Source organism: Bufo bufo, chromosome 1 (genome assembly GCF_905171765.1).
Source record: "Bufo bufo chromosome 1, aBufBuf1.1, whole genome shotgun sequence".
In the NCBI taxonomy this organism is placed as follows: domain Eukaryota; kingdom Metazoa; phylum Chordata; class Amphibia; order Anura; family Bufonidae; genus Bufo; species Bufo bufo.
Genome location: NC_053389.1, coordinates 493,332,597 through 493,476,775, shown reverse-complemented (window position 1 = coordinate 493,476,775; position 144,179 = coordinate 493,332,597). Strand labels below are relative to the sequence as shown.

Here is a 144,179-nt window from a genome sequence, read left to right as displayed (position 1 = left end):
CAATGTAGTTTTAAAGTTAGGACGTACCGGTACGTCATGGGTCCTTAAGGACTTGGCAAACATGGCATACCGGTACGTCCTAAGTCCTTAAGGGGTTAATAGTTTGGACTTTTCGGACATGACGATATGTAATATGTTTATTTATTTATTGTTTATATACACTCACCTACGGAATTATTAGGAACACCTGTTCTATTTCTCATTAATGCAATTATCTAGTCAACCAATCACATGGCAGTTGCTTCAATGCATTTAGGGGGGTGGTCCTGGTCAAGACAATCTCCTGAACTCCAAACTGAATGTCAGAATGGGAAAGAAAGGTGATTTAAGCAATTTTGAGCGTGGCATGGTTGTTGGTGCCAGACGGGCCGATCTGAGTATTTCACAATCTGCTCAATTACTGGGATTTTCACGCACAACCATTTCTAGGGTTTATAAAGAATGGTGTGAAAAGGGAAAAACATCCAGTATGCGGCAGTCCTGTGGGCAAAAATGCCTTGTGGATGCTAGAGGTCAGAGGAGAATGGGCCAACTGATTCGAGCTGATAGAAGAGCAACGTTGACTGAAATAACCACTCGTTACAACCGAGGTATGCAGCAAAGCATTTGGGAAGCCACAACACGCACAACCTTGAGGCGGATGGGCTACAACAGCAGAAGACCCCACCGTGTACCACTCATCTCCATTACAAATAGGAAAAAGAGGCTACAATTTGCACGAGCTCACCAAAATTGGACTGTTGAAGACTGGAAAAATGTTGCCTGGTCTGATGAGTCTCGATTTCTGTTGAGACGTTCAAATGGTAGAATCCGAATTTGGCGTAAACAGAATAAGAACATGTATCCATCCTCTGGTGGCTACTTCCAGCAGGATAATGCACCATGTCACAAAGCTCGAATCATTTCAAATTGGTTTCTTGAACATGACAATGAGTTCACTGTACTAAAATGGCCCCCACAGTCACCAGATCTCAACCTAATAGAGCATCTTTGGGATGTGGTGGAACGGAAGCTTCGTGCCCTGGATGTGCATCCCTCAAATCTCCATCAACTGCAAGATGCTATCCTATCAATATGGGCCAACATTTCTAAAGAATGCTATCAGCACCTTGTTGAATCAATGCCACGTAGAATTAAGGCAGTTCTGAAGGCAAAAGGGGGTCCAACACCGTATTAGTATGGTGTTCCTAATAATTCTTTAGGTGAGTGTATTTTATATGTAAAATTGCAAAATGGGATGATTTATATTTAATATTTTGGGGTGGGGGGGGGTCAAACATATTTTTTTTTACTTTTTATTTAAGAAATATTAGCCCCCTTAGGGGCTAAAACCTGGGATTTTTTAATCCCTTGTCCTATTCATCCTAATAGAGCCCTATTAGGGTGAATAGGACTTTACACTGTCCCTGCTGCCCTGTGCATAGTACACACAACAGCAGGGAGCTTACCATGGCAGCCAGGGCTTCAGTAGCATTCCGGCTGCCATGTTAACCTGTAGGAGCCCCACGATTACACTGCTGGGGCTCCAATCGGAACTGTCACTGCACCACCAATTAAGAAGGAGGGAGGGTACCCTGTGGTCACTGCCACCAATGATTTAATACTGGGGGGTTTGGGGGGCGCACTGCGCCACCAATGTTTTTAATACTGGGGTTGGGGGGGGGGGGGCGCACTGCGCCACCAATGAAGATAACTAACGTTTAATACAAATACAGGAGGCGGGTGCCGGTGGCAGAATCACATAGCCGGCACCCGACCTCTATGACAGGGAGCTGCGATCAGCGGTAGTTAACGCCGCACCCGCCTCCTGTATTTGTATTAAACATTAGTTATCCTCATTGGTGGCACAGTGGCCACAGCCCCTCCTCCTCCCCTCTCTCATTGGCATTAGCGGCACAGTAGGGAGGGAGGGAGAGATTCTGTGCTGCTGAGGAGAGCATGGAGTGCGCGTCATGTTCTCCGATACTAGGCTGCGTAGTAGAGCAGCCTAGTATTGGTAAAAAGCAAATACAAAGTACAAAAGTATCGATTGGATATCGATATTTTGATACCCCGTGCAACCTAAGTTTCTACTAGTGACTTCATAACTGAACTGGTCTTTAAAAAAGGGGGTTTTGGAAATTTTCTGAAAAATTTCAAGAGTTGCTTCTACAATTCGAAGCCTTCTAACATCCCCAAAAAATATAATGGCATTCACAAAATGATCCAAACATAAAGTTTTGAATCTGAGCATGGGTAATATTTGCATGGAGTTTGTATGTTCTCCCTGAGTTTCTGTGACTTTTCTCCATGTACTCTGGCTTCCTGCCCCACCAAAAACAAACCATACTGATTAATTTGGAATTTTTATTGCAATTTCTGTACAGCGCTGTGGAATATGGTAGTACTATATAAAACGAGTAACATATAATCAATCAGTTACTAAGCTTTCCTAAGCTATAGGCCCTTTTTCAGACGAGCGAGTGTCACGCTCCGGACTCGCCGCGTGAGTATGCAGCAGCTCCTTTCCTGACCTCCCTGCACTGATGGGGTCGCATAGCATTATATTGATTTATGATGCTATGTCACCCTTAGAGGTCTGGAATGTATTGGATAAGAGCTTATGCAAACGAACTTATTTTCTTTCCGTGTCCGTACCGTTTTTTTGCGAACCATATGCGGAACCATTCCTTTCAATGAGTCTGCAAAAAAACAGAAGTTACTCCATGTGCATTCCTTTGCGTATGTCCGTATTTCTGTTCCGCAAAAAAATAGAACATTACGGACATGGATAGTACTGTTCTATTAGGGGCCAGCTGTTCCGTTCCGCAAAATACGGAATGCACACGGACATCATCAGTGTTTATTGCAGATCCGGGGTTTTTTGCGGACCGCAAAATACATACGGTCGTGTGCATGAGCCCTAACACTGACATAATGCTGTAAGGATAACATAGCATCATAAATCAATATAATGCTATGCGCTATCGTCAGTGCTGGGGGGTCAGGACGGGAGCTGCCGCATACTCACACTGTGAGTCCGATGAGTTGAACTCACTCGTCTGAAAGGTGCCAAAGACATGTCCCGACTGTATTGCAATGTGTAAGTAGAGCTCACTATAAAAACAATCGTTGCAGTACTTAACTGGTGGTCCACAGTCAGTGTTTCCCCTTATACAACTATAATAGCAGGTCTGATATCAGGTGCGGCACTGACGTTCGGACATGGCACACAAGTTCTGACAATTGTCATCACCAGGATGCTGTGTGCGGCAATGCCTGTAAGTAAAGGATCTGGTTTGGAGTCTGATTAATATTAGGAGTCTGCTCCAAATCCATTTAATGTAAGGGGACTGTTCCGATTTGGGATCTGAATGAGTTTAGGGGCCTAACTTAATTTGGGGGTCTGGTCTGTTTTTCCCTAAAAATAATAAATTTTGATGTAAATATATCTACAAAGTTTCAAAAATGTTGACGGGGTTGCCCGGCCTTAGAGCTGACATCCCCTGGGGTCCTAACCTGTGTACCTGAACATAACAAACACCAATCACCTGTCCGTGGTCTCTGCAGGACCAGGAAGTGACTTGGTACATTACAGCAGTGATGTACTATTCAAGCCATTGTGACTGCTGAGGCCTGTTACTGGCCTAAGTAGTCAAAGGACCAAGCTGCCCCCTGGTCCTGTAGGGTTTTTTTATGGTCAGGGACCCAGGTTAGGGCCCAAGGGGTTTTCAGCTGCAAGGCCGCACAACACCTTTAACAAGACATCTTTATTGTTAAATATATGCCATAATATTGGCCATGGATAAAGCTCCATGGTGGCATCTGTCAAACCAGGTGTGACTTTTTCACCTATATGTTAACATAAAGGATTGGTGGGAAGGTTTAGAAGATGTTTGAAGTACAAGTAATGTTGCTGTTTCCTGTGCCACTTTATACATTTTGTGGAAGTGGTTTATGAGCCACAGCAAAGAAGATACCACTAGTGGTTAAGGGGGCACTGAACTGTGCTGCATGCACCCATATGGATTGGCCCAGGTTGCCACAAAATTTGGTGAGAGTTGGGGGGGGGGGCAGCGGGGTGAAGAGGAACCTAGCTGGTCCTGAAAGTCGGCAATTGGGTTCAGCTGTGGACTAGCGGTGCCATCAGCTTAGAAGTGATGTGTCATGATCAGTTGGGCTAATAAACAGTGGCTGGTGGCCCAAAAGTTTCCTTATTTGACTGCTTTGTGTTTTTATTTGGGTTGTTGTCTCAGAAGATTTCCTGTGCCCCCTCCATATGGCTATAATCTCAAGATTATGGTGCGTACTTGAATGTGATACAATAACCTCCATTAACCCCTTCTACCTTTCACCTTCCTGCCCAAGCCATTTTTTGCAAATCTGACGTGTCTCTTTATGTGGTAATAACTTTGGAATGCTTTTACTTATCTAAGCCATACTTCATGACAGTCATACATTTGAGTCAATATATTTCACCTTTATTTATGAAAAATTCCAAAATGTACAAAAAAATGTCACTGCTTTTAAAACATAAAGTAATACCTCATAAATTATTTCTTACTTAACATTCCACATGTTTACTTTATGTTGGCATAATTTTGAAAATGTCTTTTTTTTTTTTTAGGACATTAGAAGGCTTAGAATTTTAGAAGCAATTCTTAAAAATGTAAGAAAATTTCCAAAATCCACTTTTTAAGGACTAGTTGAGTTATGAAGTCACTTTGTGGGGCTTACATAGTAGAAACCACTCATAAATGACCCCATTTTAGAAACTACACCCCTCACGTTATTCAATTTACTGATTTTACAAACTTTGTTAACCCTTTAGGCATTCCACAAGAATTAAGAGAAAATGGAGATAAAATTTCTAAATGTAACTTTTTTGGAAGATTTTCCATTTGAATCAATTTTTTTCTGTAACACATGAAGGGTTAACAGCCAAACAAAACTCAATGTCTATTACCCCGATTCTGCAGTTTTTCAGAAACAGCTCACATATGGTGGTAAACTGATGTAAGGTCTCACGGCAGGGCGCAGAAATAAAGGAGTGCCATATGCTGGACTGATTTTTAGACACTACGTCCCATTTGAAGCCCCCCTTATGTACCCCTATATTAGAAACTCCCAAAAAGTTACCCCATTTTGGAAACTACGGGATAAGGTGACAGTTTTATTGGTATTATTTTGGGGTACATGTGATTTTTAATCGCTCTATATTACCTTTTTTGTGAGGCAAAGTAACCAAAAAATTTTACAATGTTCATCTGACAGGTTAGAACATGTGCTATTTTTATAGAACAGGTTGTTACGGACGCGATAATATCAAATATGTCAGTTTTTTTGATTGTTTGCTTCAATTTTATATAATAAAGCATTTTTGAAAAAAATTATGTTTTTGTGTCTCCATTTTTATGCAGGGGCTCGTTTTTTGCAGGAAGAGTTGACATTTTTATTGGTGCAATTTTTAGGTACATATGATTTTTTGCTCATTCAATATTACACTTTATGGGGCAAGGTGATCCAAAAATTGGCTGCTTTGGCAATTATTTTTTACTGTGTTCACCTGTGGGGGTAGGTCATGTGATATTTTTATACAGCAGGTCATTACGGACGTGGCAATACCTAATATGTATACTGTTATATGGATTCATTTTTCCATCACTTTATATACTCCTTGTTTCCATGGTTACGACCACCCTGCAATCCATCAGTAGTGGCTGTGCGTGCATACTATAAAAAGCACCAGCCTATGTGAGCTCCCAGATTTCCGGTCAGCCGAGAAGCTGACATTTTTTTCTATAGTGTGCAAGCACGACCACCACTGATGATAAATGCCATTTGCTGAAGTGACAATACCCCTTTTTTTTTTAATAATATATTTTATTTTCCAAAAGATAAAAAATCAACAATATTCCATTTCAATGTCACATAACAATAGAATAGGAATACAATAATAAATTCATCTCATCCTATACTGAATTTCTCTTTTGTTTATGAACCCCTATCCCTCCCTCCACCCCCCCTTTTCTTTCCGCGGAGCTGTCATATCTACATCGACTGTCATTGTTTCCAGTTGCCCCAAATCCGCAACCAGACTGCCTTTTTCCCTGCTGTTTGGGCTAGAATATGTTCGTACTGCCTAACCCTATTCATCCACTCCATCCACTCCTGAAAACTGGGGTATTTCATGGTGCCCCAGTGTTTAACAATTATTATTTTGGCTAGTGCAGTGCCCCGAAACCAAAGTATCTGCTCAGTTTTATTTTGATCTGTCTCTGGGAATGTACCCAGGATGGCATAGTCAATACATGCCTGGTACTTCATAGGGGAGCAGTCCTGCAGTTTCCGGAATATTTTAATCCAGTATTCATTTATCCCTGGGCATTCCCACAACAGATGTTTATAGTCTCCTCTGTCTTTATTACATTTATAGCAGTTCTGATTCCTATCTTTATAAATGATATGCAGTAATACTGGTGTATAATAGAGACGGTGTATGATTTTCAAAAGAATCCATGCATGGGCAGGTGACACAGTCGATCTTTTAATGTTTCTGTACACAGTGTTCCACAAAATGGGTTCCCCCTTTTGTAGGTCTCTTTCCCATTTAGCCTCACCCCCAAATGTAATGATTTTCGTGTATTCATATTTTAACTTAGCGTAAATGTGCGATATAGAAGTGTTAAGTGTCATATCTTGACAAAGATCTAAAAAAGTGTTCCTTACTATCTTCAAATAATTCTTATTCTCCGTGTGATATATGGCATGACGTAGTTGTTCATATCGAAATTTATCAGTGAATCCTAGTTTGGTGTCTGGTAATATTTCATTTAAGGGCTTAATCTGTCCTTTATGAAAAACTTGTGCAATTAAATATATCCCATGTTTTTCCCAATATTCAGCGTGACCCAGTTGCATAACTTGTGGTAAGTGTGCATTCCCCCACAATGGGGTGTACTGAACTGCTTCAGATGCGCCCACCATATCTCTAATTTGTTGCCAGATATAACCAAGCATTCTACTAAACGGGTTTATTATTGTTTTCTTCTTAAAAATACCGGTTTCGAGAATGTGGAAAAGATCCGACCATGGTCTACAATGCTCCCCAAAAAGAAGCCAGATGCATTTATTCTTTCGATTCCTCACACACCATCTCAATTGGGGAGCTAGATAATATCCTTTTAAAAAAGGGATGGACATTTCGCCCTCTTCTTTATACAGATACCGTATCTTAATTCTGACTCGTTTGCGGCCCCATATCAGTTCGTTAAAGAGGATCTCTAACTTATTGAAAAATTTGTCTTCTATCGTAATTGGACTAGCGTTGAAAACATATAGTAACATTGGTAGTAATGTCATTTTGATAAGCGCTATTCGGTTGATTTGTGACAGGGGGAGTTTTAACCATGTTCTACTTTTTTCTTTAACTTTATCTATTATTGGGAGTATATTCAGTTTCGTATAATGTTCCAGCTTGGTCCCTATCTGGATACCCAGATACAATAAGGAATCTGCTGGGGTCAGTATACTAACCCGAAAATTATGGCCCAATGGAACCGGGCATCTTAATGGGAGAAATTTTGATTTTTCCCAGTTTATATCGTATCCAGATAGGCTTCCAAACTCGTCCAGACTTTCCATAACCCTGGGCAAGTTTATATACCCCTTCCCCAAAAAGAGCAGCATATCCTCCGCATATAAACTAATTTTGTCAGCTTCTCCCTCGCACCCGAAGCCAGATATTTCCACATCTGTTCTAATTTTGCATGCAATTGGCTCCAGGAACAGTGAGAAGAGCAAGGGGGAAAGGGGACAGCCCTGGCGTGTTCCTCGGGTCAGGGGGAAAGGGGAGGAGTATTCACCATTGATTCGGACCCTAGATACCGGGTTTTGGTACAGAATGCGAACCCATCTGGAGAAATATTCGCCTATCTTCACCCGAGACATTACCCTCCAAAGGAAGGACCACTCCACCCTGTCAAAGGCCTTGGCGGCGTCCAATGACAGGATGGAGCAGTCCTCACTATCCCCCATCTGGACGTTCAGGAAAGCCCGCCTTATGTTGTCCTGTATGTTCCTTTTGGGGATGAACCCGGTTTGGTCTACATGAACGACTTTGTGGATAACAGTTTTTAATCTATTGGCTAACAATTTGGCAAGAATTTTATAGTCTGTATTCAACAGAGAGATGGGGCGGTAGGAAGCAACTAACAGCGGATCTTTCCCTCTTTTGGGGATCAATGTGATGGTAGCTTCCATCCATGAGGGTGGTAGGGAACCCATTGTCCAAGATTGATTTAATACCTCCAACATTTGGGGAAGAATAATTCCCTCATGTTTCCGGTATAATTCAAATGGAAAGCCATCCACCCCTGGGGATGTATTACCCTTGATAGAATGCAACGTAGTCTGTAGCTCGGTCAGTTGGATAGGTCTATTCAACCAGTCAATATCTTGTTGGTCAAACTCAGGGATCTCAATACTATCCAAATATTGATCTATTTTTCCTCCCTGATTTTTAGACCCGGCTTGATATAACGTGACAAAACCCCTTTAAGGCCAACCATGAGGGAGGCTCTTCAATTAGGATGTGACAATAATTGGTTTTTGCAACTGTGAAATTCCGACTGTATGACATCACTTCTACATATACACTATGATATGATATCATATGATTCCATAGTCGAACATTGCATGCGATACACCAGGCACCCATGATGACTGTTTATAAGCCATCGAACCAACTAGTCTTATAACTGACCTCAATTATTCCATATACTAGCAGGTAGAAAAAATGTAACCAAAATGACTATAGCCAATAATATCAGTATGGTAGTGGTATTTAGAGAGGACAACTCCCTTTTCAAATGTAGCCCCTATTGAATGGCGACCATCAGAATCAATGGTGACAATATAAAACATGGTCACCCGGTTATCATCATCAAAATCCATAGGTGTTACATTAGGATTTTGATGCTGATTTCAAGCACATGCATTGCGAAGCCAGAACTTACATCCCTTCTACCGTCAGTGTAATGGCTGCTACATGGCAGCTGTTTTGGAACATCAGGTAAGAGGTATTCTTAGTAATGGTACTGACCCGGAGAGTAACGTCATCATTAGAGATGAGCGAATCAAAGTTGACGAAGTGGAATTCGATCCGAATTTCAGGAAAAATTTGATTCGCACCGAACAACGAACCACATTTTTTCCTAAAATGGCTGCTGCAAGGAACTATGGGAACGAGAGATCACCCACAATGCCATGCATGCAGCCAATCAGCAGCCAGCCGGCACTGTGATGTCACAGCCCTATAAATAGCCTCAGCCATCTTGGATTCAGTCATTTTCCAGTGTACGCTAGGGACAGTGATAAAAAAAACTTTATTGTGCTGAAAAAACGATTTAGAAGTTTAGGTAAAGAATAGGGAGGAATCATTCCACAGTATTGAAGTAGAACAGGGTTCAGTAGGGGAGGTTACAGCCTGGGTAATAGGAACAATCCTATTACACCTTGCTGCACTGACTGGGGATCCAAATTGCCATTATACAGCTCGGAAATTCTTGCAAACTGTTCTTGTTTTTGGGGTGCAAGTGCTGTTTGATACAGTCATTAACAGGGTTTATTACAAGGAAATATTTCTATGTCTTATTTGCCCTTGTGCGGTTCAGTTATATGTTCTATAGCATTTTTTGGCTTGTATTAAAAAAGGGCTTATTAGCCGTTGTGTAGTGAAGTGAGAAAATTACAGCCCTTTTTGGCATGTATTAGTGGCAAAAAAATATATATTTGCAGTTCAGCGGTGCAGTTATATGTTCTAAAGCCCTTTTTGGCGTGTATTAGTGGCACACAAATATATATTATTTGCCGTTCAACTGTGCAGTTATATGTTCTAAAACCCTTTTTGGCGTGTATTAGTGGCAAAAAACCATATATTATTTGCCGTTCAGTGGTGTATCTTCTATAGCCTTTTGTGGCATGTATAAGTGGAAAAAAATAAGGGTCTATTTGGTGTTCAGCAGTGCAGTTATATGTTCTAAAGCCCTTTTTGGCGTGTATTAGTGGCACAAAAAAAAGTATTTGCTGTTGTGTGGTGAAGTGAGAAAATTACAGCCCTTTTTGGCGTGTATTAGTGGCAAAAAAAAATATATTATTTGCCGTTCAGCGGTGCAGTTATATGTTCTAAAGCAGGGGTGGCCAACCTTACAGACACAAAGAGCCAGAAAAAAAACACGTATGACTGCCAGCAGCCACAAGCTATACATTTATACAAATATGCGTGCACACGACAGTATTACTGCAATTGACTTTTCAATCATTTAAAAGTGTATTTAAACCACCTTTACTAGCTGTAATGTAGACACAGCTTTAGTGAGACTTCTGGCAATCTTTGTTTTTCACAATGTGTTTTAATATTTCTCAGATGACCGCCCCATGCTCAGATGACAACCCCATGCTCAGATGACTGCCTCATGCTCAGATGACGGCCTTATGCTGAGATGACCGCCCTATGCTGAGATGACCGCCCTATGTTTATATGACCGCCCCATGCTCAGATGACCGCCCTATGCTCAGATGACCGCCCCATGTTCAGATGACCGCCCCATGTTCAGATGACCGCCCATGCTCAGATGACCGCCCATATGCTCAGATGACACCCCATGCTCAGATGACCGCCCATGCTTAGACGAGCGCCCATATGCTCAAACACACTTGGTGTGCTAGGCAGTGGCACCTGTGAAAAAAAGGCAGAGCAGTAGTGGCAGAGAGACTAAGGACAGCAGCAGCCATTTCAGTTATATTAGAGCCAAAGCTGCAGAGCGGCTGCAATCGGAGTAAAATGGCTGCTGCTGGCCTCAGTGAGTCTCTCTGCCACTGCTGCTCTGATTGAGTGCCCACTGCCCTGACCTGCTGCTCATCATTAACATTCATTAAAATTTACTATGGATGGAGCTTTGGCTGCTGCTCACTCTGGCTGCTGCTGGAGTTGGAAGCAGGTCCTCCTTGCTTGCTGCGGCACTTCTTGCCACGGGCATTAGGTCGCACACAGACACTCTCACACATGGGGGGCGTGGGGCCGTGCGTGGGCACATCGGTGGCTGGTGGCGGAGATAAGCACTGCAGCTTCGCCTTCTCTGCCGGAGGAGGAGGCGGAGCTGCAGTGAGTGACTGAGTCACATGCCTGCTCTAGGCGCTCTGAGTCCTCTCCACTCTTCCGCCTTGTTCCACCAAGGCGCTGACGGGGGCTGGACCCAGGCCGGCTGTTACTGTCTGCAGCAGCGCATAAGTGAAGCGCTGCTGCTGCAGATTATTAATTTGCTAGCTGCAGAGAGGAGTGTAAGAGCTGGCCGCACCGCTCCCCTGCGAGCCGCAAATGAAGGCGCAAGGAGCCGCAGGTTGGCCACCCCTGTTCCAAAGCCTTTTGTGTCATGTATAAGTGGAAAAAAATAAAGGCCTATTTGCCATTCAGCGGTGCACTTACATGTACTAAAGCCCTTTTTGGTGTGTATTAGTGGCACAAAAAAAAGTATTTGCCATTGTGTGGTGAATTGAGAAAATTACAGCCCTGTTAGGCATGTATTAGTAGCAAAAAAATATATATTTGCCATTCAGCGGTGCAGTTATATGTTCTAAAGCCCTTTTTGGCTTGTCTTATTACAGACTTTTTTGTTTTAATTTCCTTTTTATTTATTTATTTGTTCTAACAGTATGTCAGACAGAGAAGTGGCAGGCCCTGCACAGGGGAGTGGCAGAGGCCTAAATGTTTCTGGTGCAGGTGACGTCAACACAAACTTACTGCTGACACCCTCTCCACTGTGTTTTGCGGGGCTCTACTTATATAAGCATTTAATAGAACAGGTTCTGTAGACATATGTGACGAATACCACGCCTCGTGCCTGCTTGACGTCACCTGCGTCGAGCTCACGAGATACGGTATGGTCACGGGTTACCAAAGCGTGACGTTACGCCCTCCAGAGGAGCAGGTAAGGTCAGCTTGGTACAGTTTACACAGACACCTCCTGTCCACATGGGCACAGAGAGGCAACAAGCTGAGAGGGCCATTTCACTGCCGCAATGAAACAGCGCCTTCTCAGCCCAGGTATTCTGCCACCAGCTTCTCGTTTGATATAAGCCTGGTCCGCTAACGTGATTATATAGGGTGAGAAACCAACCCGCGGTAGCTTATAACTAGGCCGAAACATGGATGTGGGGATTCGTGATCGAAATACAAGATAGCACAAGATTAAATTATATATTTAATCGCCTTAAGGGCACACTAGATATAACACAATATACACAGAGAATATATACAGTGGTCTGAGGTTACAGATACAGGTGATATAGGTACAACAGGGTTAAGCAGAACAATAAGTCAGTTTACCAGATATATGAGTCCTTTGGGTAGTGATGAGTTCTTAGCTGTATTTACATCGGAGGCAGTGATGTCAGTCGGTTGCAGGTCCCTCTAAACACATTGCACGATGTGACCCCCTTTCAGAGAAAAGACACGCCCGCTTGCTGGCACAAGCCTTTTAACCTGTAACCGGCCCATCCCCTCCTGGCCTTTGGGAGGGGTCCACCCCCCCTCTGCTGGACTGGCTGCAAATGACCCACAAAACACTTTAGGGTTTATAGCTCCAGTCCAGAAGGTCACAGGAAGATGGTTCTGGGACCAACGGATCCGCCTGGGTTCCGGCTACAACTAGAGTCCAAACATGGTGCCACTATTGGGTTTCTGTGGGGAGATATGGATATCTCACTTCCCTGGCATCCCACCCTCAAACAAAGATCATGGGCATGTTCATCGTGGCCACCGGGACACAAATATGTATCCGGATTGCGCCTGCGATGGCCGGGCGATTCATAATTCCTTATGAAATGTAGTTTCCAACATGTCTGGGAGGTATCATTGATCCTGGCAAGGGCTGATACCTCCTGCTGGGGTTTTTTCTGCAGGATCCGTGCTGTCTGACTGGAGGTGTGAAATGTAACCAAATGAGGCCTGCTAGGAGTTTTCTGCTATCTGGCTGCGGCTTTGAAGCAGGGCCCCCTGCGGAGCTTGATTTCCTCTGCCATCTTTCAGCAAATGGTGGGTGTGAGGACATGGCTGACAGTAAATATTAATCCATATTCCTCACACATCAACATCTATGTGGAATCAGCTGACGACGGTGTAAAAGGAGTGAGCTTCTTCTTGACGCTAACATTGACCTGTAAGGCTGAGTGCACACTTGAGTTATTTGGTCAGTTTTAGTCCCGTGACTGCCCAAATAAGTGAAGTGTGCAGTGATTCTAAGAGCGACGCCTGTCATATGCATGCGATACGGACTCACAGTATTGTTTCACTACCACAGCAGACTACCTATGCATGTTACTGCAAGACAGTGCTCTACAGCACTATAAAGGCTCTCTGCAGCCAGGAAATAGCCGTTTTCTAACGCGATTCGGCGCGAATAAATTCGGATCGAAACAAATTTTTTCGAAAAATTCGGCAAATCGACCAAATCGAATTTTTTTTAAGTTCGCTCATCTCTAGTCATCATGTTATTTATGAATGCAGAAAAATTTATGATGTAAAAACTTAGTTGCTGTTTTCTCCTATCTCCCGTCCGTAAAGAGTTAATAAAAGTTAATCAGTATGTTATGTGTATCTCAAAATGGTGCATTAAAAACTGCAACTTTTTCCACAAAAACCAAACCCTCATACGGCTACATAGATAGAAAAGCTCTAATACAGCTATATAGCTCTTATAGCGACGATGAAAAAATTTCAAAAACCTCTTGGTCAATCGGGCCCAAAACAGGCTGGTGATGAAGGGGTTAATTATGTAAAATACCCTTACAACACATCAATTCAGAGGGTCAGGGTCTTGTGGTTACTATATGTTGCTCCTATTTGAAACCAGTGGCATAAGATCAGATATGTTAGCGGTGGGCCTTGGTTTGCCTCATCTTCACAGACTTTGTACATTCCCCTTCCCTTCAATATGGAGTTCATAACATCACAATCCACTGCTGACCTCTGTGCACTGAATATGCAAATATCATGATATCACAATAAAGTGCAAGCTTCCATCCACTGAATATGCAAATATGATAACATCACAAACCAGTACTTGGCAACCTCCTGTTGACTATGACATCATAATCACCAAAGACATCATAGAGTTCCTTTTTACAGTTCCGAGACTCCTGAAGCTCAGTCTTACCAGACACTTCAAACTAGCGTGACACTTCTGTGTTATTTGCAAGTTTGACTGTAAATTAACTTTTTTATTTTTAACATCTTTTGGTCCCATTGACAATGAGATCCAGAGAGAGACGTAGAGGGAGAAAGAACAAAGGAGGCTGTGGCCGAATATGAGGAAGAAAAAGATTTAGTGCGAGTTCCACATAAGAGACCCAAGGTTTAGAACCAAAAAAGAAGCACCAGATGGAATAGTGCCATCCAGTCCATTGCCATCAGAGGAAATAATCAAATGAGCAACTTGAAGTTAGAAAAACTGGAGAACCCAGAGAGGGTAAGAAAAAATGTAAAAGTGAGGAACCTGTGCTAGATCTCAGCCAGTCCTGCTCCGGCCACCAAAGAGTTTGTGCCGCGTTAAGTGCGGATAAGTTTTGCTATCATCACATATTTGGAGAAGGGAGGGTTCGGCAAAATCATCTTGGCGATGGATGTCGTCCGTAGAGAGCAGGTGGCAATTAAGATACAGCCAAAATTCAAGCCATTAAAGTCCCACCTTACCGAGAGATATTTCCTAGAGCTGTAAGACGAGAGCCCCTTCCTAGTCCACGGGTTTGGTGTCTTCCACACAACCAGCCAGAGGTGGAAGCCTTGCTAGCTATTTTAAGAAGACGCCAAAGGTGGACATTCTCACTATCAAGTTCTTGGCTGTGGAAATCGATTGTGGCATTCAGTTTCTACACTCCAAGCAGATTGTCCACCGTGACATCAAATCGGGAAATATCCCCCTCTGCCATGATGGTCATGTGAAGATTACCGATTTTGGCATTGCCTTTAACAAGATGCTTGGTGGGGTCACAGCCAGAGGAAGATGTGGCACTGCAAGATACATGGCCCCGGAAATGCTGCAGGGCAGACAGTACAGCTATGGGGTGGACTAGTTTGCTTTTGGCGTCACGTTATATCGGATGCTGACCAGAAGGTATCCCTTTTCAGGAAAAACTAAAGCAGATATTCGCAGAGCAGTAATAGACAAAGAACCGGCATATACAGGTCTTGACCAAGGCAGCATGAACCTCTTAAAGAAACTATTGTGTGAGCAGGATTCCCTTCATCTAGGTGAAAAGGAGAAAATCCTTCAGCAGCCATTTTTTGCCTCTATCAGCTGGGCGGACCTGGAGGCTGGAAGAACTGATTCCCCAGTAACAATGCCAGCAGATGATCTAAGTGACTTTCTAAACCAAGAAATTTCAGTGCCTTATAGTGAAGTCTACAAATATGACATAGAAGAAATAGACCAATGTCCCTTTAAGAACATCTGTTTTGTGGGTCCCAAATGGGCTGAAGGTTACACCAATACCACCGTCCATTCACATGTGTTACCGCCAGATATAGCACAGGATCATATATCTAATTCAATTAGCTAATCATACCTGAGAAACACCATCATGCAGAAGGACCACCATCCAGTCAGATATCCCATGATGCAAAGAACCACCATTCTGCCAGATATCCCATGATGCAGAGGACCACCATTCTGTCAGATATCCCATGATGCAGAGGCCCACCATTCTGCCAGATATCCCATGATGTAGAGGACCATCATCCTGCCAGATATCCTATGATGCAGAGGACCACCATTCTGCCAGATATACCATGATGTAGAGGACCATCATCCTGCCAGATATCCCATGATGTAGAGGACCATCATCCAGCCACATATCCCATGATGCAAAGGACCACCATTCTGCCAGATATCCCATGATGCAGAGGACCACCATTCTGTCAGATATCCCATGATGCAGAGGCCCACCATTCTGCCAGATATCCCATGATGTAGAGGACCATCATCCTGCCAGATATCCAGGGGCGGATTAAGTGCATGATAGGCCCAGGGCTGTCTACCCAACTTGGGCCCAGGGCTGGGACAAGGCCATTTGGTGCCCAGGGCGAAGATGGCAAACTGCGCCCCCCCCCCCCCCCGTTTTTAAGAAAGAATCAATGTTGTTTCAAAACAAGAATATACTTAAAGCAATAGAACAAAGGACTGTGGGACTTTGAAAGTCACAGACACTATAAAGTTCCCCCCCATCATCATGTGCCAGTATAAAGTCCCCCCCATCATCATGTGCCAGTTTTGTAATAAGCCCCCCCAATGTGCCAGTAACACTATTGTAAAAAAAAAACACTTATACTTACCTAAGTGTCAGCGATGCGATGCAGCCTCTTCCTGTGTCCCACGCTGTAATGTAAGGCTCAGGCGGCACGATGACGTCATTGCGCCGGCCTCTGATAGGCTGCCGGCCTAGTGCCTGCAGCCAGGGGCGTACATAAAAATCACTGGGCCCCATAGCAGGAATCTAAATTGGGCCCCCATTCCCCTTTTATAGCCCCTCCCTTTGTTCCATGAACTATTCTTGCTGCTGCGTTTTATAATTTATGCCATCAGGGCCGGAATGGGATTACAAAACAGCCCTGGCACACAAAAGAGGTATAATAGATGCAGATGTATATTATATACAGCAGTGTACAGTTATGTGAGGTACGCGGTATAATAGATGCAGTGTGTACAGGTATATAGTATATTCCCTAGTGTTCTGATATGTGAGGTACAGGGTATAATAGATGCAGTGTGTACAGGTATATAGTATATACAGCAGTGTACTGATATGTGAGGTACGGGGTATAATATATGCAGTGTATACAGTATATACAGTAGTGTAATATGTGAGGTACGAGGTATAATAGATGCAGTGTGTACAGGTATATAGTAAATACAGCAGTGTATTGACACCTCGTACCTCACATATCAGTACACTGCTGTATATACTATATATCTGTACACACTGCATCTATTATACCTCGTACCTCACATATATAGTATATACAGAAGTGTACTGATATCTGTACACACAGCATCTATTATACCTCATACCTCACATATCAGTGCACTGCGGTATATACTATATATCTGTACATATTGCATGTATAATACTGTGTAATATATGCAGTGTGTGTGCATGTATGTGTGTGTATATATATATATATATATATATATATATACAGAGCAGTGTATTGATGTGACACATAGAAGGTATAATACTGTAGATGCAGTGTTTATAGAAATATGTGGTCAGTTATGCATTATAGTCACTGCGAGGTACATGAGGTAGTGGTAACTGTCTGAAGTAGTATACATGAGTGAGCAATGAGTAAAAACAGGGCATGGAGGGGGGGGGGTAAATGATGAAAAGTGGAGGACCTCCTCTTACCTCTCCATTCCAGTCTGTATGGATCAATACAGAGCTGCTTGTGAACTTTTAATACTTGCTGTTAGGGGTTGAAGGACCTGTGATGATGTCATCACAGGTCCTGGCAGATGTACCTTTGAAACCTAGGAACTACACCATTTTTGGTGCAGTTCCTTTGCTAGATTCTGCAGGACCTGTGATGTTGAAGATGATGTCATCACAGGTCCTGGCAGATGCACTGTTCTAACCTGGGAACTACACTTTACACTGTGCAGTTCCCTTACAGGACCTGTGATGACATCATCAAAGGTCCTTTAGCTTTAGAAAGGTAAACAGGAGTAATTAGGGGGCGGGGCCTCTCCTCCACTTCGGTGCCTGCCTGCAGCCTATCAGAGGAAAGGGAAGGGACACGCCTCTCCCTCCCCTGCACCTCCGCTGGCACAGACAGTTTACAATGGAGATGAGCGCAATGGAAGCGCTCATCTCCCTGTGCCCGGCGGCGGCTGCTCACTTGGGGGGGGGGTCATTTTAGTTGGGGGGGGCACATGGGGGGGCACAGCATGATGTAGGGGGGGCCGTGGCCCCCTCTGGCCCCCCCTGGCGAAGCCACTGCTGCTGGCACTTCACCTGCGCCCCCCTCCTGTCCGCAAATGGTAGCGCCCAGGGCACCCGCTCCTTCGGCCCCTGCCTTGTACCGGCCCTGCTTGGGCCCCCCCCCCCCTCCATTTTAGTTTAGTTTAGTTTTTTTGTATGAAGAGGCTGCGGTGCTTCATGGGCGCCACAGTCTCTTCTTAGGCCATATGACATCTTCAGACTAAAAAAAAATACCCCAAATTGGGTCCTAAACTGAAAAATTTGGTCGTCAAATTTAAATCACATATAATTGTAATAAAAAAGACATGGAGGAGAATACAGCACCACATACCTCTTACATCCAGTGACATCTCCTGTCATGTAGACCTTCTCTTTCCTCTTCTCCTCCGTTTGACCCAGACCACCATGGCAAATTCTTTCAGCCGCATCTCGTCTCTACAGTTTGTAACACAGACACGTTAGATTTCTCAATTTTTCCATCAACCTCCTCATCCTGGTGTCCCCACAGTGTCATCCTGCCACCCCCAATACTGTGCCCGTTGTGCTCCCCAATGCCGCAGGAACTATACTGCTGAAAAAATAGTGACCCTAATAGACATAATTGGGGTAATTTATCAAACTGGTGTAAAGTAGAACTGGATTTCCAAAAGAGCTGTCAAATATGAAAGGTGGAATCTGATTGGCTGCTATGGGCAACTAAGCCAGTTCTGCGTTACACCAGTTTGATAAATTACCCCAAATGTTCCTATAGTGTCCACAGCAGCTATAATGTCCCCTAGAGTGCCCCCAGTAATAATAACACCCTATATTGTGCTCCAGGTAATAATCCCTGTATAGTGTCCCCAGAAATAATAGAATTGCCCCTACAGTGCCTCCCCAATAGCAACACCCCCATATAGTAATTTCCACCACACTGCCCCCACATAGTAATCCCCCCATAGTAATTTGCCCCCACACAGTAATTTCCACCACACTGCCCCCACATAGTAATTTGCCCCCACACTGCCCCCACATAGTAATTTGCCCCCACATAGCAATTTCCCCACACTGTTCCCACATAGAAATTTCCCCACACTGCCCCCACACAATAGTTTTCCCCACACTGCCCCCACATAGTAATTTGCCCCAACATAGCAATTTCCCCACACTGCCCCACACAATAGTTTTCCCCACACTGCCCCCACATAGTAATTTGCCCCCACACTGCCCCATATAGTAATTTGTCCCCACATAGCAATTTCCCCACACTGTCCCCACATAGAAATTACCCCACACTGTCCCCACATAGCAATTACCCCCACACAATAGTTTCCCCCACACTGCCCCCATATAGAAATTTGCCCCCACATAGTAGTCCCTCCCATAATAATTTGCTCCCACACAGCAATTTGCCCCCACACAGCAATTTGCCCCCACACTGCCCCATCTAGTAATTTGCCCCCACATAGTAGTCCCTCTCATAATAATTTGCCCCCACACAGCAATTTGCCCCCACACTGCCCCATCTAGTAATTTGCCCCCACATAGCAATTTGCCCCCACACTGCCCCAACTAGTAATTTGCCCCCACATAGTAGTCCCTCTCATAATAATTTGCCCCCACATAGTAATTTGTCCCCACATAGTATTCCCTCCCATAATAATTTGCCCCCACACAGTATTCCCTCCCATAATAATTTGGCCCCATACAGCCCCCACATTCCCCCCCCCATGTACTCGATTTATCTTCCCTAATATGTCCTCCTGTGTGTCCCCCCCCCCCCAAAGTAGGCACATGAAATAAAAAAATAAAAAATTAACAAAAAATTAAAAGATAAATACTCACCTATGTCCAGGGCCAGGCGCTTGCTCGCAGAGGAAGGCGGGATGAGTCAGGCGCGTCACAGTGCTGCGTCCCGGCACAGGCGCGCAATGACGTCATCACGCACGCCTGCGCCGGGATTTCACTACCGCATAGGCCTCAGGCCTACAAGGCCTGAAGCCTATGGCGGTGATCGGCGACGGGACAGGGAGCTATGCGCTCCCGTGCCCCGCCGCAGTATGTGGGCGTTCGGGTCAGCGTTGGGCCCCCCAGCGGTGCTGGGCCCGGGGCTGCCAATCCGAACGTCCCTATTGTAATCCGCCACTGCAGATATCCCATCTATCTATATAGAAACATAGAATGTGTCGGCAGATAAAAACCATTTGGCCCATCTAGTCTGCCCAATATACTGAATACTATGGATAGCCCCTGACCCTATCTTATATGAAGGATGGCCTTATGCCTATCCCATGCATATCATCTATCTATCTCTTTATCTATCTATCTAATTCATATCATCTATCTAATCTATCTATATCATATCATCTATCTAGCTATATCATATCATCTATCTATCTATATCATCTATCTATCTATATCATCTATCTATCTAAATCATATCTATCTATCTATATCATCTATTTATCTCATATCTATCTATCTATTTATATCATATCATCTATTTATCTCATATCTATCTATCTATATCATATCATCTATCTATCTCATATCTATCTATCTATCTATCTATCTATCTATCTATCTATCTATCTATCTATATCATATCATCTATCTATATCATATCATCTATCTATCTATTTATATCATATCATCTTTCTATATCATATCATCTATCTATATCATATCATCTATCTATCTATATCATCTATCTATCTAAATCCTATCATCTATCTCATATCATCTATCTATACCAGTCTGCCTTATTTATCTATATATCAATCTATCTATATATCTCATATCTATCTATCTATCTATCTATCTATCTATCTATCTATCTATCTATCTCATCTATCTATCTATTTATATCATATCATCTTTCTATATCATATCATCTATCTATCTATCTATCTATCTATCTATCTCATCTATCTATCTAAATCATATCATCTATCTCATATCTATATCATATCATCTATCTATACCAGTCTGCCTTATTTATCTATCTATCAGTCTGTCTTATCTATCTATCTCTACCAGTCAGTCTTAAGATAGCTAGATAAAACAGACTGGTAGAGATAGATAGATTAGACAGACTGGTAGAGATAGATAGATTAGACAGACTGATAGATAAATAAGACAGACTGGTAGAGATACATATCTATCTATCTACCAGTCTGTCTTGTTTATTTATCAGTCTGTCTAATCTATCTATCTCTACCAGTCTGTCTAATCTATCTATCTCTACCAGTCTGTCTTGTTTATTTATCAGTCTGTCTAATCTATCTATCTCTCTCATATCTATCAATCATCTACCAGTCTGTTCTATCTATCTATCTATCTATCTATCTATCTATCTATCTATCTATCTTTACCAGTCAGTCTTAGATAGATAGCTAGATAGATAAGACTGACTGGTAGAGATAGATAGATTGATAGATTAGACAGACTGATAAATGATAGATAGATAGATAGATAAATAAGACTGACTGGTAGAGATAGATAGATAGATAAGACTGACTGGTAGAGATAGATAGATAGATAGATAGATAGATAGATAGATAGATAGATAAGACTGACTGGTAGAGATAGATAGATAGATAGAACAGACTGGTATAGATGATAGATAGATAGATAGATAGATAGATAGATAAGACTGACTGGTAGAGATAGATAGATAAGACTGACTGGTAGAGATAGATAGATAAGACTGACTGGTAGAGATAGATAAATAGATAGATTAGACAGACTGATAAATGATAGATAGATAAGACTGACTGGTAGAGATAGACAGATTGATAGATTAGACAGACTGATAAATGATAGATAGATAGATAGATAAATAAGACTGACTGGTAGAGATAGATAGATAAGACTGACTGGTAGAGATAGATAGATAGATAGATAGATTAGACAGACTGATAAATGATAGATAGATAGATAGATAGATAGATAGATAAGACTGACTGGTAGAGATAGATAGATAGATAGATAGATTGATAGATTAGACAGACTGATAAATGATAGATAGATAAATAAGACTGACTGGTAGAGATAGATTGATAGATTAGACAGACTGATAAATGATAGATAGATAAATAAGACTGACTGGTAGAGATAGATAGATAAGACTGACTGGTAGAGATAGATAAATAAGACTGACTGGTAGAGATAGATAGATAAGACTGACTGGTAGAAATAGATAGATAGATAGATTAGACAGACTGATAAATGATAGATAGATAGATAAGACTGACTGGTAGAGATAGATAGATAAGACTGACTGGTAGAGATAGATAGATTAGACAGACTGATAGATAGATAAGACAGACTGGTAGAGATACATATCTATCTATCTACCAGTCTGTCTTGTTTATTTATCAGTCTGTCTAATCTATCTATCTCTACCAGTCTGTCTAATCTATCTATCTCTACCAGTCTGTCTTGTTTATTTATCAGTCTGTCTAATCTATCTATCTCTACCAGTCTGTCTAATCTATCTATCTCTACCAGTCTGTCTTGTTTATTTATCAGTCTGTCTAATCTATCTATCTCTCTCATATCTATCAATCATCTACCAGTCTGTTCTATCTATCTATCTATCTATCTATCTATCTATCTATCTATCTATCTATCTCTCTATCTATCTTTACCAGTCAGTCTTAGATAGATAGCTAGCTAGATAAGACTGACTGGTAGAGATAGATAGATTGATAGATTAGACAGACTGATAAATGATAGATAGATAGATAGATAGATAGATAAATAAGACTGACTGGTAGAGACAGATAGATAAGACTGACTGGTAGAGATAGATAGATAGATAGATAGATAGATAGATAGATAGATAGATAGATAGATAAGACTGACTGGTAGAGATAGATAGATAGATGGATAGAACAGACTGGTATAGATAATAGATAGATAGATAGATAGATAGATAGATTAGACAGACTGATAAATGATAGATAGATAGATAAGACTGACTGGTAGAGATAGATAGATAAGACTGACTGGTAGAGATAGATAGATAAGACTGACTGGTAGAGATAGATAAATAGATAGATTAGACAGACTGATAAATGATAGATAGATAAGACTGACTGGTAGAGATAGATAGATTGATAGATTAGACAGACTGATAAATGATAGATAGATAGATAGATAGATAGATAAGACTGACTGGTAGAGATAGATAGATAGATAGATAGATTAGACAGACTGATAAATGATAGATAGATAGATAGATAGATAGATAGATAGATAAATAAGACTGACTGGTAGAGATAGATAGATAAGACTGACTGGTAGAGATGGATAGATAGATAGATTAGACAGACTGATAAATGATAGATAGATAGATAGATAGATAGATAAGACTGACTGGTAGAGATAGATAGATAAATAGATAGATTAGACAGACTGATAAATGATAGATAGATAAGACTGACTGGTAGAGATAAATAGATTGATAGATTAGACAGACTGATAAATGATAGATAGATAGATAGATAGATAAATAAGACTGACTGGTAGAGATAGATAGATAAGACTGACTGGTAGAGATAGATAGATAGATAGATTAGACAGACTGATAAATGATAGATAGATAGATAGATAGATAGATAGATAGATAAGACTGACTGGTAGAGATAGATAGATAGATAGATAGATAGATTGATAGATTAGACAGACTGATAAATGATAGATAGATAAATAAGACTGACTGGTAGAGATAGATAGATTGATAGATTAGACAGACTGATAAATGATAGATAGATAAATAAGACTGACTGGTAGAGATAGATAGATAAGACTGACTGGTAGAGATAGATAAATAAGACTGACTGCTAGAGATAGATAGATAAGACTGACTGGTAGAAATAGATAGATAGATAGATTAGACAGACTGATAAATGATAGATAGATAGATAAGACTGACTGGTAGAGATAGATAGATAGATTAGACAGACTGATAAATGATAGATAGATAGATAAGACAGACTGATAGAGATAGATAGACTGGTAGAGATAGATAGATAGATAGATAAGACTGACTGGTAGAGATAGATAGATTAGACAGACTGATAGATAGATAAGACAGACTGGTAGAGATAAATATCTATCTATCTACCAGTCTGTCTTGTTTATTAATCAGTCTGTCTAATCTATCTATCTCTACCAGTCTGTCTAATCTATCTATCTCTACCAGTCTGTCTTGTTTATTTATCAGTCTGTCTAATCTATCCATCTCTCTCTCTCATATCTATCAATCATCTACCAGTCTGTTCTATCTATCTATCTATCTATCTATCTATCTATCTATCTATCTATCCATCTATCTATCTTTACCAGTCAGTCTTAGATAGATAGCTAGCTAGATAAGACTGACTGGTAGAGATAGATAGATTGATAGATTAGACAGACTGATAAATGATGGATAGATAGATAGATAGATAGATAAATAAGACTGACTGGTAGAGATAGATAGATAGATAGATAGATAGATAGATAGATAGGACAGACTGGTATAGATAATAGATAGATAGATAGATTAGACAGAATGATAAATGATAGATAGATAGATAATAGATAGATAAGACTGACTGGTAGAGATAGATAGATTGATAGATTAGACAGACTGATAAATGATAGATAGATAAATAGATAAATAAGACTGACTGGTAGAGATAGATAGATAGATAGATAGATAGATAGATTAGACAGACTGATAAATGATAGATAGATAGATAGATAGATAGATAAGACTGACTGGTAGAGATAGATAGATAAGACTGACTGGTAGAGATAGATAGATTAGACAGACTGATAGATAGATAAGACAGACTGGTAGAGATACATATCTATCTATCTACCAGTCTGTCTTGTTTATTTATCAGTCTGTCTAATCTATCTCTCTCTCTCATATCTATCAATCATCTACCAGTCTGTTCTATCTATCTATCTATCTATCTATCTATCTATCTATCTATCTTTACCAGTCAGTCTTAGATAGATAGCTAGCTAGATAAGACTGACTGGTAGAGATAGATAGATTGATAGATTAGACAGACTGATAAATGATGGATAGATAGATAGATAAATAAGACTGACTGGTAGAGATAGATAGATAGGACAGACTGGTATAGATAATAGATAGATAGATAGATTAGACAGACTGATAAATGATAGATAGATAATAGATAGATAGATAAATAAGACTGACTGGTAGAGATAGATAGATTGATAGATTAGACAGACTGATAAATGATAGATAGATAGATAAATAAGACTGACTGGTAGAGATAGATATATAGATTAGACAGACTGATAAATGATAGATAGATAGATAGATAGATAAGACTGACTGGTAGAGATAGATAGATAAGACTGACTGGTAGAAATAGATAGATAGATTAGACAGACTGATAAATGATAGATAGATAGATAGATAAGACTGACTGGTAGAGATAGATAGATAGATTAGACAGACTGATAAATGATAGATAGATAAGACTGACTGGTAGAGATAGATAGATAAGACTGACTGGTAGAGATAGATAGATTAGACAGACTGATAGATAGATAAGACAGACTGGTAGAGATACATATCTATCTATCTACCAGTCTGTCTTGTTTATTTATCAGTCTGTCTAATCTATCTATCTCTACCAGTCTGTCTAATCTATCTATCTATCTCTACCAGTCTGTCTTGTTTATTTATCAGTCTGTCTAATCTATCTATCTCTCTCATATCTATCAATCATCTACCAGTCTGTTCTATCTATCTATCTATCTATCTATCTATCTATCTATCTATCTTTACCAGTCAGTCTTAGATAGATAGCTAGCCAGATAAGACTGACTGGTAGAGATAGATAGATTGATAGATTAGACAGACTGATAAATGATAGATAGATAGATAAATAAGACTGACTGGTAGAGACAGATAGATAAGACTGACTGGTAGAGATAGATAGATAGATAGATAGATAGATAGATAAGACTGACTGGTAGAGATAGATAGATAGATAGATAGATAGAACAGACTGGTATAGATAATAGATAGATAGATAGATAGATAGATTAGACAGACTGATAAATGATAGATAGATAGATAGATTAGACAGACTGATAAATGATAGATAGATAAGACTGACTGGTAGAGATAGATAGATTGATAGATTAGACAGACTGATAAATGATAGATAGATAGATAAATAAGACTGACTCGTAGAGATAGATAGATAAGACTGACTGGTAGAGATAGATAAATAGATAGATTAGACAGACTGATAAATGATAGATAGATAAGACTGACTGGTAGAGATAGATAGATTGATAGATTAGACAGACTGATAAATGATAGATAGATAGATAAATAAGACTGACTGGTAGAGATAGATAGATAAGACTGACTGGTAGAGATAGATAAATAAGACTGACTGGTAGAGATAGATAAATAAGACTGACTGGTAGAGATAGATAAATAAGACTGACTGGTAGAGATAGATAGATAAGACTGACTGGTAGAAATAGATAGATTGATAAATAGATAGATTAGACAGACTGATAAATGATAGATAGATAAATAAGACTGACTGGTAGAGATAGATAGATAAATAGATAGATAGATAGATTGATAGATTAGACAGACTGATAAATGATAGATAGATAGATAAATAAGACTGACTGGTAGAGATAGATAGATTGATAGATTAGACAGACTGATAAATGATAGATAGATAGATAAATAAGACTGACTGGTAGAGATAGATAGATAAGACTGACTGGTAGAGATAGATAAATAAGACTGACTGGTAGAGATAGATAAATAAGACTGACTGGTAGAGATAGATAAATAAGACTGACTGGTAGAGATAGATAGATAAGACTGACTGGTAGAAATAGATAGATTGATAAATAGATAGATTAGACAGACTGATAAATGATAGATAGATAAATAAGACTGACTGGTAGAGATAGATAGATAAATAGATAGATAGATAGATTGATAGATTAGACAGACTGATAAATGATAGATAGATAGATAAATAAGACTGACTGGTAGAGATAGATAGATTGATAGATTAGACAGACTGATAAATGATAGATAGATAGATAGATAAGACTGACTGATAGATAAATAAGACAGACTGATAGATAAATAAGACAGACTGGTAGAGATACATATCTATCTATCTATCTATCTATCTATCTATCTATCTATCTGTCTAATCTATCTATCTATCTATCTATCTATCTATCTATATATACATATCTACTATTATCTATCTCTACCAGTCTTATCTATCTATCTATCTATCTATCTATCTATCTATCTATCTATCTATCTATCTATCTATCCTATCTATCCTATCTATCTCTCTATCTCTCTATCTCATCTCTCTATCTCGCCAGTGTGTGTAGGACACGTTAGCCCTCCGTGTGTACGTGGAACACAACTCCCATTGTACCCAGTAACTACTACTCTCGGCACATTCCGGGAATTGGCGATCACAATAGTCGCCTCCCTTGGCGCGCCTAGAGCTCGTCCCGCTTCGGAAAGGCTCGGGAACTTCCGACTTCTTCCGGGGACTGGGATCCAGCCAGTGAGAGGTGAGTGTACGAGGCTCGCCGCACCTTGCCCCGGAGTTTGGGAGCCCGGTGACTGATAGCCGTCAGCCAGCTCGGCCGCCCTCCCGTCACACAGGTAATGGGGCCCGGGCACCACCTGGGAGCTTTGTTACCGCATGAGGAGAGGCTGGTATGAAAGTGGCATCTGAAAGTTCTCCTGCTGGGAAGCCGGGGAGGTGGGGAGGGCAGCTGTGAGCAGGCGGACTACTTCTGTCATTAGGAGGACATGATGGGAGTCGTATGACTGGGAGACATGTTATGAGGAGAGGCTCCGGGGTCTTCTGTGCCACTTGTGCTGATGTCACTGTGACCTGTGCCAGCCTTCATGTGCTTGCCAGTTCTGTGCCCTGGGCTTTTAGTTTGTGGTAGGTGAATATGTTATGGAGACTTTGTATAGCAGAGCTGACATTGTCATTTGGTCCTATGTAAAGGACAGATGGCAGTCAGTATTATCACAGTAAGCTGGGCTCTGCTATGTCATGCGGTGTAGGGTCCCATATACACTACATCATGGCATTACTATGAAAGCTGAAGTATTGCTGCCCACCATAATGGCAGCCTTTCTGCCATCCCAGTACCTGCCCACTGACTACGCTACCACTACCTGCCACTAAATCTAGTAATGTGGGAACCACCCGACTGACCGGTCTGACACCAGGTAGGTCATGTGACACGACTAGGAGGCACTTTGTATAAAGCCGGGTACTGCATTGGTACTGAGGGCAGCTTTTGATTCTGTGCCATGTTGGCATTTGGCTGCTCCATTTTCTCTGTAGAAGAAGGAAAGGGCTGATCTCCGTCTTGTTTCCTCCCAGGGATTTAGATTTATCTGATCTTAGGAGCCAGCACTATGTTGTGGGGCAGTGGGTGCCTGTGAGATCTGGGCAGGGTGTCTGCCCAAAACTAGAGCTGCCTCTACCATCGCACTTCCTGGCACCAGGACAGCGACGTGCTGGGCGCCCAGGTGAAGGGTTTGTAGCAAAATATGGCACCGTGCATGTTTCTGTGCTATTACCAATGAGTTCTCTTTAATAATAACGTGCATACAGATGTAGCAGAGCTGGATTTGCCATTTTGGTTTGCATTGCTGTGCAGAGAGGTGTGCCAAGTCATAAACTCAGTCCTGCCGCATTGTCTCTGTTTAGACCAGGGGGCAGCAGCCTCCAGCAGTTGTAAAACTACAACTCCCATCAAGCACACTTATTCTCGAACATGGCATACTGGGAATTGTAGTTTCACAACAGCTGGAATGCCGGAGGTTTCTGCCCCCCCCTGAATGTTTTGTAGGTTTGGTACTTCCTTATAAATGCTGTATGTTTCCTTTAGGTTGGCATCGTCTTCTGTCTGCCTGTCTTTGCTTTGTCGAGTGCCCGTTTCATGTCCTTCACTTCTGGAGAGCCTTGTGCCAGGTAAACGCAGAGAACATGGCGAGCGGTGGCTTTAGGTCACACACCCCATCTTCTTCTAACACAACGGATTTCTTGGAGGAATGGAAGGCCAAGCGGGAGAAAATGAGGGCGAAGATGTATGCGGCTGAGATGGCGGGCACCTCTGGGGCGACGGACATAGTGAATAAGACAAGCAGTGAGGTGAACAATAATAACAGCAGTAGCAATGCTCCAAACAGCAATACCCAGGCGCCTGCTGCCGTCTCTGTACTAAAAGCTCCAGCCATCAGGAGGACAGAAGAAGACCAGCCTGTAGGCTCCTCGGTGGCGCAGCCAAGAAAGACCCCAGCCCCGGTACAAGATGGGGTAACGCAGGATGAATCGCCACCACCCGCTTCTCAGGACAGTCCAAGTAAGACAAAGGACAAAGGAAAAGGCTGCAGTGGTCCAAGTGCCAGGAAGGGGAAAGGGCAGATTGAGAAGAGAAAACTGCGGGAAAAAAGGAGGTCTACAGGGGTGGTCAATATTCCATCAACAGAAGTAAGTCAATGTAATATGCATCTATAGAAGGCTGTGCCAGCTATCCCTGGCACCTCTCTGTTCATCCAGGATAGGGGCAGGAGACCCCAGCTTACAGGAAGGTGTGGGTCCTAGAGTAGTGTTGAGGGAACTTCTGTTTTCAGGTTCAGGGTACAAGGTTCGGGTTATCAAAGAATTCCGTTATGGATTCCGCTACCACGGACCATAAGTTATCCATAACGGAATTCTTAGATAACCCGACCCTTGTACGCCGAACCTGAAAACAGAAGTTCGCTCCTCCCACTCCTAGCGGCTGGACTTGCCTGTATTAGACATTTCTGGAGTATTCCTGCAGAGTATTTTCCCATGTGATGTTGAGTATTGCAGGGGAAACTGACCTGCGGTACGGATTTTAAATCCGTAGTATGTCCATTTATGTTGTAGGATTTCTATTCTATGCTGTTTGGTTTCTACCACAGATTTTATCGATTGCAATGTGTGGTCATATTGAAATGCCCCGTTTGGTGGCACCGTACCCCTCGCCAGGCTACATTCTCAAAAAGCAATGGAGAAGATTTATCAAAGGCCGTTTGTCAGTTTTCTGGTGCACAAATTTTTGCAAGAATTTGTGACTTTTTTTTATTCAGTTTTACCCCGCTTTTTCCAGGGCCTGGCAAAGTTTTTAAAATTGAAGCCAGAAGTGACAGCACATATCTCCACCAGCTTATCACTTGGACCGCCATAAGATGGGCTAAATGTATTGAGTGTATGTGCGTCCTAATGAATGTGGCGTGCCTCACGTCCGTAAGGACGTCCATGACAGGATGGTCATCCGTAAAGAACCCGTGTTTTTTTTTGCTCTCTGTGTATCATCTGTATTCGACAGACACTGCTAGGCTTAAAATTAATTTCCATAGCACATCCTAGCAACGATCAGTGAAAACCACAGACGGCAGCATCCATGTTGTGTCCGTGGTTTTCATGGGCCCATAGGCTATAATGTGTGTGAAGGACAAAAAAAAGGGGGCATGTTTCTGTCCTTGGAAAACCACTGATGTGTCAATACACACATTAGGCCTCATGCACACGGCCGTTGTTTTGGTCCACATCGGCTCGGATGCGGACACATTCACTTCAATGGGGCCACAGAAGATGCGGACAGCACTCCGTGTGCCGTCCGCATCCGTTGCTTCGTTCCGTGGTCCGCAAAAAAAATATAACTTTTCCTATTCTTGTCCGTTTTGCGGACAAGAATAGGCAGTTATATCAAAGGGTGTCCGTGCCGTTCCGCAAATGGCGGAATGCACACGGACGCCTTCCGTGTTTTGCGGATCTGCAATTTGCGGACCGCAAAGCACACAATGGTCGGGTGCATGAGGCCTTAAAGTCATTTCGGGAGATTTATCAAAACTGGCTTAGTTGGCCATAGCAGCTAATCAGAATCCACTATTCTTTTTCCAAAGGAGCTCTGCAAATGAAATGTGAAATCTAATTGGTTGCTATGGGCAACTAAGCCAGTTTTCCTTTCCGCCAGTTTTGATTCATCCCGCCCCACCCCCATTAGGTACATGTGAACGAGGCCGTAGTCCTAATATATTCCCCCACCATTGTGCCCATCAGAAGTGAAAACAGAAAAGAACACATTCACATCATTGCTGTTGGAAGCAGCAGCACATAGTGGGGGTTGTAGTGAAGAAATGTGAACTGGACAATAGACACGGTAATTGTGATCCCAAAAAGGAGATGTTACATGGAAGGGGGCTTTGCTTGCCCTTTCCCTATAATCATGTGTTTCACTGTGAAATCTGCTTATAATTAGGAACAGTCTGTGCCCGGGAAAGAAATGCCGCCTAATTGCTCCATCCCAGTGGCCAACCTTTCTTCTTTTCTTACAGTATGTGGCCTATTAGTATACCGCCCCTCACCTGCTGAACACGAGCTCTAGAAAACTAAAAGGGAATTTCCTAATGTAATATACAGCGACCGCCGGCTACTCAGACAGTGGCGGGTGTTTGACTATCCCAGCAGGATAGGGCAGTCTTATATTTAATATGCCTTGGAGCGAGACTTAAAGGGGCTGTTTGAGTTTTTATTTTTTATTTTACCAAAGAGATGGAGGGGGGTAAAATAATAATAATAATAATAATAATAATACTAAAAAATTCCCCTCCGATCCAGCACCGCCAGCTCTGTCCTCTTTTTGGACTGCAGCCAGTGATGTATTGTTTGACTCCAGTCCTGTATACCGCTGCAATCAGTCACTGGTCTCAGAGCGTTCCCGCTCCATTCACCACTGAGGTCAGTGATTGGCTGCAGAGCTATACAGAACATGACCACTGCAGTCAAACAAGCCCAGGAAGATCAGAGCAGACTCAGGATGGCAAGATACTCTCTTTTTTATTATTTTACCCAACCCCTTTGGTTTCAAAAACCCCAAAAACTGCTGCATACAGTGGTATTTGTCCGACCGAAACCCGACATTTATGCCGGAAAGCAGGCAGATCACCACCAGACCTCATTACAGTCAATGGAGATCTGTCGGTGAACTAGTGAATCCGGCAATGCCGGATCTGGGAACTCCGGCAGGCTGTTCTCTTCCAGAGATGTGAACATCTATCTGGGAAAGGCTTCTCTGCTGATGAGAGTCGTTCCCGTTCCTGGCACTAACACCGACACTATGGAATTGCTGTTTATGTAGGTCCCAACGTATTTCGCGTGGAGCTAGAGTTGCAGTAGTATTATTTACTTTCTGTCTTAAGTTTTGCCAAAATCCCCCGCAGCATCTCAGTTTGTGTCCTATGGACCCCAGCAGAACGTCGCCTCTGGGGCTTGTTATGTAGAATCGTCGCATCATCATGTCTATGTAGATCAAGCTGGGACACTTCCAGTGCCCCCGGGGGTCATTCCAACATTTACTGACTATATGCAGTAGATGTGTAGTCTGGGACAGCTGACGGGATGTCATGATCTTCATCAGTGTTTGTATAGCTTTCAGATATGTACGGGGGTGACTGGCAAGGGTTACCTATGTGTTACCAAAAAGAAGACGGCTGGTCCCTACTACACTTTTAGGCCTCATGCACACCACCATATGCATTTTGCGGTCTGCAAACCACAGATCAACAAAATACGGATACCAGCCATGTGCATGCAGTCTGTTCTTGTCCGAAAGAATAGGATATGCTCTACAGTTTGCGGAACAACCACATGGATGTGGACAGAATACGGATGAGATCTGTGTGCTGTCCAAATTTTTTACAGACCCCTAGAAATGAATGCAAAAAATGCAGATCGGACACAGACCAAAATTACAGTCATGCGCATGAGCCATTACAGTATATAGGCCTTGTGTCTCTACACGGACTGTATCTCTGTGAGGAACACCACAAAATGCATCTAGTGTCTGTTTTCGTAGGCAATCATAACAGAGTTTCTTTTTTCCTTTATTGTCTACTTCTATCCCATGATTGATGTAAAAAATGGAAATCGGACATCTCTCTTTCTAACAAAGCTAGAACCAGCCCTGTACCTCCCATGGATCCAGAGATCTCCTCATTCATTGCTCTGCTAGATTTATATCAAGCTGGCAGCTCAAGGGGAGGGTCTTTTCTGCTGCAGCTAAGGGGGCGTGTCTCAGCTCTCCCTATCACAGCTCAGAAGGCAGATGAAGGATGAAACTGAGCATGTGCGACCTTCTCAGTGAGCAGGACAAAGAAATAAGAGAGAAAACAAACAGCAGGTGGCGCTATACAGATACATTTTATTCAATAACTCTGTGGCCATGATAAATTCTTAATTACATGCAATTACAAAAGTATTCAGATCAAGGTGCTAGCTTGAAAACTGTAGAATATTTTATGTTCACATGTGTCAGATTTTCCTTAGGCAGAAATTGGAGGCTAAAACCCAGATTTCTGCTGTGGAAGTTCCAGCAGATCCTCTTGTAGATTACATCCAATAGAATTATGGAATATGTGGAATCCACACAATAGTGAGCATGTTGTGGATCTTGGAATCTGTACAGATTTGCTGTACTGCATGTGCATGAGGTATAAAATACCGTAGGACAGGGATCAGCAATGTTCGGGGCCTGAGCTTTCCTCAGGTACATAACAATCCGATGTTCTCAGCATTAAGTAATGCTAGGAGCACCAGATACATATGCATATGGCTGACCACCACAGTTGCCCTCCCAAACTCAACTGTGTCATTGTCGTTGAATACTGTGGTGGGGGCGGCAGTATTTTGTGTTGCGCTGTGGCATTTGGTTCTTCTGGGGCGGTATTTTGTGCTGCATTAAGGTATTGCTGGCCCTGACTGCTTGTGTTGCCCTCCTTTGTGTCAGTTTGGATTCACCTACAACATGGGGTTACTTCTTTTTTTTTTTCAGGGCCACTTTAAGTTCTCAGCCTGCCTCTGCATTCAGTTGTCAAGGCCTTTATTGGGGAGTGCCACTTTTTTGTGGGCAATCCACAAGATTACTGCAGCACTGGCAGATGCTATTCTGTGCCCTAGAGCTGCATTTCCAGTGCTTGTGGGTCTTACTGTGGCATGAGCGGTGGGCTCCTCTGTGTGTGTACATGGCTCGTTGTCACGCTGGGACACCAAGCAAAGTGGGCAATATCTAGATCTCAGCAGCCTTCACATCATCTGGAGAAGAATGCTAGATCATTGTCAGGGCTTCCCTATGTGCAGCCTGCATCATTATACCAAACCTATTGGATAGTTGGATAAGTCTCCCCCTTATTCTTATGCTGCTGAAAGAGGAAGAGAAGATGGCAGGTGAGGAACTTGTCTTCATGCCAGTGCATTGTCTATTCTGGGAGGCTAGGGCAGCTAGAAGAACGAGCCTAGAGCTGCTGGCATACGCCATCTGTCCAATGGAATTGCATGGCAAAATGGCTGCCACAACTGGACAGAAATGTGCCTATATCTATGTGAGGTAAAAACAGCAGACAGTACGCTCACAACCGTATGTGTTTTGTGGTCCGCAAACCGAGGATCCACAAAATATGGATAGCGGCCTTAGGAATCCTGCAATTTCAGGATACCCTCAAAATGGGCGACTTTTTTGCAGGACGTGTGGATGCGAACAGCACACAGTGTGTTGTCTGCATTTTTTGTGTCCCTGTTGGAATGATTTGGTCCGTACCCAATCCACAAAAAATGCGGATCGGATGCAAAAAAAAAAAAATACGGTGTGCATGAGGCCTAAGAACTTGGCTGTGTGCAGCTTCAGTGTGCTTCCAGGTCCGTGTGTCTGCGCCCCATGTCCTATGTTTAGCCGCAACATGCGTGGGTCTGCCCCCGCAATGTGGGCTGCACACGGCCCCTGTCTGTGCTTTGTGGTCCGCAAAGTGGACACGGCCGTGTGAATGCCTCCTTACCAAGCTGGCCGCTGTTCTAACTTCTGATTTACCAGTTTAGGGTTGAAAACTGTTCACATCAGCGCTGTTTTTACTTCTTTTTTGTTCTGGGGCAACGAAAGTTATGGCACCCCGACAGATCCCAGTCATTATAATGGGTCCCATTGCTTTTTTTAAAGAGAATTTCTGATGGAGCCCCTGGCAGAGTGTCCGCCTGAGCTGGAGTGCTCCCCTTGTACTGTGACTAGAAGTGGTAGCTGCACGTTTCGTGCTGCCCCTCCTGCACTGATGCTTTAATATCTTGTCATGGCTGCAGACCTGCAGTTAGAGGGCATGTCCATTTTAATAATGATGTGTTTCTATAGAATGCCTTTATGGTGATTTCTGTTTCCAGTATGCACAGAGCAGATTTCACCCGTTCTATCCAGATGCATGACTTGCTCAGAGGTATGACGTGACTCAGTAAACATTACACCCTTCTAGTAATCCGCACGTGTATAAAACTGATAGTGTTACCACGACAAATAGTAATCACGTTCTAATTAGTCATTTTTATCCGCGATAACACCTGAACGTTCATATACAGTTGAAACCAGAAGTTTACAAAGACACACATAGATGGTTTTCTCAATATCTGACATGAAATCAGAATAAACCTTTCCTGGTTTTGGTCAATTAGGATTACCATAATTATTATTATTTGCCAAATGCCAGAATAACGAGAGAGAGAATGTTTTAAGGCATTTTTATTACTTTCTGCAATGTCAAAAGTTGACATACAGTAAGATTACTATGCCTTTAAACTATTCTGGACTGCCATATGATGATGTCATGAGTTTGGAAGTTTCTGTTAGGTTTGTTGGCAACATCTGAGTTAATTAGAGACACACCTGTGGATGTATATAAAGGCACACCTGAAGCACACTGCTTCTTTGTGTAGTATCATGGGAAGGTCTAAAGAAATCAGCCACGATATCAGGAAGAGAATTGTGGACTTGCACAAGTCTGGCTCAACCTTGGGTGCAATTTCAAGATACCTCAAGGTGCCTCGTGCATCTGTACGAACAATTATATGCAAGTACAAATAAGATGGGAATGTTCAGCCATCATACCGCTCAGGAAGGAGGCGGGTTCTGTGTCCCAGAGATGAACGTGCTTTGGTCCGACGTGCATATCAACCCTTGAACAAAAGCAAAAGACTGTGTGAAGATGATGTTACCTTGCCTCACAAAAAGTGTAATATAACGCAACCAAAAATCATATGTACCCTAAACTATTACCAACAAAACTGCCACCTTATCCTGTAGTTTCCAAAATGGGGTAATTCTTTAGGAGTTTCTACTCTAGGGGTGCATCAGGGGGATCTTCAAATGTGACATGGCAACTTAAAATGATCCCAGTGAAATCTGCCCTCCAAAAACCATATGGCGTTCCTTTCCTTCTGCACCCTGCCGTGTGCCCGTACAGAAGTTTATGACCACATGTGGGGTGTTTCTGTAAACTACAGAATCAGGGTAATAAATATTGAGTTTTGTTTGGCTGTTAACCCTTACTTTATTACTTGAAACAATGGATTAAAATGGAAAATCTGCCAAAAAAGTGAAATTGTATTTAAAGCGCATGATTACAACCCACAGGCATGCATGATTAAGGGGGCGTGACCCCCAAAACGTCGCGCACCATGGGGTAGCAATCAGTTCAGCGCTCTCAGGATTCCTATGCATTATAGTGATTTATTTATATGAATAAAAGGACTGAAAAATACAAGCAAAGTATTTATACCTCACGAATAACCTTTTAAATAAGACGAATATGACTGAGTGGATTATGTGGATATAATTGTGGAGCCTGAGTGAAGTTCTGAATCAGGTCGTGGTATACTACAGGTGGAGCAAATATTAATGAAATGTATGTAAACTTTTGACATTGCAGAAAGTAATAAAAATGCCTTAAAACATTCTCTCATTAATCTGGCATTTGTCAAATAATAATAATAATTATGGTAATCCTAATTGACCAAAAACGAAAGGTTTATTCTGATATTGAGAAAAACATGCATATGTGTCTTTTTTATATAGAGTATGTAAACTTCTGGTTTCAACTGTACGCTCGTTAAAAAATAATAATATGGTAGAGGTTGGTTTGCATTAGGCTACTTTCACACTAGCGTTCGGGTGTCCACTCGTGCGCTCCGTTTGAAGGGGCTCACGAGCGGCCCCGAACGCATCTGTCTGGCCCCAATGCATTCTCAGTGGAGGCGGATCCACTGAGAATGCATCCGCCTGCCAGCGCTCAGCCTCCGCTCCGCTCAGTGAGCGGACACCTGAACGCTGCTTGCAGCGTTCGGGTGTCCGCCTGGCCGTGCGGAGGCGAGCGGATCCGTCCAGACTTACAATGTAAGTCAATGGGGACGGATCCGCTTGAAGATGACACCATATGGCTCAATCTTCAAGCGGATCCGTTCCCCATTGACTTACAATGTAAAGTCTGAACGGATCCGCTCAGACAACTTTCACACTTAGAAAATTTTCTAAGTTTTAATGCAGACGCATCCGTTCTGAACGGATGCGAACGTCTGCATTATCGGAGCGGATCCGTCTGATGAAACATCAGACGGATCCGCTCCGATTGCTAGTGTGAAAGTAGCCTTAACATGATTTTTGCTTAATAATTAAAATGTTTAACAAAAATCCATACTTTTTCGCTTTTTCTTTCAGTCCCTTTCTACTGACAGTAGCATTATATAAAAGGGGTGGTTTAAACAAGGCGCTAACCCTCTAGCAATATGCCACCGCTGTTCGAGGTGACAAAAACCCTTTTAAAATGGGTATCCTGGAAAAAATAATGATGACTTATCCTCAGGATAGGTCATCATTATCACATGGTGGGGGTCCAAGTCATGGCACCCAACAATCTGTGAGCTCAGGTGAGTGATGTAGGCTCTTTGCAGCTTTCCAAGGATAGCGCCATACACTGTATAGTGGCGGTGCTTGGTATTGCAGCTCAGCCCCATTGACTTGAACATGGCTGAGCTGCAACTAGGTCACATTATGTCACTGGCCTAGGAAGAGGCTGCAGCGCTCAGGGCCTCCTCTAACAGCTGATCGGCAGGGTCCTGGGTGTTGCACCCCCGCAGATCTGATCCTGATGATAAGCTATGAATGTCTTCCTGCATAACCCCTTAACATGTCATAGAAGACAAGATCCTACAACGGGTAGTATGAAACAGGGCGATACAATAGCATGTCATAAACTCTTCTTTGGTGTCCTGTTGGTAACATCGACATGTATTACTAAGCCTTCCTTACATCAGGCATGGGAGGTAAATGTATAAATCGGGCACATCTCTGGCCCTCCGTGTGTTACAAACTGGCAGGGCTGGAGTAGTGCCGTTTCTGGGGTACGTTATAGTAAATCTGGCTGGTCATCCTGCCAAGCCCCACACCTTTTCTTGCCAATTAAAAAAAGCGGCAGATGCTGATAACGGCACCAATATGGCGTGCATGATGATAGGTGACTTTGTGTAGATAAATCTATTTTCTGTCGCCGTTGTAGTGCTGCTCTGACTACAGGGTACGTCTACGGCCCAGCAGAAATTGGGAAAAGAGGGCAGATGTATTCATGCCGTACATGTTTATGCATTCCTTCCACAGGTAAGAGGAATGTGAGAACCGAGTATTCATGCCCTTTGGGCTGGCAATTTGCATGTATTATGTGAAGGCTTTCAGCTCTGTCATCACCTTCTTGGTGATAGGGGAACCTTGTTTGGTCAGGCCATGGTGAGTCTTCTCACAAGATTGCACTATTGTGCTTCACACCTGAAATATGGACTACAGATATACATTCTGAGGCTGCAGTGGCATCTCCCATCTACTCTATAAAGACTTGGGGGTGGAGAGTAGAACTGGCTTAGTTACCCATAGCAACCAATCAGATCCCACCTTTCATTTTTCACAGATCCTTTAGAAAATGAAAGGTGGATTCTGATTGGTTGCTATGGGCAAGTAAGCCAGTTCTCATTCACACCTTGATCTTTACACTCACTAAAATGCAAGTTTCTTATGTATTTGGACCAATTACTGATACACATGATCTCTCAAAATACAATGGCCTCAGGATACAATATTTTCAGCATACAATGGTCTTTTCTGACCCGTCGTAAGTTGAAACTAGACTCCGCATACAATACATCATGGTGTCTAGTAGCTCCTCTTTACAGAACTCTACTGCCCACTTTCTGTACCAGGCTGGGCTCCCCCATTTGATGCCAGTACACTGTGTGTTGTACAGCAGTGTTCCTCAACTCTAGTCCTCAGGGCCTACCTACCGGTCCTGATTTGAGAATATCCCACAGTATGAATACCTGTGGTAAGTCCTGATGCACTGACACTAATTCTGTCACGTGCCTAATACTAAGGAAATCCTGAAAACAGCCCTCAGGTGGGTCCCGAGGACTGGGCTTGAGGAACACTGCTATACAAGATTAACAAGGTTTAAGAAAACCCTGTCCTCCTCCTAGAAAGTCATTTAGAGCTTCCACGATCCAATCTTGACTGTTATATGAAAGGGCGTGTGTGATCTGTCTTAGTTATCTGCTTACTTTTCTTAAATCTTTATGTTCTCTTATCTTGGATGACATTTTCTGGCTTTGTAACCGATTACCGGTTTTCCATGGAGTTATGGACTCAAGTTACAATGGTTTCACATACATTGGTCATCCCAGAACCGATTAATATCGTAACTTCAGTATTGTATCTTCACTACCTGTGATTTTTTTTATTTTTTTTCAGCTGTCCTGATTTTATATATGTATCTTAAGAAATTGTCCACTCATGAATATTCATTTAGCAACTGATTGGTCAATTATGTGACCTCACTTAATGTGATTGGTCAGAGACTTCACTGCAACGCCAGACTTTATGGCTCTTAGGGTACTTTCACACTTGCGGCAGGACGGATCCGACAGGCTGTTTACCCTGTCGGATCCGTCCTTCCGCTATTTCGCCATGCCGCCGCTCCGTCCCCATTGACTATAATGGGGACGGGGCGGAGCTCCGGTGCAGCACGGCAGTTCGCAATGAGAGGCCGCCGGACTAAAAAGTCGGACATGCAGGACTTTTAGTCCGACGGCCTTTCGCCGTGCACTGCCGCGCTGCGTCGGAGCTCCGCCCCGTCTCCATTATAGTCAATGGGGACGGAGCGGCGGTCCGGCGGCACGGCGAAATAGCGGAAGGACGGATCCGACAGGGTGAACAGCCTGTCGGATCCGTCCTGCCGCAAGTGTGAAAGTAGCCTTACACACGTGAATTTTGCACTACTATTTTTATTTATTTTTGCCAATAAAAAACACCAGGATATGCTTGTGTTTTTAAGGGCACTTTAATTTTTGATGTGGTTTTCATGATGTTTTTTTTTTAAATGGCTATGTGACCATGTTTTCTGTTGTGGAGTTTTTCCCTATAGTGAACCAAATGTAAAACAGCAAAGCACTACAGCATACTGCCTTTTTGCAAAGAAGGCAGAAAGAAAAAAAATAGCCATCTAATGAAAAAAGACAGCAAATAGCAAAAAATGTTTGTGCATCCTGTATTTCATATTTCCCATAGACCATCAGCTAAAAGTGCAGAAATACACCAGAAAAAAAACGACTGTATGGCCCCTTACAGACGAACAAGTTCCAACCATTGGACTTGCATCGTGAGTATGCGGCAGCTCCCGTCCTGACCCCCCCAGCACTGACGAGGGTGCATAGCATTATATTGATTTATGATGCTACGTTACCCTTACAGCATTATGTCGGTGTTATCCAATACATTCCAGAACTCTAAGGGTTACATAGCATCATAAATCAATGTAATGCTATGCGACCCCGTCAGTGTAGGGAGGTCAGGACGGGAGCTGCTGCATACTCACGCTGCAAGTCCGGAGTGTGGAACTTGCTCGTCTGAAAGGGGCCTATGTGTGAGAGTCGCCTTCAACTAGTTTAGAAACACTCCTCTATTTAGACTCATTCACTCAAAAATGTCTCAGAGACACTAAAAAATTGAAATGTCCACAAGGCAACCTCAAAAAATGGTGACAGATACGTTTGAAAGCCTAACTCCCCTTTATAACCACACACCTTGAGAATAAAATGCCTTGTACCCAAATGCTGTGTGTACCTCACAGAGGTTCCCCGGATTTTACTAGCTGCCAGTAATGTCAGTACTGTATATGAAAGAGAAGAAACAGGAGGCACGTGATATGCAGAAATGGCAAGAATTACCATATACCACCAAAAAAAAGTTTATAAAGGGTGCTGAACAGATGTATGTATTTTAATATAGTAATCCAAAAGGTGCAAACACCCTGATAGCTGTTGTAATCCTTCCCCTTGTGCCATGAAGCTTGAACGGACTCGATTCTAAACATCATAAATTAAAGAATAATGTACATAAGAGCGCCGGATCCAGTGATCTGTGAATGCTAGTGTGAAACTAGCCTACGTTTTCGCCTATCCCCTGAATTGTCCATCTTCCTCTTGAAACCAGACGACCCCTTTAATGTTTCGCAAAGTCCTAAGACTGTACCTGTGTAGAAAGACAGCAGGCTGGTGTCTCTGGAGGTGTAGCACGGCTTACAGGGATGATGGGTGTGCAATCCATGTGACTGCAAATTCCACAGATCACAGGTCTTCTTCATAAAAATGTAGCTCATATTTGAGATCAAAGAGTGCTGAACCACATCAGTGTCAGGAGACAGACGTCTGTAACAGCACTGACCTGGAAAGAGATGAGAGAGTTCAGTTTCATTACTGAAAGTGATTCCCCCTGTGAGTTAGCTGCTCTGCCATGAGTGCGTCTGTAAGCTGCAACATGCAGGAACTCTTCTTCATTGGCACCGATGCCTTAGGGCTCATGCACATCCGCAAAACACGGATCCTGGCCCAGTGCAAGCCTCCACGTTTTTTAACTTCTGTAAAAATTGCCTATTCTTGTCCAGAAAATGGACAAGAATAGAAAATGTTCTATTTTTTTTTTTTCCGTCTGCATCCTTTGCGGCCCCATTAAGATGAATGGGTCCACATCTGATCTGCAAAAAAACACAGATCGGATGCCGACTGAAACTCTGGCCGTGTGATGAGCCCCTACACGGATGTGTATATGTGTACTTCCCAGAAATATAGCTTTTCAGACTCTGGCGGCATTTGGTTGCCGCAGCACTGCCATGTAGTGTCTACAGTTTGGTTATTTTCCTTGAGGTAAGCTACATGGGTGCTGTCCTGTACAAAACATGATTTCTTTATCTGCTGCAAATTATGACCTATTGTGCTCTCCTTTTTTCTGGAAAGCTACATTTCTGGTGATTTTGCAGTATTTTTTTTTCTTTATAGACGTCCAACCCCAAAAGCAATTTTACTTATAGCCCTGAAAGTGCTTAGCATAAAGTAAAAAGTGCATTTACCTGTTTCCTGGCACCAGAGGTCCCATCGCCGCTGCTCCTGGTCCCCTGTGGACCAGAACTGTAAGGTCCTCTCCATCCTCACGTGCACTGCTACATGGGCAGCAGGGAGTGCCAGCAAATGGGTAAGTGCTTCTTTTTCTTTATGCTAAGCATTTTCTGAGCCATAAGCAAAATTGAAATGGGGGTCAGACGACAAGTTTAATGTGCCCGAGCTGTCTAGTAATTGTCATTCCATTCTTTTCCACATTTTATTTTGCATATAGCAGTTTTCCTTTGCCTCTCCATGGAAGCTCCTAACTTACTGACTCGTACGTCTTTCACGTATCTTGTCCCTATGAGTTATCCTTGAACTTTAGTTGTCATACAGTCATTTGACTACCACTAGTTTTTATGTGTTGTTTTCTGCGTAACTTTACTGTTTTCTGCGTAACTTTACTGTTTTCTGCGTAACTTTACCAATCAAAGTGCAGAGCTCAAACATATGGATGTGCACATACAGACCTTTAAATGCTATGATCTCTGCCCTGGGATCAAATAGGTTATGTCTAGTGCTTATACAGCCACTGCATACCCGTCAGTCAATTGGCGCTTGTTTATAAAGTACCTTTCAAATGGCCCGACGCAAAGTGAAAGGGGGGAATGATCCTTCACTTTGCATATTGTCATCAGTGCATCCCCTGCCGACAGACAATGATTCTGGGTGCAATCACCTGGCAAAAGAGCATTTTGCATGTTTGCCAGGTGATCAGCGGTTAGGCAAGTTGTTAGGAGCAAGCACTTATAGGAACGTTCACTCCCGATGGCAGGCCAGATGTTTGGCAGGTGTGAAAGGGTCCTTACTGTATATTTCCAGAGTGTCTCTGGAAGTTGTCCCTTCCCACACGCAGCCTAGTGTGGGCACAAGTTCATAATTATCAGCCCATAAAAATGAATGTTGCACATGCGGGCAGGTGGTATGTGGAGCAGGCTCATGAGCCCAGCCCAGTTCATACACCAGAGGTGTGGGCACCTTGCTGGTTTCCCCTCAGGTGCCACAGTCAATAGCAACTGCGGCATCTGAGCAGTAGAACCTTTCTATCTCCCCGATCACCTGAAGGGGTTGTTGGGGGGCCTAGTAAAGATACATTAAATAGTACCTTTAGAAATTCAACTTGTCACACAAAAGCTATGGCTTGCCAGTAGGTTAAAGGGATTGTCTAGTCATATATGTAGATAAAGGTTAAGTCGTCTGTCCATCTAGGATATCCTCCTTCCTCCACTGGTAAGTTGATGGCAGGGGGTCGGCCTGTGGTAACCCCCCATGAACTGTTGCCACCAGGTGAAGATACTGGGGCGTCCGTATTTCTCTATTACATGTCCCACATTAAAGTATAAAAATGTAATGAAGAGTTGTGCAGCTTCCATTCCTCCATGAAATCATTATGGTCAGAGGCTGAAGTGTTTCAGTTTGGATAATTGCTACCTGACATCCAGCGTGAGCCTCCACTGCACGTTTGGCGCCACACGTCACACCATGGAGGCCACTGTTAGAAATGGAAGCCGTGCTGCAGATGTGAGCAAAGCTGACACATGATTGACCTATAGATTAGAATCTGATAGACTTGATTTACGGCCATTTTCTGTAGAGATGTACGTTTTTGAAGGTTTACCGTTTCTAGCAGTTTCATACACCATTACTTATTTACCAGCCTTGTTTGTCACCATAGGTCCTCCTTTCCGTGCTAGACGCCCACACTCTGACTGGGATGGTGTACTGTATATGGTGACCTTTCATGGAATTGTGATGCCTGACATTCCAGCGCCCGCACCTGTGTTTGTCTAGCCTGTTCATAGACGTTCCATCTAGGTGTTTGGTTTCTCAGCATACATAGAAGAGAGCAGTGGTACATGACGCCGTATTGTCAGGCTACAGTAACTCCGCACATTCCACATGACCCCTACCAAGAGACGCTTTTTACATGCACTTTGCGTTACCTTTGTCATATTATCAGGGTGATTACACCTTATTATTTTGTACAGCAGCTATTCATCTAATAACCAGTTATCTGGCTACATTTAGCTTGTACAGAAGGGATGACTGTGGGATGTCTGCTTTACTTCTCTAACTTGCTATTTTTACTTGTTACTAAATGTTGTGTTGACAGATTTTTTTCTTCTTTAAAGAAGAAATGTATACTTATCTACTCTTTGCCACTCCATTCCAGCTCCTTAGCGCCCCATCTGTCTTCAGCGTTCCCTCTTTTCATCTTCCACATTGACGGGATCATGTGTGGCACTGCACCTATGACTGGCCTCAGCTTCGACACGTGACCCAGCAGTGACATGCCGCTTGGGGACAAGGCTGTAGATGCACACATGATCCTATCCATGTAGAAGTTGACACGCAGGGACAGTGAAGGCAGCACGGAATCTGAACCGGAATGGCGGGAAGCAGGTAAGTATAGATTTCTTCAGTTACCGCTCAGTGGGTTGGAGAACGAAGATCCAAAAAATCCTGTACAACCCCGTTAAGAGCCTTTAAAGATATGCACACAGAATTGCAATTTATGCAGATTTTCCGCAGCAAATCCACAACAAAATCCACCGTCCAGATTTTGTCATGGATTTTAACGCAGATTTTCCCTAGATCTCAACCTTTGCATTGCAAAGGGGGAAATATGAACTAAAAAAAAAACCGCACAAACAAATGATGTGCTGTTGATTTCCAAATCCGAACCCCAAGTCAATTTCCATGTACATCAGATCTTGAGAATCTTATTTACTAAGGCTAGTTTCACACTAGCGGTAAGGAACTCCGGCGGGTGAACAGCCTGCCGGATCCGTGCTGCCGCTAGTGCACGCGTGCCCCCGGACTACCGCTCCGGCCCCATTGACTGTAAGGGGGACGGGCCGGAGTTCTGGCGGCAGCACGGCAAACATGCTGAGAGGCGGCCGGAATAAAAGTACGACACTAGCGGCAGCACGGATCCGACAGGCTGTTCACCCGCCGGAACAGCCTGCCGGAGTTCCTTGCCGCTAGTGTGAAAGTACCCTTAGCTGGTACTCTATTAAGCTGTGGATTTTCAGGCACAAGAATCTTCACGAAACATGCACTGCGTGCGTCTACTCTTTTACAGGAGAAGAATATTCATATTAAAGGCCTGTCAGATAGGAGACAGACAAGCCGTGGCTGGTTTGTTGGCGGATTGGAATTTTATGGCGACATAAAAATGATCTTTTGTCAGCAGCACATGGCCTGATGTAGACAATGGCCACACAAATGATTCATGCGGGATAGTCCACAAGCTATATAACACATCAGAACTCTTATCAAAGGACCATTACTGTTTTAAATATTGACATTGGCCTGAAATTGGTGAAATCTGGTTCCAAGGTCGATCATCTGATGAACTGGCAAAATGCTCATTAATCGTCATTAAATCGTCATTTCTGGGCTGTGTAAAGAGTGATCTGCTGAATCTGTATGAGGAACATACAGTGGAGGTGGTTAGCAGGTAATTATCGGGAAGGTAGCGTCGGTGCAGCAATACACATTAAATAAAAGGCAGACAACACTTGTCCAATATATAAGAAAAAAAGGGATTTCAGCTCACCCACCGTCCTCCTTCGCCGTGCACGGATCCCGGACCAGGAATCAATCAAAACAGTAGAAAAAATCCAGCAGCAGGCTGAGGATAAAATCCAATGTTTTTATTTCTTCATTATAAAATTCATAGGCTGACCAGACAGGCAAGGTCTTCGCGTTTCGACTGTACGTCTTAGTCATGACCACTCTTCAGGAACACTTGTCAATCATGAACACGTGTCCAATCAATCATTCATTTATCGCATGTGCTCCGGCCTCAAGCTCACATAACACGTTCAGATAATGAGCAGATGAATGCCCCTTAGCGATGATCTGGCTAATACTGCCACCAGTTACCAAATTAACGCGCGTTCATCGGGTAATTGGAATCTTTCAGCAGGTTTACAAATCATCCCTTGCTGGTGGCAGATCGTGCTGTGGAATCCTGATCTGTTGCCGGCAATCAGTGATTCAGTATGGGGACAAGCAATGGCATTAGGGATAACTCCTCCATGACGAGCAGGCGATTGCTGGGAAGGAATGCCTCCCTCCTGATAATCGCCTGCTTCATCGGCAGGTGTAATATAAGCCTTGTTCTTACCTCCTGGACAATTTAGTAGGTGTTCAACAGTCGGGTGTCGAGCAACGCAAACAAACATTCATATAATCTGTTCATTTAACCATTCTGAAAATGTAATGTGTATGTGCCCTATAACTAGCAGTTTTCTGTGTGATGATGTTAGATGAATAATCAAATGTCCAAAGACCACAGATTCTCAGGCTTTTTCTACAGGAGCCTCACCGAAAAGACGAAGGCTTTTTTGTGGAGCTCATCACCGTTTGAGGAGCATTATATTAGATTGGATTATGCAATGTTATTGTACAAACCAAGCCTTTAGTATATATACTATCCATATGTATCTTGACATATCTTTCCATACGGTGTCCTGTTATGTTTTGGTGGTGGACACTTGTTGGCCCACATTTACTAAAGTGAGTGAACCTGGATTTTGATGTAAAGTTGTGGAACAATTTGGCACATCTAGGTTTAGAGACATTTTCTGCACCTAGCTTGACCAAGCTACTGGTCCATCATGCAACAGTTTGCACCAAAATTGGTTCATCATTTTGGCAAAAAATTCTTTCACAAAATAAGCTGACTAATTATAGCGTTACACAAAAGTGTCCATCTGGTGCAGGTCTAGACAGCCCGTCTACGTTTATGTCCTCTGTAGGATTAGTAACTGTCTCAGTGGGTTTTTCTTTTTGAAAGAAGCAACTGCCTTCCATGGCATACTGACCGAGTGTGAATTCTGGGAACATGCCATTTGAAGGCCTTATCTCTCTATATCACTTGACAGCTCAAGAAGCTTCTCCTCTGAAATCAGCAGCATTATTTTTAGCTTTGGTTTCATAAGTCTGTATGGATAGGAGAATTTGAAGTGTAATGCATAAGTTAGCAGACTAAATGGGTTTTTCAGTAACAAAAATTTAAGAATATTGGTCAGCATTAGTTAAAAATAATAAAAAGAGATGACTCGTCCTCATCAAATCCTTGATGCTGTCATTCTACATACAAATATTGTTATTGACGGATTTGCAGTTCGGGAGATTTATCAAAACTGGTGAAAAGTAGAACTGGCTTAGTTACCCGTAGCAATCAGAGTCCACCGTTCATTTTTCAGAACTCCTTTGTAAAATGAAAGGTGGAATCTGATTGGTTGCTAGGGGCAACTAAGCCAGTTCTACTTTACACCAGTTTAAACCCCCCCCCCCCCCCCCCCCCCATGAACTGGCAGACCACACACCTGCTTGACTGCATTCTGCCAACTGTAAAGTTTGGTGAAAGAGGAATTTTACTATGGGGTTGTTTTTCAGATGCTGGCTTAGACTCCTTAGTTCCAGTGAAAGGAAATCTTAAAGGGGACTTTTTTCTGGGACTTTTATACTGATGACTTATTCTCTGGATAGGTCATTAGTATCTGATAAGTGGGGGTCCAACACCCTACGCTTAGGCCATGTGACCGATGAACATGATGTCACATGGCCTAGGCTAAGCTGCGAGAAGGCCATGGCACACATGGGGTCACGGATGTCTGATTAGATACTGATCACCTATTCAGACGATAAGTCATCAGTACAAAACTCTTGGAAAACCCCTTTAATGCTTCAGACCGAGACATTTTGGACAAATATATGCTTCCAACTTTGTGGTAACAGTTTGAGGAAGACCCTTTTCTGTTCCAGCATGACTGTGCCCCAGAGCACAAAGCAAGGTCCATAACGGCATGGTTGGGTGAGTTTGGTGTAGAAGAACTTTACTGGCCTGCACAGATCTCAACCCCATCGGGAGCATTCGGATGAACTAGAATGGAGATTGTAGGCCAGGCCCTCTCGTCCAATATCAATGTCTTACCTGAAAAAATGCTCTTCTGGTTGAATGGGTAAAAATTCCCACAGACACTTCAAAATCTTGAAGAAAGTCTTCCCAGAAGAGTGGGAGCTGCAAAGCAGTTTTAGCTGCAAGGGAGCCACCAACTCCATACTAATGGCTATGGATTTAGAATGGGATGTCATAAAAGTATGTATATACAGTATATATGAATGTGTCATCTGTCTAGACACAGTGTGATGCAGCAAGGTTCCCAAGCTAAACAGGTAGGACTATTTATGCAGCCTGCAGACATTGGATGTAATCTTTTGTAAGTTGTGCTAGGGTTGGGCGATGTCAAAAATATTCCAAAGATAACGATATTAAGAAATTTATCGCGATAACGATATATATCATGATAAATACCCATCTAGAAGAAAAAAAACCTTGGGGCCACAAGGAAACGTTATACTTTATAGGGCAGCGACAAGGAGACATTATACTGTATGGGGGCAGCCGAAAGGAGACATTATACTGTATGGGGCAGCCGAAAGGAGACATTATACTGTATGGGGCAGCCGAAAGGAGACATTATACTGTATGGGGGCAGCCGAAAGGAGACATTATACTGTATGGGGGCAGCCACAAGGAGACATTATACTGTATGGGGGCAGCCGAAAGGAGACATTATACTGTATGGGGGCAGCCGAAAGGAGACATTATACTGTATGGGGGAAGCCGAAAGTAGACATTATACTGTATGGGGGCAGCCGAAAGGAGACATTATACTGTATGGGGGCACCCGAAAGGAGACATTATACTGTATGGGGGCACCCGAAAGGAGACATTATACTGTATGGGGGCACCCGAAAGGAGACACTATACTGTATGGGGGAAGCCGAAAGGAGACACTATACTGTATGGGGGAAGCCGAAAGAAGACATTATACTGGATGGGGGCAGCCGAAAGGAGACATTATACTGTATGGGGCAAGCCGAAAGTAGACATTATACTGTATGGGGGCAGCCGAAAGGAGACATTATACTGTATGGGGGCAGCCGAAAGGAGACATTATACTGTATGGGGGCAGCCGAAAGGAGACATTATACTGTATGGGGCAGCCGAAAGTAGACATTATACTGTATGGGGGCAGCCGAAAGGAGACATTATACTGTATGGGGGCAGCCGAAAGGAGACATTATACTGTATGGGGTCAGCCAAAAGGAGACATTATACTGTATGGGGGCAGCCAAAAGGAGACGTTATACTGTATGGGGGCAGCCACAAGGAGACGTTATACTGTATGGGGGCAGCCACAAGGAGACGTTATACAGTATGGGGCACTGGAGCAGCCACAAGGAGATGTTATACTGTATGCCGCTGCAGGAAGTAATATGTACGGTATGCATATGCAGGATGCAGATTTAGGAGCAGTCAGCACGCATATGACCGCTCCTATGACGTCACCAAATACCACGGTTATTTGGAAACAGCGATATCGCCATATTGCTGTTTCTTAATACCACGGTATATCGCTGACATTGGTTTACCGCTCAACCCTGGGTTGTGCTTGATCAATATGACATTGGTGATACCACTAAATTCTAGGTTTATTAGCTGCAATTTCACAAATTCTAGAAGAGCAAATGAAATGTGAGCGCTTTCTATATGTAGGCGACATAATGCTATAAATTCAGGATGCAGTTTACAGTACAAGAAATGGGAGCTATAAATGCTGTTACCTGGTGCTTGGCATATTCACATGCAGCAGATTTGTTGTAGAAATTTCTGCAAATTAAATTAATTTCTAGTCATCTGAATGGGGTCGTTTTGGCGGGAAGCACATGGGTTACTGCCGCGTGTGAATTCACCATTTTTTTGTCTTTTACTGTTCAGAATAAAGCATGTCTCCATGGGCTGTGTCTGGTATTGAAGCCACATTGCACAATCCTCTTAGAACAATCTCTACATGGCTTTTAAAATGATACTCATTAGTCAAAGATTACTAATCTGCTGGTTCTTTGTATCCTAAATGGATTACATGGCTTGTTTTGTGACTTACAGCAGAAGGTACTTACCTGCCATCTCTGTAGTTGCTATTTCTCAGTACTCTGGGAGGGGCCCCATCTATTGAATTTCCAGATAATCTTAAAAGGGTTTTCTGAGATCTTTTTTAATGATGGGTCATCAGTACCTTATTGACTCCCTGTGATCAGCTGTTTGTGAAGGCACTGGCGCTCCTGTGAAGGCCGCAGCTCACCAAGCACAGCTCTGTACATTGTATAGCGGCTATGCTTGGTATTGCAGCTCGGCCCTATTCACTTCAATGTGACTGAGCTGCGCCTCGGCCATGTGACCAATGAACGTAACGTCGCATGGCCTAGGAAAAGTTGGGAGAAGGCCATGGCGCTACTGCGAGCATCAGTGCCTCCTCAAACAGCTGACTGGTGTTGGACTCCCACTGATCAGATACTGATGACCTATCTGGAGTATAAGGCTACGTCTACACGAAGACATTTGTCGCGCGACAATTTTTATAATGGCAGTCTATGGTGTCGCACTGCAACATGCAACATGCTGCGACTGCGACGCATTCGAGTGAGCTAAGCTCCATTCAAATGAACAGAGCTTAGCCCCGCCCACGCTAGTTGATACTAGTCGTGACGTCAGTGGGCCTGCGGTAAACAGTGAGAAGGCCGCTGCGCTACTGGAGCGCCGCTGCCTTCTCAAACAGCTGATCGGCGGGGGTCCTGGGTGTCGGACCCCCGCCGATCAGAAGCTGATGATCTATCCAGAGGATAGATCATCAGTTAAAACAAAGTGCAGAACCCCTTTAAAGGATTTTTGCTGATGTTATTTTTAATTTTCCATGTCAATATCTATATTTAAACAATAGCCATAAAATCCTGCTGTTTTCGTACTGGCCACTATGTCTAATAATAGGCGCCCCTTCTTGGTTTGTACAGATAACTGCAGTAAAGTAATCTGTCATTCTAATCCTGCCTGTAATGATATCACCTCTGTGTATAGATAAGGCAGGAACCACCATTCACAGTAGGTGATTGTTATCTCTTCGTTCCCTGTACTGGTCACAGAACATGCCTAGAAGACTCTCCCATAGAAGTCAATGAGGTCCCCTCCTGACCATTGGGTCTATGGCCCATGTGGCTGCCGTAAAGCAATTTTTTTAATGCTTTGTAAATGCTGTTAAGAACAGCTCAGGCAAGATGGTCGCCTCCATAATAATATTCAGGAAATAGAAAAAAAACCTCTCAGGCTATGTGCTGAGCGCTGCGATTGGCCAGCGCTACAGCCTGGGAGAAGGAGACGCGGGCAGGCTCCACCCAGTTGAACCGAACATTTGAGGCTACAGGAGCCTATACCGGGAGAACGGAGCGGCGCCCAGGGATAATAGTAAGTGCAGGGAGATCCCTGGGCGCCGCTCTACATGTCTGTATGCTTAGTTTACATTTTTTATTCTAGTGAAAGGTCCTCTTTAAACCGAAAGTGTGAATCTGGTCCTACACATAAGACGATGACAAGGCAGAAAGTGGACGAACGATTGAACCCTGGCTCGTTCTTGTGAACACTCCTATCTTCCAAATGCCAGATGAAACTGGCAGATCAAGGATTTGCGTAAAACAAATATAAACACTTAGGGCTCATGCACTCGACCATAGCCTGTTTTGCGTCCTGCCCTCTATTGAACAGTCCTATTTTTGTCTATAAAACGGAAAAGGAATAGGACATGTTACATTTTTTTGCTGGTGCAATAGAACAGACATGCAGATGCGGACAGCACACGGTTTTGCCGCCCCATTGCGATGAAGGAGTCTGCATATGACCCACACAAAATGCAGATTGGATGCGGGGAAAAAAAGTGTTAGTGTGCATGAGCCCTTATCTTGTGAAAAGTGGAGGGTGATAATGCCATACACTTGTAGATTCAGCCATCGGTCAAACAGAATCCAGCCTGGAAGGCCGTGTTGTCATCAGCCATTGCTCATTTATGTATAATTCTGAAACCTTGGTGAGCCAATTCAAAAATCTAGACGTTATGGGGGTCATGTATCAAACTGTTGTAAAGTAGAACTGGCTTGGTTGCTATTGGCAACTAAGCCAGTTCTACTTTACACCAGTTTGGTAAATGACCCCAATAGTATTTAGTAGGAGAACTCACTATTACGGTACCCTATGTAACTCCTCTCTGGGCATGATTCAGTCACGGTGATGTTCCAGTGTTGTCTGCACAAAAAACTAAGGCCCAACACATAGTTATCATGTCCTCCATGTCCTGTGGGATCTGGATGGTTATCATGTCCTCCATGTCCTGGGGGATCTATATGGTTATCATGTCCTGGGGGATCTAGATGGTTATCATGTCCTCCATGTCCTGGGGGATCTAGATGGTCAGATAGCTACAGTATAAATCTTCTTACAGAATGTGCTTCCTCGAGTGAAACAAAACCATGGCGGATTAGTCAATACCGTGCAATAGTACAGAAACCTGAGAGCTAATTCACTTCACATGTTTAGGGCAAAGTGAAAACAATTACGTGGTAAGGATTTTACTATTCAAAATGAATAAATAATGGGAGAGATGGGCACAATTTGCACTAAAAATTTGACATACATGCTATGCACCACATTTATTACTCTCACGTCCCTGATGTAATATGTATGTTATCTTTATTAAAAAGCTGTGAATCACTCACCACAGGAAGGAATGATACTAGTAAATATAAGCAATGATCACTATATCCACAATAAGTTGTTGCTGACCCCACATTCTGTTAAAGGGGTATTCCGGTTATAACAAGTTACCCCATAGCCACGGGATAACAGATCGTTGGGGGTCCTACTGCTGGGACACCCACTGATCACAAGAACGAGGACCTGTACAACGTGGAGCCCCTTGAAATAAACGGAGGTTGGAAATGCGCACCACTGCTCCATTGATTTCTGTGGGAGCGCTGGAGATAGCCGAGTTTTGGATGTTTCCTGTGCAACCATCAAAAACTATTGTGGATATACTGATTATTGTTAGAGGTTGTTCCCCCCATTTGTTTACTGTCATTATACTAGGGTATCATTGAAAATGTATCCTACATATGTGACATTTCTAAGTTTGGATATATATTATAGGGCAGCAGTCAGCAACCCTCGGCACTCGAGCTGCTGTGAAATTACAACTCCCAGAATGCTCACTTGCCCAAATGTTCTTGTATAAGGGGATTCTGAGGCTTGTAGTTTCAGAACAGCTGGAGTGCTGGAGGTTGCTGATCCTGGTTGCAGGGGGAGGCAGTAATTACTACCTATCATTTTAAACTTTTTCTGTAAATCAGTAGTGCGTGCAAGAATTAAATATCCCTTTTGTAATACCTTGTATATCTTGTTAAAGGGGTTCTCCAGGAATTAAGTAAAAAAAAAAATACTTAAATATTACTTCATTATAAATATATTACTAAATACCTTCCATTAGTTATAATGGCTCGTTTTGTTGGGGGAGCAATCATTAGGAAAAATAAAATGGCCGCCATCCTACTAGTCCACAGAAAACCTGTCCTAATTACACAGGAAGACAAGTTAAAGAGCTGCGCCATCTTCCTCTCTTACTTGTCAGGGATTATGATCCTGAATACAATTTAATATGATCTTCAGATGAATCTCTTTAGGAATGGAGTTCATTAGGAGACATGTGTAACTGGGTGCCGAAGGCGCATTTGGTCTCCCATCAGCCGCAGACCTGCTGCTTAGCTTCAGGAGTGAGGATCTGTGTTTGACCTCGTTCTAAGGGCGGCTTTGCTCCTAGGTCTGCCTTGAGCGCCGAGCTGATCACTCAGTGCTCGACTGGTCGGTCTGTCGGTCATGTGACGCTGGCCACGTCACATGACCCTCACTCCCCACTATAAATATAGGCAGCCTGCTGGCCACAGGTTGCCTGTTAATTTAGGTTCCTGGCGTTTGTTGGATACCTGTATACTTACCTGATCCTGTTCCCTGACGATCCTTTGCCTGCTCCGCCTGTACTGCGCATCCCTCCTGGTATTTTGACCTCGGCTTCCACCTGATTATTCTTTGCGGACTTCTTTGGTACTTCTCGACTCTCCTGGTATTTATGACCCCAGCTTCTCCAGACCATTCTTTGCTTATCCCTCTGTACTGCGTTGTCCTTTTGGTTTTGACCCGGATCGTTCACTATCCGTTATTTGTCTTGTCGGTCCTTCCCGCACGTATCCTAAGTTAGGGACTGCCGTACAGTTGTCCCCTGTCATCAGGACTCGTGAGGCAAGTAGGCAGGGCCAGGGGTGAGGGTGGAGCGCAGTGGTCACTATCCTCCCCCCTGTGTGTGTGTGTGTGTACGTGACCGTTACAACATGAAGTACAGACAGGATAGTGGGGGTGAAGATAATGATCAGCAGCACTTGTATACAGTCTCCATTACCACAACCCCGCATTACCACAGTCTGTCCTGTCCATCCTCTCTGTACTTCATGTCTCCTCATGAACTCCATTTTTACAGAGATTTAGCTGAAGATCTTTTCAGCTGTATTCAGGATCATAATCCCTGAAAAGTAGGAGAGGAGGATGAGGCAGCTCTTTAGCTCAATGTTGTGAAGTAACTTCTCCTCTTGTGTGATTAGGACAGGTTTTTAGTGTGCTAATAGGACGGCGGCTATTTTATTTCTCCTAATGATTGCCCCCTAGACAAAATGAACCATTATAACTAATGAAATGTATTTGGGATTATAGTTATACTAAAGTAATATTTAAGTATTTTCATTTTCTTATTTCCCGGAGAACCCTTTTAAAGAGGACCTTTCACCGATTCTTACCCTATGAACTAACTATACAGACATGTAGAGCGGTGCCCGGGGATCTCACTGCATTTACTATTATCCCCGGGCGCCGCTCCGTTCTCCTGCTATGCCCTCCGGTATCTCCGCTCACTAAGTTATAGTAGGCGGAGATACCAGTCCCTAAGTTATGGTAGGCGGAGTCTGCCCTAGCGCTGGCCAATCGCAGCGCAGAGCTCACAGCCTGGGAGGTTATTTTCTCCCAGGCTGTGAGCTCTGCAATGCGATTGGCCAGCGCTAGGGCAGACTCCGCCTACCATAACTTAGGGAACGGAGATACCGGAGGGCATAGCAGGAGAACGGAGCTGCGCCCGGGGATAATAGTAAGTGCAGAGAGATCCCCGGGCGCCGCTCCACATGTCTGTATACTTAGTTCATAGGGTAAGAATCGGTGAAAGGTCCTCTTTAAGGAAGAGTTCAAAATCTCTGTAATCACTGAAAAAAATTCAACTATTAGGTATCAAAGTCATAGGATCTTATTACATGAAGCAGAGCTCAGGATCAGGAGAGACTTTTTTCTACACACACACACACATCCCTGCTGATTATACCATCTTCCGGTAAATAAGTCTGCTTGTGCTGGGTTTGCGGGGTGATATTCTTTATATTCACTTTATTGACCCATCTAATGTATGTACATTATTTTGAAGTGACAAAATGTTACTTTATAATGGTCTGATGGAGAAAGGCTGGGTCACCAGTAGGGCTGTTGCCCTTTTGGTTACTGGTTATTGATTAAGAACCAGTTACTTTCCAGGGTCATTTTCAGTCCCTGTACCTTATTGTTGATTTATATGTTCTGTCCACAGGGTGCCAGCTCTCATGTGTCATGGGGTAGAAGATGAAGGTCCCCCCCAAAATCCTGATCAGAACTCTATATTAGTTCATTAGAAGCAGGCAAATGATTGTGGGGCAGGGTGCAGTGCTTCTGAGTGTGATAAAACATCATATTAGCTTGTGCACACGTATTCTGGATCTGAGAGTCTAAGAGTGCACAAACAGCGGAAGAATCCATGGAACCCATAGAAATGCTGATATTACTCGGGTGCACATGTAAGGAGGTTTATTCTGACTGTTCTTCCGTAGTAGGGGGACCTTACATGTGGCAGATTTTGTTGCAGAAAATTTTGCGACAGGAAATCCGTTCCATTTACCTGAATGGAGTTGTGTTGATGGAAAGCACATGGATTTCTGCAAGTCCCATTCAGTCGCAGAAATGTGCCACTTGTAAAGGCCCGCTAACCGGTACATTGAGCTGCAGCAGGCTATAGATTGTGCTATAAGTTACCTGACTTATATTTCATTTAGCTGTGTATTCCGTTTTCCCAAGTTGCGGTCAGATTGTGTCTGGTCCTATAGGTGCCCTGGATATGTACCATGGGTGAAAGCCTAACAAAGCTGGGGTAAACTATCAGGTAAGGGAAATGCAAAGGCGACTCTGAAGGTCTGTATTATTCATTACAGCGAACTACTCATGAATAATACACTCGATACTGCTTTCCTTCATTACTTCCTTTCCACATTATGCGCTTTTTACATCAACTCATCCCATGGCATTCCAGTTTTGGATATAGACGGTATTACTGAGTAGCTAAATTAGTACTGTTAGTACTAAATTAGTACACCTTTAGTTGCTTTCTTGCATGTTATAAAGCTGCATACTGGATCAGAGGAAGTTCTAGGCCATCAGGTGTAAGGCCCCTTTCACACGGGTGAGAATTCCGTACAGGTTCAATGCGTGAGGTGAACGCATTGCACCGCACTGAATCCGGACCCATTCACTTCAATAGGGCTGTTCAGATGAGCGGTGATTTTCACGCCTCACTTGTGCGTTGCATGAATATCGCAGCATGTTCTATATTCTGCGTTTTTCACGCAACGCAGGCCCCATAGAAATGAGTGGGTCTGCGGGAAAATAGCAAGCATCCGCAAGCAAGTGCAGATGCGGTGTGATTTTCATACATGGTTGCTAGGAGATGATAGGGATGAGCAACCCCATTAAAGTCTAATCACTGTATGCTTACTGAAATGTGGCTTGAGGGGTTAAAAAATAAAAAATTAACTCACCTCATCCTCTTGTTTGCGCAGCCGGCATAGTCTTCTTTCTTCTTCTTTCAGGACCTGCAAAAGGACCTTTGATGACGTACCGTATATACTCGAGTATAAGCCGACCCGAGGATAAGCAGAGGCCCCTAATTTTACCCCCAAAAAATGGGAAAAATTATTGACTCCCTGTATAAGACTAGGGTGGGAAATGCAGCTATAATGCAGAGTGTATGTGTATATAATGCACACACTCTACATTATATACACACATCTGCAAGAGGGTGACTCCCTGTATTTAATGCAGAGTGTGTGCATTATATACACACACACTCTGCATTAAATACAGGGAGCCATCCACAGATCTCCCCCCTAAACAGTGCCATCCACAAATCTCCCCCCTAAACAGTGCCATCCACAGATCCCCCCTAAACAGTGCCATCCACAGATCCCCCCTCCCCTAAACAGTGCCATGATGGCACTGTTTAGGGGAGGGGGGATCTGTGGATGGCACTGTAGGGGGATCTGTGGATGGCACTGTTTAGGGGGGAGATCTGTGGATGGCACTGTTTAGGGGGGAGATCTGTGGATGGCACTGCCATCCACAGATCCCCCTACAGTGCCATCCACAGATCCCCCTCCCCGACGCTCACAGCAGTATATTTATAGACTACCGTAATCAGTAACTACCGTACTTTAACTTTAATCATCGTTCATTGCTGAGCTCTTTACTCTGATTATTTGGATATCTTACCGGTACTTTGTCTTAGCTCCGGTAATAGCAGGCAGTGCGGGGGGCGGCGCTCACTTACTGACATCACGCGCCTGCTCCCACTAGGCGGCGCAGGCGCGTGACGTCAGTGAGTGAGCGCCGCCCCCCGCACTGCCTGTATTACCGGAGCTAGACTAGACTCGAGTATAAGACGAGGGGGCTTTTTGAGCACAAAAATATGTTAAAAAAACTCGTCTTATACTCGAGTATATACACGTGGTGAGCGCCATTACGCCATCAAAGGTCCTGAAAGAAGATTATGCCGGCAGCGCAAACAAGAGGATGAGGTGAGTTAATTTTTTATTTTTTAACCCCTCAAGTCACATTTTAGTAAGCATTCTGTATTAAGAATGCTATTATTTTCATTTATAACCATGTTATAAGGGAAAATAATAAAATCTACAGAACACCTAACACAAACCCGAACTTCAGTGAAGAAGTCCGGGTTCGGGTCTCGGTACCACATTGCAACTGCAATTGCGTGCCTACTCGCGCGGGTTTCCCGCAATGCACACGCAACGCATCCGGAGCAAATCCGGGACGCCCGTGTGAAAGGGGCAGCGTGAAAATCGCAAGCATCCGCAAGCAAGTGCGGATGCGGTGCGATTTTCACGCATGGTTGCTAAGATGACAGTCTATTCACTGTATTATTTTCCCTTATAACATGGTTCATATCCATCTGTTTGATGCTCCTACTGGTTCTTCTAGTTCTCCAAATGAGATTTGGTGTGTATTCCTCAGTTTTAGAAGCGGTGAACACTGTCCATAGTGCAACACAGTAATACTGTCACACTTGAGGTGCGTTCACATGGACGAACGTGTGATGGCTGTGCCAGTGTTGCAGGCTGCAAACTGTGGATCCGCCAAACGTGGGAACCAGCCATGTGCACCTTGCATCATGGTGCGGACCCATTGACTTCAATGACTTCTTTCGTGTGAATGCACCCATAGTGGTATTATTGTATTCACAGATTTAAAAACAATAAAAAGCTTTTCAGTAATTGATGCATGATTATATCAGCGCTGCTGCCATGGCTGCAATTGACCACAGTATCTGAAGGATTGAAAGTCTGTGATCGGCCTTATTGCCAGTCACAGACTCTGCCTCCGGGTGTCTGGTGTCTTAAACAGGAGAGGTGCAGGCACAGTCTTTAGGCCTCCTGCACATATTGCAGAATACGCGTGGTTTTTGCATGCGGATTCCCGTAGTACAGTACCAGCAAAGTGTATGAGATTACACAAATCTCATGTACACTTTGCGGATTGTTTCCATGCAGGGCCCCCGTTCTTTTGATTGTTTGGACCCCGACTGATTTTAATATTTATCCCATATCCTGTGAATAGAGGTACTGGAATACCCTTCTGGATTGGCCATAGACCCTACAAGGAAATTTTTCTGGTGGGCCAATGACCAGGGGAGGTCACGATTTGATGCTGACAGCTTCCCTCCTGAATTCAACTGTATTGTAATAGTAATAGGCATAGTAAAAGAAAATGGAAAAGTGGCATGTCGTGTTCCCTTTAAAGGAGTTTTCCTGCTAAGGGTACTTTCACACTAGCGTTTTTGTTTTCCGGTATTGAGTTCCGTCACAGGAGCTCAATACCGGAAGAAAGCGATCAGTTTTATCCTAATGCATTCTGAATGGAGAGCAATCCGTTCAGGATGCATCAGTTCAGTCCCTCTTGTGTTTTTTGGACGGAGAAATGCTGCAGTTTTCTCTCCGGCCAAAAATACTGAACACTTGCTGGAATGCCGGATCCGGCAATAATTTACATTAAAGTGTATTAGTGCCGGATCTGGCATTAAGTGTTCTGGAAAAACCGTTTTTCCGGATGACACCGGAGAGACGGATGCGGTATTTCAATGCATTTGTCAGATGCGATAAGAATCTGATGGCTGGGATCCCATATCTGGCGATGAGTATGGAGTGGTGGTGCGCATGTACCAGATAGTGTGCGTGCCGTACTCAGCATTTCCATAGAAGTGTACGCCACCATCCCATTCTACAGGGGCATTCTAGGATCTGTGTTCTGCAGGACCCACCACTAGCAAACACTTGTTCATCATTAGTGAGCTAACCCCTTTAAGAAAGAGAACACAAAGTGGAACCAGTCCTTAAAATCAATACTCATTTACTTTTAGGTCATTATGATTAATCCTTGTTTTTTACTTTTTGGCAAATAAATAGAATTGACCCTTTTCACACCTATCACAGCTCCAGTCTTTTAAGCATTCATCCCATTCATCCATTAATTAGACACTTGGCCTTTTTATCATTCTGACACTTGTTAGTGGCTAATGCGAAACATAGATTTTACTTTTTTCTGAAGCTTTAAAATTACGTGGAGGCATGGAATATGCACCAACTAAAAGCCTACATCTAATCGATTTGTACTGTCGTTCTCAATGATTTCTTCCAGAAACAGCCCCACACCTGTCACTGGTTTGTGTCTGGTGTTGTAGCTGAGCTGAGATACAGCACATATCCTATGGACAGGCGTGGCGCCATTTATGGAAGAAAGCAGCCATGTTTTTCTAACCCTGTCCAACTCCTTTAATCCTGTATAATCAGCATCAGAATACACGAAGAGTACGATCGCGCGGTGCAACTGGCCACAATCTACGCCAATCCAAAGCAGCCAATGGCTGCACAATTTTACCGCAAAATTGCGTGGCTGTTGGTTGCTGCGGATGAGCATGCCTTGGCTGCGTGCAGCGATCCTCGCCATGGGGTTGTGCCCTAAACATCCAGTAGAAATGCACTTCTACCTCACCTATCATGTACAGGGAGTGCAGAATTATTAGGCAAGTTGTATTTTTGAGGATTGATTTTATTATTGAACAACAACCATGTTCTCAATGAACCCAAAAAAATCATTAATATCAAAGCTGAATATTTTTGGAAGTAGTTTTTAGTTTGTTTTTAGTTTTAGCTATTTTAGGGGGATATCTGTGTGTGCAGGTGACTATTACTGTGCATAATTATTAGGCAACTTAACAAAAAACAAATATATACCCATTTCAATTATTTATTTTTACCAGTGAAACCAATATAACATCTCAACATTCACAAATATACATTTCTGACATTCAAAAACAAACCAAAAACAAATCAGTGACCAATATAGCCACCTTTCTTTGCAAGGACACTCAAAAGCCTGCCATCCATGGATTCTGTCAGTGTTTTGATCAGTTCACCATCAACATTGCGTGCAGCAGCAACCACAGCCTCCCAGACACTGTTCAGAGAGGTGTACTGTTTTCCCTCCTTGTAAATCTCACATTTGATGATGGACCACAGGTTCTCAATGGGGTTCAGATCAGGTGAACAAGGAGGCCATGTCATTAGATTTTCTTCTTTTATACCCTTTCTTGCCAGCCACGCTGTGGAGTACTTGGACGCGTGTGATGGAGCATTGTCCTGCATGAAAATCATGTTTTTCTTGAAGGATGCAGACTTCTTCCTGTACCACTGCTTGAAGAAGGTGTCTTCCAGAAACTGGCAGTAGGACTGGGAGTTGAGCTTGACTCCATCCTCAACCCGAAAAGGCCCCACAAGCTCATCTTTGATGATACCAGCCCAAACCAGTACTCCACCTCCACCTTGCTGGCGTCTGAGTCGGACTGGAGCTCTCTGCCCTTTACCAATCCAGCCACGGGCCCATCCATCTGGCCCATCAAGACTCACTCTCATTTCATCAGTCCATAAAACCTTAGAAAAATCAGTCTTGAGATATTTCTTGGCCCAGTCTTGACGTTTCAGCTTGTGTGTCTTGTTCAGTGGTGGTCGTCTTTCAGCCTTTCTTACCTTGGCCATGTCTCTGACTATTGCACACCATGTGCTTTTGGGCACTCCAGTGATGTTGCAGCTCTGAAATATGGCCAAACTGGTGGCAAGTGGCATCTTGGCAGCTGCACGCTTGACTTTTCTCAGTTCATGGGCAGTTATTTTGCGCCTTGGTTTTTCCACACGCTTCTTGCGACCCTGTTGACTATTTTAAATGAAACGCTTGATTGTTCGATGATCACGCTTCAGAAGCTTTGCAATTTTAAGAGTGCTGCATCCCTCTGCAAGATATCTCACTATTTTTGACTTTTCTGAGCCTGTCAAGTCCTTCTTTTGACCCATTTTGCCAAAGGAAAGGAAGTTGCCTAATAATTATGCACACCTGATATAGGGTGTTGATGTCATTAGACCACACCCCTTCTCATTACAGAGATGCACATCACCTAATATGCTTAATTGGTAGTAGGCTTTCGAGCCTATACAGCTTGGAGTAAGACAACATGCATAAAGAGGATGATGTGGTCAAAATACTCATTTGCCTAATAATTCTGCACTCCCTGTATATACACAGCTGCACTTGATAGCTGATGTGACAGTGTAGCAGCACACTTTACTGATAGCATCCACAACAGCCCCTCTGTCCTCCTTCCTAATTTCTCTTCAGCTCTGCCCACCACTAAAGAGCGTCATACCAGTCACTTTATAGCTGAAGTAACAATATATCAGCACATTTTACTGATGGGAAAGAGCACAGCGGGGCTTTTATGGATGCTATCAGTGTGCTGCCATATTGTTACATCATATAAAGTGGCTGTTGTGACGCTCTTTGGTGATGGGCAGAACCTAAAAGAAATTAGGTTGGAGGACAGCAGGGCTGTTCTGGATTCTTATTTCTCTTTGGCTCTGCCCACCCCCATAGTGCGGCATACCACTATACTACTGATAGCATCCAGAACAGCCCCGCTGTCCTCATTCTCGATTTCTTCATAGGCACAACCCACCATCAAAGAGCATCATACCAACCTCTAGTGACATAACTAGCTGGTCTTCTTTTAAAGGAGGTTCTGTAGGAGCTGCAGTACATAATATTCCTTCAGTTAGATACCCCTTTAAACCCACCATTATACCTGCCCCAGTGCTACATTTCCTCTTTTTTAACATTAAAGGGGTTGTCCGAGCTATGAAAAAAAAAAGACATAGCACTGTAAATCTGATGGTCAGCGATATATAACTAAGCTAAGCAAATTTTTATCAAAAAATATATCTATTTTCTCATTTCCCTGGTTCTCTTCTGGCCCTTTGTTTTCCTGCAATGAAAACAACCTCTGCCCTTCCCCCTGCTCTGCAAAGGGAGTGAATACAAGTCCTGTCCTGAGTGACAATGTCTGCCTGCTGGGAGACTCAGCAGCATGTTGATTTTGTAGGACTACAAGTCCCAGCTGTACAATGACACTACCGATACACACAGGATCTAACCCCTACCTGTTCTTGTGCAATGCTCTGCAGAACTCCTCTGTCCGCTCCTGTGCCCAGCATTTGTCTCCTCACTGCCTGCAGCTACTCAGTAAAGCCTTCAGCCCTGAGTCTGTGCAGCTGAAGGGGTTAATAATTTTCCTCAAGTATCCAGAGAGAGAGCAATAAGCAGCAGCCAGCAGTGCAGGGGTGTGTGGCCAGCACAGTGACATCTGGTGTACAGACACATAACTGCTCTCTCAGGCTTGTGCCCAAAACATCATCAGAGCAGGGAGAGAAGCTGACATCACAAGTCATGTGACCCTCAGTGAAATCTGAGAAAGGAGCAACTACAGATGCAGTAACTGCATGGTAAAGCTGTTACATTTGCCTAGTTAGAAACATACAAAGAGCAAAAAAAAAAAACTCAGACAACCCCTTTAAGGACAAGGAGCTGACATAGGAGCACCTGTCACTATGGGCCCATCTAGACTACTGTTTCCCCCTCTGTCACCTTGCTGACGCTTTCCTAGATGTGCAGGCTTGTACTTGTATGGCTGTGCTCTGATGTTTTTCTGTTTGGGTGTGTATATCATGAGAGTGAGGCTTTGAATGTTGTCAGCATATTAGTTTGATATTTGATTTTCCTCTTGCTTGTCTGGTCTCTCAGGCTGTTTGACTTGCCTAAAGCTGTATCAACCAGGATTTCTTTATTGACTTTCATGTTTCTGTAGTGGAATACTCATCAAAAGAAATACGTGTGGACCTAGCAAAAGAGTGTTTTAATGAATGGCACCCATACTCTACTGTAAAAAAGCATGTCCAATAGTTCTTGATCCTGTGCCACCTTTTGGTCACCATTTTCCTCTTCGTGGCAGTTGGCACAAGAAGGGGTGGCAGTGCTCATAAATGCAAATCACCAGCTCTTCTGCATTTGAATGATGTTCCTGAATGATCCTCACAAGTATGTAGAGATGTAGTGTTAATGGGATTGTCCCGTGAAAAATATTCTACAGTTTTCAAACCAGCACCAAGATCTGAATACTTTTGTAATAGCATGTAATAACAAATTAGCATAGTCAATAAGTTAGGCTACTTTCACACTTGCGGAACTGCCCGCCGGATCCGCCGATTTGGATGTGACTGAAAGCATTTGTGATACGGATCCGTCTCACAATTGCATTGCAAGAACGGATCCGTCTTTCCGCTTGTCATGCGGACAGACGGATCAGTCTTGTATTTTTTTTTCACATTTTTAACCGGTCTTCGCAGGCCGGAAGGACGGATCCGGCATTCCGGTATTTTGAATGCCGGATCCGGCACTAATACATTCCTATGGGGAAAAATTCCAGATCCGGCATTCAGGCAAGTCTTCAGTAGCATGCTGCGGTTTTATCTTTTGCCTGATCAGTCAAAATGACTGAACTGAAGACATCCTGATGCATCCTGAACGGATTACTCTCCATTCAGAATGCATGGGGATATGCCTGATCAGTTCTTTTCCGGTATAGAGCCCCTGTGACGGAACTCTATGCCGGAAAAGAAAACCGCTAGTGTGAAAGTATCCTTATGCAATAAAATGTATCTGTATAGCGCCACCTGCTGTTTGTTTTTTTTTACTTATTTCTTTGACCTGCTCACTGAGATGACCGCACATGCTCAGTTTCAACCTTCAACTGCCTCCTAAGCTGTGATAGGTAGAGCATGGACACACCCCCTTAGCTACAGTAGAAAAGACACTCCCCTTGAGCTTGATATACATCTAGCAGATCAATGAATGGGAAGATCTCTGGATCCATGTGAGGTTTTTTTTTTGTATGGGGGGGGAGTTGTCTTTTATAATGACGATCATTCAGATAAAGTGACTTTTTGGGCTTATTTGTTATTTTTTTTATTTTTTACATTTTGCAAGATTGTAAGAATTTGCAGACACAGTCCTCATCTTTAAGTCTGTTAATAAGTTCTATTATGTATGTGTCCCCCTTTCTATTCGTACAGGGCCCTGGAATTAATGGTACTTATAAATAATATGTATACCACTTGCTCCAGGTTTTGAAAAGGGAAAGTGGATGTTGTTAGGCTAGTTTCACACTAGCGGCAAGGAACTCCGGCAGGTGAACAGCCTGTCGGATCCGTACTGCCGCTTGTGCACGCGTGCCCCCGGACTGCTGCTCCGGGGGGCAAACATGCCGAGAGGCGGCCGGAATAAAACTACGACATGTCCTACGACAGTTCCTTGCCGCTAGTGTAAAAGTACCCTTAGCCAGTTTAGTTCATTAAAGCCAGATTTATCAACTGTGAATTTTGGGAAAGTCACAAAAATTGTCTCAATCTTCCTCCAGTAAAAGGATGGCGTATAGAGTGGACTAAAGGTTCCTTTACATGGGACAACGATCTAGCAGATTCTCGGTAAGGTAGCGTTCCGTCACGATAATCTGCTGATCGCTAGCGGAGTAGACCGATGCATTTATATGCACTGATGTCCTCCAGAGTATGGGGAGGCACGATCGCTAATGCCATCAACAGGGTTCCTGGGTGTTGAACCCCCACAGGTCAGATACTGATGACCTATCCTCTTTAAGGCTTGGAAAAACTATTTAACAAGAAGTTTGCCCCCCTTTTAGTGGCCATGCACCATTTACTTTTAATGTATGGCTAATAAATCTTGGATCTGGAATCTCCTCTATGTATCCAGTGAATACTTGGGAACTGGCAGGGTGCCATCAGAGCACCAAACATTACTTGGGACACATGCATACAATCCAGGTTATGGCAGTGAGCTGATACTGTTTCTATGGCAACGAACATATAAAACAATTATGGATTTTGAAAAGTAGTGGTGAAAAAAAATAGCTGGAGCCTTAAAGGTGTTCCCTCACTTAAGAAAATGGCATTTATCATGTAGATGCAATTAATACAAGGCACTTACTAATGTACTGTGATTGTCCATATCGCACCCTTTGCTGGCTTGATTCATTTTTCCATCACATTATACACTGCTCATATCCATGGTTATGACCACCCTGCTTGCGCACTATAGGGAAAAGCATCAGTCTCTCTGGTGGCCGGGACTATGAGAGCGCACATGCGCAGCAGCTCTCCTCCTTGCCGCCTCTTATCTGCACCGCAGCCGTGGTCGTAACCATGGAAACAAGCAGTGTATAATTGAATGGAAAAATGAATCAAGCCAGCAAAGGAAGCAATATGGATAGTAACAATACATTAGATGGAGAACAAAAAAAAAAGATCTTTTTCATTTATCAGAGATAACATGGCTTCTTTGCATCAGTTCAGTTTCACTCTCTGCTTCTTCCATTTTTCCATGGCTTGTCTGGTGTAGGAATCATCAGACGGAGCCCGGGCCTCTTAGTGGAGCGCTGGGGTATGATAAAGTAAAGGTCTTAGGGTACTTTCACACTTGCGTTAGAGGATTTCGGCAGGCAGTTTCGTTGCCGTAACTGCCTGCCGGATCCGGAAATCCGTATGCAAACGGATAGCGTTTGTTTGCGAATCCGGCTGACAAATGCATTGAAATACTGGATCCATCTCTCTGGTGTCATTATGAAAAATGAATCCGGTATTAATTTTTGTTTGCATTTTTAAAGGTCTGCGCATGCGCAGACCGAGAAGCCAGATTAGTTTTTCCGGGACACTAGGTACCGGATCTGGCATTATTACATTTCAATGGAAATTAATGTCGGCAAGTGCTCCAGAATTATGGCCAGAGAACCAGCCAAATACTGTATAAGAGGGACTGAACTGATGCATACTGAGCCGATTGCTCTCCATTCAGAATGCATTAGGATAATACTGAAGCGTTTTTTTCCGGTATTGAGCCCCTAGGACGGAACTCAATACTGGAAAACTTTAACGCTAGTGTGAAAGTAGCCTTAGTCTTTCCTCGTCATTTCTTTGCTTTTACATTTTCATACTGTGCACGCTTGGTACAAGAGTAGAATAATAAATGCTCGGTGAATGCTAGCCTTGTCTTTGGAATTATTTCTTACTTTGTGTCTTCTTTCTAAGAAATGGGAGCCATAGTCTAGACCAGACCTGGGCAAACTACGGCCCGCGGGCCGTATACGGCCCGGCGGACCTTTTAATCCGGCCCCCGGCATTTTTGTTGCCGCCGCCGCCGCCGGCCCTGTAACAGCACGGAGTCACTGTCCGGAGTGAGGAGGGGGCGGGGCCCGCGGCCGCTCTGCGCTCCGCTCTGCTGCCTGGCCTGCCTGTCTCTTTAACAGAGCAGACCAGTGGCTGCTGGAGCGTGATGCAGCTGCCGCACAGGCAGAAAGAGGAAGGAGGCGGAGCCCCAGCCAGCAGCCAAAGCCAAAGCCAAGCAACTAACAGAACTTACAGGTATTTGGTGGGGGTGGGGGGGGGCTCATATAGGACAGGGGGACAGTGTGTGCTTTCCTGCCTGCTACTACATCACCCCCCCCCCCCCAGGGATTGTGGGGGTCATTAAGGGTTGGACTTGCTGCTGATGTTGAGTGTGCCAGTGTGTGTGTGTCCGTCCCTGTGTGTGTGTGTCTGTCCCTTTGTGTGTGTGTGTGTGTGTGTCCGTCCCTGTGTGTGTGTCTGTCCCTTTGTGTGTGTGTGTCTATCCCTGTGTGTGTGTGTTTGTCCCTTTGTGTGTGTGTGTGTGTGTCCATCCCTGTGTGTGTGTGTTTGTCCCTTTGTGTGTGTGTCCCCGTCCCTGTGTGTGTCCGTCCGTGTGTGTCTGTCCCTTTGTGTGTGTCCGTCCCTTTGTGTGTGTGTGAGTGTGTCTGTCCCTTTGTGTGTGTCCCCGTCCCTGTGTGTATGTCTCTCCCTGTGTGTATCACCTTGCCCACAGTGTTCCTATGTCTTGACGCAGCTGCTTCAGAACGTTCTGTGCGGGGAAGAAGATGGAAGAGGAGGCAGCGCCAGCATGGAGTCTGTGCGATAGACACAGGGAGGCACACTAAGGACGAAGGTAACACTTCCACATGATCTACACTAGTGTTATCTGTGGTTTTACATAGGACTGCAGGTAACACTACTACATTATTTAGCACTAGTGTTATCTGTGGTTTTACATAGGACTGCAGGTAACACTACCACAAGGTTAGCTCACACAGGGCGCCTGAACACCTAAGGCCGGCCCTGGCTGCGCACCCCAGCGCCAAGGGATGACGTCACTGATGTAATATGCCTCTTATATGTGGAGAGCGGTGATGTCACAGATGTAATATATTACACATAAGTAATATATTACATCAGTGACATCACTGCTGTCCACATATACCGGTAAGTAATACATTACATCAGTGACATCACCGCTCATCACATATATGTGGAGAGCGGTGATGTCACTGATGTAATATATCGCCTATATGTGGACAGCGGTGATGTCACTGATGTAATATAACATTATATGTGGAGAGTGGTGATGTCACTGATGTAAAATATCACTTATATGTGGAGAGCGGTGATGTCACTGATGTAATATAACATTCTATGTGGAGAGTGTTCATGTCACTGATGCAATACAGCGCTCCAGATGGCGACCAAAATGGTCGCCAATGCGCCTTAAAATTTGCAGATGGCGACAAGACTTGTCATAGGCTACAGGCCTGAGGTCTATTTGGTAGTGAAATCCCAGCGCAGGCAGGCATGATGATGTCATCACGCCCGCCTGTGCCAGGACGCGGTGATTTTATGCAGTATTGAGTTTAGCCTTTTGGCCCGGCCCTCCAAAATATTTTCAGTTTCTCATGTGGCCCCATCGAAAAAATAATTGCCCACCCCTGGTCTAGACCCTCTTGGATTTAAAATGACTAGTTCAGCCTGTTTAACACAGTAATAATGGCAGGTTACAGAGTGGGTACCCTTAAGTGCACTTTAGTCACCTTAATTGTACATACATGCGTTAGTAGGCGGCAACAGGCAGCTCTAGGCAACTCCCCTCTGGTCCGGTGACGTCACCGGCACACAAGAACATTATGCAGAGCGCACGGAGGTAGGTTTTTACACAGTAACAGGCGGCGATATGTAACGCCCCTTTGATCGGGTGACGTCACAGGGCATTGCACAGCGTTATCTATGAATAAAGAGGAGAGATATGCGTGGCAGGAGGTGGAATATCAATGAGGGGGAAGGATGCATGGAGAAGTGGAGACTGCTATGACGGACAGCCCGGATGCCACGCTGCTTTGTAGGACCCACAAGACAGCAAACATTCAGTGGGGGACCATAGGAAAACTGGAGAAGAGGTAAAAATACTGGAAAACAACAGGGGGACCTTGAATCTGCTAGACAAGGTGATATATCATGTTTTTAAAAATGTATTTGATCCTGGACAACCCCTTTGAATCAGTCCCCCCCCCCCCCCCCCTAAAAATGGCAAACAAAAATGACCACCTTTATAGCTGCTATATTGCTTTTGATGTTCCAAGGCTTCTGGACTACAAATGTGTCTACTTTATACAATAATAAGGGATTGTGGTTATTTCTTTTAAATTTGACATATTGGCTTTGTAGGAGCCTGGGTAAAGGGACAACCTCTCCAAGACCTTTGACATTAGTCATATTAGTTGTCATGTCAAGAAACAGATAATATAAACTGGCTTAATTGAACTTAAAGGATAACTTTCATGTTTTCATCAAAAAAATCAATTTTAGCATATGTTACTGCTGCAGCAGCATTATGCATAAATCAATCTTTAGTTTCTTCACTTACCACCGTTTTCCTTGAGTTTTCCCCTTAGTTGCGGCTTTTTTGAATCCTACAATATGAGGATCTTTTCAAGATGCCTCCTCTGCCAGTTCTCTGAGGCCAAAACTGCTTTCTCTCACTTCCTATACACACTTGCTGTAGCCAGCAACTTCCTGCCAGCCAATCAGATTGGATTACTGAAAGACACACCTCCTCACTCTGAAGCCGAATACAGGCATGCCGTGTGATGGACCGCCCCTCTGTCTTCTGTTTACATTAAGTTGGGAGACAAACAGGCCATAGCAACAGTCTTTTAAGGGAGCAGTGGAAAGGGACAGGAGACATTAATGAAAGCTGTTATTATAAGGTAATTACAGATCTTTTGACAATCATTGACAGACTAAATCAGGTATACAGTACATGCCTAGCTCTAATAAACTAGCACAGTGTTTCCCAACCAGTGTGCCTCCAGCTGTTGCAAAACTACAACTCCCAGCATGCCCGCACAGGCAAAGGCTGGAGGCACACTGGTTGGGAAACACTGAACTAGCAAATTAAAAAAAATGACAGTTATCCTTTAAAAAGGATCTATGTCAGGGCAGCACATTTGGCTAATATGAGCACTATATGCATTTATATACACCATCCTATCAAGCTTAGCCCTTAGCAAGGTGGTGATTCTTTTCAGTAGACACGTGTAGTAATGGAAGTGGAGAACTATGGTTCAGATTGTATGGTAAGTCCTATTTGGACAGCAGTTTATAGAGCAGGAGGAACTGAGTAGCTATATCACCGTATTTTTCACCCTATAAGACACACTTCCTCCCCCCATGTCAGTGCGTGTTATAGGGCGAATACTAATGAGCACCTCCGGGAATCGGTGAATGCAGCTGTACTCTCTGCTTCTCTTCTTCGGCTGCTCACTGCGGCAGGAAGAGCGCTGGATCTCAGGAATGGCGGATCTCATAAACATTAGGGGTCTGATCTGAGGTCTGATTGGGGGTGTTATAAAAATTGGGCATCTCATCTAAGGTTTGATTGGTGGTCGGATCTGAGGTCTGAATAGGGACCTTGTTAACACTGGGGGTCTAATCTGAAGTCTGATTGGGGTCTTATTAACAGTGGGGCGTCTGCTCTGAGGTCTGATTAACATTGGGGTTCTGATTGGGGCTCTGAGCTGAAGTCTGAATAACAATGGGAGGCTAAGCTGAGGTCTGATGAAAAAAATTTTTTTTTCTTATTTTTCTCTTCTGTTAAGGGCAGGTGTGTCTTATAGGCTGAAAAATACAGTATATCTAAGTCTACTCCACTCCTGTTCTATAACATGCTGCCCAAGGATAGAACTGCATGTACAGTGTGACAGATTCCCTTTCAAGGGGTTGTCCAAGATTTTCATAATAATGGCCTATCCTCAGGAAAGGTCCCCAATATCTGATTGTTGGGGATTTGACTCATAGCACCCCTACAATCAATTGTTTCAATAGGCCAGTGATGTGGGATTCATCAGTCACATTCAGGTGAAGCCACTGTACAATGTATGATGCTGTGCTGGGTATGCTGTGAGGAGGATAGTCAGCAAACGGCATGATCATGTAGAGAAAGTAATACAAGGCACTTACTAACGGTATTCGGATTATCCATATTGCCTCCTTTGCTGGCTTCATTCTTATATACTGCTCGTATGACCACCCTGCAATCCATCAGAGGTGGTCGTGCTTGCTCACTATAGGAAAAAGCATTGGCCTTTCTGATGGCCGGGACCGTGGAAGCTCACATAGATACTCATGCGCAGCAGCTCCTGTTCCAGCCTCTTTGTATCTGCACGGACGCCATCCGTGTTTTGCGGATCCGCGATATGCGGACCGCAAAACACACGTCTGGACAAATCCTGGTGGATTGGTCATCATGGCTATTAGAAAATCAGCAGTGACAACTGAGTTTTGCTCCCTACCCTTCATACACTTGACAGCCATGTCTTTCCATTCTGTGGAGAATCCTGGAAGCTGCATAGTGTCACCTACATTATCAAGCTCCATCTCTCTGTCTGCAGAAATCAATTCCACAAGCAACACAGACTGCAGAGAGCACATTGCTGGAGTATGATGGAGGCTGATAGACGTGGTCACTTACATGTACAAATGATGAGGCTTCAGTGGATTGGTGCACAGAGATATCTCCACTGTCCATGTACTGTTTGATATTAAAGAATGCTCCTACTGAGAATTATTTTAGATTCTCGTTCACATTACTGAGAAACATATCCACTAAAATGTCTATATATAATGTTTTAGAATGAGCTCGTTCATTTTTTCTGAGACATCTAAGGTTCCATTTATGACCATTGCCTGCTCATTCAGCTGTCCCCTGTGTATGGGGACGATGCTTCATACCCATACAGGTTCATTGTTTCTCGGCAGCACGCTCCCATTTACACTGGGAGGGTAGTGTACTGCCGGCAAATGAAGATGTGATCGCCATTGTGTAAAAAAACTGATTTGATACATATGCAAATTACCCTGAGATGTGTCCTGTACGTGATATGCGTCAGGGACAGAACTCATCTCGGTAATTTGCACAATAAAAGCACACAGAGCTATGGGGACTGGGTATTGCGGATGTGCTAGCGGCCATCTAGCAACCCATGTCCTCAGCTCTATACACAAAATCCCGGTGACAGGTTCCCTTCCCTTTAAGTTTAAAGAGAGGACATGATGGCAGAGGCGGCGGACAGAAGTATCCTGGGAACATGTATATAGTTGGGTGTCATCAGCATAACGATGGTACTGGATTATACCCACTGCATTATCCCAGACTTGGCACTAACCAAATAATTGAAATATTTTCTGGGCTAAAATAACATAACATATGGGAACATCCCTTGGAGATGCTTTGGCAGCCCTGGGCACTAGACGGTGGCATGTTCCCTTTTTCTTTATAAGGCGTGTAGGAGGGTAGAGCGATCAGCAGCTGCTGAGCTTCTCTGGGGCGATTTTCACAGAACTGCCAAGAATTTCAGGTTAACAAGAGCCATTTAAGTGGGAAGACTGGAGACCCAGGAACACTTCCCGATGCATTATCTTACAGCACGTCAGTTATTAAGAAACAGCAAGATGCAGGAAACAAATGTGTTACAGTAAGGTGTCAAATCTATTTCCATATTGTGGAAATCTAGGCTTTAGGAGATTGACACTTCGCCGTTCTCCTGCTCATTGTTTCAGTGCCTCCCGCTCCCTCACCAGTCTCTGCTGCAGGACCTGACCGCTCAGCCGATCACTGGTGAAGTGACCTGCCTCTAGAGCAGGCATGCTCAACCTGCGGCCCTCCAGCTGTTGCAAAACTACAACTCCCAGCATGCCTGAACAGCCTACAGCAGGGCATTGTGGGAGTTGTAGTTTTACAACAGCTGGAGGGCCGCAGGTTGAGCATGCCTGCTTTAGAGGGACTGGGACCAGGAAGGGGGACAACTCCTTTAATAAGTACACATCCAGCCCTACATCTAACTTTTATAGGTGGTAAGTTTAAGTTGGTCTATTTTCCACTACCTTGTCATTTGACCATGTCATTCGGTTCAGTGGCACTAAGGCTGGGTTCACACTTGAGCGTTTTACAGCGCGTTCAAACGCGCTGTAAAACGCTCAACACATGAAAACCAATGCTTCCCTATGGCCCTGGTTCTCACTTGAGCGTTTTACAGCGCTGAAAAACGCGCTGTAAAACGCCCTACGCTCAAACAAGTACTTGAGCTTCTTTGGGGCGTTTTGACGCGCGTTTGTGGCCATAGGACATTGCAGTCAATCACACAAACGCGCGTCAAACGCGCGTTTACTATTGCAAAAAACGCGCGTCAAAAACGCGCGTTAAACGCGCATATCAAAGACGCTCAGGTCTGAACCCAGCCTAAGGGTGTATTCAATTGACTTAAATGACGCAGTTTATCAAGTTTGTCTGGCACATGAGGCAAGAGCTGAAATGTTGTAAGTACTGATTAACGGGTGAGTTCCAGAAGTGACAATTAAGCATGTTTTGTAGAAACATAGTGACTAAGAAGGGGAGAGAGGTGATGACAATTTTTTAATTGAATTCGGAAAACCCCATTCACAACTGTGCATTCCTAATACAATGGGAGCCCAGTTTCAGTTTGCCCTGCCAGCAGTCACTCTTTTATCTTTGCAATTAAGTCATTATATTACAACCAGTTTCACAGTTGAAACTTTCTTCTCGGAATCTAAGAAGACTCAAAACCAGCTTAGGCTACTTTCACACTAGCGGATCTGCAAAAACACTTCTGTAACAATAATACAACCGCATGCATCCGTCATGAACGGATCCAGTTGTATTATGTCTTACATAGCCAAGACGGATCAGTCATGGATCTGCAAAAACACTTCTGTAACAATAATACAACCGCATGCATCCGTCATGAACGGATCCAGTTGTATTATGTCTTACATAGCCAAGACGGATCAGTCATGGATCTGCAAAAACACTTCTGTAACAATAATACAACCGCATGCATCCGTCATGAACGGATCCAGTTGTATTATGTCTTACATAGCCATGACGGATCAGTCATGGATCTGCAAAAACGCTTCTGTTACAATAATACAACCGCATGCATCCGTCATGAACGGATCCAGTTGTATTATGTCTTACATAGCCAAGACGGATCAGTCATGGATCTGCAAAAACGCTTCTGTTACAATAATACAACCGCATGCATCCGTCATGAACGGATCCGGTTGTATTATGTCTTACATAGCCAAGACGGATCAGTCATGGATCTGCAAAAACGCTTCTGTTACAATAATACAACCGCATGCATCCGTCATGAACGGATCCGGTTGTATTATGTCTTCTATAGCCAAGACGGATCCGTCATGAACTCCATTGAAAGTCAATGGGGGACGGATCTGTTTTCTATTGTCAGAGAAAACAGATCCGTCCCCATTGACTTACATTGTGTGTCAGGACGGATCCATCTCACTCCGCATCGCTGCAGGCAGCGTTTTGGTGTCCGCCTCCAGAGCAGAATGGTGATTGAAGGGATCCTTTTCCATTCAGAATGCATTAGGGCAAAACTGATCCATTTTGGACCGCTTGTGAGAGCCCTGAATGGATCTCATAAACGGAAAGCTAAAACGCCAGTGTGAAAGTAGCCTTAGGCCTCATGCACACGACCGTTGTGTGCATCCCCGTCCATTCCGTCATTTTTCACAGTTTAGCGGAGGTCCCATTCATTTCTATGGAGCTGTGAAAAAAAACTGATAGTCCTCAGTTTTTTCTCTGCATCCGTGATTCCAGTCCGTCAAAAAAATATAACCTGTCCTATTCTTGTCAGTGGAAAACGGAGGACGGACCCATTCAAGTCAATGGGTCCGTCAAAAAAAACAGATGCACAACTGGTATGTCATCCGTGTCCGTGCCCGTTTTTTTTCTACAAGACCTTGGTGCAATAAAATTTACGCTTTTCATTAACCTTCCTTTTTTTCCCCTGTCAGACAAAAAAAAAAAGGAAGACACAAGAAACACAACTGAAGCAAAATCGGACACGGACCACTGAAGCCAAATCACTGACAGTGAAAAAACGCTGTCGTGTGCATGAGGCCTTACTTGTAGGAAATAAACATGAAGCTGCGTATAGAGCATGTTTATGTATGCAAAAAATAGTATTTTTCATGCTTTAAAGGGGATGTATTATCTGAAAATGATTGTTCAAATCAAGTTTTTATGTTAAAGTTTTTTTTGACTTTTTGGTGATTTTTTTTCTTTTTTTAACTTTCCATGTTCCTATCCAGTGCTTGAAGTGGGCCGGAACGCGGCGGTACTCAGTATCGCCACTTCCAAAAATTGCCCTGGAGAGTACCAGCACCTCTCCGTGCGCCCAGTACGTGGGTTTCCGGTACCGGAGCGCAGCGGAGAGCTGGCAGTATCTCCTCCCTAATGTCGTTGGCTGGGCAGCTAGTGGAGGGGGGCGGGTCGTTGCAGAGTACGGCTCAGGCTGGCGCAGGCAGGGAGTTGACCTCACGTTAGGTGACGTCAACTCCTTCCCGCGCGCCTGTGACTGAGGAGCGATCAGTGCGGCGACCAGTGACTGGTCCTCCTTGGAGTCAGGAGTCGGACGGTGCAGCAAAGAACATCGACTTTGCTTTGGAATCCAACTTCTGAAGAGTACTGGTGAGTGACAGGCACCCCCCCTCCCCCCACACACATTAGTTCCTCTCTGTACCAGTAGTACCCCCCCCCCCCCCCCCCTGGCAGGGGGGTACTGGTACAGAGAGGAATTAATGTGTGTGATGAGGGGGGGGGGGGGTCTGATGTGCAGGGGGGTACTGGTACAGAGAGGGACGAATGTGCGGTGGTGGTGGGGGGGGGGGGGTCCTGGTACATAGAGGAACTAATATATATGTGTCTGATGGGTGGGTCTGATGTGTAGGGGGCCCCTGCACATCAGACCCCCCCATCACACACATATATATTAGTTCCTCTATGTACCAGGACCCCCCCCCCCACCACCGCACATTCGTTCCTCTCTGTACCAGTACCCCCCTGCACATCAGACCCCCCCCCCCTCATCACACACATTAGTTCCTCTCTGTACCAGTGCCCCCCCCCCCCCACCACCACCACACATTAGTGCCTCTCTGTACCAGTACCCCTCTGCACATCAGACCCCCCATCACACACATATATATTAGTTCCTCTATGTACCAGTACCCCCCCCCCCCACCACCGCACATTCGTTCCTCTCTGAACCAGTACCCCCCTGCACATCAGACCCCCCCCCTCATCACACACACACACACACACACACATTAATTCCTCTCTGTACCAGTACCCCCCTGGCAGGGGGGTACTGGTACAGAGAGGAATTAATGTGTGTGTGTGTGATGAGTGGGGGGGGGGGGTCTGATGTGCAGGGGGGTACTGGTACAGAGAGGAACGAATGTGCGGTGGTGGGGGGGGTACTGTACTGGTACATAGAGGAACTAATATATATGTGTGTGATGGGGGGGTCTGATGTGCAGGGGGGGGGAGCACCGGCGCCTAATAGAGTACCGGCACCTCTTTTGGCCCACTTAAAGCACTGTTCCTATCTATATTTAAAAAATCCTAAGTTCATGCAGCTTTCACATTGGACACTAATATAAGACTTCCTGTTCTTTGAGAGCAGCACACGTTGACTTTTTTTTTCTTTTTTTAGGTATGCTCTAGAAAAAGTATTTGGGGGGTACTATAGGCCATACATGCTCCTCTGGAATTCTGGGAAGAGAGGGATACAAATGAGCTCTTAACAAGCTCTGCCTCTAATGCCACCAGATTTAAGGCAGTGATCCTTTAAGTCAGTGTTCAGCTCTTTAAATAGGCCGTCAGACATGACTCAGATATTAAATAAGCCAGCATCCCATCTGCAGACAGCTGTGTTTGGTTGATTGCCCCTCCCCACTGCATAGCAGAGAGTACTGGATTAACTGGGTGAGAGACCGAAGTCAGGATTTGGAGGGTACTATCTCTCCTTGAGGAGAGCACCTTAATCAGTGTAAGGAGACTTATAAACCATACATGCTCCTCTGGGATTGTGGGAAGAAAGGGATGCAAATGAGCTCTTAACAAGCTGTGGCTGGCATAAAAGACAACTACAGTATCTCACAAAAGTAAGTACATCCCTCACATTTTTGTACTCCCGTTTGTTGCCAGCGGTTTATTTTGAGGGCACACCACATTTACACTGTTATACAAGCTGTATACTGACTACTTTACATTGTATCGAAGTGTCAGATCTTCAGTGTTGTCCCATGAAAAGATAGAATTGAAATATTTACAAAAATGTGAGGCGTTTACTCTCTTTTGTGAGATACTGTATGTTGGTCCGCCCCAAACCCTGCCTCACCACACCCCTTTCAGAAAAGTGGTAAACTCCACTTGCGCAGTGAAAGTTATTAAGTTCACTGTTTAAAGGTGTTAAGTAAATGATAAATGTTTTTGCAGGAGTCTGATCCCTAGGACCCTCAGCAGAGGGTCCCTGAGTCTGCGCTGTGAATGCAGTGGTAGTACACATGGCGGTCCTCCGCTCCATTCACTTCTTTGTAGAAAGTGCTCTCTCACTCCCAGTGAGTGAAACAGACATACTACCACTCCATTCAGAGAGGGGACTCTGGGACCCTCCGTTCTTGTGATTGATGGGAGTCCCAGTGGTTGACCCCCCACAATCTCCCTTATCACTTATCCCTTTAAAAAGGGATAAACAATATATGGTATATCACACTTAGATATATGTGTTTTATATTGGTTCAATAGTGCAAAAAGTCGCAGATTGTTCAGAATCTGATTTCTAGCTCAAATACTTTAACATACTTTTACTTGTAACTTCCCTGCTCACTCTCACCTTTCTATATTAGTGCCAGCGTTCCGTTTTTACAGGCAAAGCTTCTATGTATTTCTGGTTAAATGATCTTAGTGTTTGTCCTCCTCCGTTACTATTCACGCGCAGCATTAATGTGTGTCGTACTGGTAAAGCCATTTAATTGGCGGAGCATGTTTGCTCAGCTATTTCTTTAGTCAGCAATGCCTGGAAATGCTGTGATCTGCTCTTTAGGGATGAGAATGTCAGCAGACATAATGAAATGTAATTCCTCTTCCTGTTCTCTTCCCCGTGTGAAGATGTTAGAGCTGGGAGATCAAAGGCCCTACATGCAGATATAATAAGACTTTGTACCACCGGCATGAAAGAATTGAGCAGCGAAAACATGCCTATGGTAATAGGTGCCTCTTCCAGCGGCTGCCACTAGAGTAAATGGAGGGTTATTCCAGCTGGCACTTACCACAGCATGGCCAGAACCCACCATAGTGAGTCCTGTGGAAATTCTGTGACCAGATAGACATCCGATATGGCCTGCTTGAGAATGGATCCATAAAACCCATTTCTATTCATTGGGTGAATAAATTACTGGATTTCTTTAAAGAGGCCCCGTCACCTCTCCTGACATGTCTCTTTAGGAATTACTTGCATTCCTCGTGTATTAACAATTCTGGAGCATCTATTCTTATGACTCTATGTTGTGCCATACCTCTGTTATTCCTAGTAAATGTTATAAATGACTTGCTAACAGTTGCAATGAAGGTCCAGATGGGTATTACCAGTCGGGGTGGGGGTCCCTGCACAGTCTGACACTCTCCAATCAGTGCTGCCAATGTTAGACTGTGCAGGGACACACTTCCATTTATTAACACCCATCTGGACCTTCATTACAAGCAAGTCCTTGAACGATGCCTTCTAATGTTTCTGCATTGGCTTCCTTATTGATAGTGTTTATTAATACGGTCTACTGTCCATAAGATAAAGGAGAACATTTATCTAAACTGGTGAAAAGTAGAGCTGGCTTAGTTGCCCATAGCACCCAATCAGATTCCACCTTTCATTTTCCAAAGGAGCTCTGAAAAATGTAAGGTAGAATCTGATTGGTTGCTATAGTCAGCTAAGCCAATTTTGCCTTTACACCAGTTGTGATCACTCTTCCCGAAAGTGTCCAAATAATAGTGCTGTCATTTCGGCGGGACCCCGCTGATGAGCTAGCAAGCCTCAGATGCCAGGCGGTTGATACACAGTGACCACACATGCCCAGCTTCACCATCCTTACCCTACTGAAACATTGAAATAGGAAATGTCATTGACCAGACAATATCATCTGTCATTTGCGGCAATATTTCACGCCAGGTTTATGGAGCGCTTGTCATACCGGGCTCTCCTGTCTATAAGTCATAAAGATTTTTATCTGGGTGAAAGTCGTAAGTATTAGTTATGGGCGAGAGAACAAAGTCTAAGCAGTTTGTAAAACTACCTAATAAATTCCAGTAAAAAAACACAAGCAGGCGCTGCGCAGGTTTTATGAGTGACGATGATTATTAACCCGGATGTTTTTACCACAGGAATCCTGTCTGGTGAAGGATGGTATAGAATCTCAAGTGTGCTGGCTGCTGCCAGGGAGTCTCTAATGCCAAGCTTTTCTTTCATTCAAGAGAATTTTTGTCTCCATGTAAGGAAGAATGTGAACAGATTGTGTTTGGGGAAACATTCCCCCTCGGTTTTCCTTGCTCACTCAGCCTTCTCTTTCACAAACTCTATCATTAGGGCTCCAGTAAGATTCCTGTGCATCGCTTCTGTAACCTTCTCGTGAGCAGGATTTCACAGTAACCCTTACTCGCTCTCCTCCAACTACCACACGTTTTATTATATAGAAGTTAATCTAGCCTGTCCGTCTGTCTGTCTATCTATCATATTGTCATCACATATCCATCTAATTTCAAAGATCATTTCATGCTCCAATATATACCATGTTTTTCTCTTTATAAGACGCACCTGATGATAGGCCAAACCCCAGGTTTTAGAGGAGGAATATAAGAAAAAAATATTTTTCCTCAGACCTCACATCAGATCCTCAGATCAGACTCCCATATCATATCCGACCCCCATATCAGATACTCAGATCAGATCCCCATATCAGGAACTCACATCAGACCCCCATGTCAGGAACTCAGTTCAGACCCCCATATCAGATACTCAGCTCAGACCCCCAAATTAGATACTCAGTTCAGACCCCCATATCAGATACTCAGCTCAGACCCCCAAATCAGGAACTCAGTTCAGACCCCCATATCAGATACTCAGCTCAGACCCCCAAATCAGATACTCAGTTCAGACCCCCAAATCAGATACTCAGTTCAGACCCCCATATCAGGAACTCACATCAGACCCCCATGTCAAATTCCCATCAAACCCCCATGTCAGATTTCCATCAGACCTCCATGCTAGACCTCCATCAGATCTCAGATCAGACTTCCATGCCAGACCTCCATCAGATCTCAGATCAGACTTCCATGCCAGACCTCCATCAGATCTCAGATCAGACTTCCATGCCAGACCTCCATCAGATCTCAGATCAGACTTCCATGCCAGACCTCCATCAGATCTCAGATCAGACTTCCATGCCAGACCCCCATCAGACCTCAGATCAGAGATAAAATAAAGAACTTCTCTTACCTCTCCTTCTCCGCAGCTCCTCTCCTGGTCCGGTGATGGCTTCTGTAGTCGCACTGCCTTGTCTTCTCCGGCCTGACTGCGTGCTGCGTTGGCTCATAGTGTGCGCACTACGTCCTGACGTTGTACACGGCCAGGACCTACAGTGCAGCATGGCCCAGGAGGAGAAGACCAGGGAGGGTGAGTACTGACAGCGCTTCACCCTCTCTCTGCACCTAATACATATTAGTCAGCGCTCACTAGTATTTGCTTTATAAGACGCACAGCCATTTTTCTTATAAAGCAAAGCATTTCTATTAGTTATGATATGATAAATCATTGCTATGCATTGATTTCCTTGCGGAACAGCAATGGACATTTACATAAGACTAAATGCTCCATATGAGGAGGAAGGGCAGAACTCATCAGGAGAAGTTGGCCATCTGGGAAATAGATTTACGAACAAGCAAGACGAATGATCTGGTGTAGAACTGATTATCAGGCATCACACCACTAATCATTCATATCCATTGCATAATGTCTGTTTTCTCTGTATAGATGATTTATTCCAGAGATACAAATGACATTATGGCAGCAGCAGTTGGAGCCTATGGTAGTACAGGCCTCAGTCATCCAGTGAAAACTCTCTTATATGTTGTGTAAATTCAAGTTTCTTTCCAGCTTGGATAGATGAGATCCAGCTTGGATAGATGAGGAAGCGTCCAAGACTGGTTCTCATCAAGCTCAAGCTGGAATCATTTGAAGTTAGTACAGGAACATGGACACTAGCCGGGTGTCCGTAAACTGTGGTGGAAATGTGCCCTTCAGTGGTAGCCCAAGGCTTATTATCTAGTTTGCTGTCACCCTATCCAACTGTTTGCATAGACACATGGCGGCTGCGGTTCACCCGATTAAAATGCGGTTTTTCTTTTGTTGGTCCAAGACTCTGTTTCTAAGTGATGATACTTTTTCCTTAATATGCAAATTAGGCCTTTGGTGCACTGAAGGCCTCACCATTGCTCTTGTTGCAGCCAGGCTCTGCTTCTTTCTGTGACCAGCCCCTCCCTCTCTGCTTTGCCACTGCCTGGCCATGTCAATCAAAGCCTCCAGGGAGGGTCTGACCACTAAAAAGAGTGGAGCTTAGGTGAAAAAAGAGCAACAGTGATACTCTCATTGCACCAAATGCTTAATTTGCATATTAAGAAAAAGCCTCATTACTCAGGAACTGAGCCTCAGAGCAACAGAAGAAAAGCAGCATTGGAATCAGGTGAACCACAGCCATGTGTCCATGCAACCAGGGAGGTCACTGGTGACAGATTCCCTTTAATGCCCTTTACACGGGAAAATCGAGAAGGGACGTTCCCACGAGCACTCGTTCCCAGTAATTGCCCTGTGTATAAGTGCCACTGGTCGCCTGATGAATGAGCAAACATCGAGTGAAAGCTTGGAGATGTGGACACTAAACTCATTGTTTCTGGGCAGCAGATTGTGCTGTGTATGCCCGGATCTGCTGCCCAGAAATAACGAATCTGTGCAAAGGGGCCTTTACTCAGTCTGGTCTTCATGATGGGAGACATTTCCTGATAATACACGGGATGAGCATAAAACCAGCCACACAAATTAGATTGGTTTGGCCAACAGCGATCGGGGAATCACCCATACATATTAGATGGTTGGCTGTGTGGCCAGCTCTGGGCACTGGCTGTGACATACGTGCAGTGAGACACAGGTAAATGCTTGGAGAAGGGAAGGAAGAGAACTGTTCAGAATTAATTTTCCTTGCTTTAAAAAAATCAAACCAGCAATATCTGCCAATTTGCCAAAAGAAAAATACTGCTTTGCAGCCTTTGGGATGTGCTGTTTGATACGGCAAATGCAGCAACCGGCATATTGACTGTTTCCAGAATGCCATCATGTAAACTGCGCTCAGAGTGCTGGTACTGAAGACGGTCCACTTCATCCAGCACAGCGGCAAGGGGAAATATTACATTCAGCAAACCCAAATAGTTCCTGGCTTTTCATCTGTTAACTTCAGCTACAAAACAAATTGATCTCCCAGTCTGTCAGCGTACAGAGGCTGCAGTTTATAGAGCAGAATCCGGTAGTAGTCCTCCTCTGGCATCACATCAACTTTGGAAAATGTAAGCAGCCGTCTGATTGTTTTGCAATGGGAGTCAATGCCACTTTTCATTATCACATACGGTACTTTCCCCAAATTATATAGTCAGAATAAGGGTCCATTCACACATCCGTATGCATTTTGCGGACCGCACATCGCCGGCATTGTAATAGAAAATGCCTAATCTTGTCCGCAATTGCGGACAAGAATAGGACATGTTCTATTTTTTTCAGGAACGGAATTGCGGACCCGGAAGTGCGGATCCGCATTTCCGCAGTCGGACAGCACATAGTGTGGCCCCATAGAAATGAATGGGTCCGCAATTGCGGACGTGTGAATGGAGCCTAAAAGTGGGTTCACATCTGCTTTCTGGATTCCGTTATGGTCTTCCGTCATAAAATGGTTATAACGGAAAATAACGGAATCCATAAGACGGAAGGACAGATCAGTTATGCTGCCCATAGACTTGTATTATGACTGAATGCAAAACGGAAGCCTTTAAAAGGCATTCAGTTTTGCTTTCCGTCTTAATAGAAGTCTATGGAGAAGCATAACGGATCCATCTGATTTCTGTTATGCAGAACAGAGAAAAAAGTCCTGTCGACAGGACTTTGTTTTCCGTCTTGCATAACAGAAATCAGACGGATCCGTTATGATTCCCCATAGACTTCTATTAAAGGGAACCTGTCACTGGGATTTTGTGTATAGAGCTGAGGACATGGGTTGCAAGATGACCACTAGCACATCCACAATATCCAATGTGCGTTTATTGTGTAAATTTTTTTTATTTGATACATATGCAAATTAACCTGAGATGAGTAAGAGCTTGAAAATATGACTCTTCTCTGGTCACACAAGTAAGATATGACTCTTTTATGTTAATTTGCATATGTATTAAATCGTTTTTTTTTACACAATAAAAGCACACCGAGCTATGGGGACTGGGTTTTGCGGATGTGCTAGTGGCCATCTTGCAACCCATGTCCTCAGCTCTATACCCAAAATATAGGTGACAGGTTCCCTTTAAGACAGATCAAAACGGAATGCCTTTTAAAGGCTTCCGTTTTGCATTCCGTCATAATACAAGTCTATGTGCAGCATAACGGATCCGTCCTTTCGTCTTATGGATTCCATTATTTTCCGTTATAACCATTTTATAACGGAAAGCCATAATGGAATCCAGAACACAGATGTGAACCCACCCTAAGGCTGCTTTCACATCTGTGTTTTTGCTGGATCCGTCATGGATCCGTTCTGAACAGATCTGGTTGTATTATCTTTGAAATAGCCAAGACGGACCCGGCACTAAAACCATTGTAAGTTAATGGGCGCCGGATCCATTTTCTTTTATGTCCGAGAAAACAGATCCGGCAACATTGACTTAAATTGTGTTTCATGCTGAATCGGTGTTGCTCCGCATCCCATGTCGGACAGAAAAATGCTTCTTGCATGGGAACGCAATAAAAAAAACTAATGGAATGCATTCTGGTGCATTCCGTTCAGTTTTGTCCCTATTGACAATGAATAGGGACAAAACTGAAGCGTTTTCATCCGGTATTGAGATCCTATGATGGATTTCAATAGCAGAAAGGAAAACGTAGATGTGAAAATAGCCTATATTATACCCAGTTATCATGGCCACTTCCTACTTTCGACATCAACAATGTATAGCTCATGAAGGAAGTCCTAAGCTGGTTTGGTGGATATAAAGGCGTGTGATACGCTGTTTGCACACATATACTTCATGCTGTCATAAGTAAAAGGGAGATTTCTCAGAGTTGCAAAAAGAGATGAATTTGGGGTTTTGGGACAAGGGTGGCGCTATTTCTGAAACTGTTCACATGCTGCTCTGGTGAAAGTGTACCGTGAATGGAAAAATGGCACCATTGTGAATAAGCAACGTGGAAACTGCAGAGTATTACAAGCCATTGATGTGAGCAGTAAACTTTGGCTATGAAGGTGCTTGAAGGCAAATCAACACTCTACAGTGGAGCTTCTCACCACTAAATGAACCAGGAGGCTATGAAAGTTCAGCGAACCCTACTACTTATGGGGCTCCGAAGTAGATGGATAGTGACTTTGTCTCTGCTAACAAAGTTGCATCAGCAGAAAAAGCTTCAATTTTGACATCATTTGAATTGTCTTCTCTGACGAGTCACGTTTTCTGCTTCATTGAACAGATGGATGTTGGCGTGTCAGATGAGAAACATCAGAGGACAAATACCCTGCAACTAGGGATGAGCGAATCGACTTCGGATGAAACATCCAAAGTCGATTTCCATAAAACTTCATTTGAATACTGTATGGAGCGAGCGCTCTGTACAGTATTAGAATGTATTGGCTCCAATGAGCCAAACTTATTACTTGGCGAAGTCTCGCGAGACTTCGGGTAATAACTTAAAAAATTAATTTCCACTTGGAACTGAACCCGAACGCTCGTTCAGTACAGTATTCAAACGAAGTTTTATGCGAATCGCTAATCCATACCTGCAACCATTGCTGGAAGAACACAAGCTGCTGGTGGCATCTTTAAGGTCTGGGGAATGCTTTTGTGATATTCTATGGGCCCACTCATCCATGTGGAAGGCACTCTCAATGGATTTGGGTATAAATCCGTCCTTGCAGACCACATACACCCATACATGTTGGTGTGTTATTTCCTGAGGTGGATGGGATCTTACAGCAAGACAATGCGACATGTCACACTTCTAGACATGTCCCACATTGGTTGGAAGAGCATGACCAAGACTTACAAGTACTACCCTGGCCCCCCTTATTCCCCAGACTTGAATCCAATTGAGCATTTGTGGAACCATCTCTATGGATCCTCCCTATGCCACCCTCCAGCAGCTGTGGGATGCACTGTAGTCAGCATGGCTCCAGATACCTATGACCACTTAGCAGGACCTCTAGCTGCTGTCCATGCTGCACATGGCGGTTACTCTGGATATTAGCTGGTGGTCATAATAATGTGACCTGGTTGTGAAGGCTATACTGTAGGTGAACGGAGTGACTGGTGTGACAATACCTCAAGTCCTACTATGTGAACTCCAGGTTATGTTTGCACTGTACATTTCGTTTTTTAGCCTTTTACTATAGGTTTACTAGTATAAAATCTCCTCCTCTGGACCTAGATAAGAAGGATATTGTGAGCTAAGAGTACAAAGCTTTAGCCTTATAAGGAAACTGCTTCACCACCAGACCTGAAGAACATTCCTCCAATAGATATTCAAGGAATGTTTTTTTTTTCACTTCCCAAAATCTGCTGTATAATACAAGCACATGCTTTGCATTTCATCATGCAGCATACACATTGTGCTCCGTTTCTTATCTTGTACATTCATTGTACTGCTGCTGTAACACAATTAACTCCATGTGTCTCTAGGGGGCTGAAAAGTTCAGCAATATATTCCATATTCCTCCTGCCTTGCTCCAGTAGCAGACTGCTGTCTATGATGTCTCATTCTTCTGTGACGTCTCTGTCACTTAACCAAATTAATACTAAACGTCTTTTTTGTTACCCATTTAAGGACAGGCCTTTTTTTGGGTCCTTTTTAAAGCAACACATTCCAAGTGCAACAACTTTTTATTGTTTTGTCAAGATAGCCTTATTAGGGTTTGTGGCAGGATGGGTTATACCTTTTTTGGGCACGATTTTTGGGTTCACAATGTTGGCAGAACACCTTTATATTTGATTGATAGAATGGGGCTGGGCTGCGCCCAGGCTAGTATGGTAGTTGTGACGTCACTGGCCTGCGCGAAACAGTGAGAAGGCCGCTGTGCTAGGCAGCTCATTGGCTGCGGTCCTGGGTGTCAGGCCCCACCTCTTACATGCTGTTGACCTATTTAAAGGATAGATCATCAGTAAGAAAGAGGTAAAGAACCCCTTTAATCTTTAACGTCATTTCATTTTTTGTGAACCTAAAGGCCCCTATACCCATTAAACTATTGTTGGCTGAATTCACTGACTCTTCCCCGACAGATGATGTTGGGGCATAAAAGGATTGGGCATGTTGGTTTTCAGTGCCCAGTCCTTTTGTTTTCTCAGAAGATAAGCTGTCGCCACCTCTGGCAGCGGTTTTCTCCTCTCTCAGCCAACGGCTACTGAAAGTGTATGGGCACTTTAAGGCCCCTTGCAGACGAGCGTGTCCGGATTAGGTCCGGATGCGTCCCGCTGCATTGCGGCAAACCCGCAATTGCAGTCAGTTTTGACTGCGATTGTGTTCCTATGTTCAGTTTTTATCGCGCGGGTGCAATGTGTTTTGCGCGCGCGTGATAAAAAACCGACTGTGTTACCCAGACCCGAACTTCTTCACAGAAGTTCAGGTTTGGGTTAGTTGTAGTGTAGATTGTACTATTTCCCCTTATAACATGGTTATAAGGGAAAATAATAACATTCTGAATACAGAATGCATAGTACAATAAGGCTGGAGGGGTTAAAAAAAATAAAAAATAATTTAACTCCCCTTAATCCACTTGATCCTTTGCACAGGAATAGGACCTTTGATGACGTCACTGTGCTCATCACATGGTCCAATCACATGGTTCATCACCATGGTGAGGGACCATGTGATTGGATCATGTGATGTGACGTCACCACAGGTCCTTAGCCGGCAGCTCAACATTACAGAACAAGATAGAGATCCGCAACTACGCGATCAAATGGACTCGGTGAGTTAATATATATATTTTTTTAACCCCTCCATCACTTTTTTACTTTGCATTCTGTATTCAGAATGCTATTATTTTCCCTTATAACCATTTTATAAGGTAAAATAATACAGATCGGGTCCCCAGCCCGATCGTCACTTAGCAACCATGCGTGAAAATCGCACCGCATCCGCACTTGCTTGCGATTTTCACGCGGCCCCATTCACTTCTAAGGGGTCTGCGTTGCGTGAAAAACGCAGAATATAGAGCATGCTGTGATTTTCACGCAACGCACAAGTGATGCGTGAAAATCACCGCTGGTGTGCACAGCCCCATAGAAATGAATGGGTCCGGATTCAGTGCGGGTGCAATGCGTTCAACTCACGCATTGCACCCGCACAGAATACTCGCCCGTGTGAAAGGGGCATAAGGCGTTGCGTGAAAATCGCAGCATGCTCCTCTTTGTGCGTTTTTCACGTAACGCAGGCCCCATAGAAATGAATGGGGTTGCATGAAAATCGCAAGCATCCGCAAGCAAGTGTGGATGCGGTGCGATTTTCACGCACGGTTGCTAGGTGACGATCTGGATGGGGACCCGATCATTATTGTTTCCCCTTATAACATGGTTATAAGGGAAAATAATAGCATTCTGAATACAGAATGCATAGTACAATAGGGCTGGAGGGGTTAAAAAAAAAAAAAAAATTATTTAACTCACCTTTAATCCACTTGTTCGCGCAGCCGGCATCTCTGTCTTCATCTGTGAGCAATAGGACCTTTGATGACGTCACTACGCTCATCACATTATCCATCACCATGGTGATGGAGCATGTGATGGACCATGTGATGAACGCAGTGACATCATCAAAGGTCCTATTGCTCACAGATGAAGACAGAAGAGATGCCGGCTGCGCGAACAAGTGGATTAAGGTGAGTTAAAAAAATAAAAATAATTTTTTTTTTAACCCCTCCAGCCCTATTTTACTATGCATTCTGTATTCAAAATGCTATTATTTTCCCTTATAACCATGTTATAAGGGGAAATAATACAATCTACACTACAACTAACCCAAACCTGAACTTCTGTGAAGAAGTTCAGGTCTGGGTACCACAGTCTGTTTTTTATCACGCACGTGCAAAACACATTGCACCCGCGCGATAAAAACTGAACATTGGAACGCAATCGCAGTCAAAACGGGTTTGCCGCAATGCACCGGGACGCATCCGGACCTAATCCGGACACGCTCGTCTGCAAGGGGCCTAAGAGATAAGATGCAGCACTCTCTTGCTTTTCAATACTAAGAATACGGCAGTTGTAGTACTCTGATGTGATGTGAACATAGCCTCCTTTTCCTTTCACTCTAGTGTTTAGCAGTCTAGAAGGCAGAAGTCTCCACCAAAAATTTGATGTCTGTCGGGTACATGCAAGTGTAGCACGCAAGCACAGTCGGCACTTGTGCTGCTCCAGTAGTAGCAGCAGATCCTCTGTGCTTGCGCTGCTCCTCGCAACCAGATTGACCGGGTCAGGAGAGATGTCTAAGAGATGTTTAACCATATTTTCAGTTGCACAAACGGGTGACAAACGTATGGAAGCAATGGGTGTAAGTGTCTCACATGCAGCATGTTTCCTTCCGTGTTATGCATCTGCAGTGGCTGGGTGGCCCATTTGTAATGACATCAGGTCCATGCATCTCCGGAAAATGTCAGAAGTGTAATGTGCTGCACACACACTTTGTATGGGCTGCATGTGAGTCACAGTGCCAAGATTACTGGTCAAACTGCACCACGGGTGGCAAACCCATTGTACACATTAGAATAGCTCTGCCATGACCCGTATCTTTGAGTGGCTGGGTCTTCAAGAGGATGGTAAGAGAAGGGGAGGTAGAGACATCCTGAGTGGCACCACCATCTGCCTGGAGCAGCTATTGAGGACCCCCTATTGCTGTCATTGTTTATCATCTTCTGTACCTATTTAGGGTACAGCCATATGGGGCTAGAATTTCTACAGGTCTCTTTACACTGTGGATTTTTTTTCTTTGCACATTGTGAGGAGGAGCTTTCAAAAAATTTCGCTCCATACCCCCTTTGCTGGTACTGCAAAACAATGCAGATTTGCCACTAGCATGTGTCAATTTCGGATGAGTATATATGGAGGACAGAAAAGACTGGGAAATTCTGATATAATTGATCAAAATGTATTATTATTATTTTTTTTCATTTAACAGTTTACAGCACTTTACCTTCACTGCCACTATTTCGACGTGCTGCCGGACCGCCGCTCCGTCCCCATTGACTATAATGGGGACGGGGGCGGAGCTCCGGCGCAGCACGGCAGTTCGCGGTGTGAGGCTGCCGGACTAAAAAGTCTGACATGTAGTACTTCTAGTCCAGCAGCCTTTTGCCGTGCACTGCCGTGTTGCGCTGGAGCTCCGCCCCCGTCCACATTATAATCAATGGGGATGGAGCGGCGGCACGGCGAAATAGCTGCAGGACAGATCCGACAGGGTGAACAGCCTGTCGGATCCGTCCTGCCGCTAGTGTGAAAATAGCCTTACTGTCACTGTGTAGTTCCCAGCCTATTGATTGTCAAGGAAACTTTGACAAAGAGGTTCACCACCCTGGTCCTGTACAGATGACAATATCATGAATGATACATATGCTGCACCTCAGTTTGAGTTATTCATTTTAAATGTTTTAATTAGATATTTTAATGTTATTTAGTGTGAGGGAAAGAAGATCTGCGCCCTGTTTGCTTTGGCAAAATGAAGAGATTCTTGAGCTTTTTGTTAGACTCTCAGTAGAAAGCTTGTAACCCAAGTGACCTCTCGTGTCAGTGACTTGAGAAACAGCAATGTGTCAGTACATGTTTACGGAGCAACTGCTGCCCGCGTAGCCCGTCAGGAGACACCAGCTCACGGTTTAATGTCTAATTATTCTCTTCCGTTCCACTGCGCACATTATACCCCCTTTGTGTTATGTGGGTGCCGAGGCAATAAACTAGGATTTCATATCCAAATCATTTTGGCCCACTCCTCCAGGCACATGCCGTCCTCTGCTCAGGCTTGTTGGATGGTACTTATGGCCATTGTACGCAGAATCTCACATCCATTGAGGGTAGGACGTTTGCTGACCCTTATACTCTTCAGCCCCTTGGCTTTGGGTCCTGCTGAAGGATGAATTGTAGTTTATCAGCAGAGGGAAGCTCTCATTTGTGTCATGTATATGTCTTCAGAGACTCCTCTAAAGATTTTCGCTATACAGTATATACTATTGATACTTCAGAAATCCTGTAAGAACGTTTGTCTGTGGATTCAACATGTTGTGTTAATCATTCCACTAGTATATGTCACAGAATCACATGGGATAGACCGATTCATTCATTTGTTTCATTTGTGCAGAGTCCTGAAGATGAAGACGATGAAGAATCTGGACAGAAAGAAAGGAAGAAAGAAGAGACTGTTACCCAGCAAAATACCCTGCAGAATGAATCCTTTACTATAGACCCAAGTGACTATTTGCAGTCGGTGAGAATGAACTTTTAGCACTGTGCTTTTTGTTAATATTTAGCTTTCAGTATATTTGTTTTATTTAAAATGTGGCCACTTTTTAAAGAGCCAAACGCCAAAACATCAAATGCACCGAACATCAAAATTGCAAAGACTTGAATGGGGCAGACACTGCCTGTGAGTTGAACTGGCATTATTTGTCAAACTGGTGTAAAGTAGAACTGGCTTAGTTGCCCATAGCAACCAATCAGATTCCACCTTTCATTTTCCAAAGGAGCTGTCCAAAATGAAAGGTGGAATCTGATTGGTTGCTATGGGCAACTAAGCCAGCTCTACTTTACACCAGTTTGATAAATGACCGCATTAGGGTGCTATTCCATTTCCCAATCTTCCAGTAGTGTGAGCGGCTGAAGGATACTGCATGTGGCTGGAACGATTGCTACCACAGTTATTCTGCCCTCATTCTGTTCTATTCGGATTACACAGAGATGTGCTGCTGATAATTGGGCATCTTTCATCCTGATGAAAGATGCCAATCAGCCGATAAACAAGCTTGTTCAATGGCTACTCGATTATACAGGACAATTGTATTCCCGATAATTGGCCAGACATGATGCTGTATAATACGGCTTTTACATTAGCTATGGGTTTGTGCTTGTTTATACAGTGCAAGTCAAACACACATGGGTTAAGGCTCTAGGTCAGGGGTGGCCAACCCTTGCTCCTTCATTTGCAGCTCGCAGGGGAGCGGTCCGGCCAGCTCTTACTATCTAGCCTAGTATCTCCTCTTATAAGAGAACATGGCGTGTGCTGCACTCGGCGCGCGCTATGTTCTCTCCGGCCAGACAGTGGAGAGGGAGGGAGTCCCTCCCTCCTATGACACGGCCGCCGCTGAGCACAATGAAGAGAGCGGGCTCTGAAGCTGCCCGCACCACTGCAATCAATGAATGGGCAGCTAATTAAAGCAGGAGGAGGAACAGGGGAGGGAATAAACTGCTGCGCCGTCTGAGCTAGTGAGCTCGGCGAACAGCGTGTCCTGTCCTCAGCCCCGGAGTCAGTGTGCATTAGTGCACTGAGCAGCCAGCATAGCAGGTACCCCACCCCCACACAGTGCAAGAGTAGCCTGCCTCAAAATATCTATCAGGCAGCCAGTAAGATTGGGGTTAATGTGACTCATTAACCCCAATCTTGCCACTGCCATGTTTTAAACATGATGGGGGTCATTTATTTTTAATGTCAGGCTGGGCACATGCTTTTGGACTGGACCCCATGTGCCTCACATTAATAGTAAGTGACCCCCAAAGTAGTTTACAATCTCACATAATTAGTTTGAAACCCCCGCTGGTGACAAATAAAGCAACAACTCAAATTGAGATGATTCTTACTGACACACATGTTAGGATACTTTCACACTAGCGTTGTGGCAGATTGTGCCAGAGAAAACATCCCCCTTGACTTGCATTGGGGGTCATGACGGATCCGTCTTGCTCCGCATCCCAGGACGGAAGGAAAACCGCAGCATACTGCGGTTTGCTCTCCGGTATGGGAACGCAACCAAATGGAACGGAATGCATTTTGGAGCATTCCGTTCTGTTCAGTTTTGTCCCTATTGACAATGAATAGGGACAAAACTGAAGCGTTTTTTTTCCCGGTATTGAGCCCCTGTGACGGAACTCGGTACCGAAAAAGTTTAACGCTAGTGTGAAAGTACCCTTAAATAATTGCCTCGAGTAGCAACGACTGAATACAAGCCAGATTTGAAACACATTATGAAAAACAAAGATTGCCAAAAGTCTCACTAAAGTTGTCAGGTAGGAAAGGTGGTTGAAAGAGGACCTTTCACTAGAATAAAAAATGTAAACTAAGCATACAGACATGGAGAGCGGCTCCGGCATACAGACATGGCTCCGGTAGCTTCATATGTTCGGCTCAACTGGGTGGAGCCTGCCGGCGTCTCCTTCTCCCAGGCTGTCAGGCTGTAGCGCTGGCCAATCACAGCGCTCAGCTCATAGCCTGAGAGAGAAAAAAACCTCTCAGGCTATGTGCTGAGCGCTGCGATTGGCCAGCGCTACAGCCTGGGAGAAGGAGACGCGGGCAGGCTCCACCTAGTTGAGCCGAACATATGAAGCTACCTGAGCCTATACAGGGAGAACGGAGCGGCGCCCAGGGATAATAGTAAGTGCAGGGAGATCCCTGGGCGCCGCTCTCCATGTCTGTATACTTAGTTTACATTTTTTATTCTAGTGAAAGGTCCTCTTTAACCTCCTCAGGACCGCCGTACGCAGGATTGCGTCTTTGCGGCGGTCCTGTTGTTCTGGGTGGACGCGCCGGTGCGTCCTCTCGCGAGACGCGAGATTTCCTGTGAACGCGCGCACACAGGCGCGCGCGTTCACAGGATCGGAAGGTAAGCGAGTGGATCTCCAGCCTGCCAGCGGCGATCGTTCGCTGGCAGGCTGGAGATGTGATTTTTTTAACCCCTAACAGGTATATTAGACGCTGTTTTGATAACAGCGTCTAATATACCTGCTACCTGGTCCTCTGGTGGTCCCCTTTGTTTGGATCGACCACCAGAGGACACAGGCAGCTCAGTAATATGTTGCACCAAGCACCACTACACTACACCACCCCCTGTCACTTATTAACCCCTTATTCACCCTTGATCACCCCTGATCACCCCATATAGACTCCCTGATCACCCCCCTGTCATTGATTACCCCCCTGTCATTGATCACCCCCCTGTAAAGCTCCATTCAGATGTCCGCATGATTTTTACGGATCCACTGATAGACTGATCGGATCCGTAAAAATCATACGGACGTCTGAATGCAGCCTTACAGGGGAGTGATCAATGACTGTGGTGATCACCCCATATAGACTCCCTGATCACCCCCCTGTCATTGATCACCCCCCTGTAAAGCTCCATTCAGATGTCTGCATGATTTTTACGGATCCACTGATAGACTGATCGGATCCGTAAAAATCATACGGACGTCTGAATGCAGCCTTACAGGGAAGTGATCAATGACGGAGGTGATCACCCCATATAGACTCCCTGATCACCCCCCTGTCATTGATCACCCCCCTGTAAAGCTCCATTCAGATGTCCGCATAATTTTTACGGATCCACTGATAGACTGATCGGATCCGTAAAAATCATACGGACGTCTGAATGCAGCCTTACAGGGGAGTGATCAATGACTGTGGTGATCACCCCATATAGACTCCCTGATCACCCCCCTGTCATTGATTACCCCTCTGTCATTGATCACCCCCCTGTAAAGCTCCATTCAGATGTCCGCATGATTTTTACGGATCCACTGATAGACTGATCGGATCCGTAAAAATCATACGGACGTCTGAATGGAGCCTTACAGGGGAGTGATCAATGACTGTGGTGATCACCCCATATAGACTCCCTGATCACCCCCCTGTCATTGATTACCCCCCTGTCATTGATCACCCCCCTGTAAAGCTCCATTCAGATGTCCGCATGATTTTTACGGATCCACTGATAGACTGATCGGATCCGTAAAAATCATACGGACGTCTGAATGCAGCCTTACAGGGGCGTGATCAATGACTGTGGTGATCACCCCATATAGACTCCCTGATCACCCCCCTGTCATTGATCACCCCCCTGTAAAGCTCCATTCAGATGTCCGCATGATTTTTACGGATCCACTGATAGACTGATCGGATTCGTAAAAATCATACGGACGTCTGAATGCAGCCTTACAGGGGAGTGATCAATGACTGTGGTGATCACCCCATATAGACTCCCTGATCACCCCCCTGTCATTGATCACCCCCCTGTAAAGCTCCATTCAGATGTCCGCATGATTTTTACGGATCCACTGATAGACTGATCGGATCCGTAAAAATCATACGGACGTCTGAATGCAGCCTTACAGGGGAGTGATCAATGACGGAGGTGATCACCCCATATAGACTCCCTGATCACCCCCCTGTCATTGATTACCCCTCTGTCATTGATCACCCCCCTGTAAAGCTCCATTCAGATGTCCGCATGATTTTTACGGATCCACTGATAGACTGATCGGATCCGTAAAAATCATACGGACGTCTGAATGCAGCCTTACAGGGGAGTGATCAATGACTGTGGTGATCACCCCATATAGACTCCCTGATCACCCCCCTGTCATTGATCACCCCCCTGTAAAGCTCCATTCAGATGTCCGCATGATTTTTACGGATCCACTGATAGACTGATCGGATCCGTAAAAATCATACGGACGTCTGAATGCAGCCTTACAGGGGAGTGATCAATGACTGTGGTGATCACCCCATATAGACTCCCTGATCACCCCCCTGTCATTGATCACCCCCCTGTAAAGCTCCATTCAGATGTCCGCATGATTTTTACGGATCCACTGATAGACTGATCGGATCCGTAAAAATCATACGGACGTCTGAATGCAGCCTTACAGGGGGGTGATCAATGACAGTTGGGTGATCACCCCATATAGACTCCCTGATCACCCCCCTGTCATTGATCACCCCCCTGTCATTGATCCCCCCCCCCCCTGTAAGGCTGCATTCAGTCATTTTTTTGGCCCAAGTTAGCGGAATTTTTTTTTTTTTCTTACAAAGTCACATATTCCACTAACTTGTGGCAAAAAATTAAATCTCACATGAACTCACCATACCCCTCACGGAATCCAAATGCGTAAAATTTTTTAGACATTTATATTCCAGACTTCTTCTCACGCTTTAGGGCCCCTAGAATGCCAGGGCAGTATAAATACCCCACATGTGACCCCATTTCGGAAAGAAGACACCCCCAGGTATTCCGTGAGGAGCATATTGAGTCCATGATAGATTGAAATTTTTGTCCCAAGTTAGCGGAACGGGAGACTTTGTGAGAAAAAAATAAAAAATATCAATTTCCGCTAACTTGTGCCAAAAAAAAAAAAATTTCTATGAACTCGCCATGCCCCTCATTGAATACCTTGGGGTGTCTTCTTTCCAAAATGGGGTCACATGTGGGGTATTTATACTGCCCTGGCATTCTAGGGGCCCCAAAGCGTGAGAAGAAGTCTGGTATCCAAATGTCTAAAAATGCCCTCCTAAAAGGAATTTGGGCCCCTTTGCGCATCTAGGCTGCAAAAAAGTGTCACACATCTGGTATCGCCGTACTCAGGAGAAGTTGGGCAATGTGTTTTGGGGTGTCATTTTACATATACCCATGCTGGGTGAGATAAATATCTTGGTCAAATGCCAACTTTGTATAAAAAAATGGAAAAAGTTGTCTTTTGCCAAGATATTTCTCTCACCCAGCATGGGTATATGTAAAAAGACACCCCAAAACACATTCCCCAACGTCTCCTGAATACGGCGATACCAGATGTGTGACACTTTTTTGCAGCCTAGGTGGGCAAAGGGGCCCACATTCCAAAGAGCACCTTTCGGATTTCACTAGACACTTACCTACTTACCACACATTAGGGCCCCTGGAAAATGCCAGGGCAGTATAACTACCCCACAAGTGACCCCATTTTGGAAAGAAGACACCCCAAGGTATTCCGTGAGGGGCATGGCGAGTTCCTAGAATTTTTTATTTTTTGTCACAAGTTAGTGGAAAATGATGATTTTTTTTTTTTTTTTTTTTTTTCACACAAAGTCTCATATTCCACTAACTTGTGACAAAAAATAAAAACTTCCATGAACTCACTATGCCCATCAGCGAATACCTTGGGGTCTCTTCTTTCCAAAATGGGGTCACTTGTGGGGTAGTTATACTGCCCTGGCATTCTAGGGGCCCAAATGTGTGGTAAGGAGTTTGAAATCAAATTCTGTAAAAAATGACGAGTGAAATCCGAAAGGTGCTCTTTGGAATGTGGGCCCCTTTGCCCACCTAGGCTGCAAAAAAGTGTCACACATCTGGTATCTCCGTATTCAGTAGAAGTTGGGGAATGTGTTTTGGGGTGTCTTTTTACATATACCCATGCTAGGTGAGATAAATATCTTGGTCAAATGCCAACTTTGTATAAAAAAATGGGAAAAGTTGTCTTTTGCCAAGATATTTCTCTCACCCAGCATGGGTATATGTAAAATGACACCCCAAAACACATTCCCCACCTTCTCCTGAGTACGGAGATACCAGATGTGTGACACTTTTTTGCAGCCTAGGTGGGCAAAGGGGCCCATATTCCAAACAGCACCTTTCGGATTTCACAGGTCATTTTTTACAGAATTTGATTTCAAACTCCTTACCACACATTTGGGCCCCTAGAATGCCAGGGCAGTATAACTACCCCACAAGTGACCCCATTTTGGAAAGAAGACACCCCAAGGTATTCCGTGAGGGGCATGGCGAGTTCCTAGAATTTTTTATTTTTTGTCGCAAGTTAGTGGAAAATGCCGATTTATTTTTATTTATTTTTTTTCATACAAAGTCTCATATTCCACTAACTTGTGACAAAAAATAAAAACTTCCATGAACTCACTATGCCCATCAGCGAATACCTTGGGGTCTCTTCTTTCCAAAATGGGGTCACTTGTGGGGTAGTTATACTGCCCTGGCATTCTAGGGGCCCAAATGTGTGGTAAGGAGTTTGAAATCAAATTCTGTAAAAAATGACGAGTGAAATCCGAAAGGTGCTCTTTGGAATGTGGGCCCCTTTGCCCACCTAGGCTGCAAAAAAGTGTCACACATCTGGTATCTCCGTATTCAGTAGAAGTTGGGGAATGTGTTTTGGGGTGTCATTTTACATATACCCATGCTGGGTGAGAGAAATATCTTGGCAAAAGACAACTTTTCCCATTTTTTTATACAAAGTTGGCATTTGACCAAGATATTTATCTCACCTAGCATGGGTATATGTAAAAAGACACCCCAAAACACATTCCCCAACTTCTACTGAATACGGAGATACCAGATGTGTGACACTTTTTTGCAGCCTAGGTGGGCAAAGGGGCCCACATTCCAAAGAGCACCTTTCGGATTTCACTCGTCATTTTTTACAGAATTTGATTTCAAACTCCTTACCACACATTTGGGCCCCTAGAATGCCAGGGCAGTATAACTACCCCACAAGTGACCCCATTTTGGAAAGAAGAGACCCCAAGGTATTCGCTGATGGGCATAGTGAGTTCATGGAAGTTTTTATTTTTTGTCACAAGTTAGTGGAATATGAGACTTTGTATGAAAAAAAATAAATAAAAATAAATCGGCATTTTCCACTAACTTGCGACAAAAAATAAAAAATTCTAGGAACTCGCCATGCCCCTCACGGAATACCTTGGGGTGTCTTCTTTCCAAAATGGGGTCACTTGTGGGGTAGTTATACTGCCCTGGCATTCTAGGGGCCCAAATGTGTGGTAAGGAGTTTGAAATCAAATTCTGTAAAAAATGACCTGTGAAATCCGAAAGGTGCTGTTTGGAATATGGGCCCCTTTGCCCACCTAGGCTGCAAAAAAGTGTCACACATCTGGTATCTCTGTATTCAGGAGAAGTTGAGGAATGTGTTTTGGGGTGTCTTTTTACATATACCCATGCTGGGTGAGATAAATATCTTGGTCAAATGCCAACTTTGTATAAAAAAATGGGAAAAGTTGTCTTTTGCCAAGATATTTCTCTCACCCAGCATGGGTATATGTAAAAAGACACCCCAAAACACATTCCCCACCTTCTCCTGAGTACGGAGATACCAGATGTGTGACACTTTTTTGCAGCCTAGGTGGGCAAAGGGGCCCATATTCCAAAGAGCACCTTTCGGATTTCACAGGTCATTTTTTACAGAATTTGATTTCAAACTCCTTACCACACATTTGGGCCCCTAGAATGCCAGGGCAGTATAACTACCCCACAAGTGACCCCATTTTGGAAAGAAGAGACCCCAAGGTATTTCGTGATGGGCATAGTGAGTTCATGGAAGTTTTTATTTTTTGTCACAAGTTAGTGGAATATGAGACTTTGTAAGAAAAAAAAAAAAAAAGAAAAAAATCATCATTTTCCGCTAACTTGTGACAAAAAATAAAAAGTTCTATGAACTCACTATGCCCATCAGCGAATACCTTAGGGTGTGTACTTTCCGAAATGGGGTCATTTGTGGGGTGTTTGTACTGTCTGGCCATTGTAGAACCTCAGGAAACATGACAGGTGCTCAGAAAGTCAGAGCTGCTTCAAAAAGCGGAAATTCACATTTTTGTACCATAGTTTGTAAACGCTATAACTTTTACCCAAACCATTTTTTTTTACCCAAACATTTTTTTTTTATCAAAGACATGTAGAACAATAAATTTAGAGCAAAATTTATATATGGATGTCGATTTTTTTTGCAAAATTTTACAACTGAAAGTGAAAAATGTCATTTTTTTGCAAAAAAATCGTTAAATTTCGATTAATAACAAAAAAAGTAAAAATGTCAGCAGCAATGAAATACCACCAAATGAAAGCTCTATTAGTGAGAAGAAAAGGAGGTAAAATTCATTTGGGTGGTAAGTTGCATGACCGAGCAATAAACGGTGAAAGTAGTGTAGGTCAGAAGTGTAAAAAGTGGCCTGGTCTTTCAGGGTGTTTAAGCACTGGGGGCTGAGGTGGTTAAATAGACTTTTAAATGTTTGAAAAGTCATTTGCAGTAATACTGTCGTGTGCACGCATATTTGTGTAAATGTATAGCTTGTGGCTCCTGGCAGTCATAAGTTTTTTTTTTTCCTGGCTCTTTGTGTCTCTAAGGTTGGCCACCCCTGCTCTAGGTAATCATCGGCAGAATTACACTGCCAGATTACCGCTAACCAGCATTACTAGGAACTCTCGTAAGTGATAGTCTGCCAGACTATCTGCCAGTACTGTATAATCAACATGTAGATAAAAGAAACAGCGGCACTCCCCAATATTCTTTCTGCAGCTTTTATTGATCCAATAAAACACAGTGGATGCGGGTGCAGCACAGCAAAAGGCAACAGCCGTTTTGCGCTTCCTCAGGCCTCAACGTGACGCTGGCGCATACACGTAAAATACCCTTACACCAGCTACGACGTTACCATCACTACATAAGGCAACTCAAAATAAAACAGAGTACAAAAAACAACAAATCACTGAAAAGAAACCCCTAAAATGTAACTTTTACTGGATACAATTAAAATGAAAATATATAATTCCCCAAAACTGACACATATGTGTGTACACAATACATCAACATTAAAAATATATATCCTGAGCCCACACAATGGATTGAAGTGCAGGCACAATTAACTAGAGATTAGCACGGGCAATGGGATAATGATCAACTGCATATGGTATATAGGGTTCTATTGCAGAAGACCACGGTTTTAACCAAGACTCACGGCTAGTTGATATCAGTCACTGGGTGCCAGGCAGTCCTCAGGGGTAGCAGCCAATAAATGGGGTAGGGAAGATATAAAATCCCTAGGGTGACCCTACAGGTATCCCTGCCTGAAAGCGGAACACCCGCCCTGACAGGGGCGACCCCACTTATCGGTGGCTAAACCCTGACAAGCCCTGAATGTCCCTGCTAATATCTTGTCTTCTCGACAAGTTTCCGCAGGTGGTGATATCCACGTGGTTCATCAGGGGAAAGAAACTTGCAACAAGTATAAGATGAACAGATGCTGCAAGTCTCTAAATCATAAGGTCTGTTGGTAGATACACAATCTATATAGGCACCAGGATAAAAAGAGCGCACCTCCATCAGGAACAGTGCCTCTTTAAAGGCTCTGGGTGTTGTTGGCGTCTGACGTCACCCAGCCCCACTTCCGGTAAAATAATCAGCACCTGGGCCTCAAGAGAGGCATTCCCAATGGACAATATTTGAGAACTCGAAGAAATTGCTCGTCCATTGAATCATTTCGGACTCAAGCAGGAGATATGCGAGTTAGGTTTATTCAAAGAGGATATCCCGTTGAAATACTTAGGGAGGCGTTCAACTTATCATACACTTGCTTGGCTACCCCTGAGGACTGCCTGGCACCCAGTGACTGATATCAGCTAACCGTGAGTCTTGGTTAAAACCGTGGTCTTCTGCAATAGAACCCTATATACCATATGCAGTTGATCATTATCCCATTGCCCGTGCTAATCTCTAGTTAATTGTACCTGCACTTCAATCCATTGTGTGGGCTCAGGATATTTATTTTTAATGTTGATGTATTGTGTACACACATATGTGTCAGTTTTGGGGATTTATATATTTTAAATTTTATTGTATCCAGTAAAAGTAAAAAAAAAATTAAAAAAAATTTCTGTGATTTGTTGTTTATGTCCCCTACTGGGAGTTTATTCCTATATTCTGTGAGCTGTTAGAGTACAATAACAAAACGATACAAATACAGCTAAGGCTACTTGCGGCACTTGCGGCAGGACGGATCCGACAGGCTGTTCACCATGTCGGATCCGTCCTTCCGCTATTTCGCCGTGCCGCCGGACCGCCGCTCCGTCCCCATTGACTATAATGGGGACGGGGTGGAGCTCCGGCGCAGCACGGCAGTGTACGGCGAAAGCCGCCAGACTAAAAAGTCGGACATGCAGTACTTTTAGTCCGGCGGATATCGCCGTGCTGCGCCGGAGCTCCGCCCCCATTATAGTCAATGGGGACGGAGCGGCGGTCCGGCAAAATAGTGGAAGGACGGATCCGACATGGTGAACAGCCTGTCGGATCCGTCCTGCCGCAAGTGTGAAAGTACCCTAAATCGTTCTTATCATTTAACGCCAAGTACTGTATAATGTATTTGTACTATACATGGATGGCAGGGCCGGTTCTAGGTGAAATGGGGCTCTGGGGCGAAAAACAATAAGGGCCCCCCCCCCCCCCCATGACACTTGATGACTTTTACAGAAGAAATATGTGTATATTGTGGGGCACAGTGTTTGCTATATGTGTATAACAAACATATTTTATATGAAAACTTACAATTACTTGGCTTGACCATTGGGGATCTCGGACGCCACTTCCACACTTTGGCTGGGGGCTCGGCGGAGCTGATGTGTTTTATCCTAATGAGAAAGATTTCATAACAAGGATTTGGAGAAGGGGCAGAGGGATAGCAGAGCAGGGGGAGGCTGGTGCTGCTACTAGGGGGCTCATACCATGGGGGAGTAATAAAGCCCACCATAATGCCCCCCCCCAGTAGTAATAATTCTCCTTATAATGTGACCGTGCAAAAAATACCCCCTTGTAATGCCCCCAGTTGAGCTAATGTCCCCATAGTGCCCCCATAATGTGCCAGTATAAAATACCCCTATATAGTGCCCCCAGTTAATGCCCCCATAGTGCTCCTTTCCCCCCTCCTAGTGGCCCCCATAATGTACCAGTATAAAATGCCCCATATATAGTGCCCCAGTAGATGCCCTCAGTGTCCCCCATAATTTGTAAGTATAAAATACCCCTTCTCAGTGCCCCCGTAGATGACCCCATAGTGCTCCTCTCCCCCCTTCCCCATAGTATCCACCATAATGTGTCCCAGTATAAAATGCCCCTATACAAAGCCCCCATATAAAATAATCGTTCTTTGTGGCCTCAGTAGATGCCCCTATAGTGCCCACCAATAATGTGCCAGTAAGAAGTGACCCCATAGATGTCCCCCAATAATGTGCCAGTATCCAGAGCCCCCTCCCCTATATCATGTGCCAGTAGCCAGAGCCCCCCCTATATCATGTGCCAATAGCCAGAGCCCCCCCTATATCATGTGCCAGTAGCCAGAGCCCCCCCATCATGTTCCAGTAGCCTGAGCCCCCCCCATCATGTTCCAGTAGCCTGAGCCCCCCCATCAACATGTGCCAGTAGCCATAGACCCCTCCTATCATGTGCCAGTAGCCATAGCCCCCCCCTATCATGTGCCAGTAGCCAGAGCCCCCCTATCATGTGCCAGTAGCCAGAGCCCCCCTATCATGTGCCAGTAGCCAGAGCCCCCCTATCATGTGCCAGTAGCCCAAGGGCCCCTCTATCATGTGCCAGTTGCCAGAGCCCCCCTTATCATGTGCCAATAGCCAGAGCCCCCCTTATCATGTGCCAGTAGCCATAGCCCCCCCATCATGTGCCAGTAGCCTGAGCCCCCCATCAACATGTGCCAGTAGCCATATCCCCCCCTATAATGTGCCAGTAGCCAGAGCCCCCCCCGCTATCATGTGCCAGTAGCCTGAGCCCCCCCTTCAACATGTGCCAGTAGCCTGAGCCCCCCCTTCAACATGTGCTAGTAGCCATAGGCCCCCCATAATGTGCCAGTAGCCATAGCCCCCCCCCTATAATGTGCCAGTAGCCATAGGGCCCCCCTATCATGTGCCAGTAGCTAGAGCCCCCCATCATGTGCCAGTAGCCACCAGTATTGACAAAAAAAAAACACTTATACTTACCTTCTTGGCAGCGATGTGATGCAGGCCTCTTCCGGCCTGTGTCCCGCGCTGTACGGCTCAGGCGGCGCGATGACGCCACGAAGGGGAAGGGACACACCTCTCCCTCCCCTGCCCTGCTGAACAGCCATCTGTACCGCTGTCCTGAGGACAGCGATACAGATGACTGGAGATAAGCGCTTCCACAATGGAAGCGCTCATCTCCGTGTGACTGTCACTGTCCTGCCTATAGTTAGTTGCGGGCCAGCGCGGAGGGGCCGCTAAGGACTCGGGGGCCCGGGGGCAATTGCCCCCCTTGCCTCTATGGAAGCGACGGCCCTGATGGATGGAAATACATGTTTAAGGTAACTCTAAGCACCATCTGTAAGTGCAAATATGAGTATAGTTTACAGCAGCACTCAATGAAAACTACATTACACACAAATACTGGTACCTCATACAGATGGGGCCATACACTAAACAGACTCTCATCCCTCCTGGGTACAGGTCTACAAAATGAACTTGGGATAGTTAGGGAACATTCAGTCAGTTAAATAGGTTAAACTGTCAGTTTTTTATGGACATTTTTCTTCAGTTTGTGCATCATTATTATCTTGAATTCTGAGATTCTGGGAAAAATAGATTTAAAGGGGTTGTCTCAGCTCCTTATTTCAGTCCTCAGTGCACGGCTCCTGGGGCACTTCCTGAGCTGTAGTGGGGGGGCGGTACCTGTGCTGTGACTGATGGAGTAGGCATGAGGCGCTGGGATAATATAATCCCGCCCCTTGACTACACGTGCACGCTTGTGAGGCTGCTAGACTATCTGAAACACTAGCAGTCTCAGCGGAGAAGACCCTGTACAAATCGTGACAACCTATGGTAAGTGGTTGCAGCTATTTGTATCTTACAGGAGAGAATGACAGAGAGGTGGACGGGAACGGGAGCTGCTGCGCATGGGAGTGAGCTGCTGCGGCCCCGTGCGCGCTCACTCCATCAATTCCCGGCCACCAGAAAGGCCAGCTTTTTTTCTAGCTGTGCGCAATCGCGGCCACCGCTGCTGCACTGCAGCGGTGGCTGTAACCCCTGGAGACGAGCAGTGTATAAAGAGGACGAAGAAGTAAGATAGTGGGGACCAGAGCCATTTCTACTAATTCATCTACATCAGTAAGTTACTTATATCAATGTCATGCACATAATAAATATAACTTGATGAGTTGAGACAACCACTTGCTATAAGCAATGCGCCGCACAGACCTTTCACTTACCAGTAGGAGGAGCGCCCGGCCGGCCACAGACAGCGCAGGTAAGTATCATGCTTCTAAAATTGCTAATTAACCATGGCAGCCAGGACTGCAGTAGCGTCCTGGCTGTCATGTTAACCGATCGGAGCCCCAGCGATTAAACTGGGACTCCGATCGGAACTCTCCGCTGCCACCAATGATGGGGGGGGGGGATTTTAATTAGGGGGTGGGAGAGGGGAGGCCGCACTGGCCACCAATGAATTTAATACTGGGGAGGGAGGGAGGGGGGGCCGCACTGGCCACCAATGAATTTAATACTGGGGAAGGGAGGGAGGGGGGGCAGCACTGGCCACCAATGAATTTAATACTGCGGCGGGAGGGAGGGGGGGCAGCACTGGCCACCAATGAATTTAATACTGCGGCGGGAGGAAGGGGGGCCGCACTGGCCACCAATGAATTTAATACTGGGGAGGGAGGCAGGGGGGGCCGCACTGGCCACCAATGAATTTAATACTGGGGAAGGGAGGGAGGGAGGGGGGGGCAGCACTGTCCACCAATGAATTTAATACTGCGGCGGGAGGGAGGGGGGCCGCACTGGCCACCAATGAATTTAATACTGGGGAGGGAGGGAGGGGGGGCCGCACTGGCCACCAATGAATTTAATACTGGGGAGGGAGGGGGCAGCACTGGCCACCAATGTATTTAAAACTGGGGAGGGAGGGGGGCCCCCTGCTGCCTGGCAGCACCTGATCTCTTACAGGGGGCTATGATACGCACAATTAACCCCTCAGGTGCAGCACCTGAGGGGTTAATTGTGCGGATCACAGCCCCCTGTAAGAGATCAGGTGCTGCCAGGCAGCAGGGGGCCGTTATGTCCACAGTTCTTAGTATATTCTAACTTGAAGCGTCCCCATCACTATGGGAACGCCTCTGTGTTAGAATATACTGTCGGATCTGAGTTTTCACGATCTAACTCAAATCCAATGGTATATTCTAACATAGAGGCGTTCCCATGGTGATGGGGACGCTTCAAGTTAAAATATACCATCGGATTGGAGAAAACTCTGATCCGATAGTATATTAATAGGGACTCCTGACTTTACATTGAAAGTCAATGGGGGACGGATCCGTTTGCAATTGCACCATATTGTGTCAACGTCAAACAGATCCGTCCCCATTGACTTGCATTGTAAGTCAGGATGGATCCGTTTGGCTCTGCACGGCCAGACGGACACCAAAACGCTGCAAGCTGCGTTTTTGTGTCCGCCTCCAGAGCGGAACGGAGCCAAACTGATGCATTCTGAACGGATCCTCATCCATTCAGAATGCATTGGGGATGAACGGATCAGTTCGGGGCCGCTTGTGAGAGCCCTCAAACGGATCTCACAAGCGGGACCCCAAACGCAAGTGTGAAAGTAGCCTTACTCATACAGCTTCCGGGGCCTGTGAGATCCAGGGGGCTGGATCTCTCAGGCTCTTCACCGGAAGGCAGCGCAGATGCCTCAGGAAGGCATCGCGCTGCCTTCCATGCCATCGGGTCCCCCCCACAGCCCCATGGGGACCCGATGGCACCACCGCCGCACCAGGTAAAAGCCGCAAACCGCAGGTCTGAATTGACCTGCGGTTTACTGCGATCGCCGACACGGGGGGGGGGGGGGGTCACGGGACCCCGCCGCGCATTTAGCCGAGGTGCCAGCTCAATGATTTGAGCAGGCACCTTGTTCCGATCACCGCCCGCCGGGCGGCGGTGATCGGAACAACACATGACGTATCGGTACTTTGTGTCCTTAAGGACTCGGGAACCATGCTGTACCGGTACGTCATGTGTCCTTAAAGGGGTTAAAGGGTTTCTATCACTTCGTATGACATATTTAGGTGTCAGACACTAGCGATCCGCTAGTGTCTGCTCTGCCCAACCATCCTAATATGATAGGTTTTGGGGCAGCCGTTTTGCTAAAATAACAACTTATATCTATATGCTAATGAGCCTCTAGGTGCTATGGGGGCGTCATTAGCACCTAGAGGCTCCGTCTACCTTCATAAACTGTCGCCGCCCAGCGCGTCCCTCCAGCCCGCCCATCTCCTGCTGAATGAGATCCTCTCCGTGCGCGTCTCTGTTCTGCGCATGCGCAATGAATGTCTGACCGCTTCCCTGCTCAGACATCTCCACTGCGCCTGCGCCGATGACATCATAGTGCTCCGAGGAACAGGCGCAGTGGAGATGTCTGAGCAGGGAAGCGGTCAGACATTCATTGCGCATGCGCAGAACAGAGACGCGCATGGAGAGGATCTCATTCAGCAGGAGATGGGCGGGCTGGAGGGACGCGCTGGGCGGCGACAGTTTATGAAGGTAGACGGAGCCTCTAGGTGCTAATGACGCCCCCATCGCACCTAGAGGCTCATTAGCATATAGATATAAGTTGTTATTTTAGCAAAACGGCTGCCCCAAAACCTATCATATTAGGATGGTTGGGCAGAGCAGACACTAGCGGATCGCTAGTGTCTGACACCTAAATATGTCATACGAAGTGATAGAAACCCTTTAACAGTGACCTCCACAGCGCCCTTCCCCTTTAATGCTAGCGCTACACGACGACATGTGTCGCGCAACATTTTGTCTTTACAAATTTTATAATGATAGGCTTTGGTGTCGCACTGCGACATGTGTCATACTGCGACACGACAGTTGCAAAAAATCCATCCAAGATTGATTTTTCTGCAGTCGCATTGCAACACCATAGACTATTATTATAAAAATTGTCGCACGACACATGTAGCAGTGTAGTTGTGCCCTATGTGTCATGCAGCTTTAGCCTAAAGCTGACCTATAGCAGTGAAGAAAAATGGCTGGGTTGTTAGGGAAACCTGGAGTAAAACTGTGTGTATGTGGAGACTAAGGGCCTGCGAGTTTCTATTGGCTGATAAGGGACATGTGATCGATTTCAACGAAACTTGGTATACACATCCCTTGCTACCTGGAAATAAATCTTGTGGGGGTCACAGCTCTCTAGGAACAGTACGCACTAGAGAGCTGTGACCCCCCACAAGATTTATTTCCAGGTAGCAAGGGATGTATATACCAAGTTTCGTTGAAATCGATGCTTGCTTTTTTGAGTGATCGCGGAACATACATACATACATACATACACATATATACGTCCTTCTTTATATATATATATATATATATATATATATATATATATATATATATATATATATGTATAGATTATCTGAAGAGAAGCAGAGATTTAGAGCTGTATGGAGAGATTTCATAGTTTTTATGCCAGTTGGCTGGTATAAAGATATTGAGAACTAGGGTGTTCAGAATGAGTGCCATATTTTTGAAGTACCTGTTTTACTTTGTTTTACATAGAAGTTGGATAAAGTGGTGAGTCCAAGGGCATCTTTTTCATTACATTTTTTAATTAAAATTTCTTCCACTTAATAAAATATATTTTCATTCATTAGAAATCTGGGGAATTGCGAGGTCTGGTGGTGATTGATGGGGGAGGCAGGGGGGCCCATTTTAAGTTTTGCTATGGGACCATATGAGATCTGTGTACGCGCCTGGTCCAGGGGATCCCTGTTCTGGAGATACAGAGCCTTGCAAAAGTATTCACCCCCCTTGACTTTTTTCGTGTTTTGTTACATTACATCATAAGTTCAATGTTTTGTTAATCTGAATTTTATGTGATGGATCAGAACACAATAGTCTAAGTTGGTGAAGTGAAATAAGAAAAATATATAAATGAAACTATTGTTTAGAAATAGAAAACAGAAAATTGGCATGTGCGTATGTATTCACCCCCTTTGTTAGGAAGCCCATAAAAAGCTCTGTTGCAACCAATTGCCTTCAGAAATCACATAATTAGTGAAATGATGTCTACCTGTGTGCAATCTAAGTGTCACATCATCTGTCATTACATATACACACCTTTTTTGAAAGGCCCCAGAGGCTGCAACACCTAAGTAAAAGGCATCACTAACTAAACACTGCCATGAAGACAAAGGAACTCTCCAAACAAGTAAGGGACAATGTTGTTGAGAAGTACAAGTCGGGGTTAGGTTATAAAAAAATATCCAAATCTTTGATGATCCCCAGGAGCACCATCAAATCTATCATAACCAAATGGAAAGAACATGGCACAACAGCAAACCTGCCAAGAGACGGCCGCCCACCAAAACTCATGGACCCGCAAGGAGGGCATTAATCAGAGAGGCAGCACTGAGACCTAAGGTAACCCTGAAAGAGCTGCAGAGTTCCACAGCAGAGACTGGAGTATCTGTACATAGGACGACAATAAGCCGTACGCTCCATAGAGTTCGGCTTTATGGCTGAGTGGCCAGAAGAAAGCCATGACTTTCAGCTAAAAACAATAAGACACGTTGTGAGTTTGCGGAAAGGCATGTGGGAGACTTCCAAAATGTAAGGAGGAAGGTGCTCTGGTCGGATGAGACTAAAATTGAACTTTTCGGCCATCAAAGTAAATTCTATGTCTGGTGCAAACCCAACACATCACATCACCCAAAGAACACCATCCCCACAGTGAAACCTGGTGGTGGCAGCATCATGCTGTGGGCATGGGATTGGGAAACTGGTCAGAGTTGAGGGAAAGATGGATGGTGCTAAACACGGGGATATTCTTGAGCAAAACCTGTACCACTCTGTGTGTGATTTGAGACTAGGACGGAGGTTCTTCTTCCAGCAGGACAATGACCCCAAACCCACTGCTAAAGCAACACTTGAGTGGTTTAAGGGGAAACATGTAAATGTGTTGGAATGGCCTAGTCAAAGCCCAGATCTCAATCCAATAGAAAATCTGTGGTCAGACTTAAAGATTGCTGTTCACAAATGCAAACCATCCAACTTGAAGGAGCTGGAGCAGTTTTGCAAGGAGGAATGAGCAAAAATCCCAGTGGTAAGATGTGGCAAGATCATAGAGACTTATCCAAAGCGACTTAGAGCTGTGATTGCCGCAAAAGGTGGCTCTACAAAGTATTGACTTTAGGGGGGTGAATAGTTATGCACATTGACTTTTTCTGTTATTTTGTCCTATTTGTTGTTTGCTTCACAATAATTCACAGTTGTGGGTATGTTCTGTAAATTAAATGATGCGAATCCTCAAACAATCCATGTTTTTTTTTTTTTTTTCAAATATCATTTTTATTGAAATAGATAAGTCATATCCAATTACATCCTTATGATATCATATCATACATGTGGTTACAGCGACATTAATGTAGCATTATACATATTATACCATATTCGCATTACGATTGTTACACATCTTGAAGTCGTGTGTGGTCATGTAGTGATACATATACTTTATATCCTTCACAATACAATTGTCAGATGACCTCATGCTTCACATAATTGCGCCAAAACCTCTTTTCGGTTTCATGACTATCCATTTTTATTTTCTATATAGCCTTAACCCCCAACCCCAACCGACCCTCCCCCCCTCCCCCTTTCACTTCAGGTCTTCTGTATATTTCAACACCTTCTCTAATGTGCTAAATACTAGGTTACCCTCTACTCTTCAATCTACCTGTAACGTCCCTAGGGTATTTGTTAGGCTTCTTTTCAGATACCACTCTGAACCTGTGAATGGTTGCATAGTTTCCAACACCTCAGTATTGCTTAGGGCTACTCTTATGAATGGTTCCCATCTGCTAAAGAAAGCATTGACCCACTTTCCTTTAAAAATCCATGTTAATTCCAGGTTGTGAGGCACCAAAACACGAAAAAAGTCAAGATTGGGGGGGGGGGGGGGGGTTGAATACTTTTACAAGGCACTGTATAACTGCAAGCCTCACCTCTGGGACCAAAGCCATGTGGTATATGCTGTTGTTCTGCCCCCTTTAAGTCTCCTTCTTGAGTGTGTACATGTTGAGAAGATTGCCTATTGAGTCCAGTTGGGAATTGGAGCTGTGTTTGTGAGTGAGTGGAATGTAAGGAATGTGGAGATCTGATGTAGCACACTCTTCCTAGTTAGTAAACAGTAGTCTTAAGTGCTGCCTGCCTCCCTTCTGCTCCATTACCAGTGCCAGGAATGCAGAGAAACTAAACCATTTCCAGGCAAACTGTCTACATTCGTCCCCTTCCCTGTGTATATTCAGTGCTGGAGCCCCCATTAATCAGCACATTAGCCGTTATGTCACCCACACTACAGATCACTGTAAACTTGGCCAATTCTCATCTGCCATATGTTTACATGTAAGCACAGCTTCTTTGCTGCATTTCTGCTGAATGACGGTTCTGTAGAAGAAGTCGTTCCTCACATCAGCAACCATTCTGTTATTTGATTTCTTGTGACCATTAATGAATCCCTTCCTGACCCTAGCCGTATGAGGGGTTGTGTTATGTGAGACAAGTTGTACTTTCTAATGGCTCCATTTCATATTGCATATGATAGAGCAAGAAGCATTCAAATGGGATGGAATTGGAAAAAAGAGCAGTTCCGCCACAGTTTTAGGCCTCATGCACACGGCCGTTGGGCGGCCCGCAAATGGCGGGTCAGCAATCCACAGCCGCCGGCCGTGTGCACCACACATCATGGATGCGGACCCATTCACTTGAATGGGTCCGCAATTCCAGAGATGCAGAATGGAACACCGGAAGCACTATGGAGCGCTTCCGTGGTGTTTCTTTCCGTTCCGCACCACAAATAAATATGTCATACTTTTTTCTGGTGCGGACAGACCACGGACCTATTCAAGTTGAATGGGTCCGGCCCGCTGCACGGATGTTGCCCGAGCATTTTGCAATTGCGGTCCCCAATGCACGGCATTAGTTTTTTTACTTTGGAAAAAACTTTTCTTTCCTTCGTCGCATTCTGACCCCCATCTGTTTCTTATATTTATATATACGGAGCTGTATGAGGACTCATTTTTTGCAGTGTGATCTCTAGTTTTTGTTGATATCATTTTGGAGTGTGTATGAAAAACGGTGAATTGGCTTTTTTTTTTTTTTTTTTCTCGTTATAACGTTCACCGTACGAGCTAAATATTTTAATATTTTAACAGCATGGGCGCTTTGCGACATGAATGTGCTAATTATCTTTATTTTTTTTATTGTTAATTATTAATATGGAGAAGGAGGATGATTTGAATATAAATATATATGTTTATAGTTTTCTTGGAATAGATTCAGTAAAACTTTCTATTTTATACATTTAAAGGGGTTGTCCGGGTTCAGAGCTGAACCTGGACATATCCCCATTTTCACCCAGGCAGCCCCTCTGACTTGAGCAGCAGAGCATTTTATGCTCCGATGCCTCTTCTTTGCACTGAATTGCGCAGGGCAAGTGCTTTTTCTGGAGATCCAGTGATGTACCGGATGTCTATAGGTAAAGCTAGGCGGAGGCTTCCCTCTGCTCCGACCATTAGAATAGCCTCTCTCACCATGGTCAGGACACCCCCCACTTATGTCCAACATCAGGACCACATCCCTCATGTGTGCTAGATATCAGGTCACCTGCCTTCACACAAGGCTATAGGACGATTAGGAGTTTATCTTCTGCGCCCACCCTCTTATCTAAGGCTACTTTCACACCTGCGTTCGGTGCGGATCCATCTTGTATCTGCACAGACGGATCCGCACCGATAATGCAAACGCTTGTATCCGTTCAGAACGTCTAAGTCAAAACGGATCTGTCCTGACTTGCATTGAAAGTCAATTGGGGACAGATCCGCTTTCAATTGCACCATATTGTGTCAGTGAAAGCGGATCCGTCCCCATTGACTTACATTGTAAGTCTCTGCATCATCAGGCAGACACCAAAACGCTGCACATTACCTAATCTGGATAATACTTTTGCAGCAAAGACAAACCTTTTCACCATTCTTTCGTTTATATGTACTTGTAAATTATGGGGGTCATTTATTAAGACCGGCATTTTAGACGCCGGTCTTAACCCCTGTGCTGGCGGTTGATCCTCCGAAGTTATGTAGAGGCACAGGCCTCTACATAACTTTTGGCGCATCCACTACCGGTCTAAATGTAAGACAGCTTCCTTGCTGGCTTAAATTTAGGCAATTTTCTACGCCTGTTTTAAGAAAAAGCACTTCCCTCTAGTGGCCGGGACTGTGGGAGTGTGCCTTAGGCCAGTGCTTTTTCCAATAGTGTGCAAGCACGACCACCGCTGCTGGATTGTAGAGTGGTCGTAACCCCTGGATACAAACAGTGTATAATATAATGGAAAAATGAATCCAGTCAGCAAAGGAAGCAGTATGGACAATCACAATACATTAGTAAGTGCCTTGTATTAACTTTCTCTACATGATAAATGCCATATGCTGACGTGACACAACCCCTCTAACCCTTAATAGCAATCCACAATTGCCTGGACAGTCGCACAGCCTTTCCATGGTGCTCGTCTCCAAAATCAGTTGCATACATTCATCTTCCATAGAATACATAAAGCGGCACTCACCGGTCCCATTTCAACAGCTGTATTTAACCCATGCCAAATTACAGATCAACAAGGGAGGACAAAGTAAATCCGTGGCCTGCGGCCATTTCACGTGCTGTCACGCTTCCTCAGAACCATTGAAATAGGACCAGTGAGTGCCGCCTCATGTGTTCTATGGAAGATGAATCTCCCAAATCATTTCATGTGGGTTGTAAGTGACTTAGTACGGCTATGCTTTAAGTCAGAAAAGCAGTTCAGTCGTCTGATCCAAAAAGTATCTGAATAACAAATTACGGGATTACCCACAGTGCTGCTATGCAGACAGGATGTGGTGTCCTAGTCCAGATTATTACCATGATATGTAAAATTACAGGCTCATGTGAAGAGGCGTCCAAATTGCTTTACACAGATTTCTACTGTGGCAAAATAAAGGAAAAAAGCATTTTCTGGGCCTCTTGTCTTATGAGACCATATGTCCTTAATAAACCAACAAGCTGGAAAACATGCCAGTGGGCATGCATAGTGCGGGTAAACGGTCCACAAAGGCCTGTAATGCTGATTAAGCACTTTTATAGTTCTTCATGTTCCCATGTCTTCCATATTGCAGTTTTGCTTCTCATACTATCCTAGTCTATACTGCAAAGCCAAGAGAAATAGGACATGTCTGCCTATTGTCAATGCCCTAGTGGAATATTTCAGTATTTTCTGTGTGGATGCTCCTATAAGGCCCCTTTCACACGGGCGTTGCGGATTGGGGCCGGATGCGTTCAGGGAAAATGGTGCGATTTTGACACTAAAACAAGTCAGTTTTCACTGCGATTGCGTTCTATGTTTGCGTTTTTTTCCGCGCGGGTGCAAAACATTGTAATGCGTTTTACACGCGTGTGAGAAAAATCGGCATGTTTGGTACCCAGACCCGAACCCGGACTTCTTCACAGAAGTTCGGGTTTCGGTTAGGTGTTGTGTAGATTTTATTATTTTCTCTTATAACATGGTTATAAGGGAAAATAATAGCATTCTTAATACATAATGCATAGTACAATAGGGCTGGAGGGGTTAAAATAATAAAAAAATAAATTTAACTCACCTTAATCCACTTGTTCGCGCAGACGGCTTCTCTTCTGTCTACTTCTTTGAGGAATAGGACCTTTGATGACGTCACTGCGCTCATCACATGGTCCATCACACGATATTTTTTTACCATGGTGATGGATCATGTGACGGACCATGTGATGAGCGCAGTGACGTCATCAAATGTCCTTTTCCTGTGCACAGCAAAGAAGAAGACCGAAGAGAAGCCGGGCTGCGCGATCAAGTGGATTAAGGTAAGTTATATTATTATAAAAAAAAAATTAACCCCTCCAGCCCTATTGTACTATGCATTCTGTATTAAGAATGCTATTATTATAAGGGAAAATAATAATGATCGGGTCCCCATCCTGCACTTGCTTGCGGATGCTTGCGATTTTCACGCAGCCACATTCACTTCTATGGGGCCTGCGTTGCATAAAAAAAGCTGAATATAGAACATGCTGCGATTTTCACGCAACGCACCAGTGATCACCGCTCGTGTGCACAGCCCCATAGAAATGAATGGGTCCGGATTCAGTGCGGGTGCAATGCGTTCACGTCACGCATTGCACCCGCGTGGAAAACTCGCTTGTGTAAAAGGGGTGTGACCAAATTTGATGTTATCTGCAAGATAATCCTCATTTTAATGCAAGGTGTATAATTGGGATAGCCATATGACATCTCTATTGTTCTCTGTATAGGGCCAGATAAAGATGACCACAGAAACATTGCACTGATTAGCATAACGTGTGATGCTCTCTCTGGACGAAGTGAATGGGGCAACGGAAAAAGTTAAAGGGGTCGGCCCATCTGGGACATTGATGGCATATTGCCAGGACATGCCAGCAATGTCAGATAGGTGCTGGTCCCACATCTGAGATCCGATCTAGAGGCCCCCAAAGTGAAGGAGAGCACACCGCACATGTACGGCCTGCCCTCCACTTATCTCTGTGAAAGATCAAAAAATAGTAAAGAACCGGCCAGGACAGCAAGTCGAATACATGGACTGACTTCAAAAAAATGCATCGAATATTCACATATAGGTTGCTAATATGTAATAAGTAAAATCGATCTTGAAGATTAGGTTTATTTGTTGGGCTAGCAATATGATTTGTTTATGAATAGTTCAGGTTTCTTTTCTTATCATTTTTATACAGTACACATAATTTATGCTTTTTGTTTAGACTTTTTTGGCATATGAATTGAAAAACATGCTTTTTTACATTTTAGGTAATATTTTTTTCTAGTAATATGATATTACCCTCAATAGACTTTGTCATTGCCTACCATACATTTTGATATATTACTGTCCACTTTCTGGTAATCTGGTCTTGTCCAGAAGGAAGACAGTGATTTACATTGGGAATGTTTTTTTGGGGTGGGGTGTTTTGTATGTGCTGTGCTTGTTTTTAGTCCCTCAGAAAAGACAATGGGGGGCTTTTTATTAGGCTTTTTAATATTTTACACTGTAATGGGGGGGGAGTCTACCCAGTAAAGGTGACCATTGCTTTAGTTTGACCCAGAATCAGCCTCCTAGAAGTGTAATTTTGGCAATCCTATAACCAGGGAGCGCTGTCTAGGGGAGGATAGACCAGACAGAACTGGTGAATGCTGCTCTTTTGTCTCTCAGGTCTCTCTCATTCTTTGACAGCGGAGGACCTGACATTTCATATTTTATAAACACATTTTTAAAAACTGGTTAAAGGGAATTTGTCAACATGACTTTAGACTATTAACTGCAGTAATACATGAGTAGTACTTTCCTACTGCCCCGTGTTCCTCCACCTTATATGTAGTACTACTCATTGCCTGCTCTATATTTACAGAGGGTGGTCCCCTTTAAGTACCACCAGCCATATACTTACAGCGGGTGGTTCAGATCTCTAAAGCCTGCGCCATAGTATTTTTATGGTGCAGGCTTTAGTTGGCTGCCTGATCACTAATGTAGCCAGCCAAAGCCCACACTGTAAATATACTATGGGTTGCCAAAACCTAGGCTACTTTCACACTCGCGTTTTGGCTTTCCGTTTGTGAGATCCGTTCAAGGCTTTCACAAGCGGTCCAAAACGCATCAGTTTTGCTCTAATGCATTCTGAATGGAAAAGGATCCGCTCTAATGCCTCTGTTCAGTCACCATTCCGCTCTGCAGGCGGACACGAAAATGCTGCATGCAGCGTTTTTCTGTCCGTGATGTGGTGCGGCGCAAGACGGATCCGTCCTGGCACACAATTTAAGTCAATTGGGACGAATCTGTTTTCTCTGACACAATAGAAAACGGATCCGTCCCCCATTGACTTTCAAGACGGATCCGTCATGGCTATAGAAGACATAATACAACCGGATCAGTTCATGACGGATGCATGGGGTTGTATTATTGATACGGAAGTGTTTTTGCAGATTCATGACGGATCCGCAAGAAACACTAATGTGAAAGTAGCCTTAAAGGGATTCTGTCACCTCTTTGTACCCTATAGAGATGCGGACATGAACGGCTAGATTGCCACTAGCATGTCCGCAATATACCTGTCCCATAGCTCTGTGTGTTTTTATTGAGTGTAAAAAATGATTTTATATATATATATGTAAATCAGCCTGGTAAGGAGCCCAAGGGCCTGTACTAACCGTTCTGGAGCCCAGCCATGCCCCCCTGTGAAGGAGCCCAGCACCGCCTGTAACCAGGAATCTCCTCATTGCTCACAAAGTCAGATTGCAGTAATCTCGCGATGCGCAGTGCCGGCATAGTGTTCCTTCCCTGTGCTGGTATCAGCCTCAGGGAAGGAACTGCGCATGCGCGAGCTCGAGCACCACGAGATTATCGCTATCTGACTTTGTGAGCAAGGAGGAGATTCCTGGATACAGGCGGTGCTGGGCTCCTTCACAGGGGGGCATGGCTGGGCTCCAGAACGGTTAGTACAGCCCCTTGGACTCCTTACCAGGCTGATTTACATATATATAAAATCATTTTTTGCACTCAATAAAAACACACAGAGCTATGGGACAGGTATATTGCGGACATGCTAGTGGCGATCTAGCCGTGCATGTCCGCATCTCTATAGGGTACAAAGAGGTGACAGAATCCCTTTAACGTATGCCCAAATGAAAAAAAGAATGGTGTGCAGTATTTTTATCAAGCACCTAAGTTACAAAGTGTAAGAGGGTATGACTCCCAAACTGCATGCCTTGAGGTCCTGCTCGCTATATTGACTAGCTCATCAGTACTGTATCTGTATACACTGATTAGCCATAACGTTAAGGCTCCATTCACACGTCCGTAATTTCGTTCCGCATTTTGCGGAACGGAATTGCGGACCCATTCATTCCTATGGGGCAGCACGATGTGCTGCCCGGACACGGAATTGCGGATCCGCACTTCCGGGTCCGCACTTCCGTGTCCGCACTTCCGTTCCGCCAAAAAATAGAACATGTCCTATTCTTGTCCGCAATTGCGGACAAGAACAGGCATATTCTATTAGTGCCAGCAATGTGCGGTCCGCAAAATGCGGAACGAACATTGCTGCTTTCCGTGTTTTGCGGATCCGCGGCTCCGTGGATAATAACATTATTATCTCATTAGAATGGCACCCATCAAATGGTTAATAGGAAAGAAAGGAATGAAGGACTTCAGTTTGCTAAACATATATACAGGTGGTACCCACGATGGTTGAATATTGACCTGATGAAGGAAGAAGCGTTCCACCAAAACGCATTGTTATTATTATCAAATAAAGGTGAACCATTCAACCATGTTGGGTACCGCCTATATGTCTAATGCTGCAAGCAGAAGAAGTCCTTTATTTTTGTCTTTCTTATTAACCTCTGTGTATTCTAGACACCGTATGGTGTATTTTCTGGAAAAAGGATGTGGCAGCAAGGCAACAGGGACACCCCGTTGTGGACTGAGTAGCCCAAACTGATAAGCCTAACAAGTGGTTGTGACTTCTTCACAACACCAGAAGGTGCGCACCTTCCTTCTTTATACACTTCGGTGGTAATGCAGTAGAGGCGCTGCCTCAGTTTTTTCTTTGTTTCTCTCTATACCCATCAAGTGGTGGGATATATAGAGAAGCAAGTGAACAACCGTTCTTGAAGTTAGGGTGTTCGAAACATGAAAAATGGGCACTGACAAGGGCTAAATTGTGATGGCTAAACAAGTGGGTCAGAGAATCTACAAAGCAACCCGTTTTCTGGGGTGATCCTGTATACTGTTCTTGATACGTACCAAAAATGGTCCAAGGAAGGACAACAGGTGAACTAGGGTCATGGGTGCCCAAGTCTTTTGAGTGCATGTGGTAACTGAAGGAAAGCTTGTGTGGCTATGTTCCCACTGTACAGCTACTGGACCACAAATTTGCTGGTTAAGAGAGAGGTGTTATAACCACATACTGCAGAACCACTGATCATTGACAGCGCCAATGCTGGCCCCTGTTTACCACCGATAGCGCCAATGAAAGGGCATCTGAGCATTAGAACTGGTCACTGGAGCAATGAAAGAAGGTGGCCTGATCTGATCTGATGAATCACCTTTTTTACGGTTGAAAAAAGACATACGTCCATCAAGTTCAACCAAGGGATAGGTGGGGACCCGAATCCCAGAAGTGAGACTCAGATTTCTACACGTTTTCATAAGCATAAATTTTTTTTACTTTTAAGAATTTGTCTAAACCCTTTTTGAAACTGTCCACTGTTCCTGCTGTGACCACGTCCCGAGATTGTGGAATAGACTTAGTCACAGTTCTTACAGTAAAGAAGCTTTGACGCTTCTGGAGACTGAACTTTTTCTTCTCCAGTCGGAGGCAGTGCCCCCTTGTCTTTTGAGGGCATTTGACATGGAACAGCTTTTCGCCGTATTTTTTGTATGGCCCATTTATATACTTGTATAGGTTAATCATGTCCCCCCTTAGACATCTCTTCTCAAGACTAAATAAATTCAATTCTTTTAATCTTTCTTCATAACTAAGACCCTCCATGCCCTTTTATTATTTTAGTCGCTCTCCTCTGTACTTCTTCCAGCAGCAGTGGGTCCTTTCTATGTACTGGTGCCCAGAACTGGACTGCATATTCCAGATGAGGCCGCACCAGCGCTTTGTAAAGTGGTAGTATTACATCCCTGCCCCGCGAGTTCATGCCACGTTTAATGCATGACAATATCCTGGTGGCCTTAGAAGCAGCTGATTGACATTGTATGCTGTTATTTAATCTACCATCCACAAGGACACCCAAATCCTTCTCTATAAGTGACTCTCCCAGTGTTACATCCCCTAGGACATATGAAGCACAGAGATTATTACTACCAAGATGCATAACTTTACATTTATCCACATTGAACCTCATTTGCCAAGCTGATGCCCAATTACTCTGAGTGTTCGTCAGCTTGTATTTTATGGACATCTTCCATAGACTGTACAGTACTACATAGCTTTGTGGTGAAATGGTGCTTTTAATCCTATCCTCGATATCATTAATAAATAAATTAAATAATAAAGGGCCCAGCACTGAACCTTGGGGTACCCCACTTATAACCTGGGACCATTCTGAATAGGAATCATTGACCACAACTCTCTGGACACGGTCCTTCAGCCAGTTTTCAATCCAATTACAAACTATACTTTCCAAGCCTATAGACCTTACTTTACCTATTAAACGTCTATGAGGGACAGTATCAAAAGACTTTGCAAAATCCAGAAACACTACATCCACAGCCGCCCCTCTGTCCAGGCTACTACTCACCTCCTGATAAAAACTAATCAGGTTAGTCTGACAACTTCTGTCCTTGGTAAACCCATGCTGGTTATCACTTATAATATTATTTATAGTCACATACTCCTGTATATAGTCCCTTAAGAGTCCTTCAAACATTTTTTTTCCACAACAGAAGTTAAACTAACTGGTCTATAAATACCTGTGGGGGACCTTGATCCTTTTTTTAATATGGGCACCACGTTTGCCTTGCGCCAATCACTTGGCACTGTACCAGTCCCTAGAGAATCCTTAAAAATTATAAACAGGGGCACAGCAATGACTGAACTGAGCTCCTTAAGCATTCTTGGGTGTAATTACATCATGTTGGCAGCCAGGTATATGTGCCTCATTCACTGGGGAGGAGATAACATCAGGATGCACTATGGGAAGACAGAAAGCCAGCGGAAACACTGTGATGGTCTGGACAATGCTCTTCTGGGAAACTTTGGGTCTTGGCATTCATGTGGGTGTTACTTTGACACGTACCACCTACACAAATATTGTTGTAGATCAGATACATGTCTTCATGGCAACGGTATTCCCTAATGATGGTGGTCTCTTTCATCAGGTTAATGCACCTTGCCACGCTGTACAAATTGTTCATAAATGGTCTGAGGAACATGACAAAGAGTTTAAGGTATTGACTTGGCCTCCTAATCTCTCGGAACTAAATCCAATCGCTCATCTGTGGGATGTGCTGGAACGCAAGCCTGATCCATGTAGGCTGCACCTTGCAGTTTACAGGACTTAAAGGATCTGCTGTTAGTGTTTTGGTTTTCAGATACCAGAGGACAACATCAAAGGTCTTGTGGAGTCTGCCAAACATCGGCCAGATAATCGCTAACAAACGTTCATATGAACACTTGTTAGCAATTATCTACTGTTGTAAAGGTGCTACCGATTACCCGATGAATGTGATAATATGATCATTTGTGCTATCACCAAAATCATTGTTTGCCGGCAGCAGATCATGCCATCTAAATATACTCTGATGCCGGCAAACAAATTCTGTATGGGGATGAACAATGGCATTAGTGATTGCTCCTCCTCATACTGTGAAGGAGATTGCTACATGTAAATGAGCGGTCTCCTTCACTGATAAGCAGGCGCTTGTTGGGAAGGAACGTAAAGGGGCCTTTAACAGGTCATATCTTTTGTGGTAGTGGGGGGGTCATGTACAATATTAGGCTAGTGCCAAAGGACCTTTGATTACATAATGGCGCTCACCACGTGGTGAGCATGGTGATGTCAGCGCAGGTCATGCTGAAGGAAGATAGAAGACGTGGTGATCGCGATTACGTCATCAATGGTCCTTTGGCAGGTCCTGAAAGAAGAAGAAAGAAGACTATGTCGGCTGCGCGAACAACAGGATGAGGTGAGTTACTTTATTTTTATTTTTTAACCCCTAAAGCCACATTTTAGTAAGCATTCTGTATTAAGAATGCTATTATTTTCCCTTATAACCATGTTATAAGAGAAAATAATGAAATATACAGAACACCTAACCCAAACCCGAACTTCAGTAAAGAAGTCCGGGTTAGGGTCTGGGTACCACAGTCAGTTTTTTTATCACTTGCATGCAAAATGCATTGCACCCGCGCGTTAAAAAACGGAACATCAAAACTGACTGCAGTTGCGTACCTACTCGCACGATTTTCCCTGATCGCAGACGCAACGCATCCGGACCTAATCCGGACACGCTCGTCTGCAAGGGGCCTAAAACTAGAGCTCTAACCCTGATAACTCCCTAATGAATTCCCAAAAAGCTTTCTGACAGGTTACTGACCGCATGGATGACAGGGACTGGGGTGTTTATTGAAGTGTAATTGTGGGTGCTGATGTACTGTCACTATTGGCAGACAGAACACAGTGACAGGTAGTAGGGACAAATGATGGGTGATGATGGGGCACTTTTAGTTTTTTTTGGACAGATCTGTTTGACTGGCTCTGGCTCCGATCAATTCTCTCACAGAAATGAGAGGATTGAAGCTAGGAGATAGCGCTCTGAACATAACTCATTGTGATTGGTCTGTTCCTGACAGTGGACCAATCACAATGAATTATGTACAGAAAGCTATTTCTCATCTGCGATCCTCTCATTTCAGTGAGAGCTGGATGGGACAAGAGGAGGAGATGTGTGTGCACATGTGGAGGATCGCTCGCAGGGAGGAACAGACTTGTCGCAGTGATCTGTGGCCGGGACCACAGCTGATTGGTCCCTGGCCGTCAAGCGGGAGTTGTTCGGTCCCCGACACAGTGGGGTAAGTTGCGCTTCAAGCGCACGATCTCGGCTGGGGAGCATTTAAATGAACTCCGTGCATCTACGGCGGAATGCGTTCTGGCACAGCTTCCCCCACCGTACATACACAGCGTTTTGCGTTAAGGGGTTAAACTGTGTACAGTGCCTGGTAGGGATAGCTCCACTAATTATACCCATTCCTTTAGTTGCCAGAGCTGATCTTCCAATCTTGCAAAAATAGTCTTTTAATTGTCTTTTAATCCATGTGCAAATTAGCTCTCAAGTACACTAAGGACCGTCTCATATATGTATTAGTAATTACTTGTATTCTGCAAATAATGGCAGCATCTGTTCTTAGACAAGGGTGATGGTAACTGTTGCCAGTTTATTCAGAATATTCTTAAGGAATAACAGAGGAACCGCACAATGCAGAGTTATCAGAAAAGATGCTCAGAGTATTATTCCATGGGGATTTCAAGACAAGTTATGATGCATTCCACGATGCACCTTTGGTTGAGGGTATCAGGCAAACAAGGATGGTCCTTCTGTATGGAAAGCACACTGGGTCACATGTAAAAAAATAATAATAAAATCTAACACAGAAAAATGAACTCAAATATGTCAGAAGAACTTGAGCTTCAACAGCTCTTCAGAGGTGACGAGATTAGAACCATGTACTACTGCTAGATAGACATCAATAGTTGGTGGTGGTGTTGCATGTATTACCCTCCACCTGCTGTAGCTTCTTACCTACTTTAAGCGGTGACTCATTTTATTTGGCACCTAACTTTTCGATCTTCAGTGAGCCTGCACCACCACAAATTTCAGGGGTAGTATGAACCTCAGTATGTGACACAGTAGCTTGTTTGGTTTGCTGCTGTCAGAATATTATCTGGGCCTTAAGCCTGTATTACAATAACCGATTTTTCGGCAGATAATCGCTAACGAGCGTTCGTATGAATGCTCGTGAACGATCCTCTGGCAGTGTAATACTGCCGCCGATTGCCCAATGAACGAGCAAACACTTGATCATCTGGCAATCCAAATCTAATAACTATTTCCTCCGGCAAACCTTGGGGACGAACGATGGCATATAACGTTTGCTCCTTCCCAAGCTCTGGAGAAGATTGCTGCATGTAATAGCAGTGGTCTCCTCCACTAGTGAGCAGGCAATCGCTGGGAGTGACCGCTTCCCTCCTGACAATCGTCTGCTAAATCGGGCTGCGTAATACAGCCTCTACAGATACAAGGCTTTTATAGGTATAATTAATATGCACTGTGAATGCTCTACTTTTGGATGCATTGCTGCTTGAGACTTCAGTGGATAAAGCAGACATGCTACAGCAAGTCCCATGACGTAGCGTTACATTTGATGTACATAAGATGTTCCTTGTTTTATGCTGTTGTGATTTTGGATTTTGGTTAAAAAATATTTTTTTTCTGCTTCCCTTCAAACCCACAAATATCATTTCTAATATAGTTCTGTTCTAGAGGAAAATATCTATTGTTTGGTTATGGTTATTATTTTATTATTTATCATTAATTTATGTGTGCTTCTCTTTGTTTAGGAAAGAAATGTGCCAACCCGATATAAGAGGTAAGAAAAAAACCTGTAAGTGGTTTACTATTATATATGCCTGATGGGTAAAAGCATCCTAAATCATAAAATAGCAGGTAGCATTTAGTACATTGTATGGTTTAGAGTCATCTGAAGTACTAGCGTCGTACATATATAGTTTACCACATACAAAATCACTGCAGTTTTAAGATGAGTGTAGGATAATGGTGTACAGTATTTCTAATGGTCTCCCCCTTTTTGGGTATTTTGCAAGATCATTGGGCAAGTTTACATGTGCCACAGACACAGCTTCCGCAGCTGCTTAAATGGGGGTTCACCAGGCTACAGATATTGCTGACCTTGCCTCAGGTGAGGTTGTTACTATCAGAGCAGTGTTGATCTGACACTTGGCACCCCCACAATCAGCAGTTTTGAACCGCCATGGAGCGAATGCAAAAATATCTGTACACTGTGTAGTTCACGGTGCCATTGTACTGAAGTTCAGCTCCCTTTCACTTGGAATATAAGCTGTGTACCCTGGCATGGCCACAACATAGGGGTATTGTACACTGTATAGTCCACCCCGCCGCAGCTCCCTGAAACTGCTGATCAGAGAGGGTATCGGACTCCCACCCATCTAAGGATAGACATTTAATATCTGTAGCCTGGAGAACCTACATATAGCATATACTACTCTTCGTATTGGTATAAATTATAGTGAAAATTATTTACATTTTAGCTGCACGGACACACAGAGATGAACCAAATGTATTAAGAGGCAAGTGTCCTTTAATAAATTTGCTGCATTATATTCCTATGTACTTTGGTTTAAGACTGGCATACGAAATGCCAGTCTTAGTAAATTTCCCCCTTTGTCTTGAAAATATTTGAAGTGCACTGTGCTTCGATTACCTTGACCAAATGCTTAAGGCTGGGTTCACACGGGCGTCACGTTTTGGCTCCGGATGCGTCCCGGGTGCATTGCGGCAAACCCGCGTGAGTAGGTACGCAATTGCAGTCAGTTTTGACTGCGATTGCGTTTCTTTGTTCAGTTTTTATCGCGCGGGTGCAATGCGTTTGGCACGCGTGTGATAAAAAACTGACTGTGGTACCCAGACCCGAACTTCTTCATTGAAGTTCAGGTTTGGGTTCAGTATTGTGTAGATGTAATTATTTTCCCTTATAACATGGTTATAAGGAAAAATAATAGCATTCTTTAATACAGAATGCTTAGTAGAAGGTCAATTAAGGGTTAAAAAATAAATACAAATTAACTCACCTCCTCCAATTGATCGCGTAGCTGCCGGTCTCCTGTTCTTTCTTCAGGACCTGTCAAAGGACCTGTGGTGACGTCACTGAGCTCATCACATGGTCCATCACCACGGTGATGGACCATGCGATTGGACCATGTGATGTGACGTCACCACAGGTCCTTTAGCCGGCAGCTAATGATTAAAGAAGTAAGAAGAGATCGGCAACTACGTGATCAAGAAGAGGAGGTGAGTTAATTTATTTCTTTTTTTTAACCCTCAATTGACCTTCTACTAAGCATTCTGTACTAAGAATGCTATTATTTTCCCTTATAACCATGTTATAAGGGAAAATAATACAGTGAATTGACAATAATCTTAGCAACCATGCGTGAAAATCGCACCGAATCCGCACTTGCTTGTGGATGCTTGCGATTTTCACGCAGCCCCATTCACTTCTATGGGGCCTGCGTTGCGTGAAAAACGCACAATATTGAGCATGCTGCGATTTTCACGCAACGCACAACTGATGCGTGAAAATCACCGCTCATCTGCACAGCCCCATAGAAGTGAATGGGTCCGGATTCAGTGCGGGTGCAATGCGTTCACCTCTTGTATTGCATCCGCGCGGAAATCTCGCCTGTGTGAAGCAAGCCTAAGTGTTACTCGTTATGTGTTGAGTTCAGACCAATATTCCACAGTCATCAGTTTTAGATCTCCTAAAATAAACTTTGGAGGCTACAGCAATATATTTAAAACCTGAGTCATCAAGAAAATGTTCTTGAAGCTTTATAAGTGATTGGAATGGTTGACCAAGCTGAAAAAACACTGTATTTGATTGTAGTTCTTAATTCTCAGTATGTGATTGATGGATGCATTAGCAGTGGGGCACACTATGAAATAAAGCAAGTTATAGTAGATTGAATTAGACCAGAACCCACAGCCCTAAGCGATGCAAACTTTTTTCCAGCATGAAGCTCCATTGAGTTTTATTGTTGTGGTTTCTAAAGTGTATTTTTGGTATTTTAAGGTGCATATAAACTTTAATGCATCGGGAACGAAGGACAAGAGGGGTTCCCGTCTGGGCTCCCTCGACCTCTGGACCCTGTAACTTCACTGGGAAATTTGGGAGGGGCGCCATGGGAGACACAGTCCACACATACACGCGCCATGCTCATCCAGACCCCGCAGCTATGAGGTGAGACGTGCTGGCCAGACCTTATGTCTATATAAGGCCAGGAACAAGATTGGTAATTAGAGTAAAGCAATCTTTTTATTAGTCTAGTTAGTGTCTCGGGGGCCTCAAATTAACCATTGTTCTCCCTGCCACTACTCCCATTATGTGGATGGCTAAAGGTAGACCCAGTGGTGCCGTCCCCACAGGGGGTCTCGGTTAAGGGGCTCAGCCTCAGGGAAATACCACTGCACAATTATTATTGTGGGAGATGCTTCCTGGGGAACAAGTTCAAACCCGGGGGTGTCATTGGAGTACTTACAACGCTGACTGCGGAATGATGGGGGGTGTTGGTGGTTGGAGTTGTATCCATGCGCTTAGGTTGTGGTGTTCGTGGTCTAGATAAGCATTGGCTGTGACTGCAAAATATTCTTGCAGGGGATACTAAAACCGTGGGCCAAACCTAAATCTTTAGGAGACAGTGGGTAGAGCCTTGGGTGGCCAGACGTCCGGTTTTATGCCGGACAGTCTGGTTTTCTGGTTCACTGTCCTCCGTCTGGCGCAGGGATGTCCTCCTTTTCAGTAGCTCACGTTCAGACAGCAGCATTGTGCTGTCTGAGCGTGAGCTGCAGCAACTGACTGAGGCTTCTCTCATGGGTGATGATTGGGGGCGTGGCTTCATAGAGCAGGGGCGTGGTTTATCAGTTTGGGGGCGTGGCCAGTGAGGTTTAGCTTTTTTGAGGTGAAGCCAGTGGCCACCCTAGTAGAGCCTGGTACAGGGCAGAGGAACTACACGTCCCAGCTTGGGATATTCTGGACTGGGTCTTGGAGGGTGTCCACCCGAGTTTCCATGGGTGCAGCTCGTCCAGGCTATCTATCTAGGTGATTAATGCGACCACATCCCCAGATCCCCACAGAGCTGTTATAATTGTATATTGTACCTCCTTAATCCACACCTTATGGATATAATTAAGTACTCACATATAACCTAGTAACTATTAACTTGTGCTTTGTCATTCATTATTGGGTCTCTTGCAGTTGTAATAAAGTTAACTGTAGTATAACTGTGACATAGGACGTCTTATTATTATCCAGTTTTTCAGAAAGCTATGTGGTTATGTTAAGACGTTGGCTGAAACTATCACACTTATGTATGTGCATATGAAAATACATATCTAGTAATGCATAAAATGTAGATTACAATGGTAGTGCCTCTGCCAGTACCATGGACAGGGTGACATGATGTGTAGTCAGTCACTGAAGGTACATCTATAGATGAGCTGTAGATCGCTTACAGTAGATGAACTCTGGCTCACTTAAAAAGATGAACTCTGGATCTCTTGGAATAGATGAACTCTGGATCTCTTGGAATAGATGAACTCTGGATCTCTTGGAATAGATGAACTCTGGATCTCTTGGAATAGATGAACTCTGGCTCTCTTGGAATAGATGAACTCTGGCTCTCTTGGAATAGATGAACTCTGGATCTCTTGGAATAGATGAACTCTGGATCTCTTGGAATAGATGAACTCTGGATCTCTTGGAATAGATGAACTCTGGATCTCTTGGAATAGATGAACTCTGGATCTCTTGGAATAGATGAACTCTGGATCTCTTGGAATAGATGAACTCTGGATCTCTTGGAATAGATGAACTCTGGATCTCTTGGAATAGATGAACTCTGCATCACGTTGACTAGATGAACTCTGCATCACGTTGACTAGATGAACTCTGCATCACGTTGACTAGATGAACTCTGCATCACGTTGACTAGATGGACTCTGCATCACGTTGACTAGATGGACTCTGCATCACGTTGACTAGATGGACTCTGCATCACGTTGACTAGATGGACTCTGCATCACGTTGACTAGATGGACTCTGGATCACTTTGAATAGACCGCCAAAAAAATACAAAACCACACATCATCCCAATACATCCTTTATTACATCATAAAATAGAATCAGGTTGAAAATTACAAATACGCAATGATGATTAACAATATGGACAAGAACCCCACCTCCCAAAGACCAGGTCTGATTATCTCCCACACACTTTCAAATTCAGAGGGTGGTAAAGTATCTTTATGGTTTGCTCATACAAATAAAACAGAAGAAAAAGGCATATATGTACTGTCACCTACATAGCACCTGTGGGTGGCTAGCTAATCATTATGCCTATATCAGAGCAATATCAACATATTGTAGGCCCATCAAAATGTAAAGTTAATACTGCAAAATATCAGGTGCTATAAAAAACATCCCTACTTATTTCATATTCAGGCTAACAAGATGATGGAACAGACATAGTAAAGGACAGACCCAGAGTCCAGGGGGTGAGTTACCCCAACGTACGTTTCGCCTCGCTTCCTCCTGGATCACTTTGAGTAGATGAACTCTGAATCGCTTCGAATAGATCAGGGATCAGCAATCTCCGGCACTCCAGCTGTTTAGAAACTACAACTCCCAGAATGCTTCATTCACTTCTATGAGAAGAGCTGAGCATCTATGCATACTGGGAGTTGTAGTTTTGCAGCAGCTGGAGTAACAAAGGTTGCTGATGCCTGGAATAGATAAACTCTAGATCACTTTAGAGCATTTTAAGAGGAACCTGTTACTTTAATTCATAATATGAAACTTTTTGCAGTGTTTGAAAGCAGTCATATCTGTAAGAACATCATTCAAAATCTTGTACATTGAGTTACAAATGACCAACACAGGAGATAAATTGAAGCATGCGGTTATGTCCAGACAGGAACAATAAACACTTTTGACAAGACTGCTTCAGCTTTGAAGCTTTTGTGAAAATGAAATTCGACCTAGAACACACAGGATTATTTATCCTCAACCGTTCTTAAAGGGTAAGCTTTGCAGATAGGTCCTAATCTATTTACTGTAAAATCAAAAATAATAGGGGCCGCTTCCTTGTGAAATACCTTAGGCTACATGCACACGACGTGAAAAACGGATATGTGATGTAAATTTTTTTAACGGCCATCACATGTCTGTTTTAAGACCAATGGTAGTCTATGGGGTTATTCACACGGCAGTGTTTTTGACTGTCGGTTAAAAACGGACGTCAAAAAATAGAACATGTTCTATCTTGTCTGTTTTTCACTGACAGACTGCCCCCCCATACAATTGAAAGGGTCCATTTTTAATGTCCGTTTCTCAGAAAGACATCAGTGAAATAAACGTCCGTTAAAAATGTCCGTTTGCATGTAGCCTTAGGGTTCCCAGATAAGGACTCAAGGTGAGGATACCTTACCAAATAATGCTGTGCAAATCCAGGCACAACACTAGGAAATGGCGTGGTCTCTCCTGTAGAGAGGATAGGTCAGGCTTCTGCTCTTGTTCGCCGGAATCCTCCAGATGGAATCCGGAATACACATTGGAACATGTTCGCTCAACCAGGAGCAGAAAAAGAAAAACAACAGCGCGCTGCTCGGCTAGCTATAAAAGTTATTTATTAGAAACATACATAAAACACTGTAAATAAAAGGCTAGTTACAGTCTCATCAGGCCTGAAACGCGTAGTTAGTGTTTTATGTATGTTTTTAATAAATAACTTTTATAGATAGCCGAGCAGCGCGCTTTTGTTTTTCTTTTTCTGCTCCTTGTTGAGCGGACATGTTCCAATCTATTTACTGTGTGACATACCACTATTAGAAGTCCCGGTGGCCTGTATTTGGGCTCTGTGTAAACTGTGATCCCTCGCCCTCTGCTGCATCTCAAGGCGCAATATGGCGGCGTTGATGTGATTCTCCTACCACTGTTTGTGCTGCCCCTGGACGGATCCTCATCGGAGCATGTGCTAAACAGTAAAGAAGAGGACCTGCCTAGGGGCAGCCCAGACAGTGGTGACCACTGCCATATTAAGCCCTATGGATGCAGCAGGTCAGTTTACACAGCACGCAGGGGTAAGTTATTGTGTGACATATAGTGGTATGTCACAGTGTAGGACCTGTTTGCAATGCTTTTTACATCCCCCTTAAAAATATCTAGCTATAAAGAAATGTCGCCTTGCAGGCTTGGATCGTTCTGGCGTCCAGTCACGTACTTGCATTGCTTATGTTACTGGATACCCGAGCATTGTTTTCTGCGGTCACATTATGCCTACTTGTGATGTTAGTGAAGCCCTTTTCTCTCTTATTTTGAAAATTCACCTAAATATCTGCATGTTTTTGGCACAGGCTTCTGCCTACATTTTGACAAATAAAAATATCAAAAAAAGCAAAGAACAATCCTAAATATGGTAAAATGAAGAGTCCTAAATTCCTGTATTGTGAGTGTGTTTGGAAACCTCCCGCTTCTTGCAGTGGAGCAGGATTTATATACAGTCGCCTGCCAGGATGTGTTTTTCATTAGCAGACAGGCAGCCTCCTTTTGTTTTCTTAACTTACAAGCAAAGAGAAGTGCTTAATCGTCATCCTTACAGCATAGAACGTGTATCTGGAGTTTCTAAAAACTTTTTGGGGCTGTTCACACGGCAGATTTTGGCCAGAATTCCTGCTGTGGATGCATTGTTTTCAATGGGAGGCAGTACTGCAGTTAGCATCCCTGTGATTAAAAGCCAGGACAGTCCTAAAAAAGTAGATGTCCCTTCTTGGTGTGGTGCGCAGACTGCGTTGGCTGTCCACTCGCGGCTTAGCTCTATTCAGTGGCGCTAAGCCACAAGCATGTCCATGGCATCTGAAGTGAACAACCGTGGCAGAAACCATGGGAGTGTGAACGGGCCCTTAGGCTTTCTGTGCGCTCATCTTCAGCTAACGAGGAAAGACAGACCGGTCTCACTGAAACCAGCGGGTTCTGCTGACATTCATCTAAGGCCTCATGCACACAAATGTATTTTTTTTCCGTGTCCGTTCCGGTTTTTTTGCGGATAGGATGCGGACCCATTAATTTCAATGGGTCCGCTAAAAAATGCGGACAGCACATCGTAGCCCCGCAAAAATAAATAGAACATGTCCTATTCTTGTCCGTTTTAGGCATTGTTACAATGGCCCTGCAAAAAAACAAAACGATGGCATACAGATGTCGTCAGTTTTTTTTTGCGGATCCGCAATTTGCGGACCGCAAAACGCATACGGTTGTTTGCATGTAGCCTTAGGCAGGGATCAGCAACCTCCGGCACTCCAGCTTTTCTGAAACTACCAGAATCCACCTTTTACTTCTATGGGAGTTACAAGAACAGACAAGTAAGAGTGCATGCTGGGAGTTGTAGTTTCACAACAGCTGGAGTCCCTGATCTAATGTGTATGACCCCTTACTTCTTCTGTCCCCTGTGCAGACCACTATCTATACTAGGTTCAAAAAAGCTTCATTTGCAGCCTGTTATTTTTCTTTCTCTATAGTATCAGGAGTTACAGAAGGAACACTTTTTGGATATGAAGTTATAAAGATTTCCATTCCAGAATTCTGGCCTAAAAATTCACAAAATAAGGATGTGACTTGCATAAGAGATTTTGAGACATTTAGCATTTTTACACCATTTACTTTGGTTTTGTAAAGTGAGTGGGAAAGTTGGTTTGGTTAGCTCTGGTAATTAGTTTCACTCCAGCTTTCTAAAGGGCCCTTTACACGACCGATTCTCAGCTAGATGATCGCTAACAAGCACTGCTAGAAACGCTCGTTAGTGATTATCTGGTGATGTAAAAGTGCCGCCGATTACGGATGATGAGCGAAACGCTGGCTGGCAGCAGATCGAGCTGTGTAAGCGAATGACACTGTATTGGGAAGAGTGATGGCATTAGTGATTGCTGCGTGTAAATGCAGTGGTCTCCTCCGCTGACAAGTAGGCAATTGTCGGGAAGGAATGCACAATCTCACTCCAGTTGGTGTTGGAAAACGGGAGTGTAATCTCTAGAGAAGTGTCCTATTTATAGTGGCACCAAATTTATCAAACAGCATGCAGTATTTGATCAATGTGGTGCAGACTCAAGAAAGCTGACTTAAACAACCCCCCTCATAATGTCTTATAGCTAGGAGCTGCCCTGCCATACTTGATAGCAGATAACAATTCCCCCACATGTCGTATAAAGGGGAAATTTAACAATGAATGACCATTTTGGCCGACAGATGACAGATCGTTGTCGTTTTGAAAAGAAGTTGGCCATATTTAATATTTTCCTCCGATAGTCAAAGATCTTTTATTCAAAGAAATATCGTTCATGGTAGGTCTGGGTGATTAATCAAATAAATTTGATCAATTTGCCTTTGAGGATTCATTTCATTTTAATCGTCATCGATTTGGCTCGCCCTCTGTGTCACTGGCCTGCCTCGTCAATTACTTGCCCGCCCCGCCGTCTTCTCCCGCATTGCCGATCTGTACATGTGTAGTAATCCCTACTGTCTGTATATTCTTGCTATTTTTTTCAGTTTAATTAACAAAAAATTTATTAACAAAAAAAGAAAATTGAGATTTAAATTTAAAATTATCCATAGAGTTAAAAAAAAAAAAAAAAAGAGATTTTATTTTTTAGCTAAATCGCCCAGCTGTACTTCATTAACAAAACATATTTCTTTGGAAGAATTTTCCCAGGAACATTTTTTGTCCATCTCCTGACTTAGAACATGCACAGATGCAGCCAAGCTAAACTTGACGGTTAACGCGATAAGTAAAGATTGGCAAGAAAAAGATAAATAACTTTTCAGTGGATTTAAATGGCTTTTGTCACAAAATTACCAAGATAACACTGTGACACGTGTTATCAGAGTCAATTTTTGCTCAGCTACATCTGTATGGACAGTTTGAACAACTGTAATGGCCAGTATGGAGTCATCTCTGTGGCCATGCCTGAGAAATGATCGTTCACCAGATTGTTCAACCATCGACCAACTTCTATCTAATGTGTGTGGCCTTCTTAAATCTTTACTTTGCAGTTGTATTTGCACTCATTTTGTGCTGTCCTACATCACTACTTCAGAATGGAGAAAGTCCCTGCAGATGTGAACGGCGTACCTGTAGCACAGTGCACTGAGCTGAAATAATAGCTCACAAGCAGCGAGTTAGTTATGTGAAGGGGTTGTGTCACTTCAGCAGATGGCATTTATGATGTAGAGAAAGTTTAATACAAGGCACTTACTAATACATTGTGATTGTCCATATTGCCTCCTTTGATGGCTTATTCATTTTTCCATCACATTATACACTGCTCATTTCCTTGGTTACGACCATCCTGCAGCGGTGGCCATGCTTGCCCACTATAGGAAAAAGCGTCCGCCTCTCTGCTGGCCGGGATCGTGGGAGAGCACATAGGCTGGTGCTTTTTCCTATAGTGTACAAGCACGACCACCGCTGATGGATTGCAGGGTGGTCGTAACCATGCAAATGAGCAGTATATAATGTGATGGAAAAATTCATCCAGCCATCAAAGGACACAATATGGACAATCACAATACATTAGTAAGTGGCTTGTATTAACTTTCTCTACATGGTAAATGCTATTTGCTGAAGTGACACAACCCCTTTAACATGCAGACTTGTAGAAGATGTGGAAAACCACGTAAATCGTTTTCAAGTAGCTGTCTGCCCTGAAACGGCAGCCTCGCAGAGTACGTGATGGTTTTGCACACTGAGCTGAGATACATTTGTGGGAACTAGTACTGTTTTCCCAAACCAGATAGTTTCACAACTTGTTTGGCCTGATATCACTTCTAAAAATAAATCACTGCCGGCATAATAGGATAAGAGAATCCGCAGTGTCCCATAAGCGTCTTTATATCAGTGATGAATAGTAATTGGGCAGCATGGATTTCTAATTGGTTCTCTTGGCACAGCTGGCTTGTTTTTGCCAGGCACAAGCCAGCAGTTCCCCGATCATGATCAATCATCTGGTTTGCAGAAGACAAATGTTCTTCTGACTGATGTTTCCAGCACCCTATCTTCTAGTCATTATTTTGCCAGTTGGCATAGCTACATTAACAATAGTCCTCCTGCAGTTATTACTTCTGTTTGGGTTGCAGTGGCTTCAAACAGGACGCGCTGTTTCTGCTTCTAGCTGTAGTAATCACCTTAACCCCTTTATTTACATAGTAAAAATTAGGCTGAAATCGAACTCTCAGATATCGTCACCATATACAGTTGCAAGAAAAAGTATGTGAACCCTTTGGAATGATATGGACTTCTGCACAAATTGGTCATAAGATGTGATCTGATCTTCATCTAAGTCACAACAATGGACAATCACAGTCTGCTTAAACTAATAACACACAAAGAATTAAATGTTACCATGTTTATATTGAACACACCATGTAAACATTCACAGTGCAGGTGGAAAAAGTATGTGAACCCCTAGACTAATGACATCTCCAAGAGCTAATTGAAGTGAGGTGTCAGCCAACTGGAGTCCAATCAATGAGATGAGATTGGAGGTGTTGGTTACAGCTGCCCTGTCCTATAAAAAACACACCAGTTCTGGGTTTGCTTTTCACAAGAAGCATGGCCTGATGTGAATGATGCCTCGCACAAAAGAGCTCTCAGAAGACCTATGATTAAGAATTGTTGACTTGCATGAAGCTGGAGAGGGTTATAAAAGTATCTCCAAAAGCCTTGCTGTTCATCAGTCCACGGTAAGACAAATTGTCTATAAATGGAGAAAGTTCAGCACTGCTGCTACTCTCCCTAGGAGTGGTCGTCCTGTAAAGATGACTGTAAGAGCACAGCGCAGACTGCTCAATGAGGTGAAGAAGAATCCTAGAGTGTCAGCTAAAGACTAAAAAAAACATCCCTGTTAGCGAATCTACGATACGTAAAACACTAAACAAGAATGAATTTCATGGGAGGATACCACAAAGGAAGCCACTGCTGTCCAAAAAAAAACATTGCTGCACGTTTACAGTTTGCACAAGAGCACCTGGATGTTCCACAGCAGTACTGGCAAAATATTCTGTGGACAGATCAAACCAAAGTTGAGTTGTTTGGAAGAAACACGCAACACTATGTGTGGAGAAAAAGGGGTACAGCACACCAACATCAAAACCTCATCCCAACTGTGAAGTATGGTGGTGGGGGCATCATGGTTTGGGGCTGCTTTGCTGCGTCAGGGCCTGGACGGATTGCTATCATCAAAGGAAAATTGATTTCCCAAGTTTATCAAGACATTTTGCAGGAGAACTTAAGGCCATCTGTCCACCAGCTGAAGCTCAACAGAAGATGGGTATTGCAACAGGACAACGACCCAAAGCATAGAAGTAAATCAACAACAGAATGGCTTAAACAGAAGAAAATACGCCTTCTGGAGTGGCCCAGTCAGAGTCCTGACCGCAACCCGATTGAGATGCTGTGGCATGACCTCAAGAAAGTGATTCACACCAGACATCCCAAGAATGTTGCTGAACTGAAACAGTTCTGTAAAGAGGAATGGTCCATAATTACTCCTGACCGTTGTGCACGTCTGATCTGCAACTACAGGAAACGTTTGGTTGAAGTTATTGCTGCCAAAGGAGGTTCAACCAGTTATTAAATCCAAGGGTTCACATACTTTTTCCACCTGCACTGTAAATGTTTACATGGCGTGTTCAATAAAAACATGGTAACATTTAAGGCTACTTTCACACTTGTGTTCAGAGAGGATCCGTCTGCTTTCTGCCCAGACGGATCCGCTCCTATAATGCGGATCCGGATCCGTCTGCATTATAGCTTAGAAAAAATTCTAAGTGTGAAAGTAGTTCAGACGGATGCCAGACTGATGCATTCTCAGCGGATCCGCGTCCACTCAGAATGCATTAGGGCAGTACGGATGCGTTCGGGGCCGCTTGTGAGCCCCTTCAAACGGAGCTCACAAGCGGAGCCCCGAACGCTAGTGTGAAAGTAGCCTAATTCTTTGTGTGTTATTAGTTTAAGCAGACTGTGATTGTCTATTGTTGTGACTTAGATGAATATCAGATCACATTTTATGACCAATTTGTGCAGAAATCCATATCATTCCAAAGGGTTCACATACTTTTTCTTGCAACTGTATTGTTTACTGGGTGCCAGGGAATCAATGCCAATAAATATGAGATACTTAATCCCGTTGTTTTAGATATTTGCCCAAGAAAAACAGTGTTTTACTTCAGGATCTAGTTAACTTTGGATTTTGCTTTAAACCTAAAAAATATTAAAATAAGAAACTTATTTAAAGAAAAAAATCTAAATATAACATTTTCTTATTCTAGTGATTGTATTTGGCGTATTGGAATAGCATATTTTTACTGCCATATCTTAAGAAGATTTAAGGCCCCCATACATATTGTCAGCCAAACCCACCGAGAACGGGGGGGGGGGGGGGGGGGGGGGACCAGCTGACAGTCTAATTTGTGTGGGGAGCCTCCGACTCTCCCCACACAGGGGAATTCAGAGAAGGAAACGGCAGAGTGAACATTTTTACCCACTCCTTTTGTTTTCCCAGGACATAAGTGTTTGCCAAAGGTGTCTGGCAACAACTTTCTCCCCCTCTCCATAAGGGCCCGTTCACACAACCGTATATTTCTGTCAGCATCCGTTCTGCAATTTTTTGGATCAGAAGCGGATTTACCATGTACTGTCCACATTCATGTGTCCATTCTGTGGCCCCTCAAAAAAGATAGAACATGTCGTATTCTTGCCCGTATTTGTGGACAAGAATAGGCATTTCTATCATAAGGGAAAATGTTCCGTTCTGCGGAATGCTAAGGGCACACGGCCTGTATCCGTTTCTGGTGGATCCCCCAATTTGGATTTTAATTGAGCAATAAAAGCTAAGTTTTAATTAAGGTCACCCGCCATTTATATTTTATATAGTGTCAATATCGGGGTAACCATTCAATTGATAAAAAGGACTAACCATTACGTCTCCCATGGTTGTGTAATTTGATCCCCAATTTGCGGTCTTCAAAAACGGATACGGTCGTGTTAGGCTACTTTCACACTAGCAGCATGGACCTCCGGCAGGCTGTTCTGTCAGGTGAACAGCCTGTTGGATCCGTCCTGTCGCTAGTGAACGTGTGCCCCCGGACTGCCGCTCCGTCCCCATTGACCATAATGGGGGTGGGGCGGAGTTCCGGCGGAGGCACGGCAGCGCACGGCGAGAGGCTGCCGGAATAAATGTCGGACATGTCGTAGTTTTATTCCGGCAGCCTCTCGCCGTGCCTCCGCCCCTATTATAGTCAATGGGGACAGAGCGGCAGTCCGGGGGCACATTCACTAGCGGCAGGACTGATCCGACAGGCTGTTCACCCGATGGAGCAGCCTGCTGGAGGTCCGTGCCGCTAGTGTGAAAGTAGCCTGAATGAGCCCCTAAATACACATTCAGCCGAGCATGGATAGATAGCTGTTGGCTGAATAATCGTTTAGTCGACAGCTACTGGATGTGCGTGGCAATAGACGTATACACAATGGTACACACTTACTAAAGACTAGCGCTTCATATGGCAACCTTAAGAAGAAGCACCTAGTTTACTAAGAGGTGCCCACCTATTAGTACATTTGATGCATCTTGTGCTGTCCATGCACTGGAAACTTGAATCTGGTATAGATTTCGGATAGAATTTTCCCGGTTTTCTGGCATATACTCACTTTTATTTTACGCACTTATATAGCGCTGACATATTCTGCAGCGCTTTACAGACATGGCTTGCTGTCCGCAATGGGGATCACAATATAAACTCCCTAGAAGTATGTCTTTGGAGTGTGGGAGGAAACCGGAAGAAACCCACACAAACACGGGGAGAACATACAAACTCCATGCAGATGTTGTCCTTGGTTGGATTCAAACCTAGGACCCCAGCGCTGCAAGGCACCACTGCTAACCACTGAGCCACTTTTGTACGCTGAAAGAAGTACTGCTTTTAGTACTAATACCCCAATGCAGCCAATAGAACTGAAACAAACATTTCAGCCTAGTTCACATTTCAGTGATTTCCATCAGTAATTGTGAGCTAAAGCCAGGTGCAGGTCACAAAAACAGAATAGAAGAGATCTTTCCACTATACTTTATCTTCTTGTAGCTCCTACTCCTGGTTTTGGCTCACAGTCACGGATGGAAATCACTGGGCAAGTCGCACTAACGTGTGAACTAGGCCCTACACTCGTAGGGTCAGCATGTCTACGTGTTTTCTCCCGAATATCCTGACTCACTGTCTTGTTTTTCAGCGTCAATAATGCCCCCGATGATGAGCTTTTAAATCGCCACTCCCGAAGTGACAGGACAAATTGTAGTCGCTTCAACAAGGATGCCTCTTCTAGCCAGGGAGGTTCATTAGAAAAAAAGATTGAGGAGCTTGAAAAGGTAAGAGGTTGTTTAACCCCAGCAACCCACTTATTAAAATGTACAATCGTACCAGGGAATTGTTCATCTTCATGTTTGATGTATGTTTTACAGGAACTAGCAAAAGAGAGGCAAGAAAATGTAAGGTTAGTGAAGATAATGCAAGACAAAGAAGAGTTAATTCTGAAAATGAAGGAGGAAATTGACTTACTGAACAGAGTAAGTGTGTGGGTCACTGATTGTTATGACATGGACTGGTGGTTTTGTAGAGTATTTCTGAGCAGTTGTGGCTATAGCTTCTCATGTAGACCTCTATGGCTGCTAGGTACTGTTCATGGGGCGCCTGGCTGCATATGATACATGCTTTTACTGGAATGCCATTTTGTGTTTTATTCCTACGCTTTTTATTTAGCTTACGTCATAGTTATTTGAGGATGTCTCAAAAATGCATCATTCATATGACCATGATTTCCCAGACGTTTTCATTGCTTGTGACCATATGTAGTTTTGCTTTTTTCCTACATTGCTCATGACACCCAGTTCTTTGATTTTATTTAATGCATGTAATTCTAGGGAAGGTTTGTACAAATACACTGCCTGGCCAAAAAAAAAGTCGCCACCAAAAAAAAAAAAAAAGTCACGTGACCTGTGATAGGGCTGTGATAGGGAGAGAGAGCTACAGCAGAAAGGACACTCCCCTTGAGCTGTGATAGGGAGAGAGAGAGCTACAGCAGAAAAGACACTCCCCTTGAGCTGTGATAGGGAGAGAGAACTACAGCAGAAAGGACACTCCCCCTGAGCTGTGATAGGGAGAGAAAGCTACAGCAGAAAGGACACTCCCCCTGAGCTGTGATAGGGAGAGAGAGCTACAGCAGAAAGGACACTCCCCCTGAGCTGTGATAGGGAGAGAGAGCTACAGCAGAAAGGACACTCCTCCTGAGCTGTGATGGGGAGAGAGAGCTACAGCAGAATGGACACTCCCTCTGAGCTGTGATAGGGAGAGAGAGCTACAGCAGAAAGGACACTCCCCTTGAGCTGTGATGGGGAGAGAGAGAGATGCAGCAGAATGGACACTCCCTCTGAGCTGTGATAGGGAGAGAGAGCTACAGCAGAAAGGACACTCCCCTTGAGCTGTGATAGGGAGAGAGAGCTACAGCAGAAAGGACACTCCCCTTGAGCTGTGATGGGGAGAGAGAGCTACAGCAGAAAGGACACTCCCCTTGAGCTGTGATGGGGAGAGAGAGCTACAGCAGAAAGGACACTCCCCTTGAGCTGTGATGGGGAGAGAGAGCTACAGCAGAATGGACACTCCCCTTGAGCTGTGATAGGGAGAGAGAGCTACAGCAGAATGGACACTCCCTCTGAGCTGTGATAGGGAGAGAGAGCTACAGCAGAAAGGACACTCCCCTTGAGCTGTGATAGGGAGAGAGAGCTACAGCAGAATGGACACTCCCTCTGAGCTGTGATAGGGAGAGAGAGCTACAGCAGAAAGGACACTCCCCTTGAGCTGTGATAGGGAGAGAGAGCTACAGCCTAAAGGACACTCCCCTTGAGCTGTGATGGGGAGAGAGAGCTACAGCAGAATGGACACTCCCTCTGAGCTGTGATAGTGAGAGAGAGCTACAGCAGAAAGGACAATCCCCTTGAGCTGTGATAGGGAGAGAGAGCTACAGCAGAAAGGACACTCCCCTTGAGCTGCTAACTTAAAATAAATATAGAAGAGCAATTGGAGCAATTAATGGTAATGGCTCTGGTTCCATGTGAGGTACAGGGCTGGTTCTAACTCTATCATGGGGTAACCCCTTTCGGTAAGTACCTAAGAAGTACTAAGTACTTCTCCTATTAAGTACAAGCTGTTAATTGTGCTTTCTTAATTATGGTTCAGCCCCTAAGTTGAGATCTCAGGGACTAACGCTGGGTTCAGACTTGAGCGTACTCTGTATGCGCTCTGTATGCGCGATTTTATCGGGAGGGAAACAAGCAAACGCCCATTGTCGCGCGTTCCCGGAAGTCTATGTGCGGGAACGCGCGACCATACGCCCCAAAGAAGCTCCTGTACTTCTTGGGGCGTAGGGTGTTTTACAGCACGTTCGTACGCGCTGTAAAATGCTCAGGTGAGAACCATGCCCATAGGGGATCATTGGTTTTTGCCTGTTGAGCGTTTTACAGCGCGTAGGAACGTGCTGTAAAACGCTCAGGTGTGAACCCAGCCTTAGTGTGAAGGCTATGTATGGATGTCCTTCAGTATGCATGGACATATGTGTGCAAGTAACACAATTTTGGTTTGCAGTAGTAGTCCTTGAGCTCTGAGCTTCTGAAGCTGTAGGAAATCTTAAAGCTAGGGTTAGGTTGTGAAATCCTAAATGATAGAGATGGACCGGGATTACAATAAAACTAGCAGTATAGGATATGACACCCTATTTTATATATATTTGATAGAAAGCCTCATAGACACACATATTACACTACATGCCCGTAGTCTGCTGTGTATTTCAAATGTAAAGCCCTCAGTGATTTATTCCTAATGGGTTTCTTTTATCCATTTATCCCTCTATTTCCCCTTCTTAAATTATGTACACTATGTATTTACTAGATTGCCTTTTCTAATACATTTTACCCCAAACCGTGTTCTTTTACTGAATGCCTCTTTTCGTTTTCTTCTTAAGGATTTGGATGATATAGAAGATGAAAATAAACAGCTAAAGCAAGAAAATAAGACCCTTCTGAAAGTGGTTGGCCAGCTGACCAGATAGGAGCCGGAATGACAATTCGCTGTGGAAACAACACTACTGATTTTTCTTCAGATGCGAGGGGGTAGCATAGGGGAAATTGGTTATGGGGATCTTAAGGCAACCTCTTCGATGAAGGGGTGTACCCAATGCTTTTCAAAATTTGATAAAATAGTAGAATTATATATTTATTATTACAGACTGTGTTCTTGAAGGTAACAAATTGCAGCAGATTTTAGGGTTTATAGTTCTGGTTAGGTATATAGTGATTTTGCATCGTTTAACAGTCCTTTGCATTTTATTTTATTTTTTTTCTTATCTGGACACACAATGTTTTCCGTGCTCTTCAGCCTATGATAGGAGAGATTGCTCATGAAACATCTATGTCTTGTTAAATGTATGTCAAGTGTACCCGAGGAAAGTACAATGGCCAGGACTGAATTTCCCCACCCACAATGTCTGGAGACATTTCCCGAGGACAAAGAGTGAAGGAAGAGGAATGTGAACCTAGTCACTGGAAAGGAATGTCTCCTGTCTGGAGAGTCCGAATCTTTACCTGTAAAATCTATAAGGTTTCTTTTCTCATATTGAAATCCATCCACATTCTGATAATACAGCATTCATACTAGGGGTAACGATTGACACTTAAGGTCCCTTTAGACGGGACGATACAGCAGATGATTGTCTGGAAGGAAGCGTCTGCTCGCTAGCAGTGGACAAAGCTGCTATTACGTACAGCGATCTCCTCCACAGTAAGGGTATGAGAGATCGCTAATGTCATCTCTAGTCTCCATACTGACTTGTTGTTTGCCGGCAGTAGCACAATCTGCTGACAGCAAATGGCGATTTTTGTGTCCGCACAAACAATCTGTTACCTGATGAATGAACGTTTTGCTTCTTCTTCGAGTAATTGGCGGCATCTTTTCACTGCCAGATCATCGATAACCAGCGTTCGTATGAACTCTCGTTAGCGATTTATCTGGTGGATTCTCGGCCCAGGTAAAAGACCCTTTAGATACATTGTCCTGATACACAAATCTTATCATTATCTCCCCATGTTATCTGCTCCATTGTGGGTATATGTATATAGAAAGATGGAGGGAGTGCAGTTCACAATGAAGTAAGAATTGTTTACATGTACCTATCCAGTTCCTTTGGGTTTTAATTTTACCCTGCAATAAAAATCTAATATCTGAAAATACTATAATGAGCTGTCATAATATGCCAAGGAGCATAGTGCATATGAACTCATACAGTAGATGTTTACAGGATCGAATGCAATTACCATGTTGACAGGGTATTATTTTGTGGGATTATTGAAAATCTCACATAACCACTAGAATACCTTAAAAGAAAAAAAAAAAACGGATATCCTCTTCTCCAGCACTGTTCTCAGTGGCGCTGGTCTAGTCCGGGTATACAGAAGCTTATCCAGGGACATCACTGTGTTCAGCTGTCTACAGTGATTGGCTGAACTTCCCTTATCTAGGCAACACGAGGAGGATCGGACCAGCATGGCAGAGAACAGTGACTGAGAAATGGGCGAGTATCGCTTCTTTTTTATAACCTATTCTATCATTGGACTGTGCTGCTGTATGTATGGGCAGCCTAGTATGGTGGCAGACTCAATCTCCTATTTTCTAATATGGCACACAAAATCTGGCCATTTGGCTGCCACGACAGCTCAGAGAATACACTGGACACATAGGGGCACATTTATTAAGACCAGCGTTTTAGACGCCAGTCTTAATAAGCCCTATACCTGGCGGTGGATCTGCCAGAGTTATGTAGAGGCCAGCGCCTCTTCATAAGTTTTGGCGGGTGCTCCTTCACTTCTAAAGGTAAGACGACTTCCTTGCTGTCTTACTTTTAGACCATTTTCTATGCCTATAATTGGTGTAGAAAATAGTAAATGAGACGGGCCTGCTGGCCCATGCCCTTCCCAGCCCACATCACGCACCCTTTTTTTTAGACCTAGCGTGAGTGGGGAGAAGCGCAGATTGGGGCACAATGAACCCTTGCGCCGCAATTTGCACCAGAAATACGCCTATTTTAAGCGTATTTCTAAATGATAAATATATAAACATATTTTGAGTCTGGTGTATTTGTGAGGGAAGCGCTCCCCTGCACAGAGGTGAGCTGTAAGTCACTGTGAGGAGGCCCCTCATGAATCCATCGGACCCATATGGGGGAGATTTATCAGGACCGGCATTTTCTTCACATTACTCCCCCTTTTCAGAAAATGGTGTAAAAACGGTCCTTGCCCAAACATTTTTGCATGAGCGCCTGTTTTCTGGCATATGGTGAAGATAAATCTGCCCCAATGTGTCTGGTGTATTCTTGGATTACTCCTAATAGACAAATGGCAAGTTATTTTTGTGCCACTTTCACCAATAGGAGAATGGACCTACCGTATATAATGGCAGCATAGTCTAATGACAGATGTGATTTAAAGGGAATCTGTCTCCTAACTTTCACCAATATAACTAAGAGCACTGTCCCACAGAAGATTGCATACACATTCCAAGCATACCTGTGTGCACTTTGTGTCTGTATTCAATGTCCAGGAAAAGCACTTTTATTCTGCTAGAAAACAGCTCCCAAGTGCCCAGCTAAAAGTAAAAGTAAAAACAGCTTTTATTCCTGACTCAATTTCTAACAGCTATATCTTCAGATATAATGGATATAATGCTGTGATTCTGGTATCGTTTGAAAAGTTAGAATGCCAGCTTTCAAACAAGGTCATATTTCTAGCTGCTACCAATCCCAAGATATGAGCAGCTAAAGCAGCCCTCCCCTCTTCAGTCTGGTTTGCTTTGGGCACTTAGGAGCTGTTTTCCAGCAGAATAATGGTCCATTCACACGTCCGTTGTTTCTTTCCTGATCTGTTCCGTTTTTTGCGGAACAGATCTGGACCAGTTCTGTACCCATTCATTTTCAATGGGTCCTGAAAAAAAATCAGACATTGAGCTGTCCGATTTTTTTTCAGGATCCATTGAAAATGAATGGGTACAGATCTGGTCCAGATCTGTTCCGCAAAAAACGGAACAGATCAGGAAAGAAACAACGGACGT

At 44.0% G+C, this 144,179-nt stretch overlaps 1 protein-coding gene across 3 annotated transcripts; it reads left to right on the top strand.

Moving 5' to 3' along the window:
- Window positions 1-27,508: 27,508 nt before the first annotated feature.
- PAWR (pro-apoptotic WT1 regulator) lies at window positions 27,509-142,539 on the top strand. Of its 3 annotated transcripts, none has more exons than XM_040410386.1 (7): window positions 27,509-27,609; window positions 28,954-29,555; window positions 91,049-91,174; window positions 123,736-123,764; window positions 138,262-138,397; window positions 138,491-138,595; window positions 141,043-142,539. In XM_040410386.1, exons 2-7 carry the CDS (start codon window positions 29,052-29,054, stop codon window positions 141,127-141,129), a joined length of 987 nt encoding a protein of 328 aa, XP_040266320.1. In that variant the 5' UTR covers window positions 27,509-27,609; window positions 28,954-29,051; the 3' UTR covers window positions 141,130-142,539. The 3 variants fall into 3 exon arrangements, with proteins under 3 accessions (XP_040266320.1, XP_040266305.1, XP_040266315.1); XM_040410371.1 differs by having other exon boundaries at window positions 27,570-27,703; XM_040410381.1 differs by lacking the exon at window positions 27,509-27,609 and adding an exon at window positions 28,337-28,591.
- The last annotated feature ends 1,640 nt before the right edge of the window (window positions 142,540-144,179 follow it).

Excerpts from the sequence above, each read along its gene's own strand:
- PAWR (XM_040410386.1), top strand. The coding sequence starts at position 29,052 with ATGGCGAGCGGTGGCTTTAGGTCACACACCCCATCTTCTTCTAACACA. Across the intron at positions 91,175-123,735 it reads CAAGTGACTATTTGCAGTCG|GAAAGAAATGTGCCAACCCG; the intron begins GTGAGAATGAAC and ends CTCTTTGTTTAG. Across the intron at positions 138,398-138,490 it reads AGATTGAGGAGCTTGAAAAG|GAACTAGCAAAAGAGAGGCA; the intron begins GTAAGAGGTTGT and ends TATGTTTTACAG.